This window comes from Schistocerca cancellata, chromosome 4 (genome assembly GCF_023864275.1).
Source record: "Schistocerca cancellata isolate TAMUIC-IGC-003103 chromosome 4, iqSchCanc2.1, whole genome shotgun sequence".
NCBI classification, from domain to species: domain Eukaryota; kingdom Metazoa; phylum Arthropoda; class Insecta; order Orthoptera; family Acrididae; genus Schistocerca; species Schistocerca cancellata.
Genome location: NC_064629.1, coordinates 535,758,754 through 535,902,932, shown reverse-complemented (window position 1 = coordinate 535,902,932; position 144,179 = coordinate 535,758,754). Strand labels below are relative to the sequence as shown.

The 144,179-nt window shown below is 41.3% G+C and overlaps 1 protein-coding gene across 2 annotated transcripts; it reads right to left on the bottom strand.

Annotated features, from left to right (window-relative positions):
- Positions 1 to 68,076: 68,076 nt before the first annotated feature.
- Positions 68,077 to 138,028, bottom strand: LOC126185219 (alpha-soluble NSF attachment protein). 2 transcript variants are annotated; one of them, XR_007536986.1, is made up of 7 exons: positions 137,856 to 138,028; positions 137,510 to 137,706; positions 97,001 to 97,266; positions 93,821 to 93,994; positions 90,344 to 90,466; positions 70,012 to 70,162; positions 68,077 to 68,273 (listed from the first exon to the last, which is right to left on the bottom strand). XR_007536986.1 is itself a non-coding variant. In XM_049928099.1 (5 exons), exons 1-5 carry the CDS (start codon positions 137,945 to 137,947, stop codon positions 90,317 to 90,319), a joined length of 879 nt encoding a protein of 292 aa, XP_049784056.1. In that variant the 5' UTR covers positions 137,948 to 138,028; the 3' UTR covers positions 84,085 to 90,316. The 2 variants fall into 2 exon arrangements, 1 of the variants encoding a protein (XP_049784056.1); XM_049928099.1 differs by lacking the exons at positions 68,077 to 68,273; positions 70,012 to 70,162 and having other exon boundaries at positions 84,085 to 90,466.
- Positions 138,029 to 144,179: the final 6,151 nt, after the last annotated feature.

The window sequence follows — 144,179 nt, the reverse complement described above, 5'->3', positions numbered from 1 at the left end:
AGATAATTTATGGTATTAACTGCTTCCAGTTGCTGACCTGCTATTTTGTAGCTAAATGATAAAGGATCTATCTTTCTGTGTATTCGCAGCACATTACACTTTTCTACATTGAGATTCAATGCACCATGCGTCAATTCGCTGCAGATCCTCCTGCATTTCAGTACAATTTTCCATTGTTACAACCTCTCGATACACCACAGCATCATCTGCAAAAAGCCTCAGTGAACTTCCGATGTCATCCACCAGGTCATTTATGCATATTGTGAATAGCAACGGTCCTATGACACTCCCCTGCGGCACACCTGGAATCACTCTTACTTCGGAAGACTTCTCTCCATTGAGAATGACATGCTGCGTCCTGTTATCTAGGAACTCCTCAATCCAATCACACAATTGGTCTGATAGTCCACATGCTCTTACTTTGTTCATTAAACGACTGTGGGGAACTGTATCGAACGCCTTGCGGAAGTCAAGAAACACGGCATCTACCTGTGAACCCGTGTCTATGGCCCTCTGAGTCTCGTGGACGAATAGCGCGAGCTGGGTTTCACATGACCGTCTTTTTCGAAACCCATGCTGATTCCTACAGAGTAGATTTCTAGTCTCCAGAAAAGTCATTATACTCCAACACAATACGTGTTCCAAAATTCTACAACTGATCGACGTTAGAGATATAGGTCTATAGTTCTGCACATCTGTTCGACGTCCCTTCTTGAAAACGGGGATGACCTGTGCCCTTTTCCAATCCTTTGGAACGCTACGTTCTTCTAGAGACCTACGGTACACCACTGCAAGAAGGGGGCAAGTTCCTTCGCGTACTCTGTGTAAAATTGAACTGGTATCCCATCAGGTCCAGAGGCCTTTCCTCTTTTGAGCGATTTTAATTGTTTCTCTATCCCTCTGTCGTCTATTTCGATATCTACCATTTTGTCATCTGTGCGACAATCTAGAGAAGGAACTACAGTGCAATCTTCCTCTGTGAAACAACTTTGGAAAAAGACATTTAGTATTTCGGCCTTTAGTCTGTCATCCTCTGTTTCAGTACCATTTTGGTCACAGAGTGTCTGGACATTTTGTTTTGATCCACCTACCGCTTTGACATAAGACCAAAATTTCTTAGGATTTTCTGCCAAGTCAGTACATAGAACTTTACTTGCGAATTCATTGAACGCCTCTCGCATAGCCCTCCTCACACTACATTTCACTTCGCGTAATTTTTGTTTGTCTGCAAGGATTTGGCTATGTTTATGTTTGCTGTGAAGTTCCCTTTGCTTCCGCAGCAGTTTTCTAACTCGGTTGTTGTACCACGGTGGCTCTTTTCCATCTCTTACGATCTTGCTTGGCACATACTCATCTAACGCATAATGCACGACGGTTTTGAACTTTGTCCACTGATCCTCAACACTATCTGTACTTGAGACAAAACTTTTGTGTTGAGCCAACAGGTACTCTGAAATCTGCTTTTTGTCACTTTTTCTAAACAGAAAAATCTTCCTACCCTTTTTAATATTTCTATTTACGGCTGAAATCATCGATGCCGTAACCGCTTTATGATCGCTGATTCCCTGTTCTGCGTTAACTTTTTCAAATAGTTCGGGTCTGTTTGTCACCAGAAGGTCTAATATGTTATCGCCACGAGTCGGTTCTCTGTTTAACTGCTCAAGGTAGTTTTCAGATAAAGCACTTTAAAAAATTTCACTGGATTCTTTGTCCCTGCCACCCGTTATGAACGTTTGTGTCTCCCAGTCTACATCCGGCAAATTAAAATCTCCACCCAGAACTATAACATGGTGGGGAAATCTACTCGAAATATTTTCCAAATTATCCTTCAGGTGCTCAGCCACAACAGCTGCTGAGCCAGGGGGCCTATAGAGGCATCCAATTACCATGTCTGAGCCTGCTTTAACCGTGACCTTCACCCAAATCATTTCACGTTTCGGATCTCCGTCAATTTCCTTCGATACTATTGCACTTCTTATCGCTATAAACACGCCTCCCCCTTCACTGTCCAGCCTGTCTCTGCGGTATACATTCCAATCTGAGTTTAGGATTTCATTACTGTTTACGTCTGGTTTCAGCCAACTTTCTGTCCCTAGTACTATATGGGCGTTGTGACCGTTTATTAATGAGAGCAGTTCTGGGACCTTTCTATAGACGCTCCTGCAGTTTACTATTAGCACATTAATATTGTTATTCCCTGTTGCATTTTGCCTACTCCTACCTTGCCGCGTCTCAGGAGGCGTCTTGTCGGGCCTAGGGAGGGGATTCTCTAACCTAAAAAACCCCCATGTGCACTCCACACGTACTCCGCTACCCTTGTAGCCGCTTCCGGCGTGTAGTGCACGCCTGACCTATTCAGGGGGACCCTACATTTCTCCACCCGATAGCGGAGGTCGAGAAATTTGCACCCCAGATCTCCGCAGAATCGTCTGAGCCTCTGGTTTAAGCCTTCCACTCGGCTCCAAACCAGAGGACCGCGATCGGTTCTGGGAACGATACTACAAATAGTTTGCTCTGATTCCACCCCGCGAGCGAGGCTTTCCGCCTTCACCAATTCCGCCAACTGCCTGTACGAACTGAGGATGACCTCTGAACCCAGACGGCAGGAGTCATTGGTGCCGACATGAGCAACAATTTGCAGTCGGGTGCACCCAGTGCTCTCTATTGCCGCCGGTAGGGCCTCCTCCACATCTCGGATGAGACCCCCCGGCAAGCAGACAGAGTGAACACTGGCCTTCTTCCCCGACCTTCCCGCTATTTCCCTAAGGGGCTCCATCGCCCGCCTAACGTTGGAGCTCCCAATAACTAATAAACCCCTCCCCCCGTGTGCCTGCTCGGACCTTGCTGAAGGAGCAGCCACATGTCCACTCACAGGCAGAGCGGGCGATGCCACAAAGCCAGCCTCCACATTGACCCTCCGCCTCGTGCGCCGCGAACGCCGCTGAACCCGCCACTCCCCTTGGAGATAGGGTGGCCCAACCGCTCCCGGTACCCGCGAAGATGTCTCGACAGCAGGGACAGTGGGTACCAGACTCCCCACTGCCGCTATACTCCGAGGCAGCAGCCTGAAGACGGCTGACCGCGGCCATCAACACGCTCAGCTGTTCGCGAACAGTGGCCAGCTCCTCCTGCGTCCGTACACAGCAGTCACACATCCTATCCATCCTAAGGAATCAATTTACTGAAGAGAGTTAATCAACCTTTAACTAGACTGATAATTCACTAAAGGCGGCTGTTTATTCACTAAACTGTGGTTGCTAGCCACTTCTTGTAGAAAACAATGAAAATAGCACTACCTGTCTCTGGACTGTATTGAAAACAAACACTAGCACTACTGGCACTATGGTTGACTAAAGGGACTCTCTCTGACTGTATTCAAAACAAACACGAAATCTATGGAACTATTAATAGCACCCGACAATTAAAGCTTCCTAAAAGCAAATACACACGGAAGAAGAAGTGACAAGTAAGAAAAATACAGTTAATACTTAAATTATGGTAGCTCGCTGCACAGCAGACGTGAAGCAGACGGCAGTTACGACGACACTGACACTACTGGCACTATGGCTGACTAAAGGGACTCTCTCTGACTGTATTCAAAACAAACACGAAATCTATGGAACACTATTAATAGCACCCGACAATTAAAGCTTCCTAAAAGCAAAAACACACGGAAGAAGAAGTGACAAGTAAGAAAAATACAGTTAATACTTAAATTATGGTAGCTCGCTGCACAGCAGACGGCAGTTACGACGACACTGACACTACTGTCACTATGGCTGACTAAAGGGACTCTCTCTGACTGTATTCAAAACAAACACGAAATCTATGGAACACTATTAATATCAGCCGACAATTAAAGCTTCCTAAAAGCAAATACACACGGAAGAAGAAGTGACAAGTAAGAAAAATACAGTTAATACTTAAATTAAGGTAGCTCGCTGCACAGCAGACGTGAAGCAGACGGCAGTTACGACGACACTGACACTAGATGGAGAATGTGCTCCGAATTTGTACCTGAGTCAAATTAGGGATCATTTACTTGTCTCAAGTATTAATAAACTGTGTTTCCATATAGTGGCTGTTATTATTTTAAGAATGTTGTTATACATCCCTACAATCTTAGGAAGCACTGTGTGGGCTGCTTTCAGGCATATGGTAGAATTCAACAACCACCAACATATCTGGGTGTAATAGCCAGCCTTCATCTCCCATTTGTCCAGTCAGCCTTGAGAACTACTCAGTAACAAAAGGAACGGCTGTGGCAGGAGCTGTGGCACCTGTGGCAGCATCGGCAACAGCAGTGGTGCCCTGGACTGTGAGTATTGAGGCTCTAGCACCAGGCCTTGCAGCATTTTGGACTGCAGCAGCGGAGAGTGTGGCAGTGGAGGGTGCTGATATGACATAGCCTCTGATGACTGCAGACGAAGCAACTGTGGTTATGATGCGGGAAACCTGCAGGCAGTGCAGGGCAGCTGGTATGAAACCCGCCTTGGAAGACTAAAATGGAAGAAAACGTCTGCTTGAACATGTCCCAGAACAGAAAGGTCTGCAGCAGGATTGGCAGCTGCATGATAGCTCAGCTGATTCTGGTGTCTGTGACGATGGTATCTCGATGTGCCCTGAAAAAAATATTGCTCTACCCAATGGCCTCACTACCATTCTGGGTCCCCACGAATGAGCACTGTTAAAGGCCCTGTAATACACCATGGCATGGGCCTGGAATTTACAGAGGAATGCCAGAGGACAGTAGAGGATGGAGTGATGCACTGTAGTCTGGTGATGTGACATGCAGAAGTTCATCCAGTGACTTATCCCCCTCAGGCATCGTACAGCATGCCAATAATAACAGGACTGGAGCATTTTTGTTTTTTTCGAGTGGGACTGCCTTAATTTGAACATTCACACCTTGAAGGTATCCACTAACTGTTGTGCTTTGTCGTTGGAGTGTGGTGAGAAGAGTGCTGATCTGATTTTTGTGATGCCGTTGGGTCTATAGAAAGAAGTGAATTCTGTTGAAATCATTTGGGGGCTATCATCTGATAGAACAGTGCTTGGTAATCCTTCTTGGTAGAATATAGGCGCTAAAGCCCTAATCGTGCTGGCTGCTGTTGTGAAATTTGGAAAATACATCCACTATGATAAACCATTCAGGGCCAGTTGAAAAACTGTTGATGAGGAGCAGACAGGTTCTCTGTGCATTCCTTGGAATTTATGATCATGTGTTCAGTGTTCTTGTCCATCTTCAGCCACCTACAGTACCGTCTGGGCAAATGCTTTGTGTGAACAATGTCCCAATGCTTACGTCTTTTATAAAGTAGTCCCAACACCTGCTGCTCCAGAAATGTGGGGACCACCACATGGGTCCGTTCGTTCAGTGTGTGTAAGAGCACAATTCCATATTTTGGACTGAGAAGGCACCTCAGTGGGAAAATCAATGCCAAAGAGACTCACTGAGAAGCTGCTTCTTATCTGCGGGCCACCCTGTATGAATAAACTGGCGAAGGAGCTGCAAAGAACTGTCTTGCCTTGTGACCATGGCGGTTCAGTGGTGATCAGTCAGAAAGGTATCCACTGTGGCTTCATCAATCTAGTCAACGTGAAAGCAAGCTTCCTCAGAAAAATGAAACTCTGCATCTGATCCAACAGGAAGACTAAATAAAGTATCGACGTTGGTGTGGTGTGTTGTGTGGCAATAAAGATTTCATAATTGTAACTGGCCAGATTTAGTGTGCATTGTTGGAATTTTTGAGCGGTCACTGTGGGCAAAGGTTTGGCTGGTTGGAGTAAACTGGCGAGAGGCTTGTGGTATGTTAGCAGACAAAATTTTCGTCTGTAAAGATACTGGTGAAACTTTTAGATGCTGTAGACGATTTCCAAGGCCTCCTCCACTAATTGACTGTAATTCACCTAAGCTTTTTTAAGTCATTTCTGTGTGACAACATCTTCCCAGGAAGAAGTATCCACTGTGAGAACGATAGGTTTTGCATTATCAAAGTGGACCAGACATCTTCCCCTAAGCAAGATGTTTTTAAATGTGTGGAAAGTCGTTCCTTGCTGAGTCGACCAGACGAAAGGAACTTTTTTTTTCCATCTGAGTGCACATAAAGGTGCAGTAATCTTAGCAGCATTAGGCATGAATCGAATATAAATAAGAGTTCTTGTCATGAACAAGCTGAAACTCGGCGAGGTTTTTTGAGGAAGAGAGCTCAAGAATACCTTCTAAATGTTTAGTGGTAGCGCAAACTCCATGGGACTCGATGACATGACCAAGATATTCTATTTGGGTACAGAAAAATTCGTATTTCTCCGAATTACGTCTGAGTCCCACATCACATCGATGAGGATTTGGAAGAGGCATTCCAGGTTTTAGAGGTGCTCATCTGGAATACTGCTGGAGACGATGATGTGATCCACATAATTGGAACAGGAAGGGACTTTCGATGTCGCTGGTGCTAAAAACTATAGCAAGATGGCTGGAGCAGAGGTGCTGCCAAAGGGTATACACTGATATTGGAACAGCCTGCTGTGGGTGTTGATGACATGGGTGGAGTCCATCACGTCATCCATCTGGAGTTGCACATAGGCGTCTTTGAGATCTATCTTCGAGAAAAAAGGCCTATTGTCATTTGTCCATTAACCGTTCAGGGCGAGGAAGTGAGTATGAATCCACGACAGGCTGTGCAATGACTGTGAACTTAAAATCTCCCGAAGGTGGAGCTGCCTGTTGGGCTTTCTGACTGGGACAAGAGGTGATGCCCACTGGGTGTAATAATCCCCAGTTCTTGCACTGATCTCAACCCTGCGTAACCTCCACCCCAAATGGCGAGGGTGACGTCTCATTTTTTGATGGATCGTGGTTGTTCGGTTTCTTTTAAGGTGATATGGACGGAAAAGTCTTCCAGAGAGTCCTCAAAAAGCTGAAAGTACTTGTCACATAGCTTTGCGACGCTGTCATGGGGAACATGGCAATTGATGGTAGCCACTTTATCCGAGATTTTTGAAGCCGTAAACCTCAAAGACATTGAGGCTAAAAGTTTTAGGACTGTAGTAAGCCTGAAGCATCGTGACTGTAAATGCCTTGATTACAGGTCTGTACTGAGGACGTTCATATTATGCCAGTTGTACATAGTGAGATGCTGTGTTTGAACTTTGAGCCATGGAGAGCTAAGGTTTTGGAATGCACATCTGCTGATCAATGTAACGGAAGCCTCCACTATACAACTGGAATGTGACATCATAGTCCTGAATTTGCAGCTGAGTGAAAACCCTTTTTGGCTCACATACAAACACAGAAGGATGCTGTAGACAAGCAACAGACTGTGATGTTTTATTCGTAGAGGGAAAGCTGTAGCAGGTTTGAAATGGTAAAGGCTCCTCAGGAGCTTAACACTTCAGAAGCCTGGCATTGTCGACATCAACCTGAGGGATGTTGTTTGCTTCAGAAAATTTGGTGGGCACTTTAACAGATTGGCCCTGTAATTTCTTTGAGCAACCATTGTGTATATGATCAATCTTTTTGCATAACATACATGTGCTTCGCCGAAAGCGAGAAGTGCCTCTATAATGGGAGATGTAGTACTTATGGCAGGATTGTAATTTGCTGCCATTATGTTGCTGCATTAGGCATGCCTTAGGCTGCTTGTGGTGCCCGGGAGGACCAGTGACCCCATGCTGAGAAGACTGATAGGTGTCAAGAGTGGCTACCACAAGTGGCAACACTTCCAGCTCTGCAGTGTCAAACAACTCCTGTACCTTGGTTATGCAAATGAAATCCTCAAGAGTGGGTCTAACAGTTTGAAATCTTCTGCCTTAAGTCTGGAATCAGTAACATTTTGAACTATAATGTCCCACAACATGGTGTCAGCATACGACTGACTGCGCGTACATTCAAATTTGCAGGTGTGGAACATGACTCGTAATGCCATGAGCCACTGCCAATAGGACTGAGGAGGTTCGCACTCATTCAGAAGAATATATACTTTGCAGTGGTGACCAACACTTAGGAGTTGAAATACCTATCTAAATTCGCAATTATCTCTACGAAGGAAACTGAGTTTGACTGAGGAAAAAGCTTGTTGCAAGATATCTACGCCAACTCAAGAAAAAAATATGATTTTTTAACACCATCCACAATGTTGTAGGCTGCAAAATGTTGAAAAACCTACAGTTTGTGTTCGACCCACTCGTCTGCGGCAGCATCAAATTGCAGAATGGTCGGGATGATCAGTGTCTGCCGCTGTTGTCAACAGCCTTAGTGATGTGCTGAACCAGGGCTTTCTGCAGGAGTTATCAGTCTTCCAACAACAGTTTCACTGTGTCCATCAGTTGTGTAAATTATATCACATGAAAATTAAGAAGATCATGTGATGATACAGATTCCATTTATGGGGTGATAGACATGGCATCATGTAACAAAACAGATCCCTCTTGGTGGGTGGTACACTTGGTGAAAAAGAATAAGCAACAAATTGCGACAACATTGATAACAAAAAGATAGAAAAATAGCTCCCAAAAATTTAAAGTTAAATGCCATGTGCTCCTGAAACAAAAAAAAAGTTCCTCTATCAGTGATCATTAGACATAGACATAGAAATTGAAATTGAACCTGTACCACTACCGCTCCAGCTATATTGTTGTGGAGATGGTGGTGTCACAGGCAAAGCAACTGAAACAAAAACAAGAAACAGCCTCCGTCACCATTAATTTGTTGTAACCAAGAATGGAGGTGAAACAAAAGAAGGCATGAGTAAGCAACACAGTTTATTTCTCCAGAATGAAGACAGAACTAGAAATATATTTAACTTTTGATGACTGGGCTGAGTACTGCAGCTATGACAGTGAGTAAGAAAGTCCATGGATGATGAATCCATATGATGGGTTGCCATGTAGCATAAACCCCAAGAAAAACCAGTACCAAGCAAACACAGATGAGATTTATCTGAGTGGTGAGGTGTCAAGACAGCAGTCTGTGGCTGTTTGCAGATGATTCTGTGGTGTATGGTAAGGTATCATGACTGACAGTAGAAGGATACAAAATGACTTAGGCAATATTTTTAGTTGGTGTGATGAATGTCAACTACGTCTAAATGCAGACAAATGTAAGTTAATGCAGATGAATAGGAAAAACAAAGCCATAATGTTCGAGTACAGCCTTAGTAGTGTGCTACTTGACACAGTCATATCAATTAAATATCTAGGCATGAGCATGTGAGGATGGTCAGCTTTGGTTTATTCGGAGAATTTTAGGGAAGTGTGATTTATCTGTAAAGGAGACCACATGTAGGACACTAGTGTAACCCACTGCTGAGGACTGTTCGAGTGTTTAGGATCCACACCAACTACATTTACATCTACATCCATACTCCGCAAGCCACCTGATGGTGTGTGGCGGAGGGTACCTTGAGTACCTCTATCGGTCCTCCCTTCTATTCCAGTCTCGTATTGTTCGTGGAAAGAAGGATTGTCGGTATGCCTCTGTGTGGGCTCTAATCTCCCTGATTTTATCCTCATGATCTCTTCGCGAGATATATGTAGGAGGGAGCAATATACTGCTTGACTCCTTGGTGAAGGTATGTTCTCGAAACTTCAACAACAGCTCGTACTGAGCTACTGAGCGTCTCTCTTGCAGAGTCTTCCACTGGAGTTTATCTATCATCTCCGTAACGCTTTCGCGATTACTAAATGATCCTGTAACGAAGCGCGCTGCTCTCCGTTCGATCTTCTCTATCTCTTCTATCAACCCTATCTGGTACGGATCCCATACTGGTGAGCAATATTCAAGCAGTGGGCGGACAAGTGTACTGTAACCTACTTCCTTTGTTTTCGGACTGCATTTCCTTAGGATTCTTCCTGTGAATCTGTCTGGCATCTGCAGTTGCTGACCTGCTATATTGTAGCTAAATGATAAATGATCTTTCTTCCTATGTATTCGCAGCACATTACACTTGTCTACATTGAGATTCAATCGCCGTTCCCTGCACCATGCGTCAATTCGTTGCAGATCCTCCTGCATTTCAGTACAATTTTCCATTGTTACAACATCTCGATATACTACAGCATCATAGGCTAAAAGCCTCAGTGAACTTCCGATGTCATCCACAAGGTCATTTATGTATATTGTGAATAGCAACGGTCCTACGAGACTCCCCTGCGGCACACCTGAAATCACTCTTACTTCGGAAGACTTCTCTCCATTGAGAATGACATGCTGCGTTCTGTTATGTAGGAACTCTTCAATCCAATCACACAATTGGTCTGATAGTCCACATGCTCTTACTTTGTTCATTAAACGATTGCGGGTAACTGTATCAAACGCCTTGTGAAAGTCAAAAAACACGGCATCTACCTGTGAACCCGTGTCTATGGCCCTCTGAGTCTCGTGGACGAATAACGCGAGCTGGGTTTCACATGATCGTCTTTTTCGAAACCCATGCTAATTCGTACAGAGTAGATTTCTAGTCTCCAGAAAAGTCATTATACTCCAACACAATACGTGTTCCAAAATTCTACAACTGATCGACGTTAGCGATATAGGTCTACAGTTCTGCACATCTGTTCGACGTCCCTTCTTGAAAACGGGGATGACCTGTGCCCTTTTCCAATCCTTTGGAACCTTACGCTCTTCTAGAGACCTACGGTACACCGCTGCAAGAAGGGGGCAAGTTCCTTCGCGTACTGTGTATAAAATCTAACTGGTATCCTATCAGATCCAGCGGACTTTCCTCTTTTGAACGATTTTAATTGTTTCTCTATCCCTCTGTTGTCTATTTCGATATCTACCATTTTGTCATCTGTTCGACAATCTAGAGAAGGAACTACAGTGCAGTCTTCCTGTGTGAAACAGCTTTGGAAAAAGACATTTAGTATTTCGGCCTTTAGTCTGTCATCCTCTGTTTCAGTACCATTTTGGTCACAGAGTGTCTGGACATTTCGTTTTGATCCACTTACCGCTTTGACATAAGACCAAAATTTCTTAGGATTTTCTGCAAAGTCAGTACTTCGAACTTTACTTTCGAATTCATTGAACGCCTCTCGCATAGCCCTCCTCACACTACATTTCGCTTCGCGTAATTTTTGTTTGTTTGCAAGGCTTTGGCTGTATTTATGTTTGCTGTGAAGGTAGGATTAAAAGAAGACACTGAGGAAATTCTAAGTAAGGCTGCTAGATTTGTTACCAGCAGGTTTGGATAACATGCAAGTATTACTAAAATCCTTTGGGAACTCGAATGGGAATCACTGGAGGGAAGGTGACATTCTTTTTGGGGAGCACTATTGAGAAACTTTAGATAACAAGCATTTGAGGAGGACTGCAGAACAATGCTACTGCCACCAACGTATGTTCACGTAAGATTAGAATGGCTAGGGAGTTGTACGGAAGCATACAGACAGTCATTTTTCCCTCATTCTATTTGCGAGTGGAACAGGAAAGGAAATGACCAGTACTGGTAAGGGTACCCTACACCATGCATCATACAGTGGCTTGTGGAGTGTGTATGTAGATGTATATGTGGCATGTGATCTGCCACTGTAGCTGCATAGTGGCAGGTGCTCTGGGGCAGACACTGATTATACTGCACTGTAGACCTACATGTCTATGTCTTTCTGATACATGAGTAGGAACATACACAGCTTCCAACTTATTACCTAGCACACCACTGTATATACAACTAACAGCAATTAATACTAAAGGTCAAACACGTGTATAATAAGATCATATCCCCCAAGATAGTGGTTCCCAAACATGGGGGCAAGCCCAAGCCCAGTGGGAGTGCATAAGAGATGTATTGAGGGTGGAGGGGTGGGGGGGTGGGGGGGATGGGAAGCTCGGAAGAAAGCAGAAACATTAGCAAGATCACCTTCCACAATTAAGGTGCATGCACTTACTGATTAAATACAAGGGAATTCAACTGAATTGAAATGTGATAGAAGTGGTGAAGAACAGTTTCAATAAATAAGGTTGGAACAATTTTGGCCAGTTTCCTTTCCATTTATCCAGCAGTGCCAAAGATAGCCTTAAAAGTCCTCTTACAGTTCTCATCTATGTACCTAGAAGACTAGATTCTCAACACTAGTAATCATGAAAACTAAATATTGCAGTTGGCTGAATGTAAAGAGTTATTATATATGATCTTTAACTTGTTTGAAGCTAAACACTCAGGATCTGCTTACAGAAAAGCAATTTCAGTCATCTCAATGATGTTTTGAATTTTTCTTGACTTTCCATCACATAAAAACCACATTAAAAACAATGTTGTTCCAGTGAAAACAATATCATTAGGTTCACTTTCCCGTGAAAGGCAAAGGTCCCGAGTTCGAGTCTCGGTCCGGCACACAGTTTTAATCTGCCAGGAAGTTTGATATCATTAGGTATTTAAGTAGAACATAAAAACATTTCTATTTCAACTACCAAGTCCTTTGAAACACTATATTGTTGTGTTATTCTACATTTGATAAACCTCTTTTACTGAAGTGCAGATTACCATCAAATAAAATTTTTCAAAAGAAGCAACATACTAATAAATAAATGAACATAGGGGACCATGAGATATTCTGGGTTGCAAAGGGGGGCACCAGCTAGAAGCAGTTGAAAACCACTGTTTTAAGAGAAAGTTCCTAATTTGTGTTTTCCACCAACCCCAAAAGTAGACAGGATGGCCACTCTTGAAACTGACCTTTCAGTCCCAAAATTAGCATGTGAGTACATAAATACTGTCAGTGGCACTGACAAAGTTTCTTCACCTTACCATAAAGTACCTTCACCGTTAAATTCATGCACTGTATTTCTTCTTTGAATGTGATGCTACTTCAGTTTATATCTACCCAGTAACCTCTCAATAGTCACAACCACATAGATATACTTGACACAAAATACCCAAACAGAATAATTCTTAAAAGTCGGACATGCCTGCCCTTTTTTTGTGAAATTGACAAAAACAGACTATCTATAGACACTTTAAATGCATCATTGTGTTTGTACTTGTGGCCACAGTGGAAAATACAGCATGGGAGGAAATTTCTGATCCATTCCTGGACATAAAAAAGCAAACAGTATGAATTTATAGGAGAATTTACTAAACTATGTGACAAACATATTCCTCATAAGTGCAGAAAACTGAGAATAAAAGTTGTATCCAGGATAACACGTCATGAATCTCAGAAAATTTTACATGTGGCATACAAATGATGTCTTATCTCTGCATAACAACATCAGTAAATCTGTCAAAATCAGAACACTCACCCATGTCAACATCCTAACCAACAACAGGCATAAACCAGCTGTCTAATGGAAAAGTCTGCAGGGGTCTAGATGTATGCAAAGTAAAGGCTACAGCTGATCCCATTTTCCCAGTCAAGTAACAGTAGAACCTTTATTATCTGATCTCCAATTAACCAACTCATTGGATTATCTGACCATGTGTCCACCCTCCATCTATGCTCTGAACCAAACAGCTTGCCAGCATTACCAAAAAATTTCACTGCTGTCTCAACAGGTGTCCATCTGAGGGTACACTCTTCACACATGCTCAGTTGATAGACTGTTCACTATAATGTACTCTTTATTCCACTGTTTTATCTGTACACTTTTAAGTTTATTACTGAATTCCTTTAATTTTAAAGTTGCAGTGCAGTTTTATACTATTTATTAAGTTTAAGAAGTGTAAGGGATTCTGAAAGACTAAAAATGGCTACAAATCATAAAAGGAAACATGTTGTGTGCACAGTCAAACAGAAACTAAGTACGGTGCAAAGACTTGTCAAAGGTGAGTCATTTACTAAATTAACCTCTGGAATGGGCATTAAAGTGACAACCACTTCAGACTGGAAAAGGATCACAAAAGATCTTAAGCCTTTTCCATTAACTTTAGATGGTGAAAATGCTTTAAAAACTAGAAATGCATTGGAAAAATCAAAAACTTGAGCTCTTGGATTATGCCTTGTGGGTATGGTTTTGTCAGGACAGATAAAAAAGGACCCCACTTTCAGTTGCTACCACCAAAGAAAAAGCATTTCATCAGAAATTTGGCTGGGAGGGAAGGGGGAGTAAAAAAGACAGACTCCAAGCAAGTGAAAGTCAGCTTCACTGGTAGAAAAATCGTCATGACATTAGGTAAGTTGCTTTTTTGGGAGGAAAAACTTTCTGCTGATGGTGATAATGCAGTTAGGAAGTTTGTTGAAAAATTACAGAAACTCATCTCAGAAAACAGTAACAGTAGAACCTCGATTATCTGATCTCCAATTAACCAACTCATTGGATTATCTGACCATGTGTCCCACCCTCCATCTATGCTCTGAACCAAACAGCTTGCCAGCATTACCAAAAAATTTCACTGCTGTCTCAACAGCTTTGATGAGATGAGGCTAAACTATAAAATGCTCCCACAAAAAATGCTTGCCTCAAAGAATGGAAGTCACAGGCATGAAACTAGCAAAGGGCAGGCTGACCATTGCAACATGCAGTAATGCAAATAGTGACTGGAAGTTGCCATTTTTTGTAATTAGCAAATCTAAGAAACCAATAGCAATTTGTTTAAAGAATGTTTTTTTGATACACTTGTTCCAGCTGTTAAAAAAATCTTGACATCAAAAAACCTGCCACCTGTGTAACTGTATTGCTTGACAAAGCTCCAAGAACCCCTTTGAGTCTGAACCTCTACAAGGTGACATAAAAGTTTTATTTTTGCCTCCCCCCCCCCACCCCCCAAACATGACTTCAATAATCTAACTAATGGACCAGAGTATTATTGAGTAGTTAAAATGGCATTACAGGAGGAAATGCATCTACACTTTGTTAGAGAAAACAGAAGAGGATTGTGATCATTTCGAAACAATGAAAAGCCTCAACATAAAATATAAAATTTACACTAATGATGAAGGTTGGGAAGAACTAAAGAAAACCACTCAACAAAAATCATGGAAGAAGGTTTGTCATAGCCTAAATCAAGACAAAGAACTTCCAGAAACTGAGTCAGACACTGCAGATTAAGTCACTTATTTGCAAACTCTGCAGAATGACATCCAGCCTACAGATGTAGAGGAATGGCTATAGAATGTGACATTGCTATTGCTGCCAATGAAGAACTTGAAGATGATCAGTTCATCAATCTTGTTTGATAACAGAGTAGTCTCAAGTAAGAGGAGTCAGATGATGATGAAAAGGAAAAAGACAAAAAGATTGCCCACTCTGCAGCAAAGGATGCATTCAAGACTGCCCTCACATATTTGTAACAACAGCCAACCACTACAGCTGTGGAAATATTGTGGGTATCAAAGCAGTGTGATGCAGCCACAAAGCCAAGGTTTAAGAAATTGAAACAAAAAAATCGTTTTACACTTTCTTAAACAGATTTTCAGCGTCTAAAAATTTCTGCTTTCCTTTCTCTTTATTAAGAACACAATTATTCTCCTTAATTTTGATTATTTTATCATTTTGAGCCCTTTAAGTGACTTGTTTCATTCTCCTCTGATTATCCAGACTTTAAGTGTTCCAACCACCACCTGGACCCAAAAGTGTTGGTCAATAGAGATTCTACTTTAAAGCAGTAATTCCTGTTTAAAACAAAAGAAGACTTATTGACTATTTTATGGTGTCAGAACACAGTACCCATGAAATACCCTTTCTTTAGCAAGCTGCTGATGACATCATTGAGAAAATCTATGAAACATATCACATCAGCTTCTACTGGACATAGTGGTATTATAGCCAAAATGATGGATCTTATTATTGACTCACTACTGCCCACAATAACAGATATCATCAACCACCCTTTCACTGGAAGTCTTTTACCAGGGGCCTGAAAACATGGACCTCTCAAGCCATCACCCAAGTATGACAGAGCCAAAGGATTTTCTGACTACTACCCCATTTGTATTCTTCCAGTACTGTCCCAAGGCCTTAGGATATATACTCCAAAAGCAGCTCTCTGATAACTTAACTACAAATAACGTAAACTTTATTGTGTGGTTTTCCTCCCTGCGATACTAGTAAAGCCAACCAATACCATTAAGAATTAGTAGGAGAACTTTTAGTAGTTCCTTATTAGACACAATTTGTTCAGGCTATAATGACCTGAATATTCTGTGTCTTTTGCCCTATAGAGCTTTGCATAGGAAGATTAGATGTGATGTGGTTTCATCCTCCTCACCACACACTTTACACTTAGAGGCTTCATCCCATATGCGCACCACATGTAAGTGTTTCTTAAAGTTCCCGTAGCCAGTCATGAGTTATACCATGAGATTAATCTGTTTCCTGTTCAAGTGCTGCATTACACAACTTCTTTTGAAACTTGGCTTCAGCATCATTAGCTTGCCATGTTTTTGTTTTTGGATTACAGACCAATATTCTACAGGCTGCCTCCTGATCCAGCTACACAGTTTTGATTTATCATCACCTTAGTGATGGTTAGGATAGGTTCTGGTCCAATAAATGGAGTCATTGCACACATGCTGACCAACCTACCTCTTGTCCATTGCCAGTAATTCCTAAATGAGCAGGGACCATGTTGCTTTTTTCTAGTGTCCCAAGTGCTTCAAAGCATTCTGCAATGATCTTTGAGCTGATTGCAAGAGCTGATATGGATTTCAGAGCTGTTCAGCTCTCTCAGTAAATGTAGATGATATTATCCTTGTAGCACCTACACAAATTCTCCTCCACACACAATGACAGTATATGTTTCTATGATGATACTACAGGCAGATTCCCTAGAGAAACTGCTCTCTCTGGTCTAGGCTGTAGCCCATATTCTCTGGCCCCAGTGCCTTCAACTATTTTTGACCTGTTAATAAACCGGACTATGTCTCCTGAGTGGTACTGTGGTTATTTCTTCCACTGCTCCCTCCTTCCAATTGTTACATTGAAAGGTTTATTGAAGAAGCTGGAAGGTATGGTATGGTCAGCCATCATTCCCCCGACCAATATGGTATTCATCACATTTGTGAGAGATTCTGGATATCCTACAGGAATCCAATTATTTCCAGTTTTTAACCTGTATGCCCCTGCCTCCACTGAAGCCATAGATGTAATGGCAGCATGACCAGAACAGTATCTATCCCAGCAGTGACAGCGCTGCTGATTCTGCCTGTTATGCTTAAGCAGACCAATCTCTGCACCTTGCCAAGCTCCTTAGCAGCCACCTTCTGTTCTACTTAATTCCACCATACTGTATCCCCATAAATTGTCACAGGTCTTATTACATTGGAGTATATCCAGTACATTCCCCAGGGTTTAGACTCCAGTTTTTACTACTGGCCCTTCTAGTGCTCATATGATACTTTTTGCCTTGGATCATATATGAAAGTTTCATGATAGTGTGGGTACATGTGCCATGCTCCCAGTGCTTACAGCATGGTGTGCTTTATTGGGAATGCAATGGAATGGTGCACTTGTCTTAGAAACACACACGAGGGTAGAAATTTACTCACATGATTGTTTATTTAAGCACAAACTACACACATTCAAAAACTACTTACAAACTGTTTGACCATCCACTCATGTCCTTGTTGGCATGTAATTTACTGTCCTGGTGTCTGAAAAGGGGCCAACAACAAGATGTTTGCATTAAGGTAGATAGCTGCACAATTGAGTCATGCTGGTGGGTATGCCACTGGTTCTGTTTGGTAAATGAGGCACCTGCAAGCTATTTCCAAATTATGACCCACAAAGATAAATCAGTGCACTGCCAGCAGGACGCCATCAAAATGCAGCAATCACAAGTCTTTGTACGGCACTCATGTCATTAAAAACACTGCTCATTAACTGAATTGGTAACTGACAGCCCCATGAAGCTGCTGTTGCTCCTCCTCCACGCTTGCACACATGTGAGAATGGTGTCGTTTTCAGCTAGCAGAAAATCCAGCAGAAGAGTACTTTTTTGCATGTGGTGGGGGGGGAAAGACATTCCTGTTGGCAGTTGCCTGTCAAGCACAGGCTCGTTGGAGAAAGAGCAAGTGTGGCTGTGAGGACAACATCATCTGGTAGGGCAGACTGTGTGAGTCTTGGAATTTGGAATTTAGAGGTGCCATAATAGTTTTGCATCCAGGGTTACCCCTAGATATTTCACTATCCCCTCTACTGGTAGAGTTTTGTCAAGGAGCTTGAGATTCTGGTATGTGTATGGGATTTGTTTACTTGTAAACAGTAATAGAACAGTTTCCTTGGGACTGACGCTCAGATCCTGTTTTCTGCACCAGTTTTCCACAATGTCTAGTGCACATTGTGCCACTGTTCTAAGAGTACCAGCAAATCTGCTAAGTATTACTATGACTTAAGTCATCTGCACATCCTTGGCAAAAGCAGCCTCCAGTATTTAACTCTTCAGACAGTTCATCCACCACCAGATTCTACATTAGTGAAAACAAAACCCCTCCTTGTGGACACCTGCTGGTGTGTTGATCATCATTTTCTTATTCAGGATGATGGCTTCTACGTTTCTTCTATTTAGCATGGTCTGACTCCACCTGGATATGGTAGTCTCAATGCCATGTTCTACTGCAGCTCTAACCATGGATTCAAAGGTTGTATTACTAAAGCCCCATCAATATCAGGAGGATGCATAGAGCTATTTACTGAAAGTGTAGCTCTTTATCCATGTTCTCAACAAGTTGGTAAGTGCAGTTTCACATGATTTACCTGCTTCATATGTGTGTTGGTTTACATGAAGAGGAAGCTCAGTTAACCTCTTCTCCTTAACATGCACATTAACCAGTTTTCCTAATGTCTTATAAGAAAGGAGGATGGACTGATCAGTCTCATATCTTTAGCATTGGTATGATCAATTCTCCCTGGCTTCAGAATGTTAGGAATGTTTCCTGCTGCTAGGCACACCCTAAACATTCTGTATAGAAATCTAATTAAATCCTCCCCTGCTTGTTGCAGTATAGCTGAAAAGATACAATCTAGGCATTGTTACTTGAATGGTTGAAATGTTCCCACTGCCCACTGGATTCCTTTTTGAATCAACACTTTCTCTGATGGATTCCCATTCATTACCCATAGCCAGTGCCTCTCAGGGGCTGACACTGGTCTGTGTTATCTGCCAGAGGGCATTGAGGGAACTGAGTCTTGAGGAGCAGATCCAGTGTTTCATTCACTGCTCTTGCATACCCACCATCTTCTTTCCTTAGAGTACCTCCTGGATTTTCTGGTAATTCTACTGAAAATTTAATGAAGTCATCACAAGCAACTGTATCTTCAACTTCCTCACAAATAACTTACAGGAAGATAACTTTCCTTGTTTCATTGCGAGGTTGTATTTGACAAGGACCTCCTGATATTTTGCCATTGTCCTTTCTTTCTTGCAAGGCTGAACAGTTTTCTTCCATTCCTTCTTTGCACTTGCACCAAGGTACATTTCTGTTTGTGCACTTCTTGGTGAGTGGGTAGTTTTCTAAATATGAGGTCGTAATGACAGATGCAACTGATCTGCCACTTGCTCAAAATCTACTGGGATTATTATTGAAGTTCTGACTTTAGATACGTGTTAATTTACGCTGAAGAACCAAAGAAACTGGTACACCTGCATAATCTCATGTAGGGGCCCTGCAAGCATGTATAAGTGCTGCAACATAATGTGGCATGACTAATGTCTGAAGTAGTGCTTGATGGAATTGACACCATGAATCCTGCAGGGCTGTCCATAAATTTGTAAGAGTACGAGGGGGTGGAGATCTCTTCTGAACAGCACATTGCAAGGCATCCCCGATATGCTCGATAATGTTCATGTCTGGGGAGTTTGGTGGCCATCAGAAGTGTTTAGACTCGGTAGAGTGTTCCTGGAGGCACTCTGTAGCAATTCTGGACATGTAGTGTGTCGCATTGTCCTGCTGGAATTGCCCAAGTCCGTCAGAATGCACAATGGACATGAATGGATGCAGGTGATGAGACAGGATGCTTATGTACATGTCACCTGTCAGAGTCATGTCTAGATGTACATCTAGATGTATCAGGGGTCCTATATCATTCCAACTGCAGATGCTCCATACCATTACAGAGCCTCCACCATGTTGAATGGTCCCCTGCTGACATGCGTGGTCCATGAATTCATGAGGTTGTCTCCATACAATACATGTCCATCCACTTGATAGAATTTGAAATGAGATTCTTCCAATATGGTAACATGTTTCCAGCCATCAACAGTCCAATGTTGGCATTGATGGGCCCTGGCGAGGCATAAAGCTTTGTTTCATGCAGTCATCAAACATACATGAGTGGGCCTTCAGCTCCGAAAGCCCATATCAATGATGTTTTGTTGAATGGCTCGCACGCTGACACTTGTTAGTGGCCCAGCATTGAAATCTACAGCAATCTACAGAAGGTTGCACTTTGGTCACATTGACTGATTCTCTTCAGTCTTCATTGGTCCCATTCCTGCAGGATCTTTTTCCAGCCACAGCAGTGTCAGAGATTTGATGTTTTACCAGGTTCCTGACATTCAAGGTACACTCGTGAAATGATCACATGGCAAAACCCCCAATTCATTGCTGCCTCAGAGATGCTGTATCCCATCACTCATGTGCCATCTATAACACCATGTTCAAAATCTTGATAACTTGCCATTGTAGCAGCAGTAACTGATCTAACAACTCACCAGACACTTGTTGTCTTATATAGGCATCACTGACTGTTGCACTGTATTCTGCCTGTTTACATATCTCTGTATTTGAATATGAATGCCTGTATCAGTTCCTTTGGCACTTCAGTATAGTTCTTTGCTATATAAGTCACAGTCTGTTTTCCAAGGATTTTTATAGGCCATTGCCTATTCAACACCCATTTCATCCTCAAATTTGATATACATGTGGTCAGATAAGAATGGCTCCATCACCACATGCCACTGTTTGACATAACTACCCTTTATGGTGAATCTGAAAGTTATGTCAATTGCTTCTATTCCTGAATGTAGGTTCCCTACCCCTATTTAAGATTTCCAAATCATCCTCTAGCAGAAGTTAGAGTAGGTGCTCATCTTTGTTGTTGGTGTTGCTGCTTCCCTTCACCAGGTAGACATTGGCATCACAACCAATCTGCAGTTGTCAATTCTGTTGTGAGCAGCTATCTACAAGCCTCCTCTATTCCTGGTAAGGAGGAGAACTGTCCTTGCAAGGCAAGTAACTTGAGGCCAATACAATTTACCTCATGCTTGCTTCTTCACATTGTTCCCCCTTATGGTCACTGAGTCCCTGGGATGTAAGTCCTCCATAAGCAAGAACAAAATTGCATTTTTAACTTAGATGCATGTTCTGGAGTTCTTTAGCTTTCTAGCATACATCAACTTGTCTCCGGTTGTTCCGAGGCCTGGATACCCCCTTTATATAGATATGGTTCCTTGATCAAGGCCACATCCACCTCCTGTCTTCCCAGATGACGACTCAGTGTGGCAGTTGGCCCTTTAGTTGTGTTGCAGCCTTCAGCTTGCTGCCACTGTTTCTTCCAATAGCTCTGATTACCCTAAGAGCGACCTACAAAAACCCTAAGAACATTTCAGGTCCTCTTCTCGCATTTCTACCAGAGATTTTTTGCTGACTTCTTTCACAAGGATTTTGCTAGCCAGTAAAACCTTTCCACTGATTAACATCCAATCCTCTGTGGAGACCTTCTGGTTCTGCATCCTTATTTTCCTGAACATAGTATTTGGAGGAGTATCCTTAAGACATTTTGGTACCAAAATTGAAACTTTGTAATCTTGAAGAGCTCAGCCAGTGTCTTGACGAGTAGCTTTGCCTCCTACCATCTTAGGCACCATCTCCTCATGCCAAGCCACTATTTCCACAGTCCCTCATAGACGAAGATAAGAGCACCTTTGTCCTGATAGACCCTACCGAATTTGGGTCCTGGACTTGTCCCCCCCCTCCCCCATCCTCTTGAAGAGAGATATCTGAACAAGTTTCATCTGCTGTGAAGTGATATTGGCAAGTGGATGTCCCTGCTGGATAGCCCCATCCTGAAAAACAAAACAGAAACTTTAAAGATCTATTTTCCTATTTCCTGCCTTGGCTTTTGCTGGATCTGTTATCCTGAGAAGTAGGAATATTACACTCCTCACTTGTTCTCTTGTTCCCTGTCTTAGAGTTAGAAGGGATCAGATTATCTCTTTCACCCTGACACACGGTCCTTTTTTAGGTCTTCAGCTCAAGACCTTTTAGTTTCTTCCATTTATGTTTAGGATGCTGTTCTTCACCTTCCTTTTTTTTTTATTCTTTGAGAAGTTTTCTCCTCTGACCTCAGACGAGGGTTTGATCTTGACCTGTTTCTACTTCTCAGTAAAAGTTTCCACTTCTTGGACTGGTCTATTGCCTGACCCAACACAGAAACAATTTCCATCACTTTCAGCCCCAATGCTTCAATGTTTGAGGTCTCATCAAGTACCTCAGTTCTTGTTTTGCTTTCCATGTTCTCCATTTTGGTCCCACAAGAATTCTTAATCTAGTCAGTCAACTCCATGGAACCCCACATGGTGCAGGCTAACTACCTTGGAGGTCGCCTGTTGCCACTTGCCTTGCACCTCTTGGTATAGGCCACATCAGAACTTGGGTTGGTACCTGGGCAATTGGTGAAGGACTATGGGCATGAATACTGGAGAGACGGAACAATGTGGGACACACTTTGTCTGGTTCATCTGCTGATGTGTGTCCAACATAGAAGACCCTGCCACTAACTGTGCTACAGCTGGCATAGCCTGCAGCTTGAAGCAAACATGAGAGCCTCTCCATCTACACAGTAAATACTCCAACAAGCTGGTGTCCCCTTGACAGGCCATTGACTTTAGTTCCCTTATCATATTTTTAATGTCTGTACTTTTCAAAACTTCTGGTACATTCAGAAAGTCAGTTTCTTCTTTTTAGACATAGCGTTCCATGATAAGATATTCCTAACTTAACCATACTACATTCTAAATAGCCTCTATGCTCATTGATAATTATGTTGTCCAAGCATGATCCTAGTCTTGTGGGTTGTTCATTGACGCAGAAGAGATTAAGTGACTTTTATTGCTTTTATTAAGTGAGACACATTCTTCCTTTTTTCGCTTACCTCTATGTTAATATCACTGGCTACAAAAAGTTTGTATCATCTGAATCTTGAAACACACTATTAGAGTGCTTAGTTTGTCTATGAAAGTCTTTTCATCAGTTCCTGATGTACGACACAGAGAGCCAGTTACAGTTTCTTGTGTGTGTAGTATCACTACCATTATTTGAAATATACCTCCTAGGCACAGATTACTAACATACATATGTGTGTACTTTACAAGTAGATTGACTCTAACATAGATTGACACCCCACCATTTGCAACACTTGGTCTGCAATAACTTGTGATCAGTATCCAAATGAGACAAACAATTCTATTTGTGAACTATTTAGCCTGTGTTTCTTACATACCAGATTATTACCAATCAGGCTTTTGCAGATATCAAAATATATCTGCTTTAATAAAACTAATAGACTCTGAAGCTAGCAATGGACAAGCAAGCGGTGATAATCATGTGCTTTTTAGATTTTAGCAAAGCCTTTCATACTGTTGATGTTGGCACATTACTTGCCAAATGTAGCAGCCTAAGTTTCCTAGAAGTGCCAAACATTAGTTTTACTTATACTTGATGTTTCCCCAGCAAAATGTTAAGCATGGAACCACAAAATAGAAGTGGAAGCAGGTAGTATCGTGTGCCATCCCTGGTTTGATGTTAGGTTCAATGCTCTTCTCATTACATGTCAATGATGTGTCAACAGTTCCATCCCACTGTAAGAACCACATGTACACTGAGTGCAAAACCATTTAACTTCTGGACATTTATAAAGAATGTCAATTTTGATGTAATTCAGTTATTAAAATGGGCACAGAAAGTTGGAATACAGGTTAATGAATCCAAAACCTATGCACCTATGGTTAGTCATTCTAGGCTCACGATCCTGGAATTTCATGAATCTCTACCATTTTCCTTAACTGAGAAACATAAATTACTATCCCCTAGAGATAATAAACAGCTCTCCACACCCGACAAAAACGGGAAAAAATAGGGATAATGTAATCTTCAGAGAAAACATTATGGCATACTCCTTCAATAAATTAGGGAGACCATAGAAAACCTAAATCTTGAGGAGCAGGTGGGTTTTGAACAGCCATTCTCCTGAATGTGAGTCCACTGTCTTTATTACTGTGTCAACTCTCTTGGTGTCATTTTAAGCTGCACTCACACTATGAAATACCAGGGTGAGATGTGCAATGCCAGACTGTGCTGAGGTGGCTCAAGCCATCATAATGAGTGCTGGGTGTTCACAATATATATCAGTTTGGGATGCATATTAGGGGAAACCCACATTTCTAATTTTGATACTGTGAAAACTTTTTAACGTATTTGAGATTATATCACACCCATTTCTTGACTTCTTATTTTTAAACAGATATTTTTCTTTCTGTGTAAAATACATAAATGATTACTTTTCATTTCATCACTTCTCTAATGTTTCTCAACTGGTTCTGAAGAAAGTATTCCATTTAAAACATGTGATTTCTTTTTTAAACAAGGTAGTGTAATGTCTTAGCTTCATAATGAACTACACTTCTTTTCTTAATTGGTAACTGTATGCACATTACTTACTAACATTGTACCAAAGACGTATAACTGCCAGCAACTCACTGTTCATTATACACTCCTGGAAATTGAAATAAGAACACCGTGAATTCATTGTCCCAGGAAGGGGAAACTTTATTGACACATTCCTGGGGTCAGATACATCACATGATCACACTGACAGAACCACAGGCACATAGACACAGGCAACAGAGCATGCACAATGTCGGCACTAGTACAGTGTATATCCACCTTTCGCAGCAATGCAGGCTGCTATTCTCCCATGGAGACGATAGTAGAGATGCTGGATGTAGTCCTGTGGAACGGCTTGCCATGCCATTTCCACCTGGCGCCTCAGTTGGACCAGCGTTCGTGCTGGACGTGCAGACCGCGTGAGACGACGCTTCATCCAGTCCCAAACATGCTCAATGGGGGACAGATCCGGAGATCTTGCTGGCCAGGGTAGTTGACTTACACCTTCTAGAGCACGTTGGGTGGCACGGGATACATGCGGACGTGCATTGTCCTGTTGGAACAGCAAGTTCCCTTGCCGGTTTAGAAATGGTAGAACGATGGGTTCGATGATGGTTTGGATGTACGGTGCACTATTGTGTCCCCTCGACAATCACCAGTGGTGTACGACCAGTGTAGGAGATCGCTCCCCACACCATGATGCTGGGTGTTGGCCCTGTGTGCCTCGGTCGTATGCAGTCCTGATTGTGGCGCTCACCTGCACGGCGCCAAACACGCATACAACCATCATTGGCACCAAGGCAGAAGCGACTCTCATCGCTGAAGACGACACGTCTCCATTCGTCCCTCCATTCACGCCTGTCGCGACACCACTGGAGGCGGGCTGCACGATGTTGGGGCGTGAGCGGAAGACAGCCTAACCGTGTGCGGGACCGTAGCCCAGCTTCATGGAGACGGTTGCGAATGGTCCTCGCCGATACCCCAGGAGCAACAGTGTCCCTAATTTGCTGGGAAGTGGCGGTGCGGTCCCCTACGGCACTGCGTAGGATCCTACGGTCTTGGCGTGCATCCGTGCATCGCTGCGGTCCGGTCCCCGGTCGACGGGCAAGTGCACCTTCCGCCGACCACTGGCGACAACATCGATGTACTGTGGAGACCTCACGCCCCACGTGTTGAGCAATTCGGCGGTACGTCCACCCGGCCTCCCGCATGCCCACTATACGCCCTCGCTCAAAGTCCGTCAACTGCACATACGGTTCACGCTACCAGTGTTAAAGACTGCGATGGAGCTCCGCATGCCACGGCAAACTGGCTGACACTGACGGCGGCGGTGCACAAATGCTGTGCAGCTAGCACCATTCGACGGCCAACACCGCGGTTCCTGGTGTGTCCACTGTGTCGTGCGTGTGATCATTGCTTGTACAGCCCTCTCGCAGTGTCCGGAGCAAGTATGGTGGGTCTGACACACCGGTGTCAATGTGTTCTTTTTTCCATTTCCAGGAGTGTATATACATCTACATGGATACTCTGCAAATTACATTTAAGTGCCTGGCACAGGGTTCATTGAATCACCTTAACAATAATTCTCTATTATTTCAATCTCATACAGTGCACAGAAAAAATGAACGCCTATATCTTTCTGTGAGAGCTCTTATTTCCTTTATTTTATTACAATGTGATCATTTCTTCCTGTGTAGTTCATCATCAACAAAATATTTTCGCAATCAGAGGAGAAAATTGATGACTGAAATTTTGCAAGAAGATTCTGCCACAGCCAAAAATGCCTTTGTTTTAATTATGTCTACCCCAAATCCTGTATCATTTCAGTGACACTCTCTCCCCTATTTCGTGATGATACAAAACATGCTGCCCTTCTTTGATCTTTCTTGGCATACTCTGTCAATCCTATCTTGTAAGGATCCCACACCATGCAGCAGTATTCTAAAAGAGGGCGGACAAGCGTAGTGTAGGCAGTCTCTCTAGTAGATATGTTACATTTTCTAAGTGTCCTGTCAATAAAACACAGTCTTTGGCTAGCCTTGCCCACAACATCTTTTCTGTGTTTCTTCCAATTTAGAGTTGTTTGTAATTCCTGGATATTTGGTTGAATTTATGGCCTTTAGATTTGACTGATTTATCATGTAACTGAAGTTTAATGGATTCCTTTTAGCAATAATTTTACGTTTTAGAACATATATTACTGCAAGTGAAATATAGCTAAAAACATGTAATAGTTATTTAATTGGTAGTGGAACTTCTTTCAAAAGTCAATGCTTTAGTACATGACAATGATTTGGATTCTCTGCCCATTCTGAGTATTAATTTGGAGGAGAAGTCAGGGGTACTCAGGTTTTGTTAGCATAGTCTTAATCTGTTCCCGCAGAGCGTGCCAATGATGCTGCAGGCACATCACGTGGGCCTGTCAACTGATTTGAGAGCAACAGTAAATACCATGGCGCTGCACTTGGCACTCAGTTCCTCGCTATTCTCTGTTGCTCGCTATTCTCTGAAGCTGTCAGTATGTAGTATTGATTGTAGAATGATTGACCTTGCCTTTGGCTACTTTTCATGATTCAGATTACTCCCTGGGCTGTTTAGTGCATGCTCACATCTAATTCCACTACTCCATGGACTGCTTTTGGCTAGCCTGTCACTTGGTAAACTCTGCCATCATTGGGCACAGCAACTGACTGTTTGTTCCATCAGACTCTGTGTCCCTCTGTACCACCACCAGTGCAAGTGATCATGAACTGTGTTCTACTGATGCATAGTAGGGCAGGAAAGTGATGATAATGGCTTTCTCACAATGCAAATATTCAGTTAGAAACATGAAGCCCAAGTTTTTGAGGTTGTGGAGGTGGCAGTGGCAGTGGCAGCAGCACGAAAAACAGTCACAATTCCAATGACAAAACAGGAATTTCTGTTACAATTACCACAAAACTGCTGTCACAGCATGACTGCCTCCCCCTCAACCATTTGCTTGGTTTGACAAGGCAAACAAGAGTGGGGAGGTTTATTTACATTTTTATGTTCTTCACTGAATGCTAAGTCAAATAACTGACCATGAACAAAAGTCTGCACTTTCACTATCTACTAGTAATAAATTGTACAAAGTCATGCAAAAACTATGCCCACATTCACTCTCCATAAGTTTGAGTTTTTCTGAACTGACTATTACAGTCACCAAGGCCACATTATTGGGACTAGGCTCATATTTAATCAATGTCTTCATCAACATAAGCAAACACAGACAGCATGGGCTACAGATGTACAAGGCTTAGCACCCAAGTGTGTTTTTTTCCTGCAGTGACATATCATATGTGGAGCCATTAATTCATAATGTTGATGTATTGCTGTTTGTTTACATGCCACTGCACCACTGCAGTGACTGGATTGTGGAACATGACTACCAAATTAATTAGTACAACGTGAATGAGTGCACATTTATTGCAACACACACAATTGTAACATTCAGTTCATGTTAAACACAAAATGGATGTACCCTGGCAGAGACTAAGTCCAATACACAATATACTTCCCCAAAATGAATACTGTCCAGAGCTAAGTCTGTTACCAATGTCAGTGGGTGATACTGGTAGTGGCAGCTGCTACCCTCATGGACTGTTTAATCTGGACTGCTGATTCCAGACTGGCTGCTGCTGATTAGCACCCAAACTTGATGCAAACTGCATATGAACTCCATATGAGCTAGCACTAATTTGATGGGGTGCAAGTTAAATATCCAAGCAGACTAATGGTGACAATCCGTGTGATTGGCTGTGGCCATAGAGTAACAACACACATAACTGGATTCCCAGAAGGAGTGATATCATCCCTCTCCCCAAATGGTGCACATAGCAAGGCATGCAAAGTAGTATGGTCATTGCTGGTGGCCTATGTGAAAGACCACAGAAGTACTTGCTGCACTAGTTTCGCCTTGACATAGGTCGAGCTCACACACAACCACAACAGAAGGGCACATTATACAGCAGCACCAGCAGTAGTAGTGTGGGACCCAACATACCCATTCACCCCCCCCCTCCCCCCAAAAAAAGAGGCAAATACTCTTCTTCTTCAGCTGCTGCTATGATTAGTGGATGATTTCCATCTCCATCCTGGCCTCCATGCTGTTGCTGCTGAGCTCTGTGTGTAGTTTTATAGTTCCCTCCTCCTCACCCCTACCAGGGGAGCAGCACTGCCATCAACTGGAAAAGGGCTGCTATTCCTGGAAAGAAGAATGTATCAACTCATGGGTGGAGCTGATCTAGAAGTTAGTATTGCATAGCCCTGCCAGCCATCAGTATGACATACATTGTGCAGCCCACGCGACATACCATTAAGCGAGGATACTTCCTTCTTGCCATGCCATAACCCAGAATGGGAGATCTTGGTATAAGGTCATTGGTCCCATGATCGAGGATGGCGGAAATCAAGGGAGGAACAACACAAACAGCACAGTCCAGTCAAAGGGAAGGGATAACATGCAAACAAAGAGGGAAAAGGGATGTCATAGCAACAGGAAGAGGACAGAACAAGAGGGAGGTGGGTGGGAACAGGGAGAGCAGAGGTGTCCAAAAAATGTTATGCACAGTGAAGCACCAGCTCCGCCACTGAACTGTTCCAACACCCACACCATACCATTAGCATGATTCAAAGGGGACAAACAAAATGTCAGGAGAAGGCAGGGGGAGGCGAGATCAAGGCTTCCACAACCAATCCTCATGCTAACTGAGGGTCTCAAATGCCAGAGGAAAATTCAGAGACTTCAATCAGAGGGTACAAACCACTTTCGCAAAGAATACTGAGGGCAGACATAAACAAGCAAGGGTTGTACTAATACCTGAGACAAGGAAGGTGGGAGGGCATATTTAGTGTGAAGGACCAAAAGGCAGGGACACTCTATCAAAATAAGGATCACGGTGAGTGGAGCCCCACAACCACAAAGAGGTGGGCATCTCACTGTGGAGTGAAAAACTATGAATGAACCTAGCTTGGACAATGCAAAGATGGCAGAGGATTGTAGATTCCTGCAGGGAGAGGCACAAGGAAGAATGTCACATGGTGGCAGTCTCCTTGATGGCATGAAGTTTATTAGACAGAGTCAGCCTACGATTGCAAAAAAGGTTGTAGTCAGCAAGTTCATTACCCAGAATACCTACATGTCCAGGAAATCAACTGAACAAGTGGCATCACAAAGATCAGTGAGAAGTTCACATTCAAGAAACTGTTCACACAGGAGAATCATACAAACATACCATCATTTGGCCATTGGACTGACTGCCTTATGGATGACATAGTAATAAGCATGCCTGCCATAAAAAACAACTGAATAATTTGGAAGCAAATAAATCACCATGTCCGGATGGAATCCCAGTGTGATTTTACAGTGAGTACTCTATGGCACTGGCCCCTTACCTAGCTTGCATGTAACATGAATCACTCGCCCAGCGCCAACTCCCAAGAGACTACAAAAAAGTGCAGGTGACTCCAGTATATGAGAAAGGTAAAAGAACAGACCCACAAAAGTACAGACCAATACCCCTAACTTCTGTTTGCTGTAGAATTCTTGAACATATTCTCAGTTCTTGAGACTGAGAATCTTATGTGCATGAATCAGCAGGGTTTTAGAAAGCATCACTCATGCGAGACTCAGTTTGCTCTTTCATCACATGATATATTAAGAAGTATAGGTGAAGAGCAACAGGCAGATTCCATATTTCTAGATTTCTAGAAATCATTTGACATGGTGCCCGTTGTAGGCTGTTAACAAAACTATGAACATATGGAATTAGACTGCAGATATGGGAGTGGCTCCAAGACTTCTTAAATAATAGAACCCAGAATGTTGCCCTTGACTGCGAGTGTTCACCAGAGATGAGGCTATCACCAGGAGTACCCCAGGGAAGTATGATAGGACCACTATTGTTCTCTAACACAAATTATTTGGTGGACAGGGTGGGCAGCAATCTCCAGTTGTTACATACATACATACATTAATACTTGTTCCATAGAGCATGAATACGACATTTTATAATGATGTAAAAGGTGTCACATTAACATAAGTTTTCTTTACACAAAATAACTATTTTTTTCAGTTACTACTTCATGTATAAGAATTCATCTATTGAGTAGAAGAAGTTGTCATTCAGAAATTCTTTTAATTTGTTTTTAAATGTTGGTTGGCTATCTGTCAGATTTTTAATACCATTTGGCAAATGACCAAAGACTTTTGTGGCAGCATAACTGAATCCTTTCTGTGCCAGGGTCAGATTTAATCCAGAATAGTAAAGATCATACTTTCTTCTAATGTTGTAGCTATGCACTTTGTTGTTATTTTTGAAATGGTATGGGTTATTAATAACAAATTTCATAAGTAAACATGTTTATTGTGAGGGTACTGTGAATATCTCGAGTTCCTTAAATAAATGTCTGCAAGGCAATCTTAGATAAGCTCCAGCTATTATTCTGATTACACACTTTTGTGCAGTGAATACTTTTTCTCTCAATGATGAATTACCCCAAAATATGATTCCATATGAAAGCAGTGAATGAAAATAGGCAAAATAGGCTAATTTACTGATATGTTTATCACCAAACTTTGTAATAACCCTAATAGCATAATTTTTCAATATTCTGCCTTAGCAACAGACTTCTGTTCATAGTCTTCATTTATCAATAGTGTTATGCCATTTACTGTAGATAATTTCATACTCTGTGTTTTCTCAAAGTTTAGTAAGAGTCAGTTTTCACAGAATCACTTAATAATTTTCTGAAAGACATTATTTACAATTTCCTCGACTGATTTTTGTTTGTTGGCATGATTACTATACTTCTATCATCAGCAAAATGAACTAGCTTTGCATCTTCATGAATATAGACTGGAAAGTCCATTAATATACAAGGGTTGGAACAGTAATTATGCCAACTATTTATTTACAGCTCGTACAAAATAGATACATGTTTCATAGTTTTACTGACCTTCAAAGCAGTCACCAGCATTGTGTATAACCCACTGCCAGAGATGTGGAAGTCACAGGATACTCTTAGCAGTGCCAATTGTGTTGACAGTTCAAACAGTGTCGTCTATTGCCCGACGAATTTGTAGAAGTTCTGAAGTGAATGCCATGAAGTGTTTCCATCAGTTTAGAAATCGAGTTGAACTTACAAGAGCTTAAATCAGGGGTGTGCAGTAAGTGGTATAGCATTTAGCAGCCCCATCAGTCAAACAAATCAGTAACAGCTTGCACTGTACATGCTTGAGCATTGTCCTGCAAAACGATGATCAGGTCCTGCAGACAGTGTTGTCACTTCTGTCTCTATACTGTTCATTTTTGAAACACAACCTATGACCAGCTTAGAGACAGAAGAGATGACACTTTCTGCAGGACCTGACCATCATTTTGCAGGACAATGCTCAAGCATGTACAGTGCAAGCTGTTACTGATTTGTTTGACTGATGGGGTTGCTAAATGCTATACCACCTAGTGCACTGGCCTAACTTAAGCCCTCGTGAGTTCAACTCGATTTCTAAACTGAAGGAAGCACTTCACACCATTAGCTTCAGAACTGCCACAAATTTGCCGGGCAATAGACCACACTGCTCGAACTGTCAACACAACTGTCACTGCCAAGAGTATCCTATGACTTTCACATCACTGGCAACAGGTTATACATAATGCTGGTGACTACTTTCAAGGTCAGTAAAACATTGATACACATATCTATTTTACATTAGCTGTAAATAATAAATAATTGCCACTATTAAATTTCTAACCCTCGTATATTAAGAACAATAAGGGACCCAAGACTGAACCCAGTGGGACACCATTGTTGATACCTCCACAGTTAGAGGACTCTGCTGATTTTTGAAGACTATCTGTATAGTTAATTTCAACCTTCTGCACTCTTCCAGTCAAATATGAAATAAATCATTTGTGCACTGTCCCACTCATACCACAATACTTAAGGTTATCTAGAAGAATTTCATGATTCACAAAATCAAAAACCTTTGACAGACCACAAAATATCCCAATGGGTGATATTCAGTAACTCAAAGCATTTAATATTTGATCAGTGAAAGCATATATAGCATTTTCTGTGGAAATGCCTTTCTGAAAAACAACTTGACATTTTGTTAACACGTAATTTTTTCAAATATTTGGAAGGTAGGAGACGAGATACTGGCAGAAGTAAAGCTGTGAGTACCGGGTGTGAGTCGTGCTTCGGTAGCTCAGATGGTGGAGCACTTACCCGCGAAAGGCAAAGGTCCCGAGTTCGAGTCTCGGTCGGGCACACAGTTTTAATCTGCCAGGAAGTTTCATGTTGTGTTACTGTTGAATACACTACTTTTTCAAGAATTTTGGATTAAGCTGTCAGAAGTTAGATTGGGTGGTAGTTGTTAGCATCAGACTTATCCCCTTTTTTATGCAATGGTTTAACAATTTCAGTCTATCTGGTAAAATGCCCTGTTTCAGTGAGCAACTACACATGTGGCTGAGAATCCTAGTTACCTGTTCGGAAAAAGCTTTTAGCACTCTGTTGGAAATGCCATCAATACCATGTGAGCTTTTACTTTTGAGTGAATTTATTATTTTCCAAATTTCAGTAGACGAGGTGGGCTGAATTTCAGTTATATCAAATTGCATGGGTAGTGACTGTTCCATATACTGCCTTGCATTTTCTAATGAATAACTGGATCCTATTTTCTCTACAACACTTAAAAATGATTATTAAAAATGTTTTCTATTTCTGACTTCTTGTTAACAAACTTTGCATTGAGTCTGATAGAAATACAGTCTTCCTGTACTCTCGGTTGCCCTGTTTCCCTTTTAAGAATAGTCCAAATCATTTTAATTTTATTATCAGATGTATTAATCTCAGACATAATGCACATACTTCTGGACTCTTTTATAACTTTCTTAATACAGTATAGTAGTTTTTTAATGTTTCACTGTTTCTGGATCATTACTTTCCCTAGGTATAAGATATATTTCCCTTTTCTGTTTACAAGACATGGCTTTTTAAATGGTTTCTCACAATTACATTTCACCATTTCCTGGAAATGGAAAAAAGAACACATTGACACCGGTGTGTCAGACCCACCATACTTGCTCCGGACACTGCGAGAGGGCTGTACAAGCAATGATCACACGCACGGCACAGCGGACACACCAGGAACCGCGGTGTTGGCCGTCGAATGGCGCTAGCTGCGCAGCATTTGTGCACCGCCGCCGTCAGTGTCAGCCAGTTTGCCGTGGCATACGGAGCTCCATCGCAGTCTTTAACACTGGTAGCATGCCGCGACAGCGTGGACGTGAACCATATGTGCAGTTGACGGACTTTGAGCGAGGGCGTATAGTGGGCATGCGGGAGGCCGGGTGGACGTACCGCCGAATTTCTCAACACGTGGGGCATGAGGTCTCCACAGTACATCGATGTTGTCGCCAGTGGTCGGCGGAAGGTGCACGTGCCCATCGACCTGGGACTGGACCGCAGCGACGCACGGATGCACGCCAAGACCGTAGGATCCTACGCAGTGCTGTAGGGGACCGCACCGCCACTTCCCAGCAAATTAGGGACACTGTTGCTCCTGGGGTATCGGCGAGGACCATTCGCAACTGTCTCCATGAAGCTGGGCTATGGTCCCGCACACCGTTAGGCCGTCTTCCGCTCACGCCCCAACATCGTGCAGCCCGCCTCCAGTGGTGTCGCGACAGGCGTGAATGGAGGGACGAATGGAGACGTGTCGTCTTCAGTGATGAGAGTCGCTTCTGCCTTGGTGCCAATGATGGTCGTATGCGTGTTTGGCGCCGTGCAGGTGGGCGCCACAATCAGGACTGCATACGACCGAGGCACACAGGGCCAACACCTGGCATCATGGTGTGGGGAGCGATCTCCTTCACTGGCCGTACACCACTGGTGATCGTCGAGGGGACACTGAATAGTGCACGGTACATCCAAACCGTCATCGAACCCATCGTTCTACCATTCCTAGACCGGCAAGGGAACTTGCTGTTCCAACAGGACAATGCACGTCCGCATGTATCCCGTGCCACCCAACGTGCTCTAGAAGGTGTAAGTCAACTACCCTGGCCAGCAAGATCTCCGGATCTGTCCCCCATTGAGCATGTTTGGGACTGGATGAAGCGTCGTCTCACGCGGTCTGCACGTCCAGCACGAACGCTGGTCCAACTGAGGCGCCAGGTGGAAATGGCATGGCAAGCCGTTCCACAGGACTACATCCAGCATCTCTACGATCATCTCCATGGGAGAATAGCAGCCTGCATTGCTGCGAAAGGTGGATATACACTGTACTAGTGCCGACATTGTGCATGCTCTGTTGCCTGTGTCTATGTGCCTGTGGTTCTGTCAGTGTGATCATGTGATGTATCTGACCCCAGGAATGTGTCAATAAAGTTTCCCCTTCCTGGGACAATGAATTCACGGTGTTCTTATTTCAATTTCCAGGAGTGTAGGTTAAATTTTAAATTAGCATCGGGTTCCCTGTGTACCTCATCCCAGTCTAACTGTTACAGGCTTTCCCCAGAATTTTCAATTGTTAAATCATTAACTGAATGCACTATTTTGGAGGGCTGTTTTGCATTAACATATGGAGCTATGTCATATACTGTAAATAGCTGTGCATCATGATCAGACAGACAATTCTTAACAGGAAAAGTTTTTATTTGACTAAATTTATCTTTGTCTATAAAAACATTATCTATTAGTGTGGTGCTTTCCTGCACCACCTGAGTAGGAAAAATCAATAACTGATGACAAATTGAAAGAACCAAGTAATACTTCAAGGTCAAGCTTTCTATTGGACTCTTTCAAAAAATTTCCCAATTGGGACCTATACATGGCTACAACTATAAAAGTACCATTACTTAGTTTAAACTCACATGCACATGCTTCTGTATGTTTCTCTGCACAACAGTTTTTAGTTTCCAAATTTTTCACACTATGATAGATTTTAACATACACTATGTGATCAAATGTATCTGGACACTTGGCTGAAAATGACTTAAAAGTCCACTGGTAACGCTGGAGTTCAATATGGTATTGGCCCACCCTTAGCCTTAATGATAGCTTCTACTCTTGCAGCCATACACTGAATCAGGTGCTGGAAGGTTTCTTGGGGAATGGCAGCTCATTCTTCACGGAGTGCTGCACTGAGGACAGGTATCAGTGTCAGTCGAAGAGACCTGGCATGAAGTCGGCATTCCAAAACATCCCAAAGGTGTTCTACAGGATTCAGGTCAAGACTCTGTGCAGGCCAGTCCATCACAAGGATGTTATTATCATGTAACCACTCCGCCAAAGGTTGTGCATTATGAACAGGTGGTCAATTGTGTTGAAAGATGCATTGGCAACACTGAATTGCTCTTCAACAGTCGGAAGCAACAAGGTGCTTAAAACATCAATGTAGGCCTGTGCTGCGATAGTACCACACAAAACAACAATGGGTGCAAGCCCCCTCCATGAAAAACACAACCACACCGTAATGCCACCACCTCTGAATTTTACTGTTGGCACTACACACGCTAGCATATGACATTCACCAGGCATTTGCCATTCCCACACCCTGCTATTGGATTTCCACATTGTGTACCATGATTAATCACTTGACATAACGTTTTTCCACTGTTCAAGCATCCAATGTTTACGCTCCTTGCACCAGGCGAGTCTTCATTTGGCATTTACCGACATGATGTGTGGCTTATGAGCAGCCACTCGACCATGAAATCCAAGTTTCCTCACCTGCTGCCTAACTGTCATAGTACTTGCAGTGGATCCTGATGCAGTTTGGAATTCCTGTGTGATGATCTGGATAGATGTATGCCAATTACACATTACAACCCTCTTCAACTGTCGGCTGTCTCTGTCAGTCGACAGACGAGGTCAGCCTGTACGCTTTTGTGCAGTACGTGTCCCTTCACATTTCCACTTCACTATCACATCGTAAACAGTGGACCTAGGGATGTTTATGAGTGTGGAAATCTTGCATACAGATGTATGACACAAGTGACACCCAGTCACCTGACCACGTTGGAATTCAGTGAGTTCCACAGAGCTCACCAGTCTGCTCTCTCACAATGTCTAATGACTACTGAGGCCACTGATGTGGGATACCTGGCAGTAGGTGGCAGCACAATGCGCCTTATATGAAAAACGTATGTTTTTTGGCGTTTGCGGATACTTTTGATCACTCAGTGTATATGGCAACTCCTCCTCTCTCCATAGTGTCTCTACTTACATGTGCTGAAAGCTTATATCCACCTACATTTACCATTTCTATACCTGTGACTACATGATGATCAGACAGGATAGTACATCTATTCCACCCTCAGTTTCTAAATCTTCTAAACAAACATGATGATCAGACAGGATAGTACATCTATTCCACTCTCAGTTTCTAAATCTTCTAAACAAACATGAAGGTCATCTACTTTGTTTTTTCATCCCCTGATATTCTGATGCAATATACTAACATTATTTTTCACTGTGCTTTTGTGAGAATCTTGTGACATTCTAACATTATGTTTCACTATACTCTTATGAGATATTTGAACATCTCTAGTACCTGCCTGTCTGAGCTTCTCATTAAGCTTAATTTCAATCAACGCTGGATGATTGGACAATGATATTAGCCTAAAAAAGAGGTACTTCCATGAGATTCAGTGCTCCCCATTAAAGATTTTCCTATCATCCCAGCCAATTTACCCTTCCCTTACCTACTGAGATGCAGTCCATGTCTTGTGAAGTACCCCCTACTAATGCCATCAACAGGAACCAAACCTATGCCTGACAAAGTAGCCACCAGAAGCAGCTAATCTAGCTCCATACTGACCATCCTGACAGAACTGTTCAATTGGGGCTGATCATACTACATGAGAGCAGGAACCAAGCCAACATTTTTATGGTTCTTTGCAGATGCTATTTTTACTAGGTCACACTCAATATTTTTGTAAAACTGTTACACAATGATCCTACATCCTCTATCACTTGGCTAAGACATGCACTGGTCTTGAAAATATTTGTTACCTAGTACCTGTCACCCTATTTTTCCTACAAGATCTGGCCCACACCTCTTCCATGGCTATTACCTAACAACTCAAGTTTCCTCCTGCTTTCTACTTTTTTGAAGCAGTTGGTTTCCTAGTGAAAGTATGTTTAGAGCTGACTACACTTACATCCACTTGAGCCTTTTCCTTAGTTGACTGAGGTAGCAAGGCAAATCTATTGTTTGTGGAAATGAAACTGTCAGCTATTGCTCTCTTTCTGTGGCCCCTGTTCCTTGCTACCACTTCCCACCTGTCTTCACCCTTCTCTCCCCTTAACCTCATCAGTTCCTGACTAGCACTATCCAGTTCAACCTTAAGGGCTCTAATCTTCCCTACCTGTCCAGCTATTTTCCTATCCCTTGAACATACTCTGCAATACCATGGAAGAGATCCATTTACTTCCCCAATTCCCATGCCACTAAATTTCCCCCAGTGTAACCATCTGTCACAACAACTGCACAGAGCCCCAGAACTAACTTTCCTACAACAGCTCAAACACTTCTTGCTCATGGTTGTTTACAATAGTTTTACAAAATTTATCTAGGCAATAACAGTAATATTCTATTAACTACAGATCACAAGAGTCACTAAAGTTATGTGGAACACTAATATACATATATACTACTAATATAGTAATGTAATGCGCTTAAACTAATGTTGAAAATCAGAACCTGTGTACCTGAAAAATTAGGCCTAAGATTGCGTATGCGCGATATGTACTTCACATGTTTTGAATGTTTTGAAAGGAAATAAAAGATAGAACTTAAAACTTTAAATCCCCAAGTAGATACAGCTCTACTAAATACATGTGTAATGAAAACAACCTAAATTCTTCACTTAATACTACACTCCTGGAAATTGAAATAAGAACACCGTGAATTCATTGTCCCAGGAAGGGGAAACTTTATTGACACATTCCTGGGGTCAGATACATCACATGATCACACTGACAGAACCACAGGCACATAGACACAGGCAACAGAGCATGCACAATGTCGGCACTAGTACAGTGTATATCCACCTTTCGCAGCAATGCAGGCTGCTATTCTCCCATGGAGATGATCGTAGAGATGCTGGATGTAGTCCTGTGGAACGGCTTGCCATGCCATTTCCACCTGGCACCTCAGTTGGACCAGCGTTCGTGCTGGACGTGCAGACCACGTGAGACGACGCTTCATCCAGTCCCAAACATGCTCAATGGGGGACGGATCAGGAGATCTTGCTGGCCAGGGTAGTTGACTTACACCTTCTAGAACACGTTGGGTGGCACGGGATACATGCGGACGTGCATTGTCCTGTTGGAACAGCAAGTTCCCTTGCCGGTCTAGGAATGGTAGAACGATGGGTTCGATGACGGTTTGGATGTACCGTGCACTATTCAGTGTCCCCTCGACGATCACCAGTGGTGTACGGCCAGTGTAGGAGATCGCTCCCCACACCATGATGCCAGGTGTTGGCCCTGTGTGCCTCGGTCGTATGCAGTCCTGATTGTGGCGCTCACCTGCACGGCGCCAAACACGCATACGACCATCATTGGCACCAAGGCAGAAGCGACTCTCATCGCTGAAGACGACACGTCTCCATTCGTCCCTCCATTCACGCCTGTCGCAACACTACTGGAGGCGGGCTGCACGATGTTGGGGCGTGAGCGGAAGACGGCCTAACGGTGTGCGGGACCGTAGCCCAGCTTCATGAAGACAGTTGCGAATGGTCCTCGCCGATACCCCAGGAGCAACAGTGTCCCTAATTTGCTGGGAAGTGGCGGTGCGGTCCCCTACGGCACTGCGTAGGATCCTACGGTCTTGGCGTGCATCCGTGCGTCGCTGCGGTCCGGTCCCAGGTCGACGGGCACGTGCACCTTCCGCCGACCACTGGCGACAACATCGATGTACTGTGGAGACCTCACGCCCCACGTGTTGAGCAATTCGGCGGTACGTCCACCCGGCCTCCCGCATGCCCACTATACGCCCTCGCTCAAAGTCCGTCAACTGCACATATGGTTCACGTCCACGCTGTCGCGGCATGCTACCAGTGTTAAAGACTGCAATGGAGCTCGGTATGCCACGGCAAACTGGCTGACACTGACGGCGGCGGTGCACAAATGCTGCGCAGCTAGCGCCATTCGACGGCCAACACCGCGGTTCCTGGTGTGTCCGCTGTGCCGTGCGTGTGATCATTGCTTGTACAGCCCTCTCGCAGTGTCCGGAGCAAGTATGGTGGGTCTGACACACCGGTGTCAATGTGTTCTTTTTTCCATTTCCAGGAGTGTAGCTGATGATGCCTTGGTGTATGGTAAGGTGACAAAGTTGAGTGACTGTAGGAAGATACAGGACAACTTACACAAAATTTCCGGTTGATGTGATGAATGACAGCTAGGCCTAAGTGTGGAAAAATCTAAGTTAATGCAGATGAGTCAGAAGATCAAACCTTTAATGTTCGGATACAACATTACTAGTATCCTGCTTGACACATTCAAGTCATTTAAATATCTGGGTATAATGTTGCAAAGCGATAGGAGCTAGAACGAGTATGTGAAAACTGTGATAGGGAAGGCAAATGGTCAACTTTGGTTGATTGGGAGAATTTTAGGAAAGAGTGGTTCACCTGTAAAGGAGACCACATATAGGATGCTGATGCAACCTATTCTTGAGTGCTGCTTGAGTGTTTTGGATCCATACCAGGAAGGAAGACGTCAAAGCAATTCAGAGACGGGCTGCTAGATATGTTAGTGGTAGGTTTGAACAACACGTAAGTGTTACACAGATGCTATGGAAACTCAAATGGGAATCCCTGAAGGGAAGGTGACCTTCTTTTCGAGAAACACTATTGAGAAAACTTCGAGAACTGGCATTTGAAGCTGAATGCAGAATGATTCTACTGCTGTCAACATACATTGCGCGTAAGGACTACGAAGATAAGAAACGAGAAATTAGGGCTCACACGGAGGCATACAGACAGTCAGTTTTCCCTCACCCTATTTGCAAAAGGAACAGTATAGGAAATGACAAGTAATGGTACAGAGTACCCTCCACCATGCACCGTAAGGTGGCTTGCGGAGTATCTATGTAGATGTAGATGGCATAGATAAAGGGGTGGTGGGAAAAACACAGAGAGATACACTGAAGGCCACTCATTCTGTCCATACATAACAAAATTCAGGTGATGGAGGACCATTTAATATAACAGAGGGCCCGATAGATGGCCATCAATTCTGCAGTAAACACTCCACATACAGCAGATGTGAGATGGTGTTCTGTGCCTACAGAAGATATGGAGGCATATCCCATATGATCAGCGGATTTAGAGCCATCAATGTAAAAAAACAATGACATCCTGAAACTCCCGTGAGAGTGTTCGGAACAAACCACAGAACACTACTGGGGTGATTGAGGCTTTTGGTCCCTGGAAGAGATCCATCCAAATCTGTCACCAAGGAACTAACAAAAGAAGAGGGGGGGGGGCACTATTTGGGAGGGAATGTGGGTAAGAAGGCAAGGAGGGGAAATGGAAGTCATGGTGGAGAGAAGGGAAGTGTAGCCCAATCGGTAAACCCACCTGGGGGCAGACAGTAGGTGGGCGATGGCCTGAAGATGTGAAAAGGATAAAATAGGAAGGGTGAGCAGGGGAAGAGCAGATAGTGATGGCATATCCCAGGAGCTGGGACCATTGAATCAAAAGGGAAGGGAGCCCAGCATCAATCAGAAGACTATCAACAGGGCTAGTGCGAAAGGCACCAATGGCAACATGGATACCACAATGGTGAACCAGGTCCAAGAGGAACAGTATGGAAGGGGAACCTGGTCCATAACATTGACAACCATAGTCCAGACAGGACAGAACTAATGCCCAGTAAAGAGGCAGAAGGGTCGAATGATCTGCACCCCAAGAGGTGTGGGCAAGGAAGCAAAGAACATTGAGTTTATGAAAACAGCCAAACTTCAGATGAGGGATTTGGGACATCCAAGTAAGCTTGTTGTCAAAAAGCATACCTAAGAAATGGAATTGGGGGACCATGGTCAAGTGTTAGGCATTGAAGCAGAGCTCCAGATCAGGATGGGCTGTAGTACAGAGACAGAAATGAAAGGGGAGAGAACTGAAAACAGTGTTAGAGTGTCCACATCGAAGCACACCAGAGGGCAACATGGGGCTGCAGCTCCAGAGGCCACCAAGTGGGAGCTATCCCAAATACAGGAATCATCCACAAACAGAGCAGGGGTGACCAACGGTCCAGCAGAGGCCACAAGTCCGTTAATAATGGTTAGTAAAAGGAGGACACTTAACACGGAGCCCTGTGGAATGCCATTCTCCTGGGTCTGTGAAGAGCTGAGAACAGTGCCTACCTGGACTCTGAACGACCAATGGGACAGGAACTGGCGAATAAAAATTGGGAAGGGTCCTGAAGACCCTACCCATGGAGTGTAAGGAGTATGTGATGGTGCCAAGATGTGTCGCAGGCCTTATGAAGACAAAAGAAAACTGCAACAAGATGGCAGTGATGAGAAAAGGCCTATTGAACAGTGGTTTCTACTCACAGCAGATGCTCAATCAGAGACCGACCATCTCGAAAACCATGCAGGCAAGGAGATAAAAGTCTCCAAGGTTCAAGGACTCGATGGAACTGACAAGCCACCATCCATTCTATTAACTTGAAGGGGACATTTGTCAGGCTGATGGGTTGGTAACTATCAAGGGATGACAAATCCTTGCCACGGTGAAGGACAGAAACCACAATATTGTCTCTCCATTGAGAGGGGAAAATGCCTTGTAGATAAATATGGTTAAACACCTTGGAGGACATATTGCCATTGTGGAGGACTGAAGGGTTGAAGCAATTGGTTATGGATGGAGTCAGTGCCAGGAGCTGAATCATGAGAAGAAGAGAGGGCCAGAAGCAGCTCCCATTCAGTAAAAGGACCACTGCAGGATTCCACCTGACAAAGGGTAAAATATAAGCCAGGAGAGGGAGACAGATGGATAGGAGGCTGTCACCGATGCCATTGTAAAATGGGTTGAATGGGTTGTGAAGTGTTCCATAAGAACTGGTGGATCTGTACAAAGGCCACTTAGAAGATCAAGTCCCAGAATGGAAGACTGTCACTAACAACCTTGGAGGGTGTGGAGTGTAGCCCACACCCATGAGAAAGGGACAGAAGCACCTAGAGAGGATACAAAGTGATCCCAACTCACCCTTTTTGCTCTGTCTGATTACGTAAGAGGCTTTGGCACGAAAACGTTTAAACGTAACATGACCGGCGAAGGACAGGTGCCACTTAAGATGTTGCGAGGTGCAACAGCAGTCACAGATAGTAGTAGCAATAGCAGTGCTCCACCGTCGAACTGGCTGACGTTGAACAGGGCCTGTCATGCGCAGAACGTCAATGCTTGCAGCGCAGATTATCTTATCACACAGATCACAGATGACTTCATCAATAGCTGGCCGGAGTGGCCGAGCGGTTCTAGGCACTACAGTCTGGAACCGTGCGACCGCTATGGTTGCTGTTTTGAATCCTGCCTCAGGCAGGGATGTGTCTGATGTCCTTAGGTTAGTTAGGTTTAAGTAGCTCTAAGTTCTAGGGGACTGATGACCTCAGAAGTTAAGTCCCATAGTGCTCAGAGCAAATTTTTTTACTTCATCAATACAATCTGACAAAGAATGTGGAAACACGGGAACATGAGCTGGGAGGTATAAATAATAACTGGATCCTTTTACCAGCTTCTCAACTCAGGCGATATAATTGCTGAATGGTTAAAAGATAACTTGAGTTGAGTTTAATTTCAAACATGTACCTGACTCTCACAGTATAGGTTGATGATGATTATAATTTACGCTCGATATGTTGGCGAAAATACATGTTTAAATCCGGAGGTATGCATAAAATATCACCCAAAATTATGCTAAACGCATTCTCCGAAAATTATTTCAAGCAGTTAGTTCATGAGCCCACGTGAATAGTAAACCACGAGTTAACAACGAGCATCAAAACGGCTACAGAGATTAGCGAACACAGTGTTGTCGTAGAGAGATTCAATGCTGTAACCCCTAAATCCTCCAAAAATAAACGAAAAAACACCTACTCAACAAAGCATATAAAAATTCACTTGGCGCCTTCCTGAGAGACAATCTCCATTCCATCCAAATTAACAATGTAATTGTAGACCAGATGGGGCCAGTATTCAAAGTAATAGTGTGATAGCAGTTGAGAGATTTATACCAAATAAATTAACAAACGACGGAGATGATCCCGATGTTGCAGAAACAACGAAAAAAGCATGCCAAATTTAAATGAATGCAAAATCTCCATGATTGGCGATATTTTGCAGAAGCTCGAAATTTAGCGCAGACTTCAATTCGAGATGCTTATAACAGTTCCCACAACAGAACTTTGTCTCGAAACTTGGCAGACAATCCAAAAAGATTCTGGTCGAATGTAAACAATACTAGCGGCCAGATACAATCAATGCCTTCTCCGCGAATAGCAACGGAACTACTATTGGCCACAGTGCTGCCAAAGCGGAGTTACTAAACACAGTCTTCCAAAATTCCTTCACCAAATAAGGCGAAGTAAATATTACAGAACTCGAATCAAGAACAGCTACCGACATGAGTAACTTAGAAATAGATATCTTCGGAGTATTGAAGCAACTTAAATCACTTAATTAAAGCAAGTCTTCCGGTCGAAACTGTATACCAATTAGGGTCCTTCCAGAGTAAGCTGATGCAATACCTCCATATTTGACAATTATATACAAGCGCTCGGTCGACGAAAGATCAATACCCAAAGACGGGAAAGTTGGAAAGGTCGCACCAATATTCAAGAAAAGTAATAGGAGTAGTCCACTGTCGAAATGCAGTTGGATTTTAGAACATAATTGTGTTCGAATATTATGAATTACCTCGGCAAGAATGGTCTATTGACACACAGTCAACACGGATTTAGAAAACATCGTTCTTGTGAAACACAACTAGCTCTTTTCACACAAGAAGCGTTGACTGCTATTGACGAGGGATTTCAAATTAATTCCGTATTTCTAGATTTCTAGAAGGCTTTTGACACTGTACCTCACTAGCGGCTTGTAGTACAGGTCACAGTTAATATTAACTGATGGAAGGTCATCGAGTAAAACAAAAGTGATTTCTGGCGTTCCCCAAGGCGACTTGACAGGCCCTCTGCTGTTCCTTATCGATATAAACGATTTACGAGACAATCTGAAGAGCCGTCTTAGGTTGTTTGGAGATGATGCTGTCGTTTATCGTCTAGTAAAGTCATCAGAGGATCAAAAAAAATTACAAAACTATGCAGAAAATACATCTGTATTGTGCGAAAATTGGCAATTGATCTTCAATAATGAAACGTGTGAGGTCATACACATGAGTGCTAAAACGAACCTGTTAAACTTCAGTTAGACGATAAATCAGTCAAATACAAAGGCTGTAAATTCAACTACATACCTGGGAACTACAATTCCGAACAAGTTAAAATGGAAAGAACACATAGAAAATGTTGTGGGGAAGACACCCAGAGTATAGGGCATGGGAACTGCAGGGGAGTGGGAGAGGAGAAGAGAGGAGAGGAGAGGATTGGAGTAAGGAAGAGGGAGAAAGGGGTAAGAACGTCATTCAGAGGTGAAAGTGGAAGTCATCGACACAGGGTGGAGTCAGTCATATTTTTGGTGAGCCTTAGTGTAAGACAGATGATCTAGAAACTTAATACACTTTTATCTTATTTTCTTTCTTGTAAGATGGGCAATCTGGTGAACATGAAACCTCTCATGGAGGTGGGTGTCCACATTCACCTTACAGAGGGTCTCCCGGCCATCAGCAAGACATGTGCCCAAAATCCAAGTACCGAGAGCACCTCATGGGTGGAGGGATGTATGGCTTCACATCACACTGTTAACACATAACCTTGACCTTCTCTGGGAGGGTATCTGACTCAAACGCCAGAATAAAGGCACTGCGTATCAGCCAGTTGTTCTTAGGATCTTTCTGCACATGTCAAATAAAATGAAAGCCCCTTCATTCCAGATTAGCCCAGAGTTCCTCATTAGTTTGAAGGATGATATCCGGATGAAATGTGACTCCCTGGACCATATTCTGAGACTTGTGAGGTGTAATAGACACCAGGACGTCGCCAAGACGATCACAGACATGAAGAGCTGCAGATTGTGCAGCAGATGAAGCTTTGATGAGCAGGGAACCCAACCACATCTTAATGAAACTTGTCTTCGATATTTTTCACAAACAATAGTGGCTTTGTGGCGTTAAAAGTTCCCCTATCAGTCTTAGTACAGACCACGTAGCAGGGAAAGTGTTTCACTCCAAGCTGGCGAGCCTGGCCCTCCTCCCAAGGTGTAGCCAGAGAAGGGAAAGCTGCAGGGCCATAAGAAGCAGCATTCAATGATCCTTTACCACTGGAAGAGATGGATGCAGGAGAATGGCCAGATTGTTCGAGTTTGATATGCTTCATGCAGGAAGCATCCACCCTGATGCCACCTACTCCAATTAGGGGCTCCCCCCATGGGTGCCACCCAGCAACAGCAAGGGCAGCCCTCAAGGGAGGTGAGGAATCCATGCCGTAGACACTGGGGATGGAGTTCTTCACCAAATGGCTCACACTACAGACAGAAAATTTAGAAATGGAAGTCAAATACCAAAGAGAGACCAAAGTGCCAAAAAGGATGAAAGAGAAAAGCAAAGGGAAATAAAACCACAAGTAATACAGGAAACCATGTGGACAGTCAGGTCGATGTAAATAAGAACTGTAGTACCTCCCACCTCGGAAGTCGAACACGCGCCAGAACAAATGGATGTGGTCAGCCTATAGAGGGCTCCGCGTCCACAGCGGCTATTCCGCGCAGCGGCTATTCCTCGCAGCGGCTCTCGCGCAGCTAGCGCGCCACCGCTACGCCACGTGCGGACAGCGGCCAATAGCCACTCCCTCTGGTTTCATATATAGGGACCCGCTCTGCCCTAGTCCAGTCAGTCTGGTACTCGCTCTGGATTGCGTTTCTATCTCGGCGGTACTGCGTTCTGGTCATTGCTCGTTGTTGACATTTGCCTGGCTCTGGTTCCGAGTGGATATACTGTTGGTGTTTGGTGTTGTGGTTTCTACAAGCCTCCGTTGTTTATCTCTTCCTAGTTGTGTCGGTCATAGTCGGTCGTGGTCGGTTGTTGTTGGCTGTCGTTGGTCTGTCGCCGACTCGTCCTTGTGTTTACCCGGTGGTGCGTGCTTCCCCGCCTGGCGGCTCCGATCCGCAGCCCAAGGCGTTCCCGCTGTTGGTTTTGGTTACTACAAGAACACTGAAAGGTGGGGAGAGGTGGGGAGGGGAGGGGGGCGGGGTGGTGGCACGCAGCCCAGGAAGGAAGAATACGCTGCAATAGCTTAGGGCCCCATGAGCGTCACAGACAAACTCACGAAAGAACTGAGAGCCCCTGAGGGTGTCAGAATGTTCCTCATCCTTCCATCATGCAGCATCTCTGTAAGAGATATATCCTTGTGGGGAGAGCCTCTGTAAGATGTGAGAAACATTATCAAGTCATCCTCTGATGCATAAGTGAGACTTTTCATTTGGGCCTCAGATGTCTGAATGGAAGGTCCTGCAGCCCTGTTTGACTCCAGATGAAATGGCGGTCTGTGAAAGTGCCATATCCCACGAGTTGTGCAGAAAGACTCAAATTATTGACTTGTGAACTTTGTGGCAACAGCCATAATAATAGCCACTGGGGGACCCTCCACAGACAAAATCTGTTTCAGAGTACAGTCTGTTTGAAGTGCCCTTGTATTGCACATCTTGATGACATACCGATAGCTTGTGTGATAAGTATTATCCAATTAGCCTCCAGGAAAATTCTGGCGTTATCAAGGTGGAGCTGACTCACAGATTCCAAGCCAGGGAAAGCACGATTTTGGGGTACCGCTTGGTACTTGGCACAGAGTTGCCTTGAACACATTTGACATTCCCATCCTGGATTTGTTTGGCTGAACCCTGAACTATGAATCCAATCTGCTGAAAAAGATCCAGTTCCATGATGGTGGCAGCTGTTTGTGACTTTCACCAACAGTGGTACCAGCACCTGTTTGTGTTCATACCTAGTAGCCACAATAAAATGATCTTTGATTTGGATTGGCTGATCAGTACAACTCTTTAGAGTGCCTTGAAATTTGGAAAAGTGTGGAGACTCAAGAAAATCATACATACCACTGTTTATGAACTTGTATTGTATATTTTGTCCACTGAGCCCAACATCCACTAAAACAGCGCTGTCACCTAGAAAAAGAATAACACAAACGGTATTTTCAAAGCCACCCTCCTTGTGTTCAGCATCACATGTGCAGTTACGGTACTAGACAGTGCGACACTGTTTCTGTAAACAAACCTCTGACTTAGCTCCCTCTTTTTGACAGTATAAGCATTTCATGTTTTTGTAACATCATATCTATTTATCATATGTAACAAAGCATTGAGCAAAAGATTTATCTTTAGAGGACTGATTTCCAATTAATTTAGACTTACGCCCATTTGATGGGGCATGAACACCCCCAGGATTTCCATGGGTGTTACCATTCCATTTACCCCTGTGATTGACAGATTTGTCACCATTATTGTAGTCCCTCTTAAAAATCATGGTTTCTCCATGATCAAGAGCTCACACTGTTCGATTTTTTTCTTCAGAAGCTTGAATAACAGATAAACAGTCTTCCAATGAGGGATTATTTACACGACTAAGATCATTACACAGTCTTGAGTCTGGTGCATGAATGGTAAGCATGTACCTGACTGCTATATCAGCTTAAAAAACATTACAGTCCTGACTTTCTCACTTGAATTTACAGTCTCAGATGAGACACAAGAACTTGGCTACCCATTTCTTAAAAGATTGTCCATTTTTCTAATATGCCCTATTGAAGTTATGCCATGGAGCCACCACTAGAACCTTACATTAAAAATATTCAGTTGCAGCATTGAATAATAAGAAAAAATGTTTGGCAATTCACCTACTATCTTATGTGCTGTGAAGTATTTCTGTAGCCTGGCTAAGTAGCTGGGCGAAGTTTCTTTTGTCGGGTCAAATGGGTGGAATGCCACTGGTGTTTGACTGACACCCTGTTGCCGTTGCTCCTGTTCGTCTAATCTTTGTAACAGCTTTTCCTGGCTAGTACCAATGGACTGCAAGAAGTTCAAGATTTGAATTGTGAGATCAAGTTGCTGTACCATTTGGAATGAACTGAAGACATATTAATGTGCTCAGCCAAATATAATGTGATGAGATGGGGCACAAAAGAATGTTCCAACAAGAAAAATAGCAGAAAAGTTCCTGAGTGCATGAAATATTATAATATGGAGCACCACTATGACTACTGACTTTCTTCACATCAACACTCTTTAATCAGCAAACATAAAATAGTACTCTGTACCACGTACCCTTGACGGTTTGAAATACCTCATTGATACAATCTGTGTTGATTGCCACTGAGGGACATCATCTTCAATTGCTGCAGGTAACTGCCCTTCCTTGTTACAAATACTATTTCGAATGAAAGTGTTGTCTACATTTGAAATGCTGAATGACTGCACCAGTGATGTTAGTGTTCTTTTTTGTTTTTGTGCTACTGCAGTGATTTGGTTCTGGAACAACACTACCAAATTAGTACAGTGTAATTGATAACTCATTCACTGCAACACACACAACCATTATGTCCAGTTCCTGCTAAATACTAACAAGGATCTGTCCTGGCAGAGACTAAGTCCAATACACAATATAGTCATATTCCCAAAGTAAACAACATACAGAGACACCAGCATCACTGAGTGACTGTTACAAAGGTGGCTGCTATCCGCGAGGACTGTTTACGGTAGATTCCTGATTCCAGAATGGCTGCTGCCTGATAGCACTCACACTTGATGCGAATCACATACGAACTCTATTACGAACTGGCATTAAATCTTGGGGACATGAGTTAAATAGCTGCACATACAGATAGATACTGGGAATCCATGCTATTGGCTGTGGCTGTAAAGTGATAACACATGTCCTTTGTGTTGGTTTCTCAGATGGTGTCATGTCATCCCTCTACCAGAATGGAACACATGAAAAGGAGTGGAAAGTAGCAGGACCACTGCTTATGGCCTCTGCAGAAGATCAGTGAAGTAATCAGTACACTGGCTTCACCTTGATGTAGTTTTAGCCTGCACACCACCATGGAGGAAGGGTGGACTACCCAGCAGAGCCAGTGGTTTGTCCGATAGGGAAGTTAGTGTGAAGGCTTTAGGATCCACAGATCCAACCATGAGTGATTTGCTGAAAATTTCCGAAGCTCGCAAAGTAACAGCTTCAGTGGAAAGTTATCTTTGACATACTACTGGTGTTAATTTTCTTTGTACTGTAGTCACTGTTGTATTATATGATCAACTGATGACAACCAATCAATGTCATAAATGAATTTGTTCAGCACTTGTTTTTCAAATGTTCTGTCAAGGTGGGATTCAGCAGTCAGAGCAGTAGTTAGTGATCTACTGCAATCATGATAGGTAGACGCACCCAAACAGAAGTTTTTTGTATGTCTGTCATGTTCCAAAGCAGGCGCAAGCTCATACGAAATTTTCCACCGCATCATTGTCTAAGACTCCCAGGAAAGTTAGTGTAATCAAATCATGTCCAGATTCTGACCCAACACACAGACAATTTTACTTCCCATTCTGTGACATCACCTGTTTTGCATTTTTCAAACTGAGGTATCTAGTGAATGTTTGCCTTGGCCAGCGGATGACAACGGCTGGCAGTGAGATACATTCTATCTCACGACTCCCAAGAGCAGCAGCATACAGGATGCAGAAGCTCATGCTGGAACTAGAAATTAATGAAGTGATGGCAGAATACCAGCTGAGCACAGGCGCAGCTGTATCTATTATTAACAGACTCGTACTGGTGCATCGGCTTACGACAGATGCCGTGGCCTCAGCGCACGGCTGTGACATACAATGGAAAGTCGATCCCACTGCAAGGTCAAATCACAGTCCAAGCTAAGCATAAAAATGTAGCTAGGCAACTAACACTATTAGTAGTGAACTCTGGATGACAACAAACATTTTTGGCTTTGATGCTTTTGAGCATTTTGGTTTCCAAATTCAAGACCAAGTGAATCTAATTACAACCACAATTCCATTCAAATAACTTGATATTTTATGTATGCAATATAAGCAGCTATTTGAACCTGCTGTAGGTTGTGCAACAGGGTTTCATGCCCATGTACAAGGGCCACTCCAAAAGAAATGCACACTATTTTTTTTAATCTATCTTTTATTCTACATGTTTGAAAGTTTTACAGTGTTTAGATACATCCTTTAGGAACAATATTTTCATTTCTCCACATGTTTTCCATGCCTCTCAACTGCATTATGCCATCTTGGAACCAGCACCTGTATGCCCGCATGGTAAAATTTTGGGCCAACCTGTTGGAGCCACTGTTTGGCAGCGTGCACAAGGGAATCATTATCTTCAAACCTTGTTCCACGAAGAGTGTCTTTCAGTTTCCCAAAGAGATGATAGTCATATGGAGCCAGGTCAGGATTATACAGCAGGTGGTTTCAGTGTTGTCCATCCGAGTTTTGTGATCGCTTCCATGGTTTTTAGACTGACATGTAGCTGTGCATTGTCATGCAACAGCAAAACATCCTGCTTTTGCTGATATGATCGAACGTGACTCAGTCGAGCTTGAATGTTCTTCAGTGTCGCCACATATACATCGGAATTAGTGGTTGCACTTGGCATGATGTCCACAAGCAAGAGTCTTTTGGAATCGAAAAACACCGTAGCCATAACTTTTCCAGCAGAAGGTATGGTTTTGAATTTTTTTTTCTTGGGTGAATTTGCATGGTGCCACTCCATTGATTGCCTCTTCGTCTCTGGTGAAAAATGATTGAGCCATGTTTCATCACCTGTCACAATTCTTCCAAGAAATTCATCTCCATCATTCCCGCACTGTTCCAAAAGTTCACTGCATACCGTTTTTCTTGTTTCTTTGTGAGCCACTGTCAACATCCTGGGAACCCACCTGGCACAAACCTTTTTTAACGCCAACACTTTCAGTATTCTGCAAACACTTCCTTCCCCTATCCCAACGTAGCGTGACAATTCGTTCACTATGATGTGTCTGTCAGCAGTCACCAATTTGTTAATTCTTTGCACATTGCCTGGAGTGTGTGCAATACGAGGCCTGCCACTGCGAGGACAATCCTCAATATTGCCGTGCCCGCTTTCATCACGTAACCTGCTTGCCCACCGACTAATTGTATTGCGATCGACAGCAGCATCTCCATACACCTTTTTCAACCTCTTGTGGATGTTTCCCTCTGTCTCGTTTTCACAGCACAGGAATTCTGTGGCAGCACATTGCTTCTGACGAACATTAAGTGTAGCATCCATCTTGAAGACATGCTGTGACGGTGCCACTCACGTGAACAGGTTGAACTAATATTGAAAACAAGTGGGAAGGATGTATATACACACTGTAAAACTTTCACACACACAGAATGAAAACTATTTTTACAAAAATAGTGTGCATTTCTTTTGGAGTGACCCTCATATCTTTAAAGCAACCTGCAATGCCTAAGTTTTGTACAGCATGCCCATGTGTGATTGGGTTTAAGTATAACAAGATGATTTATAAAGTATGGGAACAATATCCCCAATATCATCTACTCAGTGGCCCATGCTATTAGTAAAGATGCCAAATGAATCACTTAGAATACCGGTATGTGACAGTTTTAAGTCTATCATTAATGCTCAAGCTAACACAGATTTGTGTAAAATTCTTTGGTGAAATGTGTAATGTGTTTTATTCATCTCATAACGTACATAATTTCAGAACATATGTCTGAAGTACTGGAGACATGTCAAGGTTACAATTTGCTAATTTAAAATTTTGTCACACTTACAATAATACTTTGCGGAGAATTTACTTACTTAAAATATGTCAAACTTACAGTATTTACTTCTACTATACCTCTCATAAATTTTTATTCCATTTTACGGATCCAGCTTAAAGTATCACTTCATCCTTCTTGAAATCTTCCAGAGTATTACCATCGTTTAATTAGAAAATCATGTAACTTGCTTTTTAAACTATTTACCTTCATATTCATTATGTCACAACCTTTTATTGTGTTGTGAATTTTCATGGCTACATACTGAGGAGTCTGAGCATGCAGTTTTAAGTGATGAGAGGTGAGCATAAAGTTTTCTTTATGTCTTGTGTTGTACAAGTGTTCAAAACGATTTTTTTTTTTTTTTTTTTTTTTTTAATAGATCAGCTCTGCGGCATAGGAAAAGCTGTATAAAGAGGGAACAGTTAATATTTTTAGGTCTTTCAATAATGTTCAACATAATTCCCTCGGCCATGCCGACACATTGTGAATGATTCTTTTTTGCAACTTTAAAATTCGTGTAATGCTTCCCAAGTTTCCCCAAAAAATTATGCCTTATTGAATAACTGATTCAAAGTAGCTATAATATGCTATTTTCCTGGTTGCCCTATCAGTGGCACAGGCTAAAATTTCCATTGCAAATGCAAGGCTGTTTAATTTATTTGCTAGATATTCTACATGAGAATTCCAACTCAAAGTTCTGTCTAAGTTTGGTCCCAGGAACCTGACTGAGTCAAGTTCTTCCAGTTTTGGATTGTTGTGAGTGATACAGATTTCTTCAGTTGTTGCCTGTTTGGTTTTAAAACTCATCATGTGAGTTTTTTAAATGTTTAGCCTTAAGCCATTTGACTGAACAATGTTTCCAGGTTACTTAAAGTATTCATGACACACTGTGGTATATTGTCAGAGTTTTTGTTTTCAATTATGGCAGAAGCATCATCTGCAAACAAAGCTAAATGATTATTTATATCAAGAGGCAAGTCATTTACATAAACAAGAATAAAATGGTTCCAAGGACTGAGCCTTGAGGAACACCTTGTCTCACAGTTTTCCACTCTGAGAAATAATCTGCTCCATTTTCTGTGATTACTACCCTTTGTTTCATCTCCAAGAGATATGATTCAAACCATTTAAAAGCAATATCACTTATTCCATACCCATTGAATTTGAAAAGCATCAGGGCATGGATTACAGAGTCGAATGTTTTTGTAAGATCACAGAATATTCCTGTAACCTTAGCTTTCCTATCTAGTGAAGAAGTAATTTTTTCAATAAACTCATTTATCGCATCTACTGTGTTTTTGACTTGTTGGAAGCCAAATTGGTTTTGTGAAATGACATCATTCTGCATGATGAAGCTTTGTATCTGTAAAGTGGCAATTTTTTCAAATATTTTGGATATGGCAAGGAGTATAGAGATGAGCGATAATTTCCTATATTATCTTTTTAACCTTTTTTAAACAATGATTTTACTTCCGCATATTTCAGGAGATCAGGGAAGTAACCTTCTTCAAAGGATTTGTTTATTATGAGAGAGAGAGAGAGAGAGAGAGAGAGAGAGAGAGAGAGAGAGAGAGGGAGAGAGAGAGAGAGAGAGAGAGAGTGAGTGTTCCATCCCAGCCAGCAGAGTTTTTGTCTTATACGGAGAGTATGACATTTTCAACAAATTTTGCTGAGACTGTGTTGAATTTTTTAAGACATTCAGTGGCATTGTCTTTTAATCCAAAACTATTTATTTTCTGCTCATAATTTGCTATGTCTAAATCAGATTTTGCTACATTTATTTAGTACTCATTGAAGCACTCATATTTGAGCTGAATTTACAACTGATTTTTCCTTAAGTTTGGTTTTTGACATGTCTTCTTTGTGATTTTGGACACCTAAATCAGACTTAACTACAGATCATACTGCCCTTGTTTTATTTTTCTGCCCTAGACTGAATTTGTTATTTGCCATTTGTTTTGCAGCTTTCACAACTTTTGAAAAAATAGTTTTATAGTTTCTAACATATTTTACAAAATCAGGATCTCTGGTGTATTTCAGCTGATTGTGTAGCTTCCTTTTCTCTCACTGGATATTTTTATTCCTGATGTGATCCATCTTATCTTACTTGATGTTTTGTTGCAATATGATCTTGATGGGAAATTTTAATTAAATACTTCAAGAAAACTGTTTAAGAATATACTACAGTTTTCATTTGTTGAATCAGCATCCCCGAAACACCACTTAACTTTACTTAGTTTCTCATATAATATTTGAATATTTGTTTTATTGAAACTTCTTTTGATAAAATTTTCCTTATATTATGTTCATCAGTTTTTGGCAGTGAGGGAAACAAGGCTGAGTGATCAGTACCAAATCTAGACAGAATTTATATACATTATCAAAGTAGTAATTTGTTACAATTTTGTCAATGCATGTTGCTGAGTGAATATTTTCTCTGGTGAACTCCAAAAATATTTATTTTAAAACCAGACTTTTTAATTGAATCAATAAATTTTGTTGACTCTTTGTTGTCATTTGCAGTGTTTATATTAAAATCTGTTATATTACAATTTTTTTCTTCTCTTCTTTCTTTAGTTTATCTAGTAAGCACTGGAATTTAGAGAGGAATGGTGTGACTAAAGCCCTTTCTGGAATTCTATAAATTGAAATGAAATATTACAGTCTTTAAGCTCTACACAACAACTTTCAAATATGAAATCTTCATTTAAACAATTAAAATCTCTTTTCACTTCATAGCTTATAGAAGATTCCAGGAGTATGCAGCAACCTCCATAAGATTTTTTTCTCCATGCAATAGCCACTTGCAACATTGAAATTTTCAATTTTATTTAAAATATTTATTGTATTAGAGCTAAGCCAATGTTCATTTAAACAAATAATTTTTATGTTTTTACATTCTGAGAGAAGAATTTGTAACCCATCGAGTTTGTAGCTTAGGCTCCTGGAAGATTTAGTATTTAAGCCATTTATATAACAGTGCATCAAATAAGAATTTTCACTTGTTTTAATGGTATTAAGCACACACTTTCATTGACACTCTTCAACAGGTTTTTTTTTTTTTTTTTTTTTTTTTTCACCAGGCATTTTTCTTTTATATCTCCTCCAGTAAACATTAATTTCCCTTAGTTTTAATGATTTTACCAACATCCGTAAACATTTTGCTTACGGTCATCGATCCTAGTCTGTTTGGATGCAGTCCATCCTTGGCCAAAAGCTTATTTGAGTATATAAATATAGCACCTAGTCTGTCAAAATTAATTCTGCAGTTAATTCAATTGATATAACTGTCACTCACTGACCTCCTGTTTACGATTTCACTGATCACTATTCTGGAAGCGGGGTAAATTTTTCTAGCTGATTGGATTATATTTTTAGATTCGTTAATAATTACCTCTTTGCTGTATCCTCAGAGGGAATTTGTCCCAACATGGGTGAAAACAGATTTGTAATTTTTGTTCACTTCTTTTTCGATGTTTTCTCTTGAATTTGTATTGTTTTTAAAATAGGTACTAAACTGATGGGACCTAATTCCTGGGTGCACTTCAGCTTCACAGGTTGGTACTATAACATTCTTCAACATATCGCCAATTATGAGAAATTCCTTTTCAGCTACACTTTTATTACTATGACGTCTTTTGTTCTCGAACCTTTCACTTGTCCATTTATATGTAGTGTTTATGCCTATTGAGTCTGCACTCCGTTTTAATTCACGTGACGTGAAGCATTCGTCTTGCAGGGAGCTCATATTTGCATCCCTCCACAAATGGCGTACTTCATTGTTTGCATCGATCATTTTTTGGGAGTTGTTTGGGTCACAGTTTTCTTCATGAATGAGATCCACATATTCATTTCTAGGTGTCAATACTTCTGAGGGATTGTTAGCAAATTTGGCTGGGGGCTTTATTTTCCTAAAAGACTTTTCTGATGTCTACTTTCAATTACGTGGAGGTGATTGAACTATTTTTAGTAATTGATACACCATTTGGCATGAAATGTTATAATAAATTATCATTTGGGGTTGCAAGTGCTCCCACAGTTTTTCAGAGGCACTTCAAGTAACTCATCCAATGTATCCCCAATTGTGCCAGTTATTCTAATGACCTGCTAATTAGCAGTGCCATATGAAAGCAGCAAATGCAAAACTTACAGATGATGTTTGAGTGGCTTCAAGCCAATGGTTTGTGTTACTGGCTTGACAAGTGTAGTTCCCTTGAGCCAAGTGTAAAATACCTAGGACATATACAGCATGCAGAAAAACAAAATGATCAAAACTGTAGGGCAGAAAGATGACATCAAACAAAAGAATTTGAGCATAGGAACTACAGGTTGCAGCTGAACGTTTACGGTGCTACATCGATGTGAAAACAGTCGTCAGTTTCAACAGTTGTGATGGCATACTTATGTTGGTTAAGTGGTGGCAAGTCTGTGTACAAGAGCATATTCATTTTTCATTTACTTTGACTTTTTTTGGACATACTGAAATATGGAACACGGACATGTGATTGTTTTCCTTTCCAAAGAAATGCTGTATAGTACGTCAGCTAAGTATGAAACATGTGTGTGATACTTTAAGTTTTTCTTGTTCTCATCATGGGACTTGGTTAGTGCAAACATTTTGTTTATGTATACATTTTCTGTGAATTCTATTTCATTTGGAGTAAAGCTGTCCATATGTCAAATTTCAATTATGTTCCTGTAGTGCCAAAATATACAACTTCGACCCCTAGTTCATATACTCAAATTCCTTTGTTTGATTCCTTCTTTCTGCCCTACACTTTTGGCCAAATTGTTTTTCCACAACTTGTATAGAGTACAGAAGGAATTATGCCCACAAAGAATCGTGAATGAAGTCAGTAACTTACCAGCTCCCAAGAACCTCAAAGAACTGCAGTTATTCTTGGACAAAGTTAATTATTATGCCAAATTCATTTCCAGTGTACATAAATTTCCTATCTGATTAATCAATTCCATAAAAAATGAGTTAAATTCATGTAATTGGAGGCATTCCACACAGCACAGTCCATTGCATTTGAATTTAAAACATTAAATGTGACACAGAAAACATACATGCATATAGAGAAAGACATGTTGGCTATCATATATGACATCAAGAAGTTTCATATACATCTCTGCAGTAGAGTGTTTCATCTGATCATTGATCACTGGCCCCTCATTTTGCTATTCATTTCCCCTTTAAACTTCCCAATAATACAGTACAGTGGCTGCAACAGTGGGAATGGTTCCTTAGTAATTATAGCTATGAGATCCATTTCAGGCCTGCCACGCAATACTCAAACATGGGTCCTCTTTGTTACTTGGTATGCAGCTCAGATACAAAGTTTGACAGGCACAAAGCAAACTGTTTTGACTTGTACTCCAATCAACAACAGGCCCTTGATGAATCCCCAATTACAGCACATAAAGTAGCAGTAGGAACAGTTCATGAACCACTATACACCTGTTTGAGAGCATAGACCTGACACGGCAAACCTAATTTTTGTTATGAGAGTAATTCGATGCAACTGATGGTGTCATATTATTAGCCACAACAATCTGTGTCCTCTTCATCATATTCGCTACAGAGGGGGCACCATCCACCTTGGTTTTTGCATATTCATGGCATCTGTGTTTCAGAGTTCTTGTTATCATAACAGCACTGAGCACCTGACCACCATGTCATTTCATCCAGCCTCAAATTCTGAGAATGAGGTGACTGTCAGGACCTTCAAAATGCAAGTCAGCAAGATAATGGCAGCCAACTCCAGGGAAGCAATCACCAAGTTCCTTGCAACATACTGGTGCATCCCTTTGACTGGATGTAGTCCAGCTGAAATTTTACACATGTGTAGACCCAGTGCCCTCTTTGACCTGCTGTGCCCGACTGAGCAAACACACTGAACATGCACATAGCCTTATTACCACATGAGCTCCCATACCTGGGCTCATTTTCAACCAGAATCCCAGGCAGACACAAAGCTCCACTGACAGCTATAGGGAGCACCAAGTGTTTGAGGTTGCAGCTGGATAGGAGCAAATAGCCAGACATCAAATTCAGTGCCAGCCACAACCAGAGCGAGAAATAATGCCCCCATTCCGCAGCCAACTGGGTGTGACTCATGCAACTAGGTGTGTGAGAAGCCTGACTAATAGACTGTCTGCCATTGCTACAACCTCTGACTTTGTTTTAGGTGCCAACAGGGGGGTGGGGGTCAACAATGACACCAATCCCACAGACCCCCACACTAAGCTATCGGTGGAAGTTGAACATATCCAGACTGAAGTGCACATGGAAGCTGAACCATTGTTACAATCTGGACCATTACCAGCACCCACTCCCCTGCAGGAAAAACCAAACAGCATCCCAGAAACTGTTGATTGGTCAGGAATTCCAAAGACAGTACCAAAATCCAACCCATCTGAACATGATGATGTAATGCCACAGGAGTTTTCAACAGGAATTACAGCACCATTCTCTCTCCATCCTCAATGAAGTCAGTACAGACCAAGCCATTTCTGGTAATATATGCCAATTAAGGGGGGATGGGTCTAGTACCCAACACTGATACAGATTTCCCACCCAGCCTGAGTACCAATTTGGAGGAATAGTCAGAGATACTCAGGCATATTGGTAGCAAGGAGGGTGTCACCACCACACACACAGCCTTTGGTTTGAAGAGGGTAGCTTTGGCTGAAACTGGTTAGTACAATTAATTAATAAATTGTTTTGCAATTTGGACTGGCTGTTTCTGTTATTCTGTCATTCCACTATGACATCAAAAATTATTAGCTAATTGCCTAGTCAGACATTTGGAAGATTTAAGAAGTTTGTTTTGCTAATAATTCAGTCTATCAACAATTTCCATCTTCAGAATCCAGTATACTAAATAACGATAGTCATCATTGACTATCAATAATTACCTGATTACTAAAGTTTTGTGGTCCATTAATGTATTTACAGTAAAATAAATATTTCCTGGTTTTCTGTGGAATCTTACTGCAAATATGTAGCAATTTATGGATTTAAGAAATTTCTGTGGGCAGGGAAAATAATAAAGCATAATATGAAAAGTAACAAACAATGTCTTGCAGTAAATGTTATTCCAATATATGCAAGAGTTAACATTAATGTTAATTCACCTGCAGCCACATTTGTTCAACAGAGCAGTTTGCGTTGACTTAAAAGCAAACTTAGGTAAGCACATTATTCAAAAGAATATTTAAATAGGGAAAGTAGGGATTGCATTTACTCTTTAGAAGTCAACTATCATCTTTGACTTCTTCAAAGCAAAAGCAAATCAAAACTCTGCATTGATCACCATGTCATCCTCTTCCAATGACATCATTTGGATGTGATATGAAGGGGCATGAGATCAACAAACCACTCTCCTAGTCATTGTCACGTTTCTTGACCTTGGAGCCACAACCTCTCTTTCAAGTAGGTCCTCAACTGGCATCACGAGGCTGAGTCCACCCCGTTCTGGTCCTCCCACCAAGGACAAATCCCTGACAGTAACGGGAATAACCCAGGTTCTCTGTGTAATGCTGATCACAAAGCTATGGAGGTGTACTTGATTTTTGTCAGTGGTGCTCAATTTCATAAATATTAAGATATATAAAATTCAGGACTTCAAAGAGATAAGCATCTTAAGAAAATTAATTCCTTGATCAGTAGTGATAATAAAAGCACAGGTTGAGGCGTGGCACCGTATAACGATCCTGCCTTGGAGGCGGTTAAGTGGGAGATGTGTCTCAGAGCTAGATAGTGACAGATGGTGACGCGAGACTGGACGCGCACGTAGTTTGTGTGTCAGCCGATAGAGGACGATACTGGATAGGGGGACTGTGATTTTAGTTTCGATTGTGCCCACTAGAGTGCACTAAAGTAACAGAGTGTTTTTCATAAGCTGTTCTAGTATTTTAATAAAGTGTTATTATGTCTTTTTGTGTATGGTTACAATTTTTCTGAGAATTAAAAAACATCCTGTGGTTACAAAGGTCCACAGACAAGACATATTATTGCCATATTACACTGATAAGCAAATTTTCCCAATACAACAAAGTACTCTCTTTTATCTTTATAATGGTACAGGCTTGGCATGTCACAAAATCTGCATAATGCTAAGCAACTGCACTGGTCCAACACTGCTCAATCTCTGCATCATCTTTGTCAATGGACAGCTGTCAAGAACATTTCCAAAGACAAACAAACATGAGAACATATGCTATTAGCAGGTCCCTAATACTAATTCCTTGTGAAAAAATGGGATAGATGAGATGAGAGCTCCAACTCTTATTGTATAATGTTCTGCAGATAAGGATTTGCTCATCAATCTGAGCTGTCCCCAACAATGTAACATGAACTAGTCTGGTTAGATAATAGAGGAGAAATTAGATTACTTGCTGAGTTGTAAAATTCTACATGATTTACACATATGAATGGAACAAATCATAGTACTCAAATGCTAAATTTCAAAGGATGGTTTCCACTAATTTAATTTTTTTGTCCATTCTTCACCAAAGAATGCAAAAAGCAAGATTAAATACAAGGAGATGAAGAGGCAGTTGTTTGACCTCAGTCTTGGTAGAAGTACACATGATAACAGAGTAATAATTATTAACTTACACATATCTTAAAGTTAAATTTCGCATGCAGAAAAGTTATGTGAACCTACCCCTATCTCTCTCTCTCTCTCTCTCTCTCTCTCTCTCTCTCTCTCTCTCTCTCTCTCTCTCTCTTCAATAATAAGGTGGACTGTGTAGCAATAAAAGAAAATAACAGTTTATTCCAAATAAAATAACAGTTTATTCTTCAGCTTCAATTTGCAAAGTTGAAAACAAGGTTGGAATATTTATAAGAAATTGTCCTGCACTATTAAGCAGAATCATGTTGCATTTAATGTACAAGCTCACTGCAGGAAGCATTATATGTAACCAGAACGGCAAGCATTAAAATCCTTTCAGTTTTTAAAATTTGTGACTTTTCTTAAAGAAAAGGTAAATAATAAGTTACACATGATCTGTATAAATAGTTCTTATACAGACAAGTAGTTTTTTTTTTCTTTTCATGCTGTTTTAAAAGTAAATTCTTATTCTTTCTGTGTGCATTATGACAAAAATCACAATGATTGTATTATAATATTACAGAACATTTTAATAGTTATAGTACCAGCATTAGATATCTGTAAAATATCCTGTGTTTGTAATGTCTCAATTGTAGTAGATACAACAGGCAAATGGAATCATATTCACCAGCAAGAGAGAAGTTATCATAAACACTAAACTGCATAGTGTTAAACTGACTAGACTACTATAGGCTGATGTACGCAACTTGCTTGTCATTTTTCTGCTGTGTTTGCTGGCTATGCCTGTAACTAGCACACTGCATAAAATCTGTTACACAATTGTGATACATATCTATATGAGCATTGGAGGGGTGGGGGGTGGCAGGTAGATAGATAGATAGATAGATAGATAGAGGGAGAGGGGGGGAAAGAGAGAGAGAGAGAGAGAGAGAGAGAGAGAGAGAGAGAGAGAGAGAGAAAATCCGAGGTCTCCCAGCAAGCTGTCAGGTATTGGGCCACTAATCACATCACAAGCATAGATTTTTGTCAGCACTTTCTGTAGCTCTATCTGAACAGATACGAGAAAATTCAATTTTTGTGGTCATTCTGCAATTGAAAATATGGCAGAGATGCATCCGGCCATATAAACTAAGAAATCTCTTGATAAATAAGCCAGACTTTGTATGTTGAGCAAACACTATTGAGCGACTGAAATATGGTGCGTTTAAATGATGAAGTTGTTCTTTCACTTTTTTGTATTTTACATTATGTTGAATATTTGCAAAAGGAAAAACACAATTTTAATTTGTCACAAAGACCACAATACAAAGAAGTCTATAAATTTTATTTGTGATGAAGATGAGTCTTCGAGGTTGATTTGTAAGGTGTAACATGTTGAGCATATTTGTGCATCGATTCAAATGGTAACAAAGTACAGGGCAAGGATCATGAACTCCTGATACTTTGCCGATTGGTACACTCCACATGTCACTAGAAGTGATAAAAGGTGTTTCAGTACAGTGAGAAAAATTGTAACTGACAAAAGACATGGGCTTCAGTTCAGTTCTGTGGATGCACTGATGGATACAAATAACTACCTAACAACTAGGTGAAATGCCACTGTGTTGTGAGCCGTGGGGCATGCAGTGTGGTGCAGTGGTTAGCATTGCTGGAAGGCATGCTGAAAGTCACCATTTCAAACCTGAGCACCAGCAGTTATTTTTTATTTAGTATTTATCATTATTGGAAGGTTCTTGAAAGATCTTATGTTTGTAATGTGAGTATATCCTGGAATGTTTTATGAATACTAACTTTCTGGGTTATCCTATGTTCATACAAATTGCTTCACTCGCTGTCCAGGAGTTCAGTTCTCTTATGGCAGTGTGTTGGTGTCAGTAGTAAGTGTGCTTTCAGTGCTAAGTGTTATATTTCATTGATAAGCCAGGCTTTGGATTTGGATTTGATTCTGATTATGATGTTATACTGTTTGGTGGAGACAATAGATATTTCAAAACATATACATCACTGTGGCTCCAATTAAATAATGTAAAACCCATCACCTGCATGTAAAAGCACCGGAAGATAAACAGTACACCACTCTCAAGCTTTATACACTCAGGCAACCAATGGATTCCAAAACAGCAGTAAGTCAGCTGTACATCAGGCATCCGTAAGCGTTTTCCAGAGACGGTGGTCAGGATCTGATGAAATCGCTGAAAGGATTTGACCAAATCACAAAATACAACAGGAGGGATGACATGATATTTTTGGAAAGTGTGACTTACTTGGAGGGTACAGCCCAGCATTGGTTCGAGAACAACAAAGAGAAGCTCAGTAGGTGAGAGAACACCTAGCTCCTACCTAAACTAAGGAAAACTTTTGGCAACAATCAGCAGCAAGTCCACTTAGCAGACAAACAATTGAGGAACAATGACTAATGTCATGGTGAAATGAGACACTCATACATACTGAATGTTTTGGCTCTATATCACATCCTGAATATGACAGAAGGTGACAAAATCTCACACTTGATGAAAGAAATCATAAAGATATGTATAAAGCTCTTCTGGTAAAGGATGTCACTACAAAAGAGGAATTTATCAAATGATGCCAGAAAATTGAGCAAATGCAACAGAAAAGTGTTGGACAAAAGAAGTATGACTGACTGCTGGAATTTGTCCCTATAGCAACTGTAGAACTACCATGGGCTTTGTTTCAGCGTAAAAGTCAAGTTCCAGCATGACGGTCAGGAATGGCAGAGCAGAGAGGGCTGTGAAGACAATGTCAGCCAATAGTATGCTGTCTGACCCCTCTCTAGGACGACACCGAGGCAGCAGCAGCCTCTAAGCGAAGAGAACATAAGTGCTGCACTGCCTGGCCATGGCCCAGTTGAATACTAGCCGTTCTACGAGCTCTACAGCAGTGACTTAATAACTGTATCCCTTCTCTTGTATTATGAGTTGTATATACTGAAGATACTTCTTATTTGTCTATCACCATTTGCTTGCGACTCATCATCGCAAATCCTCAAAGTTAAGTGTAGTCATTTAATTTTCTGAAATAAAACAATTTGCTTGAACTGTTGTCTAGCAATCTGAGAAAGCAGATTTCCTAGGCGCCCTATATTAGACAAGTGGGCAGGACACAACAAACTTGCCTCTCTCATAGCCCAAATAGTAAAAGAAGAGATACAATAGCGTATGGCCGCCTGAAATGTCAAACCATGTACCCAAGAGATAGCAGTCATGAATGTCAATCCCATACTCCAGGAGGTAGTAGCAAATGTCAGAGACAGGTGTATTGATCTTTGGCATCAATCTCCACCACAGTTAAACATGCCATGAAGAATGGATTCTGCCAACTTGGACTTATACTGACTAACTACGAAACAACCACCCAGCATAGGACCAACACAGGTACAACCAACTCCTCCATCAAGAATAACACCTAATGGAAAAACAGACATTTGGATGCAGGAGAACAACACACCAGTATGTTTTCACTGTGAACGTCCTAAACATGTGCTCTATTCCAGAGAGAGAAGACGACTGTATCACAACTACTGCACCACAAAAGTCAATCATCATAATAGTTCTACCACTGCCACTCAACTGCAGACACTTGTAGTCAACCTGTAGGACAAAGCAGATCACTGCACCCTCAATAAGGTTGTTCCTCAACACACACTAGCCATTCCCCTGTCTCCCTAAAGAGGCACTAGCTGCTCACCCAGTCACTGAATTTAGGAAAATTACATGAGGAGACCATCTATAGAGGTGTGGCCACTACAGATGAAAATTCTCCATGGATGACAGTCACCAAGACATCAGAAAATCTCATTGATGGCCAACCTGTCTGGACACTAGTCAACTCGGTGGATTCTTTTTCTGTTAGGTTGAATGCTTGTTGACATCAGCTAAAGACTGTGTTCTGTTATACAAAAATGATTGTGCTGAATACTGCAAATGGGAAATTTGCTTATCTGACATGAACATGTATAACAAGAATAATTGTCAATGACAGAATATAGCCCTTCAAGTTTGTTATCTTAGTATAATGTAGTCATAATGTACTCAGATGGGACTCTTTGGAAGCATCACAAGAAACCATAGGCTGCGAAGATCAGAGCTCCAGACTGATACAGTTATTCCAACTAGCACACACGACGCAGATTGCACTGGGAGGCTGCTTGCCATTGAAGACGTTGTTATCTAGACAACATCAATGAGATAAGGGTCAGTCATTATTTGAGATGCTCAGTTACACTGTGAAGATTTTGTTGAGTGCAAAAAGCTGCTGGGGCTTACAAAAGAAATTTAGACACCTGTGATTATAATAAGTTCTGTAGGTGGGCAAGGAGAACTTTAGTTTACTAATTTTCATGAGCAGCCAAAACTCATCCCTAAAGGTATGTGCATATGGACAACTGAACCAGTCCAGGAAGTGTTGCTTAGGGCCACTGATAAAGAATTGTGCTCTACTATTGATGCAAGGGAGCAAGCTACAATTGAATTGTCAATAGGTTCTGGACTGACAAAGAAACATCAACATATTACAGTCATTCTGTGTCAATTTTCAGAAGCTCTCAAATCCAGAGTGGAGAAAGGACAGATCAAGCAACCAATGTTAAAGCACCAGACTAACATCATCCACCAATTAGCAGTGCTCATATAGAGTGTTGCCTGCTGAAGAACAGGCAATGCAGGAGGAAGTGGAGAAGATGCTGCAAGATGACAGCATTGAATCTTTAGAGTGTCCTTGGCCCTCTCCTGTGGTCCTAGGGGAGAAGAAGGATTGCACATGGCATTTCTGAGTCAACTACTGATGAGTCAACCAAATTAGGAAGAAAGATTTCTATCCATTGTCACACGTAGATAACACCCTAGAAAATTATAAAGGAGCAAACTATTTCTCAACTATGGTCATGTAGGGAGGCTACTGGGAAATTGACGTAGATGAGTCTGACTGGGAAATGACTGCCTTCATGACTCCTGTTCCCCTCTGTGAGTTTAAAGTTATGCCGTTTGAACTGTGCAATTTTCCAAACAGCTTCAAATGAATGATGGACAATGTGTCTCTGCACTCTGGCTGACACAATCATTTTTTTTAAGATGTTTATGGGTGGAAGATATCAGCCAAGAAGATGTGTATAAATCAAATTATTGGGCCAAATAGTTTTTGTGAAATCGAATGATAAAGTGGGTCAAAGCAGTCGAAACACCATGTGTCTGCACAGGCGAGCAGTGCAGTGATGACAAAATCACGCACAGCGCGGAATGCGGGGAGCACGTCTCTGTAGCAGCGAAAGGGTTAATGCGGTCGTGGTGGGTTTACTTCATAAACTGCGCGCTCCCCCCCTAAACTTAAGTTTGCGAACTATACTATAGCGCTGCTTCTCTTGGTGCGTGCAACTGGCAACGCAGCAATCTCCCGCATCTGGGCGAGCATGCGCGAACCGCCAAGATAAAAGAATTGAACTATAGTATTAGAGATAATTTCATATTTCAACATCACACACAGGATCATAACTGCCTACCACTCATAGACAAATGGCCTTACAGAATGCTTTAATAAGACAATGGAAAGATGTTCTTGTTGTGTATTGATGTAGAACAGAAACAATGAGATATAATACTGCCTGTTATAACATTTGCATACAATAGAGAGAAGCAAGTCACTACAAGAGTCACTCTGTTCTTTGTGCTCGATGGTCATAAGACTGACATGACCATGGATATGCTGTCTGTTTCAGTGGGATGATACTTGAGATGACTGTGTGAAACACCTCATCACCAGGATCACAGAACAAAGGCAGCTGGGCTCCATATGGATACCAGATACCCAGAAGAAAGACTGAGAGCACTGCAATGGCAAGCACCAGCCAGTGAGATACAGCTTGGGAGTGGAAAACTAACTACTGGAAAAGTTACTAAAGCAGTACCTCATGCTGTTATCATTTGTCAGATTTCACATATGAAAATAATAATAATAATAATAATAATAATAATAATAATAATAATAATAATAATAATAATAATGAACCTTTGTCAAGAATACAAAATCACACAGAAGTTGTCCATGTACTCCGTAAGAAGCCCTACTACAGTCCAGAGTTGCTGATTAACAATGGAAAGTTCCAGGAAACTGAAGACCCATTCAGTGATCATGAAGCTTAAACAGGAAGGGCTATCTCTGATACTGATCACAGTTACTGATTAACAGTGGGAAGTTCAGGGAAACTCAAGACCCATTTAACGGTCTTGAAGTGTTGACAGGAAGAGCTATCCTTGATGCTGACCACAGTGAAGAGGATGCAACAAGACAACCTGAACATAAGGATCCGTAAGTGTCGCTGTACAGAGGACGACTGACAAGATCCAGATCCAGGATGCTGTAGTTGGCTTTGATAAGAGCTTCTCAAACAGTAGGCTGCTGTTTCTCCACAAGAGGGAGCAATGTCATAAGACGTGGTGCATACAGTGTGGCATAATGGTTAGCATTACTGGTAGGAATGCTGTGAGTCACTAGTTCAAACCCGACCACAGTCAATTATTTGTTACTTAACATTTATCATTTCTGGGAGGTTCTTAAAAATTTGTATGTTTGTATCGTGTGTATATTTTGCAGTGTACAATGTTTGTATAAATACCAGCATTCTGAAATATTTGATGTACATATAAATAGTTGTAATATCCATCCAGGAGTTCACTTCTGTCCTGGTTTTACATTGGTGTCAGTGATAAACAAGATTTCAATTCTAAGTGGTGTACTTCACTAATAATGCTGCCTTCGTATTTGGCTTGCTTCTGTTTACAATCCAACAGTATATTCCCAATTGATCATATCAACCGATTCCTTATTAAGAAATTTAAGATGCTTTACTTTATTGTTACAAATATCAGAGGCAAAAGTGCAATGATTCATGATGTGAATATGACACCAATTAATACTAATGTTTTTCTCTGTTTTACACAAATTTATTATTTACAAATAAACAAAATAGTACCTGTACGTAAATTTTGTACATTGTCAATGCCCTTAAATTGCACAATTAAGCTGTGAACCCTCAAATCTCCTTTGTAGTTTGCTCCCATCCAACTTGCTCTCATTTGTTTAATTCAAAATGACAATTTAGGCTGGCAAAGTCCAAAGTATCTTCAGAGCCATTCAACACCTCCTGTAACAAGACTTTCAACTGAGTGCATTTTACCATTAACAAAGCTGATGATCAGGAGATCACATATGTATTGAACATTTTAGTGGGATCCTTTACTGTAAAACAAGTAATACCCATGATTTTTTTTCTTTTTGTTCCTAAAATAAACAATGACATGATGCAAAGTTTTGGTAGCATAGACTCACAGCAAAAAAAAATTGCGACACCAAGATGGAGTTGTGTGACATAAACAAAAGTTGGTACACATGTTTCTACATCTGAAAGATGATGTATATTCAAATTTCACACTAGTCGCATAAAAGTGGTGTTAGCAGTGCCACTATGAGGAAGCAAATCAACTTTGCTTTAAATACACACTGTAATGGTCATGAGTGTTAGTTACCTTTGAGACTGGAAGTAGTGAGTTTCAATAATGCCTTTAAGGTGAAAAAGGTGCCACTGAGTTTGAACGAGGTTGTGGAACAGAGCTACAAGAAGCTTAATATTCCTTCTGCGGTACTGGAGAAAGACTTTGCATGAATCACTGTACATTATTGCTGGTAGCAGTGGTCACAAGAATGTACGGTTGCAAGAAGACCAGGCTCTGGATGGCCACGTTGCACCATAATGTTTGGCGTATACCTCTGGCACATCATACTGCATCTGCAGCACCAAATTGAGCAACAGCTGGCACAAGAGCACCCCAACAAACTGTTACAAATTGGTTACTTCAAGGACAGCTCCAAGCCAGAGGCCCTGTAGTATGCATTCCATTGACCCCAAACCACCACCATTTGCAATTTCAGTGGTGTCCAGCAAGAGCTCAATGGAGGCAGGGTGGAGGTCTGTTGTGTTTTCCAATGAAAGTTGGTTCTACCTTGGTGCAGGTGATAGCTGTGTGTTGGCTAGGAGGTGGTCAGTTAAAGTTCTGCAACCAACCTATCTGCATGCTAAATACACTGGACCTACACCTTGAGTTATCATCTGGGATGTGATTTTGTATGACAGCAGGAGCACTCTCATGGTTATCCCCTGCCCTCTGAATGCAAATTTGGACGTCATCTTGACGATTTGACCTGCTGCCATTCATGAACAGCATTCCAGGGGGTGTTTTCCAACAGGTAACACTTGCCCACATACTGCTGTTGTAACTCAACATACTCTAAAGGATGTCGACATGTTGCCTTGGCCTGCTTGATCACCTGATCTGTCCCCAATCGAGCACATATGGGACCTCATTAGACAACAACTCTAACGTCATCCACAAACAGCACTAACCATCCCTGTATTGACCAAACACATGCAACACACATGGAACTCCATCCAACAAACTGATAACTGCCACCTGTAAAACACAATGCATGCACATTTGCATGCTTGCACTCAACATTCTGGCAGTTACACCAGTTACTAATGTACCAGCATTTCACATTTGCAATGGCTTATCTTGTGCTTACATTAACCTGTGATCTTGCAATGTTAATCACTTACATATGTTACCTAGACATATGTATTCCCAAAATTTCATTACTCTAAATTAATTATTTTTGGTGTTGCAATTTTTTTCCACCACCATATATTGTGTACTGGGAGTTGATGGAATGAACTATGACTGAATAGGGCTATTGCTTGTAGGCTAAACATATGACATGGCACAAATGTTTTTGGACCTAAAGTCAATGAGCTGTAACTTAAAACAAGTGACTGGAATTATGCATGTCTTGCATTGCATTTTTGAGGCATTAAAATGAATACTCACATGTAAATGAATTAATATCTTGGTGCATTGAAGGAAAAAGCTTCAAATAAGCTCTTTCCAGAACACAAAATTTACAGGGTTTACTTTCCCAGATTCTCCTAACAGCACCTCAAAATGGAATACTCAGCTGCTGTTACAAACTCTCCAAAAGCTGTAAAAAAATTACAAGATACTTAGCAGGTAAAAAGGAACAAAAAAAATGAACTTGACTAACAACACAGCCATGACAAAATTGAGGATGTGAAAGAATCTCAGTATCCTACACTGACCAATGTCAATGAAGCACTGACAAGACTTGAAAAACTTAAGCTCAAGCAAAGTTCAGTCAATAACATCAGCACATAGGCCATTACAATAAACAAATACTGAAATTATAATTCAGAAAATGAACATTCAGTCTTACGTTTACTGATGTTTACTTATTCCTTCCCTATTAGTAAATACAAAACTGGCCATTAAAATTGCAACAAAGGTCATAGCAGCACAAAATGATCTACATGCTTGTATATGCAAATGATTAGCATTTCAGGACAAGTGCACAAAATAGGAAGGGAGAATGGTATTAACGTTCTGTGTATAACAAAAGATCACACAGCAGGTTTCTCATTCAGAAGTCACATTTGTATGTAGTTGTTTGTGAGAAGATTATATTATGCCTCAGGTACAGGAAAATGTCTACCAGCATATGTCAGAAATACGACAGTGACAGGATCATGGCCAATAAGACTGCTGTTTAGCATTCAGTGAGACAGCTGCTCTCATTGATTGGAATCACATGACTGTTTTGCAAGTACGTATTGGCAAGTTCAGGAGGAAGATAGTGTCATGCAGGATCTCAATAGACCCACATGATTACTGCCTAAGAGGAGAGAGATAATGTTTGCCCAGCCATGCAGGACAGCAGAGCCACATCACGTACCTTCAGTCAGGAAATGGACATATTTGCAGCAAAATAAATGGGTCAGTTAGTGAATCATTGTTAAAAATAACAAATGCCATCCACCTTAACGTCATCTGACTGGTGATAGACACTTCGGACCAGCACCATTCCCAATCTCTGTGCAAGGCTGTTACGCTACCATTTCACATCAAGCAGTGACAACTCATGGTGCAACACACATACAAAATATATCCCTTTACCCTGTAACTTTCATACCACGCTGTCGCTTGTCCACCCTTTGAACAACTCTTCAACATCTGTTGGCGAGAACAAAGTGTTTTGGGAAATGTGCAAAGGATTTTCTTTTAGAAATGAGTGTGGCCGACGTTGAAGTTGTACACCAAGACTGGAGTCAGAGTCCTTTTAGCTTCCTTAGCTGCTCAGTCTACATGCCGCAAGCCACCATATTGTACATGGCAGAGAGTACCCTGTACCACTACTGGCCATTTTCTTTCCTGTTCCACTGACAAAGCATGGGGAAAATGGACTTTCTACATGCTTCACGTATCTTATCCTTACACGAAATGTATGTTGGCAGCAGTAGAATCATTCTGAAGTCAGCTTTAAATGCCAGTTCTCTAAATTTTCTCAATAGGGTTCCTCAAAAAGATTATCGTCTTCCCTCCAGTGATTCCCATTTGAGTTCACACAGCATCGCCATAATACTTGCATGTCGTTCAGACCTAGAAACCTGCATCTGAATTGCTTCAATGTCTTCCTCTAATCCGACCTGGTGTGGATCCCAAACAATCAAATAGTACTCAAGAACAGGTTGCACCAGCATCCTATATGTGATCTCCGTTACAGATAAACCACACTTTCTTAAAATTCTCCCAGTAAACTGGAGTTGACTATTCCCTTCCCAACTGCAGTCCTCACATGCTCATTCCATTTCATATAGCTTTGCAACATTATGCCCAGATATTTAAATGACATGACAGTGTTGAGCAGGACACCACTAACACTGTATCCAAATATTATGGGTTTGTTTTCCCTCCCCATCTGCATTAACTTACATTTTGCTACATTTAGAGATAGCTGCCATTCATGTATGATCCTACAGTTTCTCAACTTCGACACCTTCCCATACACCACAGTATCGTCAGCAATCAGTCACAGATTGCTGCCCACCCTGTCCACCAGATCATTTACGTACACAGAAAATAACAGTGATCCTATCATGTTTCTCTTGGGCATTTCTGATGATACCCTTGTCTCTGATAAACACTCGTCATCAAGAACAACATACTAGGTTCTATTACTTAAGAAGTCTTTGAGCCACTCACATATCTAGTAACCTATTCCATATGCTGATACCTTTGTTGGAGGATGTTGTTGAAGGAAAATGTTTAACATCTGCTCCATTTCCCTTAGTGCCATACAAGCCCAGCAGCAAATGCACAGAGCAGAGAAAATGATTCAGGGCTGACTGTCCCTTCTTCAACACCAAGGGAAACAAGTATGGTTCTACTGGATTTCCTGGACATGTAAAAATTCAGAGGCATGAGACAGCAGAGGTAGCAGCAAAGCAAGCCTCCAGGAAACTTAATGTGGCTCTATTTCCTCAACCCATGCAGGCTATCATCTCACTGTTAGGTGAAAAAGTCATGCAATGATGGAAGGAAGAGTGATAACACATGTGGGACAATAACCTGAGACCAGTGACATCAACCATTTCTGACATACCTCAAACTGGTCACTCCAATGGGATGAACTCACCATGACAGACCTCTGAATAACTTCCTTCTTTGGCAAGGATATCCTCCAGTCTGTCATATCTGTGGTGTAAAACTGACTAAGTTATTTTGTAATAAAATGTATTTTATATTCAGACAACAGGGCAGCAGATATTTCAAGTCCAAACCCGCTCTCTGTTTTAGCTACGAGATGTGTGTTACAAAGATTTTGACATTTTGTGCATTGTCCAGAATGCAGCCTAAGGTTTCAGGTAAAACATTGATAAAACATTGTGTGCTGTTGATTAAAGGAGTCTGTAACTGCCTCCTGCACATGCTTGTCTGACACAAATCGTGAACCCTTCGAGGCCTTTTTTTAAGGGACCGGAAGCATGATAGTTACCAGGGGAGGGATCAGGACTACTGGGCGTGTGCTCTAGTGTCTCCCACTTGACTTGGCCTAAGTTCTGCATTACGACATTTGCAATATGGGGACATTGATAATCATGAAGCAACAGCACTCCTAGCCACAATTTTCCTGGATGTTTCATCTTAATTTCACACATTCTCTGATGTACATACACCAGTGTTTGTCTTTCAACAGCCAAGAAAAGAGTAACAGCACATATGTCCTGTATGGATGCATTTGTCAATGTCACCATAGTTCATGTTTTCGCATTTACTGCACATTAGAAAGACATGAATGCCACACATTCCTTGTCTACATGCCTGTGCGTATGTAACCACATTGGAGTCACAGTACATTGCATATATGCAGCAACAATGCCCTCAAATGGGAACTTTTTGACTGCCCCTTATAGATCATGACTCAGTATGTATGTAAGGTTGCAATATTTTGGATAATACAATAAGCAAATGATGTGAAAGTTATGCACCCTGTTACCCCAATAGCGCGGAAAAAAAAGCTTATCACGCACAAACCAAAGCCACAGCAGTAAGTTTGCATCACTTTTTCATACACAACTAAATGTTTTAACATGTTGACAACCATAAAGACGCTCATGGCCAGTCATACAACATGCAGGATACAATGTGATTACATTCTGTGCATATTTAGACAGATGTTGAAAGTAACTTTGCCAGGAGGTACGATTCAATGAAATATAGCACCAACATGTGAACTGTTCTCACAGTTACTTTCAATGCTGCAACCTCACCTTCAACATGTGCAATGATATGCATCTAGCTGCTTGAAACTTCCAACTGTAGCACACCACAAAAATAACCAGCTAATATTTTGAAAGCTGGCTGTCTCTAAACTAGCTGGTTACCTACAAATTCCTAAATTAACCCAGACATGCCCTCTATTCCATAAAAACAATTGCCTATTCACATATCCACAGGTTACTAAAAAAGTTACATGGAATGCACAAAATGTAATGAACTCTGCAAAACACTACACACACAATAGTACAGCTTATGTATTAATTTCACAGAAATGTTTCACTTACTATAGAGAGTTGAAAAGTATTATCGCATACTGTGAATCGCTATTGCCTAATACTAGCTGGAACATCAGTCAGTGAAAAACATTTACCAATAACTTAAAAACATATATGTGCTAACTGTTCTGAAGACACACTTCACATGTGCAGTAAACTGTATCGTTTTCAGTGTATCAATACAGAAATAGAATGCAAATTCACATATGTACCCTCACTGCAATAACGTTGCTGTCTGTTCAAGCTGTATAGAATATTTATGACAATTAAGGTGGAACTACTCTGATGTTATGTCATGAATAAGCAAATGAAGAGCACCTGCTAGTATATCATTTGTAATCAGAGTATAACTTCATTGTGTTACCATGGCACAATTTCTTCCAAACAACTGCTAGGCACCCCGCTGACTACATACCTAATATTTTTCCATCTATTCCGGTGGGCATAATGGTTTGAAAGTGTCGGTGAATATTCAGTGTGTGTCTTGTTGGAGCATAAACATTAAATTAGTGCCTGTAACAGATGGATGGCTTTTTATGGGGAATGCAATGTTAGAGCATTTCTGTACTGACTCCAGAAACACGTGATATAAAAGTACACACATTCACAAGGAACCACTTGACTGGAATACATGAAATTTCCCACTTACTGTGAGTGGTTGTCTTACTATTTGGCTCACGGTCAGGCCCAAACTCCCATATGTTGACAACCATGTGTCTACAACCTGCACTCGTACATCCATTATGTATAATCCTCTACATGGGAGACATTTTACTTGACACTCGCTTGCCCGGTGTCAGCAGATAAATATGATATTGCAGTGCGCGTGTTATTTCGAATTATGAATTCAGAATCATACAGATACTTTAGTATCACACTTTAGTGTGAGGTTGCAAAAGGCAATGATGTTTATGGTATTCAGTGTCCCACATGGTGTCTAACACGCAACCATAATATTGACTGCTAATCGTAACAGGGGCTGGAACTGGAGGTATCCAATGGTGACTGCAGTATGAGGCTATGGAGTGTAGTTGCACTCCTTAGTTGACAAGGAACTCATAACAGCTCTACAGTGCTAGTGGTGTCGATACAAAGCAGAGCGACAGCAACGATAAACAAAGCAAACATTGCATTATATTTACAACGGGTGCCGAAGTTGAAGTTTCATCGGTAAGTAACCCAAGGAATATCACAGAGTGAGAAAGAAGTGACAGACAAAATCAACATTACAGCAAAATGAGTCAGTGGACTGTGTTGCGTCATATGCGCACAACTGTGCAGACAATGTACGTGAGGAGTACAATGACTTACAAAGTCAAGGTGATTTTGGAACAGGTGTTGAATCACGTAGTTCATCATCCTCGTCAGACAGGGAGAGAGAAATCCCCGTTTCCAGTGAAAGGTAGTGAAGGACAATCATCATCCAAAGAGCGGGTACAAACCATAATTAGGAACATCAAAGATCATCCACAGCATAATAAAAAATTATGAACAGATTTTGAATAATTCCGCAGAAATATGGCTATGTAAAACATAATAAAAACTAAGGATACTCAAGGGGGACAAGGCACACTGGATACAAAAACTGGTGTTGGCGTGTTTCAAGGATGCTTGACAAAATTTATAGGACATACATGACAGTGATCTTCTACCTTATGCACATCAAATAGCATGTGACATAGATTACAGTGATTTCAAGGGAAACAGTGGATGGTTGCGTAACTTCAAAGAGTGCTACAGAATTGGAAGACTTACGATAACAGAATTTCAGACAAAGCAATCAATCTGATGGTGCACAGAAAACTACAGAATGTGCCCAAAAATTTGTAAATGGGATAAACAAACTTATCCCATTGTCCAGTAAGGAATATGTTTTCAACTCCAAAAAATTGGGATTTGAAAAGGAAATGCATATGAAAGGGAACCTCAAGAGATTCTTCCTCATGTGTGTGCTATAGCAAGGGCATTAGAGAATATTTACATCACAGGAAGCAAGAGTGGGTAGATGGGTGTAACAAAACTACAGCTATAGTATGAGTACTGCTTTTGGCCAAAAAAATGGTCAAAATAACTTGCTTTTGCTCAGTTCCTGGTCTGCGTGTAAAAAATCTTACTCCTTTAGAGCAAACTATACCTCCTGAAAAGTGTGTTACATTGCATTTCTTACCACCTGGAACCACTGGACAAATTCAGCATATGGGTGTTTGTTTTTCGCTGGACATAAAACATATTGTCGCAGAAGAAGCTGAGTAGCACCGTGGTGCAGTGGTTATGATACTAAACTGTTGCATGGAGGGTCGTGAGTTCAAAACTCACCTGGACTGTACAATTTTAATTTCTATATTCGGTTCGAGTACTTTCTAGAAGTATCCACAAATGTCAAGAATCATTGTACTGGAATGTTCTGTAGGTGTGTATATATACTGTATGTGTTCTGGCCGGAGGCAGTTCGCCCCGTGCACTTGTATGTGCAAGTGCTGAATAAACCTTCGTTAAATGAAGTTAGTGTTTGTCATTCATGTAAGTATACCTTCTTCTACATGACAATATTATCACACTACGCCTTAAAGAATAGCCAGTTCACAATAAGAACCACAACAGACTGTTTCACATTCAGTTGCGAGCCATCACATTCCATCAGTTTTCATCACCCCATTACACCAGTATGATTCTAACATGCTTTCTTGAAGAGTGGACACCCCAGGAGTTCATCTACAATCTTGGTGGTGTAAATATTTTTGATCACTGTGCGCACCATTTTCACTCAGTGTTCACAGTGCAAGTTCATCATTTGTTTTGAACATTTCTCGACTGTTATATACCACAAAAAGTATCTCCATACATTTTCTGCTGCCCTCCAGATGCACATGGTGAGGCATGAGCACCTAATATATTTCCTGCTGTAGCTGCTAATGCAACACCTTCAAGTGAGCCCTACTGATGCACTCAAGGGGCTCCTTGTCAGATTGCTGTGGTAGTATTGGCAACTTGTTTATGTTTGAGGCATTACAAAATTGTAAAATAATATTTTAAAACTACAACATATTGTACCCAAATGTTCGCTATCTCTTTAACCTCACCAGACATTTATGAGTTAAGCAACTGCCTTGACTACACAAAACATTAAATCCAGCTTACCTTTCATACAAAGATGTGTTTCGGGCATCAGTTGAAGAAAAGATTCAACATAATAAAGTCAAGTGCAGGTAAGTGGCTGAGGAGCACACAGTGAAAGGTTTATGTTTATTTCCCCTAATTCATTATAAGCTCATTATGATAGTATCCACATGGTTTTGGTTACAGATTACAGATGGCATTATGTGAACACATACTTTTATAAATCATGTAAATTACCAGTGTTAAAATTCCAACAACACACAATAAATTGTGTGTGTTCACCAAAATCCCTCCAACCACTTTGATACATTTTTATAAGGATTCATAATGTAAGACCTGGTACAACAGGACCACATATTGATGATGAGATTGTGACAGAACGGGCTGTTACTGAGACCTGAAGAAGTCAAATAAGTGAGTCTTGGTAAAAACACCACGACATCCATAACTATACAGGAATACCACAGGAAAAACAAAATCTAATCCATTTTAGATGTTGACCCTCTTAAAAACAAGTCTGACTTGCCAATGTCAGGTGACAATTATCACTTCAGGAATTCTACTTTCCTTGTAACACCTTTCAACCAATTTTAGGACAAAGACTGGTTCTCGTGTCAGAACTAGTCATGTCATCATTTTGTAATCACACAGGATGGTACACAGTCCCTTCTTTTGATTTTAAGCTATTATTCATAACACAGAGCAAACTCAAATTACCAAACCTTAGCAAATACTACAGTGTACTCATTTTAATATGGAAAATCTAAGTTACAAGTTCACTTTCTTTTGCTTATCACAGGAGAATTTTTCATGCTCCATGCTCTACTGATAAATATATTTATACTCCGTAAGTGGAGTGTATACAGTGCTTTACCAGTCACACAGAGTAATAAATGTGAACCACGGTGTATACTCCACTTGCAGAGTATAAATATACAGGTCAGTAGAGCACATGGCATGAAAATTCTCCAGTGATAAGCAAACGATAGTAAACTTGTAACGTACATTGTCTGGATTAAAAATAAAATTGCATAAACTCAACTTCTGAATTTATCACTTTTATCACTTTTGTCATTATGTTGAGATCTACACGAGTGGATGTCACATGTTGCTTGAATCCTCTTTGAAAGGGCACTCTAAAAATTGGAACAATAACCCTCTAATCATGGGCAATTTTTCAATTTATTCACACGAAATTGTGGGCATTGTTATTTCATAATTAGAAAAGCTGGAAGGATAAAACTGAAGGAATTTAACAATACCAAAAAAATAATTTACAATTGCTTTTTACCTGACATTTAATGTAAATAATACATGAAATGCAAAAATCATGTTCAGCATTACAAAAATACATTACACTTAGTCATTATTTTTCTGAGTGTTGTAATTGTTGAAGCAACATTCCATACAGAATATGGTTGCAAAGTTGCTGGTGCCAGAACATATACTTGTAAGTATGTGAATGACAAAGGAGAATTACACAAACGCGACTCCCAATGTTTTAGAACAAAAGAAAAAGATCGGATGGGAAAACTGGAATCTCCGATGTTCTGGAGTAGCACAAATATATTTGAGGGGACAATGGCATCCTATGATGTTCCAGAGCAACAGAAAAGTACTCCCTATGCAAATCATGACTTCTGACATGAAAACAGCAGAGAAATTATGTCTGACGCAAAAACAATGGAGTCCGTGAAATTTTCCGGAAAGAGCTGAACTCAAACGGTCACACTTCCCATGGTTTGAAGGTGAAGTTTCTCCATATGCAAACAGTGTTGTGTGTACTATCTCCCAATGAAATTGGGTGAGTACGTCTGTTACACAATTACATAGTTTACATCATCCTGCACTTTTTTCACTAATCAAGAAACTTTGTTCCTCCTCAGCCTACAATAAATGTTTGATGTAAGGGTAGTAGGTAGGTTCTTTTGCATAATTTATATATTATCAAATCAGCACTGAATCAGTTCCATTTGTGTTTCCTCTTTTGCAAGACTTTATGGGGGGGCAGAGGGGGGAGGAGTGTCAGAGGGGTAGGGAGGGTCAGAGGGGGGAGGAGGGTCAGAGGGGGGAGGAGGGTCAGAGGGGGGAGGAGGGTCAGAGGGGGGAGGAGGGTCAGAGGGGGGAGGAGGGTCAGAGGGGGGAGGAGGGTCAGAGGGGGGAGGAGCGTCAGAGGGGGGAGGAGCGTCAGAGGGGGGAGGAGCGTCAGAGGGGGGAGGAGCGTCAGAGGGGGGAGGAGCGTCAGAGGGGGGAGGAGCGTCAGAGGGGGGAGGAGCGTCAGAGGGGGGAGGAGCGTCAGAGGGGGGAGGAGCGTCAGAGGGGGGAGGAGCGTCAGAGGGGGGAGGAGCGTCAGAGGGGGGAGGAGCGTCAGAGGGGGGAGGAGCGTCAGAGGGGGGAGGAGCGTCAGAGGGGGGAGGAGCGTCAGAGGGGGGAGGAGCGTCAGAGGGGGGAGGAGCGGCAGAGGGGGGAGGAGCGGCAGAGGGGGGAGGAGCGGCAGAGGGGGGAGGAGCGGCAGAGGGGGGAGGAGCGGCAGAGGGGGGAGGAGCGGCAGAGGGGGGAGGAGCGGCAGAGGGGGGAGGAGCGGCAGAGGGGGGAGGAGCGGCAGAGGGGGGAGGAGCGGCAGAGGGGGGAGGAGCGGCAGAGGGGGGAGGAGCGGCAGAGGGGGGAGGAGCGGCAGAGGGGGGAGGAGCGGCAGAGGGGGGAGGAGCGGCAGAGGGGGGAGGAGCGGCAGAGGGGGGAGGAGCGGCAGAGGGGGGAGGAGCGGCAGAGGGGGGAGGAGCGGCAGAGGGGGGAGGAGCGGCAGAGGGGGGAGGAGCGGCAGAGGGGGGAGGAGCGGCAGAGGGGGGAGGAGCGGCAGAGGGGGGAGGAGCGGCAGAGGGGGGAGGAGCGGCAGAGGGGGGAGGAGCGGCAGAGGGGGGAGGAGCGGCAGAGGGGGGAGGAGCGGCAGAGGGGGGAGGAGCGGCAGAGGGGGGAGGAGCGGCAGAGGGGGGAGGAGCGGCAGAGGGGGGAGGAGCGGCAGAGGGGGGAGGAGCGGCAGAGGGGGGAGGAGCGGCAGAGGGGGGAGGAGCGGCAGAGGGGGGAGGAGCGGCAGAGGGGGGAGGAGCGGCAGAGGGGGGAGGAGCGGCAGAGGGGGGAGGAGCGGCAGAGGGGGGAGGAGCGGCAGAGGGGGGAGGAGGGGCAGAGGGGGGAGGAGGGGCAGAGGGGGGAGGAGGGGCAGAGGGGGGAGGAGGGGCAGAGGGGGGAGGAGGGGCAGAGGGGGGAGGAGGGGCAGAGGGGGGAGGAGGGGCAGAGGGGGGAGGAGGGGCAGAGGGGGGAGGAGGGGCAGAGGGGGGAGGAGGGGCAGAGGGGGGAGGAGGGGCAGAGGGGGGAGGAGGGGCAGAGGGGGGAGGAGGGGCAGAGGGGGGAGGAGGGGCAGAGGGGGGAGGAGGGGCAGAGGGGGGAGGAGGGGCAGAGGGGGGAGGAGGGGCAGAGGGGGGAGGAGGGGCAGAGGGGGGAGCGGAGGGATGGGGAGGAGGGGCACATGGGGGAGGGGGAGGGGTGGGGAGGAGGGGGAGGGCTGGGGAGGAGGGGGAGGGCTGGGGAGGAGGGGGAGGGCTGGGGAGGAGGGGGAGGGCTGGGGAGGAGGGGGAGGGCTGGGGAGGAGGGGGAGGGCTGGGGAGGAGGGGGAGGGCTGGGGAGGAGGGGGAGGGCTGGGGAGGAGGGGGAGGGCTGGGGAGGAGGGGGGGAGGGCTGGGGAGGAGGGGGAGAGGGGATGGGGAGGAGGGGAGAGGGGATGGGGAGGAGGGGAGAGGGGATGGGGAGGAGGGGAGAGGGGTGGGGAGGAGGGGAGAGGGGTGGGGAGGAGGGGAGAGGGGTGGGGAGGAGGGGAGAGGGGTGGGGAGGAGGGGAGAGGGGTGGGGAGGAGGGGAGAGGGGTGGGGAGGAGGGGAGAGGGGTGGGGAGGAGGGGAGAGGGGTGGGGAGGAGGGGAGAGGGGTGGGGAGGAGGGGAGAGGGGTGGGGAGGAGGGGAGAGGGGTGGGGAGGAGGGGAGAGGGGTGGGGAGGAGGGGAGAGGGGTGGGGAGGAGGGGAGAGGGGTGGGGAGGAGGGGAGAGGGGTGGGGAGGAGGGGAGAGGGGTGGGGAGGAGGGGAGAGGGGTGGGGAGGAGGGGAGAGGGGTGGGGAGGAGGGGAGAGGGGTGGGGAGGAGGGGAGAGGGGTGGGGAGGAGGGGAGAGGGGTGGGGAGGAGGGGAGAGGGGTGGGGAGGAGGGGAGAGGGGTGGGGAGGAGGGGAGAGGGGTGGGGAGGAGGGGAGAGGGGTGGGGAGGAGGGGCAGAGGGGTGGGGAGGAGGGGCAGAGGGGTGGGGAGGAGGGGCAGAGGGGTGGGGAGGAGGGGCAGAGGGGTGGGGAGGAGGGGCAGAGGGGTGGGGAGGAGGGGCAGAGGGGGGAGGAGGGGCAGAGGGGGGAGGAGGGGCAGAGGGGGGAGGAGGGGCAGAGGGGGGAGGAGGGGCAGAGGGGGGAGGAGGGGCAGAGGGGGGAGGAGGGGCAGAGGGGGGAGGAGGGGCAGAGGGGGGAGGAGGGGCAGAGGGGGGAGGAGGGGCAGAGGGGGGAGGAGGGGCAGAGGGGGGAGGAGGGGCAGAGGGGGGAGGAGGGGCAGAGGGGGGAGGAGGGGCAGAGGGGGGAGGAGGGGCAGAGGGGGGAGGAGGGGCAGAGGGGGAGGAGGGGCAGAGGGGGGAGGAGGGGCAGAGGGGGGAGGAGGGGCAGAGGGGGGAGGAGGGGCAGAGGGGGGATGAGGGGCAGAGGGGGGAGGGGGGAGGAGGGGCAGAGGGGGGAGGAGGGGCAGAGGGGGGAGGAGGGGCAGAGGGGGGAGGAGGGGCAGAGGGGGGAGGAGGGGCAGAGGGGGGAGGAGGGGCAGAGGGGGGAGGAGGGGCAGAGGGGGGAGGAGGGGAGTGGGTTCAACTTAGCATTTCATTCTCATTCCTCTCAACTTTGTTTGGCACATGTCTCTGTTGTACAATGTTATTGAATGCCTTCCATTCATACTTCACATTTGCAGGCCCGAAGATAGAATGTTTGCTGCTTAATTAACCAACTATCATTTGATGTTGCACTTGCCAAACATGTTTTCCGTCATCTTTAAATATCTGCCTCAACTCACATAACCAATGACAACTGCGGTAGCTATGTTTTACTAATTCCCTTTGATATCTAACGTGTTATCTTAAAACGATTTCTCGAACCAACTGTTCAAGGCAATATATGATTATGTATTTTCTATTGCTGGTAAATGCAAAACCATTACCATAACACAACCAACAAATTTATACCCAAGTTTCTCCATATTTTTCCTGAAACAGCTTAACAACAGCACCTAAGGCATATGGGTCTACGTAAGCAGCAATGCGCTACAACGTTTGACCCCATTTATCACCATCTCTACTAAGTGCCATGTTATTTCTGACAATGCAACATTATCCTATGTGCTATGATGTGAACACCTACACACTGTAGCATGTGATCAGTAAGGACCTACGTATATTCCTCGCGAATCACCCCTATAATTTTTAAGCAAGTCCACAGAACAAAATGTGGTTGCTAGATTACGACAAATGGCTTTACCACATTCCTGACATATTTGATGGATAACATGGCGAGCAAACATGCATGCTAGGGAAGCTTGGGTACGGAAAAGAATTGCATATTCTCCACCACATGCAACGACCTTCTGGAATATACTATGTAGTATTGACGAAAGGAGTAGTAGTTTCACAGAAACCAGAACCTACTACTTCTTGTTCAGTTTTTTCCTCAGTATGTAATAGTTAAGATCACAATTTATTCAGTGGAATCACCAAACCATCTTACATAGTGATTTCCCACTATGCATATCAACACTGTAGACTGTCACACTGCAGTCCACCAAGACAGTGTTGAACATGTATGGACATTTTACTGTAGCACAGGCTGAGGCAGAACTTGCCTGTGAACACTAAATCTTGCCATTCAGCATAGTGGTGATGGTATTAGGATGTACATTTGAATCAAAGGTGGTGTGCATGGCTCCAAGACAATGGAAACCAACATAATGGTATTAATACCATCAATCCACTGCACAGACCGTATCAAAGTATTGACACAGTCAAGTCTACACTCACTGGCAGAAAAGTTAACATTATGGAAAAAGCTGTAAAAATCATTATCTATACAAAACAAGATTCCATCAGTTGCTAAGAATTTGTGTTCCAGCACCTACTCACTGCAGCCAGCAACCACCTCATATTCAATGGTTCCACACGTATTACTGCCATAAAATCAAGCCCTCTTCGAGTGGAAATATCATGGTATGACAAACCTAGTTCCTGCAGGCAGGTAAATCTCCCCTGATCGAACTCCTTCCCCTGATGCCACTGGGCACTTCGATGGTGAACAGGCGTAATGTGACTTGTTTTCACGTCTGTTTCATTTGGCAACTTGTCTGAATGTCACTGGTGTAACACTAACCTTCCTATTCACATAAAATAAGACACTGCAGAACCGAAGTAAAAACCATCTCCCTGTGATTATAGTCACTTATCACTAATCTTTCTATGTGCTGTAAGTGCTAGTTTATATTGCAGTGATTACATTCAAATAACCTATCGAATTAGGTTTCAAGTACCAGCCTAAGAAATCCTTCAGACAACTGCTGCTTTCAGCCCAAAATCACAAAAGTGTATGAATTCTTCACACAAATAAAACAGGAGCACTGTAATCATGGGTACCTAAAAGGTATTACTGCATCATCATTACTATATGTAATTACCTTTGGAGGCAGACCAGGAATGTGTGCCTAAGCCTGAGGAAAAATATTGTTTTGCATGTATCTGTCATTTTTATATTTCATGAGAACACTGACAATGTCCATAAGATTTCACAAAGTATTTAATTTTAAAGGCATTATGATACAGTACCACATTGTAAAATAAATATTTTCTCCTCATTAAATCAAAAATTCTACAAGCATAAATAAATACAAAATGCTAAGCTTATACATCATCTAATATTTCACAATATTCACAGTATCTACATTGTCTCACAGTCTTCAATGACACTTGAACAACTTGCAATAACAAATACATTGTTACATTATTATAAATAAGTGTCAAATAACCTACATTATATGTGCATATCAATATAGGCTGAAAAAATTCTTATCACTTTGTTTTTTTTTTTTTCAGGAAACCTGTAAACTGTATTATATGTTATTTGCTTTAAATCTTTGTCAGAGATCTGAGAAATGGTCACAAAATTTCATTACATGGCAATCACACACCAGAAGCTGCAATGAATCTCAGATGCTAATTGAAAGGTTATCAGTACATAAAGCATGTAATTCATGGAGACAGTATAAAAATTAACAACGAAAAATCAGTGCACCAAAGTGTAATTTTTCAGTCGTGCCTTAACTATACTGAAATGTGCTTTGCGATTGGATTTATAAATGTCAAAAAGAACAAAGATATGATTTCAGCAAAAGTTTACAAAACATGTATAATCTCATGTTTATGGAAAAAATACAATGGAACAGAAATGCAGCCTTTTGCTAGACTATATTTTTACGAAACCCATAGGATCGTGATGACCAACTGCCATGCTGGATACACAACAGCAAAGAGAGAAAGTAAAATAAATGTTCTACGTCCTCCCACTCATGTGTCCTATCAAATTTCATAATTTACCATGTCACTATGTGCTCAACTTAAAATAAGAATATGACGGTTAATTCTAACTTACAATGTTTTAAAATTTTTAATTTTAGCATATCCTGGGTGTATTTTGAACTCTACCACACTTTTTCAGTGGTTAGATCTCCCTTTTTCTATCCTCACTGAGACACTTACTCAGAAAATTCTTTCCTTAATTACAGAAGCACAACAAAAATACTGCAGGTGACAATACTTTTGTGCAAGATAATGGACATTCAAGGCACAAAGGTTCATGGAAAATTTCATATAACTACATTAAGTGAACACAGGCTCATGAAGGATTTCATAAAACTACAATATGTGAACACTTAAGTGTGTGAACTTCGCAGCACACTGACAAAATTGCTTTCTATGAATTAAGTATATGATGAGTCCAAAACAAACATTCTGGCAGTGAAATTGCTAACAGATCTGTAACAGCACCTACAGCAGTCTATGAAATATTGTCCTCTGACATCTAAAAAAGGGGAGACAAAAACCAAACATTGATACAGTTTCCCCAAAGTATCTACCAACTATGCACTGCTTTGCATAGAAATGGGAAACGAAACTGCTTAAGTTCTAAGGAAGTATTTCAGGATACATAAGGAATGTTAAAGTTATTCGCTCAACATTAAAAATATGGCTTAAGATATACAGTACTGAAAAATGAAAAAATATAAATCAATTTTGGGCATTAAGCATTGTATGAACAATGAAAATGCAAGACCAGCTTAATAAATTGAATTACAAATGGAGGACAGGACAAAAATTGGATGTGGTTAGGGAAAGATTATTTAATGGATTCTCTGCAAGGGCCACAGAAATATGTAAAATTTGACAGTTATCTCTGTGCACCTGAATGCAATGCTCATGCTCATGACTGATTAGCTAACCATCATGAATGCTACTTTACCCATACTTTTAAGAGCTCTTAAAGGTAGCAATATACTCTTATAAAATGTCTGCTACCTGGATTATTACCCAACGTCAATACGTCCAACTACTAGAAACAATGAAGTTTATGTATTTAACACGATAGCAGCTTAATACCACCAACCCAAAAAAAGTTTGTTTTTCCAATCAAATAAAACACTAGCTACATGACTGGTTTCTCCAATTATGTTTCATATAAAACAGAACTATAAGATACCCGATTGTGAAAACCTACGTACAGATGGAAAACACCCATAGGATGTTATATAAACATCCATCTTTTAGAGTCTTGTGTTTAATGGTGAAGTAAAGTGTTTGAGAGCTAGAACACACTACAGTAAATAATGCATTGCTGAAGAATACAGTCAAATATAAATGTTGATAATCACTTCCCCCATACACAATATGCAAAGACAACACCCAACATCTCCTATCCCAACACCAAATTAACATTACAAGGGGAAAAAAAACTAATACAGTTTAACTATTTCTGAGCAGAAAGTAACTGCAAACACTGCGAAGACCAACATATTTGCAATATCAAATAGTTCACACTCTTTGAAGTTTTATCAGTGCCATAGTACAAGTACCTTTCTTCATCATTACAGATTGGGTACACACTAAGTGGCAGAATTTCCAAATGTTTAATGTGTGCCATAAATTAAAATTATTCTCAATTTGCATTGCTTCCTTAAAATACAAATCATACTGGCATGCAAATATGAAAGAAATAAAGCAAGGAGATATCAAAATCTGCTTGGTCTTACAAGAAACCCTTCTAGTCATAGTTGTAGGAAGAGAGCAATCATTTTAAAATGTTGCTAACTGCATAGGAAGAAATCAGAAAGAGAGAAATTACATTTGTAAATTTCACCATTAGTGACTCTTGTGCCTTCCAAGAATGAAAACTGAATATGCTTGAGTAGTGACTGAAGTGCTAGGAAGGTCACAATCAATCTTATATCATGTGACAAACTAGAAATTTCTTTAGTGGTTATCCATCAAGACTACATCTTAACAGTTAAGAGAGGAAAAGTGATGCTGAGAAATCTCAAAAACAGCAATGAGAAATACTAATCCTCCTACCTCACACAATCATTTATGTGGCCATGTACCAGATAGTAAAAACATGAAATGAATCATTGTAAAAGTAACCTTACTTTGGAAGCTGTTCTCACGACATGAAGTCTTATCATTCTAACAGCTCAGTATATATTTCAAATTCCATTACAGATTCTGAAAGGGAGATGGAAAAGGGATCATGACTTGTGCATTCACACTTCTTACAAGTCAGTAGCCCAAATTGCGTGTGCATGGGGGGAGGTTAGGGGAAGTTATTTAGTACTCCTCCAAAACGCTGTAACTGTTTTTCCGAAACTCAATGGTCACATTTATTTGGAGAAACATCTGTGCTACATTCATGTTCACTGCAATTTTCAACATTTTAAAGTCAAAATAATAGTTAACTACCTCTGTAATGCTAGAAGTTTATAAGGTAAAGCACATGGTCTAGATATTCAAGGTAATAATCATGGTGATCGTTTCCCTTCTGCCACAAATTACACATTCTGACAATTCTCCACATCTAGTCAAATCTTTATGTGGTGCAACTTATGTGATAAAAAGACCTCCCCACAATGAATTAAAAGAACCAATACCTAAATAATATAATCTTAAAATAACATTCAGTTTGTAAGATACTTGATGAGACTTCAATAATACTAAATTATCATATGAGGATTAAGAATCTTCTATTTTCAAAGAAGTTTTTTCCAAGCATAATTATTTTTTATATAAAACCATTAATTTCCACAATGGTGGTTAATATAAAAGAGCTTTGCATCAAATATGTGCACAAAAAAGAGAAACTCATTACAGTAATAAACACTGTCAACAAACTTTTCCTGAATAATAGGCACAATAAACAAATGGCAACAATATTATTATTGTTAAATCTATTTACACTGATACAGGAGTATACAGCTGATCAGACAGTGCTAATTTGGTGCATAATAATAACATCCTTCTCATTCCACAATGTGTGTTCACAGTCATGGATTCTTATAATGGAACTGCTATTTAAAGAATCACATAACAGCTTCTGTCTACATACAAAATATAAACTTAATTTTCAAAAAGAACCAGTGGGATTACTGTTGTAGACTACATAGGAACAAAGAAATATTCTGCCTGTATTGTATACAGCTGAGGAACAACGAGCCGCGCAGGGTAGCCGTGCAGTCTAAGGCGCCTCGCCACAGTTCGCGCGGCTGCCCCATCGGAGGTTTGAGTCCTCCCTTGGGCATGGGTGGGTGGGTGTGTGTGTTGTCCTTAGCGTAAGTTAGTTTAAGTTAGATTAACTAGTGTGTAAGCCTAGGGACCAGTGGCCTCAGTAGTTTGCTCCCACAGAACTTACTACAAATTTCCAATTTTTGAGGAACAACTCACAATAAGAGTAAATATAATGAACAAGTAATAGAATATATGCAGAAAACAAGAAGCTCTTCCCAAATGGAGAGAGAGAGAGAGAGAGAGAGAGAGAGAGAGAGAGAGAACACAAATCTAAAACTATAAATATGATGTAACAAGGAGGAAGACACTGGGTTGCAGTACAAAGAATGATTAATTTCTGCCACTCGTTTTACTTCAGAAATCTTTCCTCAAATATCATACCACATACTCTGTTGTGTGTTCACTATCATGCTTCTATAGAATTATCTGATTTTCCTGAACTGTGTATCTGGGTTCCGCCTCCCAAATTTTTCCCTCCCTCTTCTGTGATCTGTGACCATGTCCCCCACCCATGCACTCATTGGTTTGGATCCAGTTATCCTTTATATTTTATAAATTATACACCTCTGCAGCTTCCTATACCAAACTCTAAAATCCAACTCCAAAATATAATTATGTGACTAGTGAACTGTGGAGAGCCATGGGTTCAAACCTTTGAATGCCACAAACAAAACTTGTGTTATGAAAACACAAGTACACCACCACCATTAGTGTAAGGAAGAGCTGTGGCACCCCAAGCCAGTAACTATTGATGAATGGGCACTTTACATAATTATTGCTTCCAAAAGTAGGTGACTGCAAGTGACATTGTCCGATGCACTAACCCAAAAACACAGTCTGCACACATTACTAAAAATTATCTAAAAAAAAAATAATAAGTAACTGTGCCTCCATCTCACATAAAACATCCACATAAATACATTTTATCAAAATATTACAGTATAACAACATGATAATTTAGAAAAAGGAAAAAAATACATGATCAGATTTTTCAATGAACTTTAGAAATGTATGTGAGCACACATTTGTCACAATGCATGTAGAAAACAATCAGTGATGACCATCAACAAAATGATAATACCTGTCAGTATTACAACTCCACTACAAAAAGAAATTAACATACACAATATGCTTTCCAATCAATGTCTACTTCAGCATTTGCCACCTTGTATATATTATGCAAAAAGATCTAATATTCTGGGAATCTAACCACTGCAGGCTCAATTTACAACATTTATAAAGACTAAAAACATTAATAGACAATGCTTGCTTAATTCAGCACAGTGCTCAGTCAGAACATGTACTGAATACACTTCTTTTCTTATACTTAAATTATTGATTGTGAAGTGTTAATTTGTTGATCACTGGTTCTTTGTGGCAGTAATAGTACAAGGCCATTTTTCTATGAATTCATTAACAATAAAAGTGCAAAAAACCAACTTCACTACTAGACAATATTTTATATTATTTTCACCTGCAACATTCAACAACTTTCTCAAAGCCAACATCATAGTAGTACACAAAGTGTAGTTTCACTACAAGCTTTCCAGAAATGTATCAATAATTAATATTAGAAACAAAAACTACTGCTTTACAGGTATGGAGAAGGATCAACCATAGTTAAAATGAAATTAAGATACTACACATGCACTGTTTAACTACAGTAAACTTTTGACAGAAACCTCTGCCCTTACTGGAATAAAAATGAAGGAATGGTACTACCTACAAGAAACTAACAAACACAAGCAGGTAGTGTGTGTGTATGTGTGTGTGTGTGTGTGTGTGTGTGTGTGTTTTATTAAGCTGCTTCTGGAAAGCTTGTGACACCTCTACAGTTTATCATACATGAATTCATGTATCAAGATAAATGTGTTTCGGAAAAATATTGTCTGTTTATTGCATGGTGTAAAAAGTGGCCATCCATTATTTTAGAACAAAAGATTTCCTTTGTCTATAGTTTCTTTGGTATTCTGAAATTTCATTAAAAATGAGGAGAAATAAGACATGCTTAACTGTACTTGTAAATAAAGTTCAGTTAATACCAACTCCATAAAACAGCAGCTCTTTCTGGCTTTTTAATAGTCTCTTCTATATTTAAGTTGTTTGCACCCTAAAAAATTACTGTGGGAAGTGCCAAAAGACAGTTCAAGTACAAAGGATGCACACAAATAGAAAGCTCTGACTCAGCGAAGATCTGGGTTGTCATTAACCTGTTTCTTTATGCGTAGCAGAATAGTGGTGTACCACTGATCAAGTCGTGAAATTGAATCATAATCTTTAACTGCTTCTGTGAAACCATCAACATTCTGCTCCTCCATGTGATCAATTAAAACCTGAAATTTAAAAATTTCTGGCATTAATGATCAATTTAAACCACACTTATTAACAGTCTACAAATAAAAAGCCCCACTTTTTCTCAGACATACATGTATACTCAGGAAGTTGGACTATCCAGAATTAATTATTCCCTTGGGCACAAAATGCAAGGTAGAGAAAATAAACATACAGAGAAAGTATTTACAGGAAGACACAAACATTGTTTTCTGGCATTCAAGCTCTTTTACGAGAGTTACAGTTTTTATTCCCTATAGAGCCCATTTTACACCATTTTGTCGCTAAGCTTTGCACTGCTGACTTCGCTGCAGATTCAGCCAAATCACTTCCAGTCTTTAACTCTTACACAAACAGGTCTGTACACGTTTTCCACAAACTGAGCTTCGTGTACCACTGGACAATGAAGATGCACTGTTTTACTGTCAGCACGAATTTATGTTGCCCTCAACTGGTCACTAAACATGTCTGCTCCTCTCACTTGCTCAAACCTAATGACACATCAAAGTATTCTATACAGAGCGTGCGGCCGACGTGTGCATGCAGACGTGATAGCCGATTGGTGAATTGAATCCACGGTTTCCACCATTATCTAGGATGGGCAGTTCTGTTTACTAACAAGGGTCAATTCCATATCTTTCTTATAAATATTCTCCAGGTCAGCATTATTTTGCCCACGCTGTATACAGAAGTAGCAAGGCTTAAGTCACACACAATTCCTGAATCATTTTCCAAATGTGATTACTGCATCTAAGATAATACATGGAAGATAAAGAAGAAGTGACAAGAATGTATGGCACAGAGTCATGAATACTCTCACTCAAAAACAATTTTTCCTGGCTCAATGATTTGTACATTATATGAAACACCTCTGAAACCTGAACTGCTGAATTAATTTCTAAAACTTTCTTAAACATAAAAGCTGGGTTGTTAGTGTGTAGACAAAGCATTTAGAGATGTCCAACATTGAAGTACATGTCATTCATTTAATGAAGCAGGGAAGTTATTAGAAGACAGCAAGCTTCCAAAATTTAACAGTTTTGCTGAACAATGCAAAGAAACACATTTAAATTATGTAGTATTCCCCACAGTTCACTGTAACAGTAAAGAAATAAAGAAAAGTGTCTGTAAGAATGGCTGACATGCAAATGGGATGTCTTTCAAAACAATCCCTTTCTTAGCAAAAACTCCGCATCCATTATTTAAGAATTTTTTATAGCCTGACATCATGATGTACTTTTAGTTAACACTTTGGCATCTAAGTATGGGCACAGCACAGGCCACAACACTTTGTTAATAGGTATACGCCCGAGTATATCTTGCAATGCAATGTTTTCCGACATGCAAGGCATCTATAGTTTTAAAACTGCAATGGCTTTGTATGAGAACATTATATTGACATCTCACATGCTGTACCTTGACAGGTGCTGCCCTCTGCTGACAGTTTATAGAATTCCTCTGATAGAAACAGTGGCAAACATAAGAACACCTGCCACAATGGAGTCAATGCGTGCTAGTGGAGTCGTGAGATTTTTCATGTATTTATTAGACTTTTAAGCTTCCTGTAATTTTGCTACAAATATGTCAGATTTACTTAACATATAAGAAATTCTGGAAACTGCAGAGAAAGAATCAAACGATTCTGCACTGGAAGGAGAAATATATGCGTGGGAACAGTCTGAAGAACCTGGTGAAGGGCTCTTCCACAAAGGCACAACAATGGCTCCAGAAATTGTTCCTAGTGCAACGATCAGCTGGTTGGATGACACTTCCCTCATAAAATTCTTGCAACTGAGATGAAGTAACATCCGACATGGTTTTGCAAGAATTGTTCACAGAAGAATGAACAGTCTGCTGGCCAATCAAGCAGGAAAGAAAGAAGCTGGTGCTGCCCTGACTGCGACATACTTCTCTGCACACTAGAATGTTTCTGTCTCTTCCATACAAAAGCCAATTGTGTGTGGAATTTCTCAACAACTCACCTCACACTATTCTTTTTTCCTGAAGTTTAGTTATACAGTAGTTTAATCATTACCATAAAATTTGTAATCTACCATTGGTCCAAAATAAAAGATAAAAAATAAACCTTGCAACTGTCTTTAGTATTATTACCCTTAAATATACCTCAAAAATAGATGTACCAGTAACATTTTAAGTAAGGGCATAAATGGCTGGTTTTCTGGGCCCCAAATTTTTCAAGCGATTAGACTCAAAAACAAACTAGCTCTGTCCGAACAGGCCATGAAGGCCCAACAGTACAGACCAGACGCCGTGCCATCCTCAGCCCACAGGCGCCACTGGATGCAGATATGGAGGGGCATGTGGTCAGCACACCGCTCTCCTGGCTGCATGTTGGTTTATGAGACCAAACCCACTACTTCTCCAGCTCCTCAGTTTGCCTCACAATGGCTGAATGTACCCTGCTTGCCAACAGCGCTAGACAGACCGGATGGTCACCCATCCAAGTGCTGGGCAAACCTGAAAGCACCTAACTTCGTTGATCTGACAGGAACCAGTGTTACCACTGTGGCAAGGCTGTTGGCAATTAGACTCAAAATGTTAACAATAATTGAGAAAACTTATTTCTACACTCCTCCAGCACCACTCAATTAGAGAAGGTGAATTGTGAAGATTACTTATAAGATTTTTTTTTAGTACCACTCTTAGACATCAACTTAGATGATGTATCCCATAGTATCACCAACAATCACCCATTTAGAGATTTTTTATTCACACAATTGTGTTACAAAAGGAACTGTGAAACACAGGAAAACCTACAGAAATTACATATGTAAATAGCTATTTCAGCTTATAAAAACTAAATTATGTTAATGTCCAATATAAAGTTCTGGGTTTTCAAGTGTGATTCAATAAGAGGTTCTAAGACTGACTGCAAATTTTTGATAACTGGCAGTCTCGTGTTCTAGCTATGTGACACGTACCGTGGGGAGCTAAATTAGTATGCAGAGTGTCTATTAAGTGTTCACTACTGAAATGTGAAGAGTTCATTCAGTATGGAAGCAAACTTTGCTTTTGTTCAGCCTGATTTATTCATGTCAGACAGACCATATAGAATTAAATGAGGGAAGTGTGTTGGACAAACTCACAACTAATGAGTCTGCGAAAGGGTGTCACTGATACATAAAATGAATTTCAATGGTGAAAATTCTTGTAAAAAAGATTATACTAAATATTCCTTACGAATACTTCGTGTAAAGCCCAAAGGAAGCACAAAGAATACTTAAAGAATGCATAAGACAGCATTATACTAAAAATATTGCCAACACGTTAAGTATTTTTTTTAAACAGAAAAAGTTTTCATACTTTTATTATAAAGATTAATCTGGGGTGCCTACCTTGATAAGTTTATATTCCCTAGAATCCTGGAAGCCTGGATACATAGACTGGTAACGTTCCAAAGCATGCTGTGCATTGAGCACATCAACACAGAGATGACAAAGTGCAGCACGGAAAAAGTATTCTTTTGCACTGTATTTCAGCAGTGAACTATCGAGTGATGTGGCTGCAACCTATACAGAAACATACAAAACAATCCACATGCACAAAATAAAACTTAAGGATATGTACAGCAACAAATACAGGAACAAAAACTCACATAGCACCAATTTTATGATACCCCACTGATTGAATACTCTTATATTAGTTTGCTTTTTCAACTAGCGAAACGGCAACTATTCTCACCATGTTGAGGCCATAGAGATAATTAAATCAAAATATGGTTGAAACATGGGGTAGTACAGGGTAGTTACAATATAATTTTTCCTACTTAACAAATTATAACACTGAAATTAATTACCGTATGAGTACCAAACTTGGTAGCATTAATATCAAGGACACGGGAAAGAGAAATAATGCAGAACCAATTCAACTGAAACATTTTTAATGTACTGCTATAGTGCATCATACCATTACATACAGGCACCATTACTGCTCCAAAAGGTGCTAATATGGTGCCCATCAGCGTCCAAGAGTCTGAAAGAGCACAATTGAATTCTTCACATCAGAATGAAGCATGTCTGTAGGTCTCTTGATCTGCTGCACTTCAGATCAGCACATGTGTGAATGTTTCCCTGGTAAACCCTGTCCTTCATGTAGCCCCACAACCAAAAACCACAGGGAGTGGGATCAGGTGACCCTGCCAACCAAGCATTTGGACTTGATTGGCTGATAATTTGATGTTTCCAAACGTGTTTCATAGAAAAGGGTGAACTTCACAAGCGATGTGCGGTAAAGTGCCGTCTTGCATGAAAAATGTTGAGTTCAATTCTTCTCTCTCCTGTAGGATGGGTATGACATGCTGGAGAAACGTATCACAGTAACAATGACCAGTCACACTGCACTTCTTTGGTCCTTGAGTGCCAAAAAGAGTGGGCCAATGATGAATTTAACCATGAAGCCACATCATACAGTGCCACATTCACCATGCAGAAGAACTTTATGCACAGTGACTGGTGGTGAAGATCTCTATGCTCAGCAATTCTGTGTGTTCACCTCACCCCTCGGAGAAAAAAAGAGCTTTGTCTGTCCATAAAATGATCCAGGGCCAGCCTTTGTCAACTTCAATCCTTGTGAGAAAGAGGACAGAGAAGTCAACATGTTGTCATGTGCCCTGGGGTGCAAGCTGCTGTACAATATGGGTCTTGTTCGGATACCATTTAAGAATGGTTCGAAGCACCTTCCGTGCAGGGGACCAAGGGATGTTCAACTGTCATGAAACAGCGACCACACTGCCTGACAATTGGAAATTGCATGTAGCATTGTCCACCATAGCAACAGCGATTTCATCATCATCTGTGGTGCAACTTGTCATCCGCCTCTTCCTGGAGCGACACCCAGTTCTCCATTTGATTCAAACTGCTTCATAATGCTCCGCACAGCAGGTGGAGAAAGAGGACCCTTCCGTAAGCCCTTCAGTTGACGAGATTCTCGAAGTGCAGCTGCAGCATTACTGTTGTTTTAGTAATAGAGCTTTACCAATAATGCCCTGTTCCTTTTGTCCAAGTTCATGTTGACAAGTCAACAAGTGCACAGCGACTGGTCAGGTGTGTGAGACCATGAATCACGATGACTGATCACGCACCCGGTGGCCACAATTGGAACTGGATGGAGTGGGGCTAGAATGCATGGAAATCATGCACCCTATACTCTGGACATAAATGCTACAAAGTTTGGTACTCTTACGGTAAGTACTTTCCAAGTTATAACATGTTAAATAGGGAAAGTTTAATTATAACCACTCAGTACTTGATCACAGCAAGTTACACTGTACATTTACTCCCTTTTCAACTAACATCATATTTTTAAAAACCTGTATGAGTTATTTTCAATTATGACATGCTTTGCTCTGCTTCCTCTTATAATTAGACTGGAGAAGAAATTATCGAACATTTCTAAATCTGTGCCAAATCATTTTTCATGTCATGCACAATTTCACACAACTGCTGACACTATACAATCTATATTCCAGGAATTTGGATTCAGAAACAATGGAATGATGTGCATGGGTTATCATCATTGATATATATGTTCCAGTAACTGATATAACACTGGTACTGACAATGTGGTAGCATTCATACTTCTCCAAGCTGCCAAATAGTTCTTGAATGGGAACTGATGCTTTTTGCAAATTTTGCAAGTAGCACAGATAAAGGTGGGTGATAGCAGATTAACGCACACTTCTATTTTGCAGCTAACAATGGAAGGATACAAAAGGATCACAAACGGCTCTTCGTGGTGGGAAAGAAACCAAGCAGCATGAGACTTCTCCAACACATTTGAACAACAGAATAAACTGAATATTAATGCATAACAGGATCAAATTAAATGCAACAATATGCTCACAGAATGAAAACTTGTAGTCACAAATTATGAAGAAGTCCATTATGTTCATTTATGCAACACACAAATGAAATGACTGTCTGGTGTGACAGCACTGATTAGGATGACTAACATTTTGCTGGAAGTTAGAACTGTGAAAAATTGAAATACAAATTGCAAACTGCAAATCAGTAAATATTCTTTACATATCCAGCAGCATCTTTCGGCTCATTGATAGCTAAATTTTGTATTTCATGTGTAATCTGCTTTACTTTCCCACAGTTGTCATAAAAAAAATTAAATACATTCCCAAGAATTTAACAGGAAGTTTATGAATGGCTTATTTTGGTACTTTAAATTAATGTCTGATTATTAAACTTTACACTTACAAGTGCGCACGTGCACATACGCATGCGGTTACTATTCTTAAATTAAATAACTTATGTAAAATTTAGTATTTTCAGTATGAGAAACACTATGCTTTTAAAATTGATTATTCCACTTCAGTGGCAGTCTAAGTTGAAACTGGATATTTCTAAACATCAGATTTCCCCTGGTGATTGATGATGTGAACTACTGAAGACACAGGAACACAAAGATACAAAGACAGACAGATAGATAGATAGATAGATAGATAGATAGATGGATGGATAGAAGAGGGAGTATATAATACATTGGCAGCGGGTGTCAAGTATTACCTGTTCATATATTTTAATTGCTTTTTCATAATCTTCTAACTGTGCTGCATAATGAGCAACTTTCAAGAGGCATTTGTTGGCTGAAGAGTTACTTTCTTCTCCTTTGAAATAGTCTGCAGCTTGTTCATAGTGTTGTACAGCACGTTCCAGGTCAACGTTTTCTGTTTCATACAATTCTGCAATTGACTGATGGTGTTTTGCAGCCATTGTAAATCGTCCCATATCAGTGTAAATTTCAATGGCCCTCAATAGACTTGCAACAGCACCTGCGTACAAAATCATATACAATGCATGTGTCACGCTGTTCCTATACAACAAATCATTTACCACACATTTTCTACAAGTATTTTTTGTGTCTACAGAGTTTGTAGGCAGTAAGCAACTTAATGAAACACAATAAAGTTGTAGATGGCGCCAGTATTCACACAAATCTCTGCAAGAAACATTAACAAGTCCTTCTGTCAAATAATTAACACACACAAATTCAGTTTCTCATGAAAGGTACAGACTATCTACACAGGATGATTCCAAAATGGCGGTTGGAGAAATGAACAAAACATATTATCCACTTTCAACTAACTAGGTACTTCAAAATTTTCCCCTACAGATGATGTTCCATACAAAAATTATTCATACATATTGTAGCAACTGATTTACGTAATAAAAGACCAACTGTACAGCATATAATTCAACATACAATATTTTTGCTGGGTAATGATAGACCTGAGTTTCTCTCAACTATACAATGGGCAGAGTGTTTCTATTCTTTACAGTTAACCTACAACAAAAACAAACTTTGCATTATACCTTTACAACAGTCACACATTCTGCTGCACTTCATGTGATAAATTGTGTGACTAATGAGCCAACAGAGTACAACAACAGTTAGATGGTTGAGTGTGTTCTCATCAATGAAAGTGAATTACAATACTCTCAAACTCTGTTCACCCAAATTTTATGGAAGGAGCAAACAATTGCGAACCTCACTTCCAATTACTTTCAAACTGTGTTATGCTACTTATAACAGCGCCAAAACTGAGTTCAAAAGAGCCAAACTAATAAGACACAGATTTCTTTATGTAATATTTACACTGATCAGCCAGAACATTATGATCGCCAAACTATTACCGATATAAACCAGACCAGGCAATAGCAGTGTTATCTGGCAAAAAATGATTGCTAGTGTCTCTCTCTCTCTCTCTCTCTCTCTCTCTCTCTCTCTCTCTCTCTCTCTCCCCCCCCCCCTCACACACACACACACACACACACACACACACACACACACACACACACACACACGCGCGCGCGGCCGCGCGCACGTTGCATGTAATATCAGTGAGCTTTCTGTCCGAGTGTAGAATGGAAAAGCTGCAAAATATATCCAAGTTTGACCAATGACAGATTTTACAGGTGTCCAAGAAGTGCTGTGGCAAGTGTCTTCAACGCATGGCGAAACCAAGGTGAAACCACATCCAGACGTCATGGGGTTGGGCGGCCACAACTCATTACAGAGGTTGGTCATCATAGGCTGGGCAGACTGGTAGAACAGGACAGGTGGCGAACTGTGGTGGAACTAACCTCAGACTTTAATACTGGGCAGAGTACGAGTGTGTCTAAGCATACAGTGCACCAAACACTTCTGACGAATGGCCTCCACAGTCAACGACCAATGCATGTGCCGCTGTTAATGGCAACTATGACTGAAATGGGCACATGACCATCGGCGTTGGACACTGACACAGTGGATAGCATTCCATGGTCTGATGTAATACGAATACCCTCCTCATCGTGCCAATGGGACTGCGCAAATCCGTCGTCTGCCAGGGGAACAACTCCTTGACACCCGTACCGCAGGATGGAGACAAGATGGCGGCAGCTCCATTATGCTCTGGGGAACATTCATGTGGACATCTATGGGTCCAGTGGAGCTCGTGTAAGGCACCATGATGGCCAAGGAGTATTGTACACTGGTGGCATACCACATACACCCCTTTGTGATGATCCTGTTCCCCAACGGCAGTGGCATTCTTTAACAAGATAAAGCATCATGTCACAAGGCCAGGAGTTGATGGAGTGCTTTATGGTACACACTGGCAAGTTCCAATTGATGTGATGCCGCCCCCCCCCCCCCAAACTCCAGATCTGAACCTGACTAAACACATCTGAGATGTGACTGAACATGGCGTCAGAGCTAATTACCCCCCCCCCCCCCCTTCCCAGAATTTCAGAATTCACAAGAATTTGTTACACGTGCGCACGTGTGCGCGCGCGTTTTTGTGTAGATATGGTGCCACCTTCCTCCAGTGACCTACCAAGGTCTCACTGCTTCCATGCCATGACGTGTTGCCACTGTTAGACATGCCAAAGGTAGGCTTACCAACTATTAGGTAGGTTGTCATAATGTTCTGGCTTATCAGTGTAATGTAAAAGATTTTACTTGTAAAGATTTGGAAAAAGATGGTATCAGTGCAGAGTTTTTGAAGAACAGGCTTACAGTTACTTATGCTGTACACATAAGATAAAAGTCAGTCTACTTGCAATTACTTTTAAATACTCAATGAACAATATAACTGCTTCGAAATGTGTGAAGAGGTGGATTTAATGAGCTCTGGTTGTGTACTACACCGAGTTGTAATATGCCATTGTGAGACAATTACGGCACTAAATAAGATTTGGCTAGTTTTGGAACTCAACAGGGTGAAGAGTTTGTAAGTTTTGTTTCTACTCATGCTTTTTTAAGCACTTCACTGCTGGTAGTTATTAGAGTAGATAATGTACTCCGTTTGTTCCACAGACCCACAGAGAGTAGGTCCTTCGGGAGGTGGAACATGATAAAAACAAAATTACAAAACATCCACAGATCAGAAGTGAAATGTTACTGTAACATGTGAAATAAAAATGTTTTCCCTCTGTACAGGAGTTACCCCACAGTACTTCGGAGTCCCATATTACTGTTTCTTTTAGTTCTTATATTCTTTTGTAGAGCATTTTAAATTTTCTTATCACCTTTCTGTGACTTATTTAATGACTTGTTCAATTACAAAATGGCCTTGGCTCACACTGTTCCACTGAACCTGATGAATTGTAACTAAAATTTACAAATTAATATTAAAATGTCATAATTCCTAAGCCATTGTGGCCAAAAATTATTAAATAAGACCATGGATGGATGGATGGATGGATGGATTAATGGATGCTTACACAGATCTCACTACTTTGATGATGAAACTGGAGTCAGGTATTACATGTAACTCATGCTTTGTGATACAAGTAACATATGCCCCAATTGGTTTTGCTAAGAAAATTGTCACTGGAGGAGTTGCCACAAACAAATCATTTAGCTTATCTTGGAATTGGGCTTTAACAGTGACCTAAATTTCTTACAGTTGCTAACAAATAATTGAAAACTGGTGTTCCCAAGTAGGTGACACCTTTATCGACAAAAGAAAGAGGTTTTTGTCTTTATTTAGGTTGTTTTTATCTATAGTATCTATCTGTGAAGTGAGTAGTTTATTTTAAAAGACAAATTTCATTAAATAATAAATGTACTGAGAAGCAGTAGTAAGTTAAGCACACCCAGTTCATTAAACAGGCTTCCACAGAATGTTCTTTGATTCATACCATGACACACACTTTGAACATCTGGGCTTAAAACTTTGGTTTGGTCTGGTGGGTAACGACAAAATTTTATACCACATGGCATAATTAAATGACAGTAAGCAAATTATGTCATCCTTTGTGTTTCAGTATCTATCACCTATGTCTGCCAACATTCAGTCCATATTATTTGCTTTGACATTTCATGAATTCTGTACTATTCTTGTGCTTACAAAATCTATGAACATGCAACCACAATAATTCACCATTCTCGACCTCTTCTGTATGCAATTCCTCATTTTGTGCATATGCTGGGTGAAAACATCTTGAGTGTTCTGAATTGCATGTAGTGAGTTTTTAGGTGTGTAACAACAACAAACTGACTAAAAAATAATTATTAATTTATATGAAAATTAATTACTAGTTCTTTCTACAACTATACTTTATTTAATACAAACCGCAATGTCTATATTATCTTCAAAACAAGACAAACCTGGCATCAGATGACATTGCAGATGTCAGGTTGTTAAATATACACAAGGAAAAGTAAAGACCCCAGTATAGAACCTTGTGGATACTACATGTAATTGGTTTGTTTCATGAATACCAATAATTTGCCACACAACTCGCCCTCATTACACCTTTTGTTTCCTTGTTGAGAGGTGAATTTAATCATTTCAAAGAATTTGTCACACCTAAATAGTCTCATTTACTTAAAACAGGGTTGCGACATACACAGTCAAATTTCCTTGATGAATCTTAGAATATTTATTAACTACCAAATTAAATATACACTCACTGCAAGCGTAAACAGCCTCCTGAACATCAAAAATCTTTATAGAACCCAACTTTGACAATATGTCATTTGCAGAACTGTTCCTGGCTGGTAAGTATGGGTTCCTCTGAAGTTATAAGACATTTCATTTATTGAGTAATCCAGTACTGTTTGTAGAAATCGGTCTAAACTGAGTTACATTTGGAGGAAAGCAGTTTCCATACAATGTGAGGTCTTATTAATGTATAAACTGTATATTTCATTAATTTCATAAGGACCATCATGAACACACATGTTTTAAATTTTTTATCCTGATAAGCACCAGTACTTATCACAAGGAACATCATCTCAGGGTCTGAGGTGCCACTTGACTTTCTAACATGATTTTGTTCGTAAGACCTGTCCAGAAATCCACAACCAAGAAGAAAAGAGAGGAATACCAATAAACTTCAGTTTACTTTCATGTCAGGCAGCATTCGCAAAATTTTAGAAATGGTAACATACAATCAGCTTCTTAACCACCTGACAGCAAATAATATATTGTCGAAGTCACACTTTGGATTTCTTAATCTACATACATACTCTGCAATCCACCATACGGTGCGTGGTGGAGGGTACCTCGTACCACAACTATCATCTTCTCTCCCTGTTCCACTCCCAAACAGAATGAGGGAAAAATGACTGCCTATGCCTCTGTACGAGCCCTAATCTCTCTTATCTCATCTTTGTGGTCTTTCCACGAAATGTAAGTTAGCGGCAGTAAAACTGTACTGCAGTCAGCATCAATTGCTGGTTCTCTAAATTTCCTCAGTAGCGATTCATGAAAAGAATGCCTCCTTTCCTCCAGAGACTCCCACCTGAGTTCCTGAAGCATTTCCGCAACACTCGCGTAATGATCAAACCTACCAGTAACAAATCTAGCAGCCCACCTCTGAACTGCTTCTATGTCCTCCCTCAATCTGACCTGATAGGGATCCCAAATGCTCGAGCAGTACTCAAGAAAAGGTCATATTAGTGTTTTACAAGCGGTCTCCTTTACAGATGAACCACATCTTCCCAAAATACTACCAATGAACCGAAGACGACTATCCGCCTTCCCCCACAACTGCAATTACATGCTTGTCCCACTTCATATCGCTCTGCAATGTTACGCCCAAATATTTAATCGACGTGACTGTGTCAAGCACTACACTACTAATGGAGTATTCTAACATTATAGGATTCTTTTTCCTATTCATCTGCATTAATTGACATTTATCTATATTTAGAGTTAGCTGCCATTCCTTACACCAATCACAAATCCTGTCCAAGTCATCTTGTATCCTCCTACACCACAGATCACCAGCAAACAGCCGCACATTGCTATCCACCCTACCCAAAAGATCATTTATGTAGATAGAAAACTACAGCGGACCTACCACACTTCCCTGGGGCACTCCACATGATACCCTCACCTCCGATGAACACTCACCATCGAGGACAACATACTGGGTTCTATTACTTAATAAGTCTTCGAGCCACTCACATACTTGGGAACCAACCCCATATGCTCGTACCTTAGTTAGGAGTCTGCAGTGGGGCACCGAGTCAAACGCTTTCCGGAAGTCAAGGAATATGGCATCCGTCTGATACTCTTCATCCATGGTTCGCAAGATATCATGTGAAAAAATGGCGAGTTGCGTTTCACAGGAGTGATGCTTTCTAAAGCCGTGCTGATGCGTGGACAGTAACTTCTCTGTCTCAAGGAAATTCATCCCACAAGATTTCTAAAGGGTTCTAACACTAGAAGGATATCTACACACACAGTGAAAAAGTACTTCACTCATCAAACAATGAATTACAGGCTACTGGTATATTTTGTAATCTGTTGAAGGCATCTGACACTGTAAATCACAATAGCCTTTTAAATAAATTAATTATTGTGGTGCATCAACAGCAAATGCTGCAAAATGGTTTAAATCCTGTACCTGACAGGAAACAGAGTGTGGTTAGGAAATAGACATGTATTAAGTTACAAGGCATCATTAATCTGAGAACTAATTACATGTGGTGTCTCACAAGATCTTAATATCCTTAGTTTTTCTTGTTTGTCAATGACCTTTCATCAAAACATTACAAGATGGCAAGTTTGCTTTGTTTGCAGACAATACAAACATTGAAATAAATAGCAAATCAAGTGTAATCTTCAAAAGATCAGGTGATGGTTGCTAGCCAATTCTTTGTCACTGAACTTTGGAAAGACATACTACATGTAGTTCAGAGCTTTTAAGAAGTTTCCCACCACTATATGCCTAAAATATGATAAACATATAGAGAAAGTGGACAGTGTTAAATTCTTGGGATTACAGCCTGATAATAGATCCAACTGGGAGGAATATGCTAAAGCACCTACACCAATCCCCATTTCCAGGTAAATACCTGTGTTAGCCGGGAGTGGCCAATGCGGAGCCGACAAAGGACGACTGAGTCCCTGCGGTTGGCTCGCATGGAGGACCGCCACACAGTCGTCGTCTCCTTAATGGCACGGAGTTTATTGGGTGTAATCCGATCGCGCCATTCAGCGTCCCAAAGCGCAAAAACTTTTCGGCGGAGGACTGCCCGCAAATCAGCCTCTGGGAGGCCAACATCCAGAGATGGTTTATTCGTGGCCTCTTTCGCCAGGCGGTCAACATGTTCATTGCCCGGGATACCGACATGACCGGGGGTCCACACAAAGACCACAGAGCGGCCGCAACGCGCAAGAGTATGCAGGGACTCATGGATAGCCATCACCAGACGAGAACGAGGAAAACACTGGTCGAGAGCTCGTAAACCGCTCAGGGAATCGCTACAGATAACGAAGGACTCACCTGAGCAGGAGCGGATATACTCTAGGGCTCTAAAGATGGCGACTAGCTCAGCAGTGTAAACGCTGCAGCCAGCCGCCAAGGACCGTTGTTCGGAATGGTCCCCTAGAGTTAGCGCATACCCGACACGACCAGCAACCATCGAACCGTCGGTGTAAACAATTCCAGAGCCCTGATACGTGGCCAGGATGGAATAAAAGCGGCGGCGGAAGGCCTCTGGAGGGACCGAGTCCTTCGAGCCCTGTGCCAAGTCGAGCCGAAGGCAAGGGCGAGGAACACACCACGGGGGTGTACGCAGAGGCGCCCGGAAAGGAGGTGGAGCAGGGAAAAACCCAAGCCCACAGAGAAGCTCCTTGACGCGTACGGCGATCGGACAACCCGACCGGGGCCGACGGTCTGGCAGATGGACGACTGACTGCGGGAACAGGACACGATAATTTGGATGCCCGGGCAAGCTTAGAACATGGGCAGCATAAGTGGCCAGCAAACGTTGGCGCCGGAACCGCAGTGGGGGTACACCTGCCTCCACTAGCACACTGTCCACAGGGCTGGTGCGGAAAGCACCAGTGGCAAGGCGTATCCCGCTGTGGAGAATTGGGTCCAGCACCCGTAACGCAGATGGGGATGCTGAGCCATAAGCCAGGCTCCCATAATCCAGACGGGACTGGATTAACGCCTGGTAGAGCCGCAACAGGGTAGAGCGGTCGGCGCCCCAGCGGGTGTGGCTCAAGCATCTCAGAGCGTTTAGATGCCGCCAACACGTCTGTTTAAGCTGCCGGATATGAGGCAGCCAAGTCAACCGGGCATCGAAAACCACCCCCAAAAACCTGTGGGTCTCCACCACAGCAAGGAGTTCGTCAGCAAGATAAAGCCGCGGCTCAGGATGGACTGTTCGGCGCCGGCAGAAATGCATAACGCGGGTCTTGGCTGCCGAAAACTGAAACCCATGCGCTACAGCCCAAGACTGCGCCGTACGGATAGCGCCCTGTAGCTGACGTTCAACAGCTGCAATGCCAGTAGAGCTGTAATAAAGGCAGAAGTCGTCAGCATACAGGGAAGCAGCGACAGAATTTCCCACGGCCGCAGCGAGCCCGTTAATGGCTATTAAAAACAGACAGACACTTAAAACAGAACCCTGTGGCACACCGTTCTCCTGGACGTGGGTGGAACTATAGGAGGCTGCGACTTGCACGCGGAAGGTACGATACGACAGGAAATTGCGGATAAAGATCGGCAGAGGGCCCCGAAGACCCCATCCATGAAGCGTAGAAAGGATGTGATGACGCCATGTCGTATCGTACGCCTTCCGCATGTCGAAAAAGACAGCGACCAGGTGCTGACGGCGGGCAAAGGCAGTACGGATGGCCGACTCCAGGCTCACCAGATTGTCGGCGGCGGAGCGGCCTTTCCGGAACCCACCCTGAGACGGAGCCAGAAGGCCCCGAGACTCCATTACCCAATTTAAGCACCGGCTCACCATCCGTTCGAGAAGCTTACAAAGAACGTTGGTGAGGCTAATGGGGCGGTAGCTGTCCACCTCCAGAGGGTTCTTTCCAGGTTTCAAAATGGGGATGACAATACTTTCCCGCCATTGTGATGGAAACTCACCCTCGACCCAGAGACGGTTGTAAAGGTCGAGGAGGCGTCGCTTGCAGTCCACTGAAAGGTGTTTCAGCATCTGACAGTGGATGCGATCTGGCCCGGGAGCGGTATCAGGGCAAGCGGCAAGGGCACTCCGAAATTCCCACTCACTGAATGGAGCGTTGTAGGGTTCAGAAGCGTTGGTGCGAAAAGAAAGGCTCCGACGTTCCATCCGCTCTTTAATGGAGCGGAAGGCCTGGGGGTAATTCGCAGAAGCGGAACTCATAGCAAAATGCTCTGCTAAGCGGTTTGCAATGACGTCGGAGTCAGTACAAACTGCTCCATTCAGTGAGAGCGCAGGGACGCTGGCAGGTGTCCGATAGCCGAAGACCCGTCGAATCTTGGCCCAGACCTGCGATGGAGTGACATGGAGTCCAATGGTGGACACATACCGCTCCCAGCACTCCTTCTTGCCTTGGCGGATAAGGAGGCGGGCCCGCGCACGCAGCCGTTTAAAGGCGATAAGGTGGTCCATGGAGGGATGTCGCTTGTGACGCTGGAGTGCCCGCCGGCGATCCTTAATCGCTTCAGCGATCTCAGGCGACCACCAAGGCACAGCCCTCCGCCGAGGGGACCCAGAAGAACGGGGAATGGCAGACTCGGCGGCAGTGACGATGCCGGCGGTGACCGATGTAACCACCACATCAATGGCATCAGTTGAGAGAGGCTCAATAGCGGCAGTGGAGGAGAACAAGTCCCAGTCAGCCTTATTCATAGCCCATCTGCTAGGGCGCCCAGAAGAGTGACGCTGTGGTAGTGACAGAAAAATCGGAAAGTGGTCACTACCACACAGGTCGTCATGCACACTCCAGTGGACAGATGGTAAGAGGCTAGGGCTACAGATTGAAAGGTCAATGGCGGAGTAGGTGCCATGCGCCACACTGAAGTGTGTGGAGGCACCATCATTCAAAATCGAGAGATCGAGCTGCGACAATAAATGCTCAACGGTGGCGCCTCGACCTGTTGCCACTGACCCACCCCACAGAGGGTTATGGGCGTTAAAGTCGCCCAGTAATAAAAAAGGTGGCGGCAATTGGGCTATCAGCGCAGCCAGGACATGCTGCGCGACATCACCATCCGGTGGAAGGTAAAGACTGCAGACGGTAACAGCCTGTGGCGTCCACACCCGAACAGCGACAGCCTCTAAAGCTGTTTGGAGAGGGACAGACTCGCTGTGAAGTGAGTTAAGGACATAGATGCAGACGCCACCAGACACCCTTTCATAAGCTGCTCGGTTCTTATAATAACCCCGATAGCCACGAAGGGCGGGGGTGCGCATTGCTGGAAACCAAGTTTCCTGCAGAGCAATGCAGAGGAAAGGGTGAAGGCTGATAAGTTGGCGGAGCTCAGCTAGATGGTGGAAGAAACCGCTGCAGTTCCACTGGAGGATGGTTTTGTCCATGGCTGAGAAAGGCGTGCCGGGACTGGGACGGCAGATTACGCCGCTGGGTCACCTGCTGCCTCCGATTGAGCACCCGTGCTAGTGCTATTGCTATTCACGGCGTCTGAGGGACCGGCGAGATCGAGGTCCTCAGCGGACGCCAGAATCTCCACCGCGTCCTCAGACGCAGAGCTAGAAGGTTGCGATGGGGTGGCTACCACCGCGCGTTCCTTGGGCTTAGAGCTGCTCTTCTTTGATTTCTCACGCTGCTCCTTGGGTTTAACTGGCTGGGAGGGCTTCACCGATTCAGTCTCCGGGACTGAGGAGGATCGGGAAGCCCTTCGACCTGCAGATTGTGGGCACTTACGCCACTGTCTATCGTCAGCCTTCCCGCCGGTGGAAACCTGGGAAGGGAGGGACCCAAGGGACCCCTTGCGAGCGTGAGAAGCCGAAGAAGTTCGACACTTCTCCGGCTTAGAAGCGGGGACCGACGTCCCCGATGGGGGGGATGGTGTTGCTCCTGAGGTAGGTGGCACAGGAGCAACCCGGTGGGTAGAGCCCCCCACTGGCAAGGGGGCAGGAGGAGTTGTACCACTCGTCGATCCGGCCGGAAGGCGTGAAACTGATGGGGCTAGCACAGGTGTTGTAGCAGCGGCGTAGGAAGTTGTCATTCGCACAGGATGTAATCGGTCGTATTTCCGTTTGGCCTCAGTATAAGTCAGTCGGTCCAGGGTCTTATATTCCATGATTTTGCGCTCTTTCTGGAATATTCTGCAGTCTGGCGAGCAAGGTGAATGGAGCTCCCCGCAGTTGACGCAGATGGGAGGCGGGGCACATGGAGTATCGGGATGAGATGGGCGTCCGCAATCTCGACATGTGAGGCTGGAAGTGCAGCGGGAAGACATATGGCCGAACTTCCAGCACTTGAAGCACCGCATCGGGGGAGGGATATAGGGCTTGACGTCACATCGGTAGACCATCACCTTGACCTTTTCCGGTAACGTATCACCTTCGAAGGCCAAGATGAAGGCACCGGTAGCAACCTGATTGTCCCTCGGACCCCGATGAACGCGCCGGACGAAATGAACACCTCTACGTTCTAAGTTGGCGCGCAGCTCGTCATCAGACTGCAAAAGGAGGTCCCTATGGAAAATAACACCCTGGACCATATTTAAACTCTTATGTGGAGTAATAGTAACGTTAACATCCCCCAACTTGTCACAAGCAAGTAACCTGCGTGACTGGGTGGAGGATGCCGTTTGTATCAGTACTGAGCCAGAGCGCATTTTAGACAAGCCCTCCACCTCCCCAAACTTGTCCTCTAAATGCTCGACGAAGAACTGAGGCTTTGTGGAGAGAAAAGACTCCCCATCAGCTCTCGTGAAAACTAAGAATCGGGGCGAATAACTGTTACCTCCATCCTGGGACTTACGCTCTTCCCACGGCGTGGCCAGGGAGGGGAACGTTTTCGGATCGTACTTCTGAGCATTAAATTGAGCCCGAGAACGCTTAGAGACTGCTGGCGGCTGGCCGCCAGCGAGAGATGATGTACCACGCTTCATTGCGGGTCATCCGCCCTGATGCCACCTACTCCGACCAAGGGCCCTCCCCACGGGCGCCACCCAGCCACAGCAAAGGCCACCTGGCAGGATGGCCGTTGCCGGGAGTCCTGATACCCCAGGAGGATAGGCATCTACTCCTTGGCATACGTGGGGAGTTAACGGCGCAGGCATCAGTAGAGCGATCCCTGTGTTGTCAGGGGGCTACAACCAAGAGGGTACATGGCGGCCCCACCACAACGGACTGGCTACCGTGCTGGATCTTAGGTGCAAAACTGTCCAAGGTCGTCGCCGCAGTTAAAAGAAACACTGCAGAGGGCAGCGTGGTAATCGCACCCAGGGACGTATCCCCGCCCTAAAGATCGAAAACAAGCGGGACACCATGGCAACGACGTGAAAGCCGGCTAAAGGTCTAATTGCACGACGGATACAATGCACCACGTAAGGCGCCCTTCCCCAATTGGCTCGCTCTTCGGAATAATTTAGAAAGATGGAGGTCAAACCCGAGAGGGGACCATCACATAAGGCCAAAACATGTGAGACTCCTTTTAGTCGCCTCTTACGACAGGCAGGAATACCGCGGGCCTATTCTAACCCCCGAACCCGCAGGGGGGATAAGAAGTTTTACTGCCAGTAAAACTTAAGAGGAGCCTTAAGGATTTATTGGAGTCCAACTCCTGCATGGGCATGCGTGCGCGTGCGTGTCAAATACTGCAAGTATTAGTACAATCAGACTTTTCGAATTCAGTGTAGTTATGTGGTCATTTAAGTGCTGTAAAACCATTTTTTAAATGTAGTGTTTATTACCTTTCAAATGAAAATATGACAAATTTTTTTGGGTCATTCCAAATTCATGGTGATCATTTCACTTGGGATCAGTGGAAGGTACATTAACTTATTTATTTTTCATTAAAGTACTTAGTCTGTATTTTTGGTTTTCTGATATGGTGTTCATCTTGGGGGATCTCCTCACTATGGATCAATTTGAATAAAAAGTGCATCTAATGTAACAGCTGTTTACAGTAGAATGAAGTCATAGAATAATTTATCTTTTTTTTTTTAATGTGTGTTAAAACAACAAGCAACCACTACTTTCTTCTGTTAAATATGCCAAGTGATCTTTACGGTGTTTTATAAATGGGCTAAAATTGCCAATAGGTGCTCTGTCTGTGAAGAATTTGTTAAATTATACTTATGTGGCACATGCTTCTAGATGTGGCTCTGAGCAGAAGTTTTAAATATTCAGAGAAAAATTCTCTTACGACACTACCTAGAGTAATAGATGCATGAAATGAGTTACTACACTTGTATTGTTTAGCTACTTTCTCAAATTGTGTGCTTCAGTACTAACCCCACTTAAAATATAGTTTTTCCTGTCATTCCTATTCAAGTATTAAACTGCTTGTGACGGTTCCTACCACCATCAATGTTCTTAAATCAGCTTTCCTGTTGGGGCAAAGCTGTAGTGTAATGTGTTCCCTGCTAATGATAGAAAACACAGGAAATGCACCAACATGTGACTACACATCCGATACAAGCAGCCATTCTAACTTTGCCGACGAAGGAGCTCAAATGAAGTAAACCATGGTGGCTCAAAATGAATACTAAGCCAATAGTGGTCTGCCTCAACACCAGCACCATATTTACCAAATCATGTTGTATAGAATATTACAAATCATCCAGTATTTTTGTCAGAGTTTCCCCACTGTAAGTACACTGTCTTTGAAAATCTTTATATTGTGACCCTACCTTCTCCTATCACCTCACCTAGAGCAGCACCATGTTTATGAATATAAAAACTAACCCTTGCACAGAGAGCAGATATATGAATCAGCTGTATACTCAGTTTTTATGATTTTTGGTGTGAGACACATCACATACAAACTGATATTTTAGAGTTTACTGAGTATCCGCAAACAAAATATCTGAAAGAAGCAGGCGGGCAGTGATAGTGAAAATATGAGAGAATGAAACCAGTAAGAGTCACAATACCACACCATATGCTAACAGCCATGAGATGTCAAGTTGTATCTAATTCGCTCTCGTATTTGGCGTCAGGAAAGGATGCTGGACAATATCTTTGACTAATGCCACTGTAATATGAAACATCTTTTTATTGCTGACTAACAGCTGCTCATTGTCACAGAAGACGTATGAGATAAAAAGTCTCTAAGAAGACAACAGAATGTGTTGCAAAAATTCAGCATTGTAGACATGTGAAAACTTCTTACATCTTCCAACAAAATTTACTTTGTGGTTTTGACACTGACGAAGGAATATATTTGAATATCTGACTGCAGAAAAGCATTGAGAATAACTTTTTTTGTTTACTGTGTACCTTGCAAAATTGTTACTCTCAGTGCCTGTGGCACCTTGAGAACAGGCTGAATATTCCAGTTCATCATAACAAGCACCTCAGCTTAGATTAAGAACACGGTTTCTGATAGGACACACGTCATTTACTCCAGTAACCAACAAGGAAAAAAGTGATACAACACAGATCCAAAGTGCCGGCTGGTATCAGGAATTTAAAACCTTATGTTGCCCACTTGCCTGCAGGCTTCACCAAAATACTTTGGTAACCTTTCATTTTTAGTATAAAAAATTCCATAAATACTTCCGCAGCAATTGGGTGCATCCAATAGTGCAATAAATAACTTGATATTTTCCCCTCGAGCCTTTTGTAATCATTCAGAACTACAAAACTGAAGTTGGAGAAGCCAGTGCTGGTTGATATTGTGTAAGCTCCTTGAAAATAACTGATTTAAATATAATCTTCTCAGCTTTACGTTATTCCCCGGAGATTAATATAATTTCATTTTTACTACACATGAACTAATAGATCAACCAGATTCCATATTCTAACTAAATGCCATTCCTTGGGAGTATTCACTTCATATCTTTCAAACTCCCTATACAGTGCAAAGCAATATCTATATGCATCCTCACCATGTGATTTAACACTTCTGTGTTATGAGAAAGAAGGACCATATGCTCTTGGAGTGGGAAGGTGTATAATCATTAGGAGATTGTCCTTTTTCATAAAACAGGAGTCTATCACACGATTTCAGTCGTACACATTGACTTAAAGAATTTAGAAAGCACCATTTACCGACAACCTGATTTTACTACTATGTGCAACAGCAGTCATAGTTGTGTACTCAGTGAATAACCTGAATTCCATCAACGTCCATCATCTCAGGTAAGTTACTGTAATTTTAATACCACCAGATTAAATGCCACAGAACTCAATGAACAAAATGTTTCACAATTCTATTCAATGGCGATTTTATGTCAAAAAAAAATATGATTACACAACAGTTTATATATTTCTTTTCCATCGTGTTACCTGGAGAGGCAAAGGTTTACATCAATCTGATTCTGTACAACTTGAAGATACGAACAACATTTAATGGTACCCTTAGAATTCTTTGACTCTAAATCTGTCCTGTTTGCCACCTTAATAACTGCTTTTAAAGAAAAATGCCACTATTATGTTAATTAGAAACATTAATACTGATCAGGGATTAATTAATTGTGCAAGAATAGTGTAAACTCCCATAGACAAGTATATCAACACTGTCAAAATTCACTGACTCCAAAGAAGCTGTGCTCATACTTCGCATTAACCTCACCCATTCTGATCCAACCAAGTCTTTCCAAATAATAAGAAAACAATTCTCAGTAAAAGTTGTCATTGCTCTGACAATTAATAAAGCACAGGGCCCACACTTCAGGATTGTATTCACCAGAACCTGTTTCACATGTCCCCACCCCCCACATGGACCGTTCTACATGGCTTTTTTATGAGTTCATACATTCAGTTATATTTAAGTTTGTGCTAAAAACACATACAGCCAAAAGACAAACGATGATCAAATGCTAGCTGCTAACATTGTTTTTGAAGACTGTTTCATAAAATAAAGAAGTTTTGAGAAATAAAATTAAACAGACAAAGATGGTATCTCCTTTTTAATTTTTTTGCAATTAATCATACTGTATATAATGATATTGATTTTTTACAGAGACACATCTGTTATTACTATTCAAAATATAACACTTTTAATTAACGAATGCTTGTATTTACTTATTTCTGCATTATTATGTTATCTATTGGTGATTTATCATGACAGTGTGTGAATTATTCACACAGGTCAACTAGTCAGAAATAAATGACATTTATCCTACACATGACACAGGAAAAGTAATGTACAAACAAAAACAAAAATTCCACAAATCTTAATTGGTGACCTGACAGCATGCCTCATACCTCATAAAATGAGACCAAAAAATCTGAACATAAATTGCTGATCGTTTCAAATATTATCCACAATCACCTGCACTGTCTTCTGAGTAGCGAAAGCAGCACACTAATGGCCACCAGGTAAAAGTCTTATGAACGATCTCCATTTAGTGAGCAAGTCATGAAAAACTTGGTGTCTATCGACAGTACACAGTTTTGCCCTGTGACCAGGCACTAAATTCTAAGGACATGCAACACACACTCTAAAAGCTCAGCAACTGCTACAGCACATCGTTTGCTGCCTTGATTGCTGTCTACCTGCTGTAAGGAAACCTGTGACTCTCAAATTGGCGACACTGGACTATACCCAAACCAGATTTTGTAGTGTAGTTAGAATGCAACAAACATGTTGAGGGAATGTTTCGCTGCTCACAAAAGTTGGCAGCAGAAGGGGTCAAGGACAACAATGAACAATGGACTGTAAAAATGAAGAGGGACTATTAGTTATCTCAAATGTGATGAGCTTGTCAAGCAAAATCCCTGTTCCAATGGTAATGGGCCTCTGAGACAAGGATAATGTGGAAGAAGCCACCAACCTTGCTCTCAGCTAAAACCTGTGATATGTAATGTCTTATCAGAAAATCAGGAAATGCATGGTACCACTCCCAACCAAAATTCCTGACACTGCAGTCACTGGTTTTAGAAACTGTAGTGTCTCATGATACCCAATAGCACTACAAAGCATCATTATAGGTGTTATGTGAGGGATGCCACTCATTCAACCCTGTAACTTTCCCACATACTCCAACAACACTGAAGTCTAGATTAGAAGAGCCTCAACACATACAGCATTTGTGCTGTACAGCCAGTCTGTACTGGGAAGCTCACAGTACCTGGTGTCCATCTTTGTTTTTACTATCAGGGGCATCCCACGCAAAAGAATATGGATATGCAGTTAATAGTACAGTAGACACTGGCAAATCATGGACACAAACAACACCACTGTAGCAGTAACAGGCAACATCCCATAAAGGACCACTAACAGCACTGTGCACCTCACAACCACCTCTTTCGAGATGCAGTATACACAAATGTGAAGTCCCTCTCAAAACTACAATTTGGTCATATATGTGCCCTGTGACAATAACAAATATTAGCACATTACAAAAACGATGACTTTCGGGAAGAAGTGGTGGTGTTGTTGTTGTTGTTGTTGTTGTTGTTGTTGTTAAGGTCTTCAGTCCTGAGACTGGTTTGATGCAGCTCTCCATGCTACTCTATCCTGTGCAAGCTGCTTCATCTCCCAGTACCTACTGCAACCTACATCCTTCTGAATCTGCTTAGTGTATTCATCTCTTGGTCTCCCCCTACGATTTTTACCCTCCACGCTGCCCTCCAATACTAAATTGGTGATCCCTTGATGCCTCAGAACATGTCCTACCAACCGATCCCTTCTTCTAGTCAAGTTGTGCCACAAACTTCTCTTCTCCCCAATCCTATTCAATACTTCTTCATTAGTTATGTGATCTACCCATCTAATCTTCAGCATTCTTCTGTAGCACCACATTTCGAAAGCTTCTATTCTCTTCTTGTCCAAACTATTTACCGTCCATGTTTCACTTCCATACATGGCTACACTACATACAAATACTTTCAGAAATGACTTCCTGACACTTAAATCTATACTCGATGTTAACAAATTTCTCTTCTTCAAAAACGCTTTCCTTGCCATTGCCAGTCTACATTTTATATCCTCTCTACTTCGACCATCATCAGTTATTTTGCTCCCCAAATAGCAAAACTCCTTTACTACTTTAAGTGTCTCATTTCCTAATCTAATACTCTCAGCATCACCCGACGTAATTCGACTACATTCCATTATCCTCGTTTTGCTTTTGTTGATGTTCATCTTATATCCTCCCTTCAAGACACCATCCATTCCGTTCAACTGCTCTTCCAAGTCCTTTGCTTTCTCTGACAGAATTACAATGTCATCGGCGAACCTCAACGTTTTTATTTCTTCTCCATGGATTTTAATACCTACTCCGAATTTTTCTTTTGTTTCCTTTACTGCTTGCTCAATATACAGATTGAATAACATCGGGGAGAGGCTACAACCCTGTCTTACTCCCTTCTTAACCGCTGCTTCCCTTTCATGTCCCTCGACTCTTATAACTGCCATCTGGTTTCTGTACAAATTGTAAATAGTCTTTCGCTCCCTGTATTTTACCCCTGCCACCTTTAGAATTTGAAAGAGAGTATTCCAGTCAACATTGTCCAAAGCTTTCTCTAAGTCTACAAATGCTAGAAACGTAGGTTTGCCTTTCCTTAATCTTTCTTCTAAGATAAGTCGTAAGGTCAGTATTGCCTCACGTGTTCCAGTATTTCTACGGAATCCAAACTGATCTTCCCCGAGGTCGGCTTCTACCAGTTATCCATTCGTCTGTAAAGAATTCGTGTTAGTATTTTGCAGCTGTGGCTTATTAAACTGATTGTTCGGTAATTTTCACATCTGTCAACACCTGATTTCTTTGGGATTGGAATTATTATATTCTTCTTGAAGTCTGAGGGTATTTCGCCTGTTTCATACATCTTGCTCACCAGATGGTAGAGTTTTGTCAGGACTGGCTCTCCCAAGGCCGTCAGTAGTTCCAATGGAATGTTGTCTACTCCGGGGGCCTTGTTTCGACTCAGGTCTTTCACTGCTCTGTCAAACTCTTCACGCAGTATTGTATCTCCCATTTCATCTTCATCTACATCCTCTTCCATTTCCATAATATTGTCCTCAAGTTCATCGCCCTTGTATAGACCCTCTATATACTCCTTCCACCTTTCTGCTTTCCCTTCTTTGCTTAGAACTGGGTTTCCATCTGAGCTCTTGATGTTCATACAAGTGGTTCTCTTATCTCCAAAGGTCTCTTTAATTTTCCTGTAGGCAGTATCTATATTACCCCTAGTGAGATAAGCCTCTACATCCTTACATTTGTCCTCTAGCCATCCCTGCTTAGCCATTTTGCACTTCCCGTCGATCTCATTTTTGAGACGTTTGTATTCCTTTTTGCCTGCTTCACTTACTGCATTTCTTTATTTTCTCCTTTCATCAATTAAATTCAATATTTCTTCTGTTACCCAAGGATTTCTACTAGCCCTCGTCTTTTTACCTACTTGATCCTCTGCTGCCTTTACTACTTCATCCCTCAGAGCTACCCATTCTTCTTCTAGCGTACTTCTTTCCCCCACTCCTGTCAATTGTTCCATTACGCTCTCCCTGAAACTCTGTACAACCTCTGGTTCTTTCAGTTTATCCAGGTCCCATCTCCTTAAATTCCCACCTTTTTGCAGTTTCTTCAGTTTTAATCTACAGGTCATAACCAATAGATTGTGGTCAGAGTCCACATCTGCCCCTGGAAATGTCTTACACTTTAAAACCTGGTTCCTAAATCTCTGTCTTACCATTATATAATCTATCTGATACCTTTTAGTATCTCCAGGGTTCTTCCATGTATACAACCTTCTATCATGATTCTTAAACCAAGTGTTAGCTATGATTAAGTTGTGCTCTGTGCAAAATTCTACCAGGCGGCTCCCTCTTTCATTTCTTAGCCCCAATCCATATTCACCTACTACGTTTCCTTTTCTCCCTTTTCCTACACTCTAATTCCAGTCACCCATGACTATTAAATTTTCGTCTCCCTTCACTATCTGAATAATTTCTTTTATTTCATCATACATTTCATCAATTTCTTCGTCATGTGCAGAGCTAGTTGGCATATAAACTTGTACTACTGTAGTAGGTGTGGGCTTCGTATCTATCTTGGCCACAATAATGCGTTCACTATGCTGTTTGTAGTAGCTTACCCGCACTCCTATTTTCCTATTCATTATTAAACCTACTCCTGCATTACCCCTATTTGACTGTGTTTATAATCCTGTAGTCACCTGACCAGAAGTCTTGTTCCTCCTGCCACCGAACTTCACTAATTCCCACTATATCTAACTTTAACCTATCCATTTCCCTTTTTAAATTTTCTAACCTACCTGCCCGATTAAGGGATCTGACATTCCACGCTCCGATCCGTAGAACGCCAGTTTTCTTTCTCCTGATAACGACATCCTCTTGAGTAGTCCCCGCCCGGAGATCCGAATGGGGGACTATTTTACCTCCGGAATATTTTACCCAAGAGGACGCCATCATCATTTAATCATACAGTAAAGCTGCATGCCCTCGGGAAAAATTACGGCTGTAGTTTCCCCTTGCTTTCAGCCGTTCGCAGAACCAGCACAGCAAGGCCGTTTTGGTTATTGTTACAAGGCCAGATCAGTCAATCATCCAGACTGTTGCCCTTGCAACTACTGAAAAGGCTGCTGCCCCTCTTCAGGAACCACACGTTTGTCTGGCCTCTCAACAGATACCCCTCCGTTGTAGTTGTACCTACGGTACGGCTATCTGTATCGCTGAGGCACGCAAGCCTCCCCACCAACGGCAAGGTCCATGGTTCATGGAGGGAAGAAGTGACACATATCAAACAACTTACACAATGCTCATTCAATTGTATAACATATTTTGAAGTTAAGATCCAATGAAGGGCAGTTAGTGTGATGTCTGGAGGTAGGAAACCCCATCACCACCTCACAGAGGTCCTTTAGCAGCAGGACCATTAAAAAACTAGATCCACTTTTGGAAGCTGCACAGTCCATTATCAAATCTCTCTCCAAATGAGATTTCACTGACATTTTCATCATGTTGCAAGGGGAAGGGATGTTATTTCACCATTACTACTTTATTAGTACACCAAAGTTTGTCTGCCGGCCAAAACCTCACAGTGATAGCAATGTAACAGGAATTCACAATCTGAGACTATATTCAAGTGTCATTGATAACAGTATGTGTGATTTAAACTTTTGTAACTGTTGGAGGTTTCGCATTACAGTTTTGAAATTCACTGACTTTATTCAAAACAGAAGAACTAAAAATGTAGCACAATACCACAAACCGCTAGATGATGTGAATCCTGCTTAATGCAGCATACAATGGTTGCAACCCGTGTATGGCATTATGTTTTTCCATAACAATACAATGCTGGAGATGGAGTAGGGTCACACAAGTGGTTGAAAACTGAGTGAAATTCACTTGACACCTGTTGATCTAACATAGTTTTCAATCTCAACTTATCTGCACACAGTATTCAAATGCTTGGGCCTCATAGTCGAGTTGGAAAAGCTAGGCACAGAGTGCCCCTCTTCCTGCTTTGTTGAGAGATCAAGAAGCTACTTATTTAGTATTTCCATAGGAAAAAGATGAATGAGGAACTGTGTTACTTTTGCAATTTTAATTCTCATCATCAGTAAACTTCCGCAAAAAAATATGGTTTACATTTCAATGACCCTAAGAGTCACAATTTTGAGCAGACCATAGCAAATTGCTAAATACATGGCCATTATCAGAATACTTCTTTCAAGGAAAAATTAAGGCTGCAATTGGATCCTGACCCATACTCCAACTTAGTCAAAATTTCTGGGAAATTCTTTTTTTAGTATGTGGAAATATACAGGGTGTTTCAAAAATGACCGGTATATTTGAAACGGCAATAAAAACTAAATGAGCAGTGATAGAAATACACCGTTTGTTGCAATATGCTTGGGACAACAATACATTTTCAGGCAGACAAACTTTCGAAATTACAGTAGTTACAATTTTCAACAAGAGATGGCGCTGCAAGTGATGTGAAAGATATAGAAGACAACGCGGTCTGTGGGTGCGCCATTCTGTACGTCGTCTTTCTGCTGTAAGCGTGTGCTGTTCACAACATGCAAGTGTGCTGTAGACAACATGGTTTATTCCTTAGAACAGAGGATTTTTCTGGTGTTGGAATTCCACCACCTAGAACACAGTGTTGTTGCAACAAGACGAAGTTTTCAACGGAGGTTTAATGTAACCAAAGGACCGAAAAGCGATACAATAAAGGATCTGTTTGAAAAATTTCAACGGACTGGGAACGTGACGGATGAACGTGCTGGAAAGGTAGGGCGACCGCGTACGGCAACAACAGAGGGCAATGCGCAGCTAGTGCAGCAGGTGATCCGACAGCGGCCTCAGGTTTCCGTTCGCCGTGTTGCAGCTGCGGTCCAAATGACGCCAACGTCCACGTATCGTCTCATGCGCCAGAGTTTACACCTCTATCCATACAAAATTCACACGCGGCAACTCCTCAGTGCTGCTACCATTGCTGCACGAGAGACATTCGCTAACGATATAGTGCACAGGATTGATGACGGCGATATGCATGTGGGCAGCATTTGGTTTACTGACGAAGCTTATTTTTACCTGGACGGCTTCGTCAATAAACAGAACTGGCGCATATGGGGAACCGAAAAGCCCCATGTTGCAGTCCCATCGTCCCTGCATCCTCAAAAAGTACTGGTCTGGGCCGCCATTTCTTCCAAAGGAATCATTGGCCCATTTTTCAGATCCGAAACGATTACTGCATCACGCTATCTGGACATTCTTCGTGAATTTGTGGCGGTACAAACTGCCTTAGACGACACTGCGAACACCTCGTGGTTTATGCAAGATGGTGCCCGGCCACATCGCACGGCCGACGTCTTTAATTTCCTGAATGAATATTTCGATGATCGTGTGATTGCTTTGGGCTATCCGAAACATACAGGAGGCGGCGTGGATTGGCCTCCCTATTCGCCAGACATGAACCCCTGTGACTTCTTTCTGTGGGGACACTTGAAAGACCAGGTGTACCGCCAGAATCCAGAAACAATTGAACAGCTGAAGCAGTACATCTCATCTGCATGTGAAGCCATTCCGCCAGACACGTTGTCAAAGGTTTCGGGTAATTTCATTCAGAGACTACGCCATATTATTGCTACGCATGGTGGATATGTGGAAAATATCGTACTATGAGTTTCCCAGACCGCAGCGCCATCTGTTGTTGAAAATTGTAACTACTGTAATTTCGAAAGTTTGTCTGCCTGAAAATGTACTGTTGTCCCAAGCATATTGCAACAAACGGTGTATTTCTATCGCTGCTCGTTTAGTTTTTATTGCTGTTTCAAATATACCGGTCATTTTTGAAACACCCTGTATCACTTGCATAATTTTAACTTTCATAACAGGGCTCACTGATTCAATTATCAGTTGTATAATGATACTTGATCTCAGGTTTCAAAGAAAATATGAAAAAATTGAATTCAAAAAATTGGATTGCTGCACGACATTTTTGCATAACCAGCAATTTGCCCACACATGTATGTCCTCATTAAAAATTGGCCACTTGTGTCAGTCAGTAATAATCTTCTGCTGAGGAACATCTGAGGAGACAGCCTCTTGTTTAAGGACATGATTACAGACAATGTAGAAAGGATAGATCACTACTCACCTCATGGAGGAAGCGATGAGTCACAGGCAAGCATTATGAAAAACAATGCTAGAAATATTTCAGCTTCCTCAGAAGTAGGAAAACACACACACACACACACACACACACACACACACACACACACACACACACACACACGCGCGCAAGGGGGCGGGCCAATGTTTCTAGGCACAAAGACCCGACTCGACTGGCATTTGGGTCTTAGTGCCTTAAGACAATGAGATGATCCAGAAATTAGGAAGGAAATACAAGTTGTTACGTGGCATCTAAGCCCGAGATAATTGTTGGTGGAAATAAAAATTCTGGTGAATTCCACAAGGTCTTTTTACTTTCCACATTTTTTTTCTTTTCAGTTAAAAGAGGTACATGCTGTTCGCAAATCAAATCCCCCTGGAATTTAGCATCTTGTCTGTTCATGTTACTTAGGATCACAATCTGGTCATTATTAGAAGACTCTTTCAAAATTAGGTACCATATTTTACAGACTATAAGATGAATATTTATTTTCAAGCATTTAAAAAAAATAAACACATTTTTACTGTTTTCATTGTCTGGTTGCAAAGCAAGACTAAAAATACCTTTCTTTTTAGAACCAAACTGACCTTTAAAATCCCTGAAAATCACCATCATCTAGTTTTGTCCATTTTGCATTCATTCATCTATTTGCACAATCTTCCTCATTTTTTTCAGTTCTTCTTTACTAGCCCGCCAATCACGAATGGCACTTTCTGTTGGTGGAGGGCCAAAATGCTGCTCAGCTGCTATTTTTCCATGTTGTTCTGCATATTCTATTACTTTCAATTTATAACCCTCATCATATGAACACCTTGATTTTTTTCCATTATGAAACTAGCTGCTAATAAAAATATTGTACTGTTACCAATAACATAAATCACTTTCAATTCAAATTCAGTGGCACCACAGACTGCAGTGAGGCATTATTGGCTAGACAGTGTTCTGGGTTTGTGATGGTGGGGTGGGAGCAGACAGAATTATCACAGTTGTGAATCCCCGCTACTCATGTTCCTTGCATCAGTGTACTGCTGCTGCCAGCCGAATCCATTGTTGCCAGATAGAGATAGATTTCCCATGACACTGAATATATGGCCATTTTTATGACTGACAGGAAGTTTAAATCAAACAATGGACATTTTTATATTCATTTCAAGTATAAGGCACACTTCAATTTTGGAGGCAATTTTTTAAAGGGAAAAAAGTGCGTCGTATTGTCTGTAAAATATGGTATGAATCACCTTCATATTGCACTCACCAGAGCAACAACATGCATAACACCTATTTAGTAGCTAACACAATCACCGTGACTCTGCTATTCCATTCACAAAATCTACCTTCCTTTGACAATTATTCATCTCCAACTACCGAATACAAACACATGACAATTACTCTTCATTACTGCAATAAACTGACGTTCCCTCAACTCTCCCCACTTTCAATATCTTTGCTATCACATTAGTTTTTGCTGCTTTAATTAACAGTTGGACTCAACAATTATACCAAGTTAACATCAATTTCAAGTTTCTCTGGTTTTATAATGCTGATGAAATCCAATGTTACAGTTGGGTCTGTCTCACTCAGTACTTCATAGAAGTATTCAATCAAATCCATGTACTATTTTCACGCAGTGAATATACTCCAGTGAAATCCAACATAATCCTCACTTGTCAGTTGCCAAAATAGCTTCCTCATTATACTGCAAAGACAACAACAAAAGTTTATGTGCATTTTTACTTTCACAATTTTACTTCATCTATCCAATTGTTGGAAGTTGAGATATGACAACACTTATTTATAGTGAGAAATGTCAGTACTATAAACAGCTTTGTACTGTAGTGATATTTTACATAAGAAATAATGAAATTTCTTGAATACTCTGAATTCATTCTAAAAAATATACATAGCTTTAATCTGTCAAATTATAACAGGTGAAGTGAGAGGTGCTTTATCTTTTTCCACACTTTGGAACTATTTACCTGTGTTAGTTCAATCACCTTAAATTTCTTCCAGATAACCTTGTAGAGAGGTCACTCACAAGTGTTTTAAAATTAGAGGGTACTGGTTATCACAACAATGCCGATTTATCAATTTAAACAGTTTATTCTGTCACACGTGGTAAATAATTTGAAATGTCTTCAGATCTTATTGCAACAATTATAAATTTTATTACTCAATGAAATGTAAAGAAAATGGGCATAGTGGTTGCAGCCTTATAATTAAATACCATTTAGTGCAGGAAACAAGGACTGAAATTTAATTTTACAAATTTCTGAAGTCTATCTGTGGCATGGAATTCCCTCGCCACGGCTATCCGGGAATTCCCTTACACAATAGTAACCAGTGATGTAAAAATTAACACAGTGAAAGGAAACTGTTATACAATGAGAGTCAATGATCTAATCAACACTTATGAAGTTAACCTTGTAGTAAATAGCACCACGAGGTGCAGTAACAATACTGACATGTTAATAGATAATGTAATTATCAAACTACATGTTTTAAACACAGTCATTGCAGATCACTATGCTGCATTAATTATAGGGCAAATCCAAAGACTAAAGCATCACAAGTCAGATTTGACGACTGACACCTTCAATCATTGCACACACACACACACACACACACACACACACACACACACACACCAAGTGGGAGAGGGGACGCTGGTGGGAGAGATACCAACAAAATGGAAAATATTTAATAGCAGAAATAGCATGAACATAATAGGATAACTGTGGGAATTAGAGGGTTTTTGGCATGGTCAAATTAAGTATACGACAATACTGATAATGAAGACATACCAAAATAAATACTAAAACAAAAATAAAACAAGCTATATTCTCAGCAATCAACAAAACCACAATTAAAAAGCTGAACAAAAATTGGAATCTGAAATTTCATTTGACCTACATAGCTCATACAAAAACTGCAATACCATAAAACCCCACACAACTCGACATATTCAAAATCTAACACTTCACTTGATCTATATAACTACAATGAAGTCCACAGCACCACAAAACTGAAATTCCCACATATAATTTATGCAAAAAATCTATCCTCACCAAAGTAGGTAAAACAAACTGCATGATACTTTCCAATCAAAACCCAACAAGAACAATATAACAAAAAATTCATGGAAAATTGCCTTCATACCAATTTCTGCAAAGAGACGAATATTGGATATTAGTTGTCGACCTTTCCCATTGACATAGAAAACATACGACAAACATCCTAAACAACATTTACCTCTACACGAGTACTCTGTAATTCACAATTAAGTGATTGGTAGAGGATCTGTCAAACCACCTTCAAGCTATTTCTCTACCTATCCCACTCTCTAGCAGTGCATGGTAAAAATGGAAACTTAATCTTTTCATGTGAGCTCCCATTTCTCTTACTACAAAGAGCATTTCTTTCTAAGCAGGTGGATGCCAACATAACATTTTCACATTCAGAGAAGAAATTCAGTGACTGAAATTTCATGAAAAGATCTCACCACAACAAAAAGCACCTTTGTTTTTAAGACTCCCAACCCAATCTGGTTATCATATCTGCAGCACGCTTTCCTCTATTTCGTGAACTGCCCTTCTCTTAACTTTTTTGATTTCCTCCATCAATCTTATCTGATGCAGATCCCAACCACACAGCAATACTCCAGAATCAGGCGGACATGTCTAGTGTAAACAGTCTCTTTAGTAGACCTGTTGCATAAGTGTTTTACCAATAAAACACTGTCTTTGGTTTCCCTTCCCCAGAGTATCACCTATGTGATCATTCCTATTTAATTTATGTATTTATTTGAATTTACAGCCTCTAGATTTGTGCCATTTATCATGTAACTGATTTAACAGATTCCTTTTAGTACTCATGTGGATGAGTTCCCATTTTCATTACTGAGAGTCAATTGCCACTTTTTGGAATATACAGATATCTTTTCTACATCATACGGCAATTGGTTTTGACCATCTGATGACTTTACAAGGCAGTAAATGACAGCATCATCTGCAGATAATCTAAGAACATTGCTCAGACTGTCTCTTAAATCATTTTTGCAGATCAGGAACAGCAAAGGCCCTATAACACTCCCTTGGGGAATGCCAGATATTACTTCTGTTTTACTCTACGACTTTCCATCAATTATTATGAACTTTAACCTTTCTGACAAGGAATCATGGGTCCAGTGCACAATTGAGACAATACTCCATCAGCATGCAATTTGATTGCAAATCATTTGTGAGAAACTGTGTCAACAGCCTCCCGGAAATCTGAAGATCTAGATTGAACTGAGCATCCCCTGCCAATAGCAACATTACTTCACTAGAATAAAGAGCCTGTTGTGATTCGCAAGAATGATATTTTCTTAATCCGTTTGTCAATAAATCATTTTCTTTGAGGTAATTCCTAATGTTCAAACACAGTATGTGTGCCAAAATCCTACTGAAATTCGGCATTAATGATACGGGTTTGTAATTCAATAGATTACGCTTATTTCCTCTCTTGGATATTGGTGTGACTTGTGCCACTTCTGACAAGTGGGTAGTTGTACATTATTGCTGAGTATGGAGCTACTGAATCAGCATACTCTGAACGGAATCTGACTGCAATACAATCTGGACCAGAGGACTTGCCCTCATTATGTAATTTGAGTCGCTCCACTGCACCAAGGATATCTACTTCTAAGTTACTCATGTTGGAAGTTCTTCTTGATTCAAATTTTGGAATATTTACTTTGTATTCTTTGGTGAAGGAACTTTGGAAACCCATGTTTAGTAACTATGCTTTAGTGGCATTGTCGTGATTTCAGCACCGTTACTGCGCAGTGAAGGTATTGGTTGTGTCTTGCCACTGATGTACTTTACATACAACCAGAAAATGTACAGTTTTTTTGCCATATTTTGAGACAAAGTGTCATTGTGGAAACTATTAACAGTACCTCGCATTGAAATTCACGCTAAATTTCGAGCTTCGATAAAACTTTGCCAATATTGTGAGCTTTGCATTCTTTTAAATTTTGCTTGCTTTCATCGTTGCTTCTGTAACAGTGTTCTGACCTGTTTTGTATACCATGGAGAGATCAGTAGCACCTCCTATTAATTTATTTGGTGTGTGTCATTCAACTATCATCAATACTATTTCTTTGACTTTAAATCACATCTAATCTATTCTTACAAAATCAGATGGATGGAGTGGAGACTGTCTCTTAGGAAGATGTCAATCGAATTTTTACCTGCTTTTTGAAGCAATTTTGCATTTATTTTTTTTTTTTTGGTGCATTTGGATGTTACAGTATTCAGTCTCGGTACAACAATCTTGTTGACACTAGGTCCTTTTCTCGATGTCATGATGCTCCTTATTTGCTCAGGATTATTTGTTACCAGGAGGTGAAGTATGTTTGTGCAACTATTCACACTTTGAGTGGGCTCCTGAACTAATTATTCAAAATAATTTTCTGAGAAAGTATTACGTATGATTTTGGAAGATATTTTATGCCTATCATCAACTTTGAACATGTATTTTCACCAACACATCAAGGTTAGATTGAAGTCACCATCCACTGAGTCAGGTACCTATTTGAAATGAGACTCAGGTTTTCTTTGAAATGTTCAGTAGTTGCATCATCTGAGTCTGAAGGACAGTAACAGGAATCAATTGTTAATTTATTCCAGAGTTTAAGTATAACCTCTACCCATACCAGTTCACAGGAACTATTTACTTCAGTTTCACTGCATCTGACAGCAATAAATTGTCTACCACCAACTGCATTTAATTAATCTTTTCTGCATTCGCACTTCCTGGATTCACGAACTAGTAACCCAACTGTGAATATGCACCAAAAGGTGACATCACAACAGCTGTCAACATTATGTCACATGTCAAAGCTCATGTCCAGCAGAATAAAAAAAATAAAAATAAAACACACTTACCAACCAACATCGGACAATGCATAAATATAGCAATCTAGCGACTGCAAAAATAACATGTCATTGATACAATCTCAAATGGCCAGCCTAGACATCTCAAACCAGGAACCCTTCCAGTTGAAGAGGCATACTGGTCACTGGTCTGAAATGCAGCTCCTTTGTTCAGTCTCACACTTGCTCAACAAATTTAACACTTCACATACTCAGCAATTGACCTGCATAACTGTAGGAATTCAGCTATGGTCAACATCATGTCCCCTATTGCAGCATGCAGGGACCTACTCGTGAACTTCATTGTAATCTCTGTAATAAACACAAAATAAAAATAACACAAAGCACCAGCTATTCAAAACCCAAAAATGAGAGTATTGCCCATAACTGACAACATCAAAATGATTCACTAACAAGCCAGCTCCAACTCTTCCAATACTATTCTCACAAAGAGCACTCAAGAAGTCCACTGAATCACTAACAGAATAACGAACATTTTAGAAACAAAGATCCCCATTAGAAAATGCCACAGCATACTCCAGCTTACCCCTCTTCTATACAACATGCCACCATAATGACACACAACACAGTTACATCACAGGTCAAAGCAGATGGTGGGACTGCAAACTTTGGTTGACCCAATTATAGTATCAGACAATATAGCAAAAGTCTTATATCTTTAAAGAACTGTGACAGCCAAAAACTTAGGCAGGCTACAAAGGTTACTACAATCTGAGGAGTGGAAAGATGTTCACTACCTGTCAAAAGTCTTCCATCACCCATGACAAAAACTATATACTTTATTTGAATGTACGAACTAAATAGATGAAGAAAATAAATGTTCTCTCTCTATCATTACGTACAGTATCATTCACCCTTTGCCCTCAGAATTGCAGAATAAACTCTTGGCATTCTGGAGGTAAGATTCTTTAGTGTTTTTGCAGTTCAACATGTCTGTAAATTATTTCACAGATCTTCAACATTAGATAAGCTCAATTTTCTGTCCTCCCTGTCAACTTGACCCTATAAGATTTCAATGAAATTTAAGTGTGGTGACTGACTCTGCTGAACCAGTCTTCAGCTCCCTACACTTCTCATTTTAATGGCATATGCTCTGCACAATGTAGAAGCATGTTTGGGATCACTGCCCTACTGCATACTCATGATCAATAAGTCTCTTGTCAGGTGAAACAGAACTGTTTATCAATATCCTGTGATAGCCTTTCTTCTTTAATGTTCTATGAATTCTCACTAGATCACCAACCATCACTCAAAAACATCCCCACACCATGATCAATCTTTCACTGTGGTCATCACATACTGACTCTTCATACGTTCTGCACAAAGTCAACAAGCAAATATTCGACAATTGCTTCAAAATACATCAAACTTAGATTCATCCTTGAATAACACTCAGGGCAACTGTAGTACACTCCAGTTTTTATGTTGCTGTGCAGACCGCAATCTTTTCACTTTATTTTGTTTGAAAAAATGAAGGTTTTTTCCACCCCTGTTTGTGTGTTTAAACCTCATTCACAAAGACTGCATTACACTGTTGAGACAGAGATTGGAGCACCTCACATACTATTTACTTCCTTGCAAATTTCAAGTGCAATACATGCCCTCTGTTGTTTGCTTTGTACACACACACAAACTGATATTCCCTGCATGGTGTTATTTGGGGTCTTAAAGAATGTGAAACACTTCCACTGGCACTAGTTTGCTTGAACTGCTGCAATGTGAAAACCACTGTAGATTGGGCTATGCCAACTTTTATTACTACTGTCCTGCTAGAATAGCCTTTGTGATGCAGAGCTACAATTACAGCAAATTTTCAATTCCAATCTCCTCCTTCCATCCAATTACGACGTAATGTGGTACGAACTTGATCAGGTATACAAACACAGTGCTAGACACACACATTGTACTGTAAACAAATGCAAACTGATTGCTACACAGACAGCTGAAGGAATGAGGCCTATTTGAATAGAACTGTCTCGCCTTTACATTTTTATTTGTGTCTTAATATGAGAATGGGGATATGATTGAATATTCAAAATGGAATACCTGTTTTATCTACAATTGCGATAGGTGGTCGAAAACATTTGGCCAGAAATGTTTGCATAACGGGATACATAAATAAGGGATGGGAATCATTTTGCAAAACATTAGCCTACAACCTAAATCCTGCATGTCCAATAGTATGTAGACATACAAATGGTAAGTACAAAAAAAAGTTGGGTCACAACAGGTGTAATAAGGACAAGAGAAATGGCAAAAACTATGCACAAAGTGTCAGTTTAAACCAATTTAAGTAAATTCTTGTGCCTATAGGGTTAATAAGAGGTTACATAACAAACTATTAAAAGAAACCAAGTCCATTAACGACAAAAACAAAACTGCAGCTTCTACTAATATCACAAAGACCATAACATCCTACATGATGAAATAGAGGGAAGGTGTAAACACATACACAGGAGGAACTTAACTGTCTAGAAGAAAGGAAAGGAAATTCTGAACCCTCAAGAAGTCAGTACTATTTACAGAAACATTAAGTTGAGGAAATTGTCAAATTAAATAAAGCAAAATTTTTGTCATGAAATGCAAACAAAGTACTACTCATAAGACAAGATATTTATTGCTTTTCCCAACAAATGACAGATTAAGAAAGAATAATATGCAGTTTCTAAAAACACTAAGGACCACACAGTATTACTAATTGAATGCTGCCTGTAGTGGGTAGCACAGTCTTTTATTTTTCTTACAACCTTAGCTATGACAGAATGAATAGTTCCAACACGTTTAAAAAGGAGTAAAGTTATCCCAATATGCGAAGGAGGCAGTACAGAAAGTCAGGGAAATTAAAGATCAATAATTATTACAACTGTATCATCTAAAATAACAGGAAGTGTCATTAAAGATAGAATATTAAATTTTATATTAACAAAATATTTTTAACAAGGCACAGCATGGGTAAGGTGTGGTAGATCTACTAAAACTGCAATAGCTGAGTTTGTTAGTGTTAGTAACTACATGAAGAGAAGGAAGTTTGTTGTATGTTTCTTGACCTTTCATGTTGTGTGCCATAACATTATTAGAGAAGCTCAGTGCTATGATACGAGGAGGAAAGCAGTTGATATTACGAAATCATTCATGGGAAATAGAGAACAGCATTTAGAAATAAAACAAAGTAAACAATAATATTACAAATGTCTATTGAAACTCTGAATTTGTTAAATATGCTGTGCTTTTATTATAAGTGCTAGGACCACTGCTTTTCTTGTTATACATAAATAAACACTCAAAACAGTAGGTGGAAATGCTGTCATGTACGCAGACGATACTTCATTTGTCATTAACAGCATTTCAACAGGAAACTTCCAAAAGAAAGCTTCTCTAAATATGAAAAATGGAAACTAATTACTTCAGTGAAAATAATCGTTCTATAAAATGTTCCCAAAACCACATACATGCAAACGTAACACACAAAGAATGACATTACTGTCAAGCTTGGAGACTTGGATCGAAGAGAGAGAAAGTTATACACTTCTGGGTGTGTGGATAGGTATTCGAAATGAGAGAATCATAAAAATATCTTTGAGATATACAAAGGTCTTGATCGTACAATTCTTTATTAAGCGTTATGCACTTCAAAATTTCATCATCAGACTGAAGCTGTGGAATGATGTGTACAAGAAGTTAATGACAGAAAATATACATAAGTGTGCATCTAAGTATTGTATATTTTCTATTATTAATTTCTTGTATACTTCATTCCGCAGCTTCAATCGGACAATGAAATTTTGGAATGCGTAACGCTTAATAAAGAATTGTGCAGTCAAGACCTTTCTCTATTTCAAAGATGTGCCAAATCTGAATGGTCACCTTCCTCTACTATGGAAGTATTTCTACATCAAATACTGGATAAAAACATCTGTTGTACAATAAATTCAAGCACATTTTTAATGAAAAAATGTTGAGAACAATAAACACACAAACTAGTATGAATGCTCTATGGACTAATTCCGTCACACCTATAATATGGTATTCTTGTCTAGGGAAGTGCTAAAATTGTGCACATCTCAAGACAAAGCTACAAAAGGAAATTGTAGTATATATAGGAACAGTCCCTCCTAAAGATTCTTGGTTAAATAAGTTCAGGGAACTAAACATATTAATAGTATGATCACTAAAAACATATGAAACAAATATATATGTAAAACCTAACCATGCTCCATTGTTCAACAAAAATAAGCATGATTGTAACAAGTAAAAATGATAATAATATTGGAAGAAATCAGCTCAAATTAACTGACGAAGAGCTTGTAAATGCCAGACGCTTCCCATGCAACAGTTCGTCATATTAAATAAAGATGTGTAGAATTATTTCAGATAGCTTCATCTAAATTTAACGAATGATAACTACAACTGTATGTATTCTCCATTTCTAAGTAGTTATTTGAAGATAAATACGCATTCCATTTACCAATATGTACTACCTAACTCCATGTAACACACTAAAAAAACTTGTGTTTTTTGATACTTATGATAATCATTCATTTTATCAATATATTCACGCCACTTATAAACTCCTTGTAAATATGATATGCCCAATACCATTGCACATAATGGTCGACAGACAAACAAAAACTGTTACTATCAGAATATGTTCCCAATTTTTATCTTACCCCTTCACGTCATGTGGTTCATCACACCTGTGCCTATAGACAAACCCACCGCCTTACTGTAATCTGATCAGATTACACACTGTGCAGAAAAATTCTTTTGATTCACCAACAATTATTGGAGCTGGCAAAAAATTTTCAGTACTGCCATATATGAACTTCGGAAAGAAGTTGCACTGCAGATAGCCACTCCCCACTTATGTGAAAAATGTTATTTGCAAAAGTTACTTCACTTACTCAATTCAAGAAAGCCTTACCATTTCTTCCTCGTGTAAATGATATGCTTAAATGTACATTCCACATATGACTGAAGATACTCATTACTTACTGATTCAGGCATGGCTCATTATGCCCTGCGGGAAGAATACTACTACTCGTGTGTCATACTGATTTCGAAGATTAAATAAAATTTGTACTCCAGAATGTTGCCATTACTTAATGCCAGTCTAATAAACAAATTTCACGTCATAAAGTACTGGTCTCACCATCAGAATCAAAAAAGTAATGGATGGCCCACTGAATACATTAGTAACTTTCCCAATTAATTCTTGCTGATTCTACTGGTATGACCAATGTGTTCAATACATGCTATACTACCAACAAAATATTTAATGCAGCCAGAAACCACAACGTATTTAAAATTATGATTGGATCGGATGCTCAAACAACAGGCTAAGCTTTCTGATACTTTAGTATGAAAATACCCACTGAAAATTATGTCTATACAGGGTGGTCCATTGATAGTGACTGGGCCAAAAATCTCCCGAAATAAGCACCAAACGAAAAAACTACAAAGAACGAAACTCGTCTTGCTTGAAAGGGGACACCAGATGACGCTATGGTTGGCCCTCTAGATGGCTCTGCCATAGGTCAAATGGATATCAACTGCATTTTTTTTTAATAGGAAGCCCCATTTTTTTATTACATATTCGTGTAGTATGCTTTGTGATAGATGGCACTGCAATAGTCACAAACATGTAAGTACGTGGTATCACTTAACTTTCCGCAGTGCGGACGGTATTTGCTTCGTGATACATTACCAGTGTTAAAATGGACCATTCACCAACTGCAGAAAAGATCGATATTGAGTTGATGTATGGCCATTGTGATCAAAATGCCCAACGGGCATGTGCTATGTATGCTGCTCGGTATCCTGGATGTGATCGTCCAAGTGTCGGAACCGTTCACCAGATAGTTACGTTATTTAAGGAAACAGGAAATGTTCAGCCACACGAGAAATGTCAACCACGACCTGCAACAAATGATGATGCCCAAGTAGGTGTTTTAGCTGCTGTCGCGGCTAATCCACACATCAGTAGCAGACAAATTGCGCGAGAATCTCAAAAATGTCGGTGTTGAGAATGCCACATCAACATCGATTGCACCCGTACCAGCAATTGCATGGCGACGACTTTTAACTTCGTGCACAGTTCTGCAACTGGGCACAAGAGAAATTACAGGATGATGACAGATTTTCTCCACACATTCTATTTAGCAACGAAGCATTATTCACCAACAGCGGTAACGTAAACCGGCACAGTATGCACTATTGGGCAATGAAAAATCCACGATGGGTGTGACAAAGGGAACATCAGCGACCTTGGTGGGTTAATGTATGGTACAGCATTATGGGAGGAAGGATAATTGGCCCCCATTTTATCAATGGCAATATAGATGGTGCAATGTATGCTGATTTGCTACGTAATATTCTACCGATGTTACTACAAGGTGTTTCACTGCATGACAGAATGGCAATGTACTTCCCACATGATGGATGTCCGGCACATAGCACGTGTGCAGTTGAAGCCGTATTGAATAGCATATTTCATGACAGGTGGATTGGTCGTCGAAGTACCGTACCATGGCCCGCACGTTCACTGGATCTCAAGTCCCCAGATTTCTTTCCGTGAAGAAAGTTGAAGGATATTTGCTATCGTGATCCACCAACAATGCCTGACAACATGTGTTAGCGCATTGTGCGAACATTACGGAAGGCGAACTACTCGCTGTTGAGAGGAATGTCACTACATGTATTGCCAAATGCATTGAGGTTGACGGACATCATTTTGAACATTTATTGCATTAATGTGGTATCTACAGATAATCACGCTGTAACAGCATGCGTTCTCAGAAATGGTAACTTCACAAAGGTACACGTATCACAGTGGAACAACCGAAATAAAATGTTCAAATGTACCTACATTCTGTATTCTAATTTAAAAACCTACCTATTACCAACTGTTTGTCTAAAATTATGAGCTATATGTTTGTGACTATTACAGCGCCATCTATCACAAAGTGAAAAAAGTGGTCCAACTAAAACATTCATTTTCTTTATGTAATACACGAATATGTAATGAAAATGGGGGTTCCTACTTTAAAAAAAAATCAGTTGATATCCGTTTGACCTATGGCAGCGCCATCTAGTGGGCTAACCATAGCGCCATGTGGTTTCCCCCTTCAAGCTAGACAAGTTTTGTTCTTTGTAGTTTTTTTGTTTGAGGCTTATTTCATAAGATATTTGGCCCGGTCACGATCATGATCAACGGACCACCCTGTATACGTACTCCACAAACCACTGTACAATCTACATCAGTGCGTACATTCAATTGAAAGGGGGGTAGAAAAGTATAGATGCCTCTGTAGGAGCTTTAAATCTATCTTCGGCCAATATCGCTCTTTCTGACATGAATAATAGAGGCAGCAGAATTGTTGCCCTCTTCATCAAACAGTTCTCTTAATTTACCCCAAAGATTTAAAAAGAATCCTGTTGCACCTCTTCCACAATGATTGCCAACTCAAGTTTCCTGATTAACTAAACTGATCTCTCCAGTGAGCTATACCTATCAGCTGAAGTATCAAAAGCATACTTTTCAATTTACTCCACATCTACTGTCATGTCTACTTGATCAGGACTCGAGACACTGGAACAATACTCTGAATACATTGCATTACTGTGTTTTATGACATTTCTTTTAGATTAGTATTTGGTTCATTCTCTTACTGAGGGGTGTTATCCTGCATTTTTACAAATTTGGAGGGGGCTGTCATTTAAAATATGAAGTGGACATCATTCTGCACCCCCTCATATTCACCCCGCAACAACACTCATGTGTAAAACAGCACAAACAATTTGAGTACAGCTGACCATATTTGAAAACAGTTGATTTGTACCTAGGGCCTAATAATTACGTACACAGTCCTATTATGCTTCCATGGGAAACAACCAATACTACTTTCAGCTTTTTCCTTTATTATTATTGAAGAATCACCATCCAGTGTAGCTTCGCTTCATCAGTCAAAATTTGAGCCAACTGAATTATTTGTCAGCATCTTCCAAGTCTGATTATCTTATCTATCTGCAGATCACTCTGTGTAGCAACAATCAGATACCACCACTACTTTTTCAATAAACTTACTTTGGTATATTCTTTGCCACCTTTCCCATTCATAAAACTGACAAAATGCTACAGAAATCGCAAAATGTTTCTGAATCATACCAGTAAAGTGATGTCTGTCCCTTCAACAAAGCATGCAAATATAGTAACAAATTTATCATTCTTAATGTTAACTACACCAAATTTTCCTGTATCTTGCCCCCCCCCTCCAAATACAGTTCCTTCTACACAGCCTCTAGCAAACAAAGAATACATGTCTTTCCAGCCTGTTTCCTTACAGTACACAACGCTCATGCTGTTTCAGTCATTCCTGTAACCAACAGTGTAAAGATATCGTTTTCAAGTGGGTTTGACACTCAGCATCAGACAAGTCAAAAGGTTTGAGGTACAACCTACAGTAAGTCCTAAGACTTTTTCAATCACAACTTCATTTTCCTGAATGACCTAAGCTCTGATTATGGTGTAACAGTGGAAATCAAGAACCGGATTAGCATCACCCGAAAGTGTGCATATTCTCTGTACATAGTATACAAAATAGTCATGAGAAACAAGCTGTATAAAGCACATGGATATTGTTGACTTTTTTTTCCCCCCACACAGAGACGACGAGAGAAATTTGAGATGAGGAAGATAAAGGCGGAGGAGGATGGATCACCAGAACTATGAAAACATTCACCATACGGAATTTCCTGATTTGGCATTTTATTTCACAACACAATGTCTGGCACTTTACCGATTCCTCCACTCTTACAAATACACATTGCCTTTTCTTTCTTGTTGTGATGAAAACTGGGACAGAAAGGAGTATTTAATGTGAGTCATTCGCTTGATCAGTGATGTGCAGAAAGTCAGAACGAAATATATCACATGAACATAAACTTCCTTATTACCCAGAATCAGTATGATCTTACTTTCCTTCACCCCACTGTGGGTGTGCTGGCAATAAACTTCACTCACTACAAAATCTTAAGTTTAACACCAAGGAATTTTACTTCCAGCAGTAACCACTGCTATCTTCCACAAAGAGTCTCACCTCTCTTCTAACTACATTAAACTGAATTTAGACCCAACTGACCTGTAGAAAATTTCAATATTAAAACAAGCTAATAAAGTCTGCAAATTTGTATGAGGAGAAAGAGGAACTCCTCATTCTTCTGAAATTTTCAAAATACCACACAATTAATGAAGTTAATCATGCAACAAATTACATACTTCACTATTCAATGAACTCTCATTCAAGTGATCGCTGCCTTGACAAATTCAGATTAATGTTTCACATCAGTTTCACAAAAGAATCGCCCAATTTATTGATTGGTGTATGACCAACTATATGTAGTATAGATGGAAAGTCATACTGGCAGAAAACATTACAATGTAATCAATAAAGGAACATTTACAATTCGGATACAGTAGTTCGAGAAAGTAAATTGTCCTGAAGTGACAATGACACTATTCAACCAAGTGCTGCAGCATTATCTTTACAGTTAGTTATGCAGAACAAACAACAGTATGTGTGGAAGACTGGAGGTGAGAGCATGTGCACTTAACTCTGTCTCATATTCTTATCTATCTACCTGAACAAAGTAAAATTATACCTACGGCTCTAATGCCCACTAGTACCACCACCCAATACACCCCCTCGTTCTCATATAGAATCACAACAAAGTTACAATACTGCCATCACTGCCATGCACACACTTCACTTCGTGAAACTATACAAAATTGGTGAAATGTTAACTTTCATTTAGAAACAAAATGTAACAATTTTTAAGAATATTATATTTTACACCCACAAGGTTTTCAAAATTGCTTGCAAGCAATATGTTACAATGTCTTAGATGCAAACTTCAGTACTAATGTGTGGCTTCTGACACACAGAATCCCTCCAGACGACACAACCGGTACCACCAATGAACTAGGTGGGTGAACAATGACGAAATGTTAACTCCACTAGGATATCACCATGTAACATTCCAGAAACTTTGTAACCGTGTGTGTGTGTGTGTGTGTGTGTGTGTGTGTGTGTGTGTGTGTGTGTGGGTGGGTGGGGGGGGGCGGGGCGGGGGGGGGGGGGGGAGGTTGTGTTTGCACACTCATCCTTGGTTTGTGTTGAAGTCACAGTTGCAACGGCAGAACTCCTGGTGAGCAGGACAAAGGAAGTCCATTCACCAGCGAAAAATGAAAACATACCGTAACTGCCAGTGCACTACAATATTATGCCTCACAAAATATATTTTTTATAAAAAATTTTATATCACCCTCATCAAGAATATTTATAATGAACTAGTGGACTACTGGGTACAGAACACTTCTTACTGTCCACATCATATTACAGCTAACTGTTACAATAATTAACTGTGATGTCTGTACGTTACAAAACTATCATCAGGAAAATTTGTACCAGCCATAGTATTTATACTGTATTTCCCTGACTTTCCAACTATTGCTATATACATGTAAATAAACATCCATTTTTGCATTACACTACATGAGCTTGCATTGTACATGTACCGGTAATAAGGATACTCTTTACGCAGAAAGGCCCAAATTTCAGTACAGTTCCACAAACATATACTGCACACAGGGCTCGGATACACACCATCAAGAACTACGTTATTTTCAAAACAACTATATGGATTCTCCAAAACGTTCAGCTTCCCACTTTGCGGAATAAGGCGCGGCCAGTTTATAAACAACCCTGATGGATGGATTAATAGCATAGAATCCTATCCTAACTGAGTGATCCGAAATCAAACATTCGTTAAAATGCGTAGGGCCAAGACGCGAAGTTAAGCAGTCTTTGAAAGAATTTAAGCAGTTCTTGTACAGACATTCATGCTGCAAGTTTAAAGCATTAGAAAAATTACACACGATGTTCAGCACAATTGGTTTTAACCTTTGATTATTTGCAGAAATCCTAAAATATGACATTAGCGAAGCTGAATATTAACAATGAGACGGTAAAAATCATGTAAACATGAATTGCTATGAAAACATTCTGACCAGAAACCTAAGGCCTAACACAATTTTACAACCCTACATCACAAATACCTCTATACTTACGTTCTGGCTCCGACTTTTTGTAGCAATTGGCAGCATCAACAAAGTTAGTGGCTGCATCATGCCGACTGCCCGACTTTGCATGAAGATTCGCAGCTTCACAAAACGCATTTCCCGCTTGCCCCCACTTCTTTGCCATTTTGAACATATTAGCAGCTCTTTGATAACACTCAACTGCCTCCTCTAATTTCGATGAGCCTCTGCAGAACAATGAAAACGAAAGAATTACGTACACAATCCGAAAATGACATTTGGCAGCTGATTCACACAGTGGGCTCTACTCGCAACATAAGCAACTTTGACGTAACTCCCGTACGTAAAATTAATGTACGGACAGAACTGTACTAACCCAAACAACGATCCGAAAAATCCTTTTGAAGAATTAAGCTTCTTTTCAGCTTCAGCCATCAGCTGCATCGCTTTCTGTTCGTTGTCTGCCATTTTTCACAGAAAATTATTCACAAACCCACCACACACACACCTTCACTTATTGACTAAATGAATTCATGATCTTCCACTAGAGGGAACTGCTATACGAAAAACCAAAGCAGTTGCACACAGATAGCCCACTCACAATTAAGAAATAGCGCTATCACACAGATTAAACTACGAAAACTGAACCAAACAGATCGAACAAAATAGAAATTAATTATTGATTAGCTAATTTTGTATAATCAACCAAAATTGTGATCAATCAAAACTGTCAAATTACTTTTGCGTGAATAGCATTGTTCGTAGAGATAGAGAATCTGTCATTATTCGCGGAGTGAAGTGTAATTTGGCTATACAGCAAAATATCGCTCTTACAAGAACGTCCGCGAAATCACTGGTCTCAGTTAATTTCATACACATTTTGTTTCATTTGCGGACTGGTCTGGTAAACCGGGGATACTTTACCCCCAGGGGAGTAACTTTGCTTCGTCTATGATAAATGACTCAGTCTTACCTAGTAACTATCTTAATAAACAATTCCAAACATCGTTCATTTTGTCCAACAGCTGACAGCTTCTAAAAGCGCATGTGTTTGAGTTATTCTGCCACTCGCTATCTTGGATATTTTCTGATAAGCAAATCTGCACTACTGTATTGTTGAGGTATCTTTTGATAAGAAAAAATGCTTTTTTGCTACCAGAAAACTACTTAAACAGATGGCAAGTGACATTCATTTATGTTTCGAAATTAGTTATTATCTAAATTTCATTCACAAACTTGTAATCAGTGTGTTCTTTAGCACTGCACGGTAGAAAGGAGCCGTGGAGATTGTTTTCTGGGAATACTGGAGACGACTTTGCACCACTGACAAAGTGGATCAAAGTAGCTCCATAGTGTTGTCATTACTTTGTTTTGGCCATGATTCATGTTGCGAAGACTCTTATTATCTTGAAAATGAGCGCTGCTAAGAGATTAATGGTGTTATAGTATGGTAAGAGTGTAAACAAGAGCTAGGATCTCGTCAGTATGCAGTTTACAGCACATTTTATCGGAAACAATGCCTGGAATCCATAAGTAATGGAACACTGTTTGAAATGTCACAAATGCTTCAGCCAAAGCAAACAGCTTAAGAAGAGGAGACGTCAGACACTGTTTGATTATTCTATTGATTAAGCTGTATTACAAGAACAAATTATTGAGCAAAGTTCGAACGAAATCTTACAGGAGATATCAAATGGCAGTGTGGTTACACAGTATGAAAATAAACATTACCCTGCTGGTATCAAAGGATTTATCGAAGATGGATGCAACGATAAATACCATGATGCCATCTCTTGTTAACTGGAAATGGTCTTACAATAGACTTGGCTACTGTTTCTATGTTTCGATACAGTGTATCGATACGTGGAACTGTTTCAGTGTTTCGGAACGGCTGTGGTTCACTGTTTCGAAACAGTGGTGTTTCATTCCGCCCCTGTCTCGGATAACCGGACCAGATTCAATCTCGAGCCAGACACAGAAACTGTATCGTTGTTTCAAAATAAGGCTGTTTCAGTCCACCTGTGCTTGGAACGGACTAATTGTATCGAAACAGTTCTGTTTCATTCCGCTCTGTGTCGGGCGAGATTCGGGCTCGGTACAGGTACTGAAACACAACATACCACTTCGTGAAACACTTTCAAGAGTGTCGAAATCTTTTTGACAAGCAATAGCATGAAACTTAAGATATCCGAAAATAAAGCTTCGCTTCTAGCTGACTGTCCTATTCCGAAATGGCGTAACATCTGCTTTATAAACATTAACCAAACAACAAAACAACGCATACTATTCACATCCAAAATAATAAATAAGTGAAAATAATTCAGTTAAATTACACTTTTTTTATAACATACGCTTCTCTGTTCATATACAGTAATCATATTACGAAACGCAAGTAAACCTACAACATTTCGAATAAAAAAAGGCGTAGAGTGACAGTTATTAGACATATACATAAATTTGATGTAGGTATAATTGCAAGCAATCTGTTTGACATATCACTGATAGTGTAATGGTGAACGGGAAGGGCTGGCAAGCATTGTGAATTTATAGTAACGGTTAGAAACACCTTGAAAGACAAAATTGAAAAGTATGAAAGTCACACGACACGAAAGCAGTGCATTTGCTGCAGGAAATACGAAACTACCAAGACACCTAAGTGATAGTTTCATACTTTCTGCAATATGATTAGCGCTCGCGCACCTCATTTGTGTTTATGTACTGTATAAGTATGTCCATAATTATACAGTAGACATTCAAGATGATAAAATGTGTAGATTTATTAGATAACAAAACACAAACTGTTTCGAAACAGCGTATCAAAACATTACATTTGTTTCGAAACAGTTACGTGTTTCAGTTTGCCCATCTCTAGCTTACAATAAAGATGTACTTTTTCACAACTGTGAAGATACAGCAGAAGATAAAACACCTTCAAAACAGTTAAGCGAAAGACGCATTTTCTCTGTACCAGAGTTTGTTGATGGCGATGAATTTGTGTAAAATATTTAACTGGTATAGTCGCTAACATACCTAATGAAACACTGACCTGTTCATTGAAACAAAACACCAGGACATTTCGATCATATTTATTAATTTCTTTACGTCTTTATTTTTAAAAAAATTACCCAACTTTTTATTATTTTTGTGCTTTTAATACCAAGAAGTACTTAAATGTTTGTTTACTATGGTTCTCAAGATAAAAAAAGACATTTTAGAGAGGATAATACTGTCCCAAGTTATTATATTGTCTTAAAATAACGTTTAAGTGGAACAAACAGGCCCAACTCTACAAGAAGCTCAAATATAACATGTTAGAAAACAATAATGTCACTATAAGGTTGACTTAGAGGGTTATGGCACTGTAGGTTTATAACATACCTGCAAATAATGACATGAAAACTAAGTACATACACACATACATGTACAACATCGGTAAATTTACACTATAAACAATTACTTCAATCCACCACAGACACTGTATAGGAATGGTGGGGAAATGTACTATATTTTAAACAAAGTAAAAAAAATGAGTAGTGTTATCACATGTGTCTCTAAGCTGCCAGCTTAGTGACCACTGTCACTGCTGCTGCTTCTCATATAGTAGCACCAACAGACCCTAGAGAACTACAATCAGATACTGTCCACCCACAGCTGAAGCCCGAAAGCCTTTACTTGCAAACATCATATGCCTTGGCCACCAGCAATGGGATGAAGCATCCCACACAATTGGAGAGCAAGAGAGAAAGAAAATAGTTGGTCTTTTTCTTGCATCTGATATGGCCAACAATCAAGATAGCAGTCCTGGCAAAAGTCAATAATTTTCTGCCTTGTGTTGGATGCCAGCGACTTTGCTTCTAAGGAGGTGCCCATGCACAGGATAATGTGTATGCATATCACCACAGTCTAACATATATCACTCACTCGCCAGCAGAAGCGGTGGAGATCTCTGGGGAGATGTGCAGATATTGCATTCTATTTTCTACTTGTTTAAGGACCAAATACACCACTGGGAAGAGGCCCTAATAATTTTTTAATAATTTGGCTATTAGTCATCTGGAATATATCCATAAATAAATTGTTATAAATTTTCCACAATTAGCAAACTAAAAATTTTATAACGTCGATTGTACAAAAAAACTCGTTATACCTTCTACAGTGTACCGTACAGAGATGATTAAACCATGCAAGTATCCTTGTTTTGGATGATGGAAATGCTTGGACGTCCATACACATTATTTTCTGGCTGTTCATTTCGTTATTACTCGTCGATAACAATTCTGACATTCTCATTTCTACCATTTCCACAGACCTGTAATTTTCTGATAGCCTATTGTTTGGTGTTTGGATGTGTCAACCACATTGCAGTGCTGGCAGTATGGATGACATGTTAGTTTTATTTATTAGTGTTGCAATGCTTTTAGGATTAGATCATTTATAAATATATATGCCACTGAGTGTATGTGAGCTGATGTATTTATCGCTGAGATCCACCAATACTGTCTTCTAGTTCAAGACTTTGTGTTTAATCTTGCATGGAGTTTTCTTCTGAATGTTTCTGTTGTGTCAGAGTGGGAGTCGGCACCAACACAAACAAGGAAGGAGAGAAGTTGCGATGGCCTGTGGCAAGAATCCAAAAACATAACACTTGGAGGTTAAGAGAACACTTTATTTCTAAAAAGGAAATAAACATAATGTTACTTCTTGTTATGAGGTGGCTTGATGTGCTTCCTCTGCCTTCTACATACAATTACTTTTACTCGCTATTACTACTCTCAAATGCAAGCCAGGTATCATCTTCCTATTACTAAGTGCTGATGAACTCAAAGTCTGCAACCGAACAGGGCCAGACCAGCGATGGGCGGCTGTTTAAGTTGATGCTGATGCAGAACACTGAACTCTGTCTTCCTCAAGGTGTGGTGCTCCCAACTTTTTCCCCTGGCACATAGGTTAGCGCTTCCTTGATGTTGTTTTGTGGCGCTGTGCTGATCGGTGTGTAGTTGATGCCTTAGGACTGCAGTTTCTGATTATTGTCTTTGTTGTATAATACCTTTCATCAGGAATCTTCTCTAATACGAATTATGCTCCAGCTATAAGATTCCAGATATAGTTCCCAGTGTCTGTCTGTAACCTATGTTTTTTCTGCCACTGCAGTCTTCAGTACATCCAACAGACTTGCAGGCAGTTACAGTGTATTTATTATGTATGTAATAAGAAGGGCTGAACATTTTGTATCACAACTTGTTAAATCTAGGCCGCCTACTGTAGGCGATTTCGTCAGCTGATCCCTGGCTACACAAAACGACACACCTTTCCATATGAACCAACTCAGGTGTTTCTTATTTGTGCTACATATTTTCTCTTAATGGGTATGGCTTATGCAATACTTGACATTTTAGGCTGGTCTAGTGTGCTGATGTGTTCAGTCCTTTGAATGACATTCAATTCCTTTATACTGTTTCCTATTAGAGCACCTCTTACTTTCATCTTAAGTACAAACATACCCCACTAGCCACAATAGGTGCGTGGTGGAGGATACTATGTACCACTACAAGTCATTTCCATTCCTGCTCCACTGGCAAATAGAGCGAAGGAAAAGCAACTATGTATAAGCCTCAGTAAAAGCCCCAATTTCTCTCATCTTATCTTTGTGTGCCCCACGAGAAATATGTGTTGACAACAGTAGAACAGTTCTGCAGTCGGTCTCAAATGTCAGTTCTGTAAATTTCTGCATAGTTCCTCGTGAAAAGAGCACTGACTTCCTTCCAGGGATTTCCATTTGAGTTAACGAAGCATCTCTTTAACACACATGTACTGATCGAGCCTACTGGTAGTATATCCAGCAGTGCATCCCTTGCTTCGAGGTTTTCCTTTAGTCTGATATGGTGGGTATCCAAAACACTTGAGGAATGCTCAAGAATTAGTCCCACTAGTGTTAAATATTCCATCTCCTTTATAGGAGAACTAAATTTCCTCAAATTCTCTCAATAAAACTTTAACCAGTATCATCGTGTCAAGCAGTGCACTATTGATGCTGTATTCAGTGCTACATAATGAGTTTTCCTACTCATCACCATCAACTTACATTTTTGTACATTTAGAGCAAGCTGCCATTCAGCACACCAACCCGAAATTAGTAGGGGTAATGGAGGTTCTGCAGCATTTTTTTAGTGCATGTTGTATATATTCAGAGAAAGCATACATTCATGGGCGAATCTATTGCTATGCTAATTCATTTAGGCCCCTGGGGTGCTGATTTATGACCCCCTGTGGATAATCCATCCTTCTGAGAAACCCCCAACCCTCACCCTTCTCCTCCTCCCCCCCCCCCCCCTACCGTCCCCTTCACCCTATCTGATATAGGGGAACTTTTTATATCAAATTAATTGACTAATTAATTAAATCGACCAATTAATTATCCCATCTCCCTCTAGAAAATCACCCAACCCTCTCCTTCCCTCCTCCATTCCCTTCCCTCCCAAATCTAGAGTTAAAAGGCTTTTGCTGTGCTAAGCTACTGGAGAGGAAGGATGTAGGTTAGTTTGTTTTATTTATTTTGGGTGCTACCATGTTGGAAATTGGCAGGAAAAGACCAGCCCCCCTCCTCTGTCCTCCACTCCCCTCCCCCCACAAGGAGAGATGGTGGGAATGACTTGCTCTGTGCTGGGCTGTTGGACTGGTAGGTGCAAACATTACATTGCCC

Bases quoted from the DNA above. Each gene is read 5' to 3' on its own strand.
- LOC126185219 (XM_049928099.1), bottom strand. From the start codon at position 137,947: ATGGCAGACAACGAACAGAAAGCGATGCAGCTGATGGCTGAAGCTGAA. The intron at 97,267-137,509 runs GTAAGTATAGAG...TTTTGTACGCAG, and splicing joins CAAAAAGTCGGAGCCAGAAC to GTGCTGTTGCAAGTCTATTG. The intron at 93,995-97,000 runs GTAATACTTGAC...GTTTCTGTATAG, and splicing joins CAATTAAAATATATGAACAG to GTTGCAGCCACATCACTCGA.